General features: G+C 38.9%; 7 protein-coding genes across 15 annotated transcripts in view; 2 read left to right on the plus strand and 5 right to left on the minus strand.

Annotated features, from left to right (window-relative positions):
• Positions 1–1,355: 1,355 nt before the first annotated feature.
• Positions 1,356–12,018, minus strand: dalrd3 (DALR anticodon binding domain containing 3). Of its 3 annotated transcripts, XM_067526611.1 has the most exons (13): positions 11,419–12,018; positions 10,153–10,460; positions 9,393–9,703; positions 7,561–7,619; positions 7,362–7,463; positions 7,203–7,267; positions 6,808–6,866; positions 6,555–6,637; positions 6,273–6,399; positions 5,096–5,154; positions 4,815–4,931; positions 4,661–4,729; positions 1,356–3,750 (listed from the first exon to the last, which is right to left on the minus strand). In XM_067526611.1, exons 1-13 carry the CDS (start codon positions 11,650–11,652, stop codon positions 3,631–3,633), a joined length of 1,713 nt encoding a protein of 570 aa, XP_067382712.1. In that variant the 5' UTR covers positions 11,653–12,018; the 3' UTR covers positions 1,356–3,630. The 3 variants fall into 3 exon arrangements, 2 of the variants coding, with proteins under 2 accessions (XP_067382712.1, XP_067382713.1); XR_010916320.1 differs by lacking the exon at positions 1,356–3,750 and having other exon boundaries at positions 4,697–4,729; positions 4,815–4,982; XM_067526612.1 differs by lacking the exons at positions 1,356–3,750; positions 4,661–4,729; positions 4,815–4,931; positions 5,096–5,154 and adding an exon at positions 5,161–5,906.
• Positions 12,019–12,196: 178 nt separating this feature from the next.
• Positions 12,197–22,159, plus strand: LOC137139416 (uncharacterized). 3 transcript variants are annotated; one of them, XR_010916321.1, is made up of 6 exons: positions 12,197–13,172; positions 14,936–15,239; positions 17,372–17,505; positions 19,651–19,739; positions 19,836–19,900; positions 20,979–22,159. XR_010916321.1 is itself a non-coding variant. In XM_067526615.1 (3 exons), exons 1-2 carry the CDS (start codon positions 12,584–12,586, stop codon positions 15,223–15,225), a joined length of 879 nt encoding a protein of 292 aa, XP_067382716.1. In that variant the 5' UTR covers positions 12,197–12,583; the 3' UTR covers positions 15,226–15,239; positions 17,372–18,204. The 3 variants fall into 3 exon arrangements, 1 of the variants encoding a protein (XP_067382716.1); XR_010916322.1 differs by lacking the exons at positions 19,651–19,739; positions 19,836–19,900; positions 20,979–22,159 and adding an exon at positions 17,719–18,204; XM_067526615.1 differs by lacking the exons at positions 19,651–19,739; positions 19,836–19,900; positions 20,979–22,159 and having other exon boundaries at positions 17,372–18,204.
• Positions 22,160–22,282: 123 nt separating this feature from the next.
• impdh2 (IMP (inosine 5'-monophosphate) dehydrogenase 2) lies at positions 22,283–33,561 on the minus strand. 2 transcript variants are annotated; one of them, XM_067526613.1, is made up of 15 exons: positions 33,068–33,561; positions 31,257–31,305; positions 30,974–31,075; positions 30,822–30,896; positions 30,245–30,451; positions 29,631–29,718; positions 29,276–29,475; positions 28,812–28,902; positions 28,429–28,524; positions 27,623–27,694; positions 25,740–25,883; positions 25,453–25,597; positions 24,569–24,712; positions 22,864–22,947; positions 22,283–22,688 (listed from the first exon to the last, which is right to left on the minus strand). In XM_067526613.1, the coding sequence occupies exons 1-15, from the start codon at positions 33,163–33,165 to the stop codon at positions 22,667–22,669; spliced, it is 1,617 nt and encodes a 538-aa protein (XP_067382714.1). In that variant the 5' UTR covers positions 33,166–33,561; the 3' UTR covers positions 22,283–22,666. The 2 variants fall into 2 exon arrangements, with proteins under 2 accessions (XP_067382714.1, XP_067382715.1); XM_067526614.1 differs by lacking the exon at positions 27,623–27,694 and having other exon boundaries at positions 33,068–33,560.
• A 1,919-nt stretch (positions 33,562–35,480) lies between these two features.
• Positions 35,481–51,348, minus strand: arih2 (ariadne homolog 2 (Drosophila)). 3 transcript variants are annotated; one of them, XM_067527610.1, is made up of 15 exons: positions 51,195–51,348; positions 47,902–48,446; positions 46,576–46,643; positions 46,257–46,329; positions 45,605–45,746; positions 42,980–43,101; positions 42,371–42,480; positions 41,605–41,722; positions 41,327–41,377; positions 40,202–40,223; positions 39,717–39,868; positions 39,302–39,445; positions 38,013–38,081; positions 37,697–37,822; positions 35,481–37,118 (listed from the first exon to the last, which is right to left on the minus strand). In XM_067527610.1, the coding sequence occupies exons 2-15, from the start codon at positions 48,163–48,165 to the stop codon at positions 37,047–37,049; spliced, it is 1,533 nt and encodes a 510-aa protein (XP_067383711.1). In that variant the 5' UTR covers positions 48,166–48,446; positions 51,195–51,348; the 3' UTR covers positions 35,481–37,046. The 3 variants fall into 3 exon arrangements, with proteins under 3 accessions (XP_067383711.1, XP_067383712.1, XP_067383713.1); XM_067527611.1 differs by having other exon boundaries at positions 47,902–48,426; positions 51,195–51,336; XM_067527612.1 differs by lacking the exon at positions 35,481–37,118 and having other exon boundaries at positions 37,750–37,864.
• A 1,079-nt stretch (positions 51,349–52,427) lies between these two features.
• Positions 52,428–66,843, minus strand: xpc (xeroderma pigmentosum, complementation group C). Its single transcript, XM_067528203.1, has 14 exons — positions 64,174–66,843; positions 62,310–62,594; positions 61,840–61,936; positions 60,914–60,998; positions 60,656–60,813; positions 60,271–60,391; positions 60,084–60,173; positions 58,857–59,726; positions 57,242–57,402; positions 56,210–56,291; positions 55,365–55,496; positions 54,871–55,040; positions 54,350–54,443; positions 52,428–54,197 (listed from the first exon to the last, which is right to left on the minus strand). Exons 1-14 carry the CDS (start codon positions 64,286–64,288, stop codon positions 53,862–53,864), a joined length of 2,796 nt encoding a protein of 931 aa, XP_067384304.1. The 5' UTR covers positions 64,289–66,843; the 3' UTR covers positions 52,428–53,861.
• A 56,273-nt stretch (positions 66,844–123,116) lies between these two features.
• Positions 123,117–129,838, plus strand: si:dkey-72l14.3 (Glyco_hydro_56 domain-containing protein). The gene is made up of 6 exons (XM_067527816.1): positions 123,117–123,760; positions 124,141–124,389; positions 124,908–125,054; positions 125,351–125,437; positions 126,169–126,369; positions 127,714–129,838. Exons 1-6 carry the CDS (start codon positions 123,164–123,166, stop codon positions 128,101–128,103), a joined length of 1,671 nt encoding a protein of 556 aa, XP_067383917.1. The 5' UTR covers positions 123,117–123,163; the 3' UTR covers positions 128,104–129,838.
• A 307-nt stretch (positions 129,839–130,145) lies between these two features.
• Positions 130,146–137,598, minus strand: part of borcs6 (BLOC-1 related complex subunit 6) — an 8,708-nt gene continuing 1,255 nt past the window's right edge. For both annotated transcript variants that reach the window (XM_067527814.1, XM_067527815.1), the window contains exons 2-7: positions 137,048–137,598; positions 136,620–136,806; positions 136,234–136,416; positions 133,437–133,600; positions 133,189–133,272; positions 130,146–132,455 (exon numbers count right to left, since the gene is read on the minus strand). The exon at positions 137,048–137,598 is cut by the window's right edge. In XM_067527814.1, the coding sequence (XP_067383915.1) occupies positions 132,330–132,455; positions 133,189–133,272; positions 133,437–133,600; positions 136,234–136,416; positions 136,620–136,806; positions 137,048–137,598 (1,295 nt within the window). In that variant the 3' untranslated portion in view covers positions 130,146–132,329. The remainder of the gene's footprint in view (positions 132,456–133,188; positions 133,273–133,436; positions 133,601–136,233; positions 136,417–136,619; positions 136,807–137,047) is intronic.

Here is a 137,598-nt window from a genome sequence, read left to right on the forward strand (position 1 = left end):
ACACTGAGTTGCTATAATCTCTCCATGAAATTGTTGCTCTTCTATCTAGGTTACATGTTAATTGCTGCTAGTGATCTTAACCATGGTAAAATTCTCCACTAATAGCATTTATTATTATTAAGGCAACCAGTGCTTTGTCTTTGCTGCTCAGTTAATTAAAACAAAACCAGTTATCCCAGGTATTTATTACACACCAAATATATCCAACTTCTGCATCTGACTTTTTCACCGTAAAAACCATGCACATAAACACACTGCTGCTGATATATTTAAAACATTACATATTTGTTGTGATAGAAAATTTTTTGGAAGTGTTTCAAACCAGAGAAGAATTAAATTCAGGATGAAAAGATGATTATAAGTAATAAAAAAAAGTTAAGTGTATGTAGATATACTAAATATATTTATTGATTTAACAAGTTTGTTTGTGTGTGATTTGTCTCAAATATAATAGCACAGAATGTTAGATGGGGACGGTGAGAAAGAAGAAATGTCAGACCTTCAAATTTCACAATGTGTATTTACAATCTGTTTCATAAGCTGCCATTCAATTCTCTTCTTCACGATTGTATTTTGTTCCTTTCTTAGGGACTGAATAAAATCAAGCCAAATAAGAAAACAAGCAAGAAAGAAATAACTGATGCATAAGGAAACAAAGAAACGAAAGGGGAAATGTAGGAGTTTTTGAGCATGGCATCATAAATCATATGTTTCATAAATTCATATTCACGCACTTGCATCTGTATGTAATTACACACATTAATAAGAATTTCTAACAAAATATAATCAGCACATCCATGTGTTTACCAACCAAAATGGGGAATAAACAATACATTGAGGTTTGTATATACAGTATGTTTTGACAGCAGATTGTGTTTATGAGAAGAGATGCAGTATTTACAAAGCCAGCAAATAACCTAATTTATAATATATCAAAACTTTATGCTGGAGTAAGGAGTAGACCATTTCATAAAAGCAAATAACTACCCTGGATCTTTAGTAGAAATAGATTATTTTTATCTTATGATGACTAACAGAACACTTGAGTAAAAAACATAACCTAGCCCAAAAGCACTTTGCTTTACTAAATAAGCAAATGGGAGGGAAAAAAACAGCACATCAGGAATCTTTGCAAGGAAATGTCAGAAAACGGAGAAAAGACAAACAGATGGATGGACGAACGTCAAAAGGATTAACTGTAAAATGCAAGTACATGCGGTATGTGGGTTATTGTATCTGCATGGCCTAAGGGCAGTTTATAGCAGTGCAGCATGATGAAAGTTATTTATGAAATAATGTCAGTATGTACACTTGACTGAAGCTGCAGCAAGACACAAACACATAAGTCTACAGAATTAACATCATGATTATTTTAATTCTGCGGATGGGAGAGACACAGTGAAGGTAGCCAGATGTGTGCAGGGCAGAGTTTGGCAGTTTTTACAGTACATGTAGGTGGTATGAATATAGTTGAAGATTAGACACATATAGACATTTGGGGGGTTTGCTTGCGAAGGCAGAATTTTCACATGTCCGCTTGTAAAAGTCAGTAGGAAACTACCAAAACCAGTGGCACTTAAATTAGGCCTGGCAAACTCTTTGTACATTGGGGACGTAGACAAAATTGTTTGTTGGTACGCTTCCACGGAAATAGAAAGAACCAACAATTTTCTCTGATAACTTAAAACTAACAAAAATAAGGAGGAAAGGATTTATATAAATCAGACTTTGATTTTCAATTCAACTCAGTATTTAAAATAACACAAAAAAGACACCATTACCCAATAAAGTGACTATTTATCTGCAAAATAGGCAAAAAGACATGTTTGATCCTTACAGAGAACAACTAGTTTAAAATAACACAAAACACATCTTTCTGGGACACTTGGTATTATTTACAATACTCTGTTGAATCAAAGCAAAGTCAGATTTTTATTTTGTCAGTTTAAAGCTATTTCAGTATTAAAATGTAGGTTTCCTTCTTTTTTTTTTTTTGGAAGAAAATTTTATCCACATCTGTAATACAGTACAGAAGAAATAATAAAAACTGGAAGAGAACTGGTCTGTGGAGTGAAAAGATGGCAACATGAACAACCATTGATTTAAGTGAAAATACTCCAATTATACATACAGTAAAGATATATGGCAAAAAGCAAGTCCTTCATTCTGCGTCTCTCCTGCCTTAATACTGAAAGAGTTAACATGACAGGTACTTGAAATAAACTAGCATATCAGAAACATCGCCTTCTCTTTTTTATAGGTAATAAAATGTCAAGATCCTTAATATAGTGATGACTACAAGAAAAACATTTCATGCAGTGAGTGAGTTTAAGATATTTCATTGAATGCAACCATTGAATACAAGTTTTTGTTTCAAAATTAGATAATTACAGTTTTAAAAAAAACGCACTACCATAAACTAACACATAGCACAAAGTTTAAACAAGATATGGCACCTGACAAACACTAGGTTGGAAATACGTTTCTCATTTAGAAATACTAAATGTTTTTTCCTTCCCAAAATTTATAAATAACATTTTGTGCGTAAAATTCTACAGATATTATTTTTCCATGCTGTTTCATGCATTTTCTAACATGTTGGCACAATGCTCTAATGCAGCAAATATGTTATTTTTGTTACATTAGTTATTTCTGGTACACTTCTGATTTGTCAAGCAAGATGTTTAATGGCTTTGAATAATCATATGAACACTGTAACAGTAAGTAAGGGTTAATCACAATATTTATTCTTTACAGGTCTACAGGAATTTTAAACTTACAGATACAAGGTGATAACACTTGAAGCTGGATCCTCTATAACGAAAACAAAGCCTCATAAAATAAGATTTATTTCTTTTGGCAGTTACTATGTAAGACACTGTTTCAAAGAAGGGCGCTGCTAGTGACATTAAGTGGATGAGTGGGTACTGAGATATTATAAGGCCATTTAAAAAGCTGAGTAAGTCATAACATCATTTAAATGGGACTTCTAGCCTAATTTTGGCACAAAAATCATAGTAAAAAATCTGTGGTGTCTGGTCCGGTTTTGTGGCTTGTCGGGTAAAAGGGGTAAATATCGAACTGGGTGGTCATGTGGTTTGAGTAGAACTTTAAATTAAAAAGTAGGGCTTTAGCACAAAAACATATCCAGTCTTAACTAATCAAGACCCTGCAGGCTTGTTCTATTGCCTATTGTGGGGAAACCTATTTAAATGTAAAGGATTAGTTAGACATTTTGGGAAATGCGCTTACTTGGTTTCTTACAAATGGCTCGAAATGTCACGCCACCCAGATAAAGTCAGTTTTACTAACGTCACATTGATTGGAGGGTAAGGACATATTTAAAATATTTCAACAGTTACAATATACCAAGCTAAAGGAAAAGTTCACGTTAAGCTGCAAAAGCTACATAGTGTGCAGGTAAAACAGTATTTCCTAACTGACTGTAACAGCCAGACACTGTACAGAAACTTTGCCAAAAAAGAGGGAAAGGAAAGAATGTGGATACATTTAATTTACAAGCAAAGTGTAATTAAGTTACAACTGCACAACATAGGTGAGTTTGTTTGTGTGGAGTGGGTGGGTTGGCAGGGCCAGTGGAGATCACAGGACAAGTGAAATATGTCAAGGCTATAGTTGCCTGATGGGAGGAAGAGTGAGGGTGTCCAGAGCGCTGTGATAGAGCTCTCTCAATGCTCTCAACAGATACAGACGACAAAACATTTGGTTAAAGAGATGAGGCAACGGCTCCTGAAAAGAAGGAATGAGAGAGAAGAGAAAAGGAAAATATGTTAAGACCATATGTGGGAGTTAAAGAAAGGAAATAAGAGAAATCGATGATTCAGAGAGACACAGACAAAGACACATAGCAGATTAAATATTGCTGACCACAGTTGTCTTCTCAAATCCACCTTGTCCTCTCAAATCAGTAATGACATTCTGTCAGTGACAAGACACTAGACGGCAGAATGGGCTATTAATGCACTACATACAGGAAAGGGACACAAATACAGACAGGGGAAGGGCCCTTTACCCTTCCATTCTAGTCGTTTTGTATCATTTTAGTAGGTTTGTGCCTGTTTTTTTATTGCTTTCACCTCTTTTGGTTAGTTTCAGGATACTGTTAATCGTTTCTGTGACATTTTCGTAGTCATTTCTGTTTTCTAACTGAGCTCTTTCAAACAAGAAATAACAGTAAACTCTGAGGCTCTGGCCACTGGGCCCCCTAACCTCTTGGGCCCCTGTGCCTTTGATAGGCCCGTTCAGTAATCCATCTATGCATACAACATAATTTTAAAGACAATTAACCACAAAAAGAAAGACTCACTGCATCGACATCTGCTGTTCTTAAAATTCCACTGAATAAAATAAACATGTATTTATTGGTTTATTAGATAAACTTAGGAAAAACTAATGCAGTCTATCACAACAGTCCTGTAGTATTTAGTGGACAAATAAAAAGTAAAATGGTACATTTTAAAAGCACAGACTATAGTTTTAGCTGTGTTCTACCTAATACTTATTAAATGCTTGAGTGTACACATACTGTTCAAACACAAGAACACAGAACTTTGTCAGTACAATATCCATGATGTAAACCCGAAGTATTACTTCAGTCTCTTAAACGGAAATTAACATAAGTATTTATTTATACTCTTACCCCCAGCACATGGACTCTGTTGTAGTATGAACTGAAGTCTTTACTGAGTGACACAAGGAATTTACAGATCTGAGGAACAAAAGCACATTTCAGTTTAAATAAATTCAGAACAGCTCACTGTTGATCACCTACCTACTCATGTAAACACTCCTACCTGTTCAGTTTTAATATTAACTCTGGCTCCTCCACTGTCACTGTCTAATGCTTGTCCTGATTGGTCCAGCAGTTCAGAGAATGGAATTAGGTAATTGAATAGGAGAAGCCACTCGCCCTGTCAGTCACAACAGAGCAACAGCATTGTAGGATCATCACTTAAAAGTTGCTGTCAGGACAAGCATATTGTTGATGAAAGGAAACACAAGAAGCAAAGAAAATCTAGGCATAAATAGAGAGAGACAAATAAAATGACATAAAAACAATGACAAGAGTAGGTACCTCTTCCTTCAAAGCAGAGAAGTCTAGCTGGGAGCCTTCAGGGATTTCTGGGTACAGACCTGCAGATAAACTGCTACGGTTATGTACAACTATAGGAAATCTTTTTAGGATGAGTTTCAGACAGCTGAGTTTATATCTGAGCTGTTAAAAGAAGCACATTGCCTGAGGCTATTCGACTCCTGAACGGTAAAACTCTTGCACTTTAAGTTCTTGTTTAATGGGTTGCATATTTTTGATATGTTGAGGTTTATTTTAACTCCTGAATTGCAGATCTCTGCTTTAGCTTACACCGATCAGCCACAGTATTAACAGTGGTGATCTTAATAACGTCACGGATATTCACTCTGAGAAGTCTGCAGCTGCACGGCCCCATACACAGCAAAGTGTGATCCACTGTGTACAGAGCTGGTAGAAGTACAAGTGCTCAATTCACAATTAGAATAAATATTGTAAGTGCTGGTCTAAGAATTTCTTCGTTACAAGCACCACATCAAATCTTTTACTTAAGTAAAAGTACGAAGCAGATTATCAAAAGTTAACCAAGTAGTCCACTAAGGAAAATATACACTTTAGACAATACTGATCATGGTAAGTAAAGCAAAACATGCTTAATAATACTAAAAAAATAATAATTAATAATAAAAAAAAAAAAGAGGATCAAAGAAATCCCTGTTGGTACAGGTAGAGCTGATTTTAACCCATAATCATACATCAAAATTTATTAGTTCATAATATTTATAATAATGTCTGTGAGACAAGAGGATGTAGAGGACAGGGTTAGATGGACGCACATGATTCGCTGCGGTGACCCCTGAAAGGGAACAGCCGAAAGGAAAAGAAGATTTATAATTACATCATGGGGAACGAGTATATTGTTATGGTGTGTTTCAAATATGTAATTTCCTTAAATCTTTTTTGAAGACTGCCAGCCTAAAATGATCATTCTTAAATTTTACAGTCTACAGTAGAAAAGTGCCACAAAATACGATGGTCTTGTGTTTACAGTGATTGTTCAGTAAAGGGCCATCACATTTACATATCTAGATTGATTTTGTGAGAAAAATCAATATGCTGTACGCTGCATATGCTTTCCTTCAGTTCAATTAAAATATGAGTCTTCTTGGTTTTTGTTAAGCTACTGCAGTTTGAATTATTATTTCCATAGCACAATTCTCACCTTTCTCCACTCCTCTTTCATAGCTGTCAAACAGTGTGTGCAGTCTGGCACAGTTGTACATCACAAACACTCCTCCTCTCGGCCCTTTGGTAGACACACTGCCTTCCCTCTGGACGTCCAGTGTGACCTACACAAACAGTTGTCTATAACTCTTTTAACTACAGACTGAGCTGTCATCAATTTTATATGCGAACTACAGAGTTTTTTTATTAATTTGTGCAGGTGTTTGGGGAAGATAGACAACATATTCACATACTCAGACACACAGCTGTAATAACTCACAGGACTGGTGTGAACTGTTGACAGTAGCTCAAATCTGACAGTGGCAGAGGTCATGACCCTGATGATGTCATCCCAAGTCTGACCTACAGTAAAGTAAAAGCAGTATAAGAGGAGCCTTTTCACGCAAGTGAATTTACTTAATCTATTGTTATTGGTATTTTATTTCAGTTAGATCATTTCATAAGTATGGAGCATATTGTTAATGAGCATATACATAAATACATTCTATTCGATGCTGGATTCATGCACACACCTTCTACTTGATCTCCATATTTCATCTCTGATGCCTCCTTCATTTGACCTCTTCTCAGCCTGGAGAGGAGGAGGAAGCCTTAATTACACAGACAGCTGGGCTAAAAATATACTGCCATAATGCTTAAAAAAGCATAAACGCTCACTAGTGTTCTTTTAATTTAGTTTAATTAGAACAGCAATTTCATAGTGCACAGAAGAACTTTGAGTTTAGCTTTTATGATAATAAACATCTGTTTGGTGGAGAGCTGGACAGAGTTTGAAGGTGGAGGAGAGGGAGGAAGGAAAAGTTGAGGCAACAGAGGGAAGAGGAAACAGAAAGTCTGAAGAAAAGGCAAGAAATGGTGAGAAGAAATGAGAGTGACAACTGCAGTCAAAGAAAGGATTGAGTCATACTGGAGGTACTGTGCTGCAGTGAGGTGAGAACCAGGAGTCTTCACAGGCCCACACACAAGATGTCTCTGCAGACACGCACAACGGACCAAAAAAAAAAAAGAATTAAAAATAGGAACTACAATGCAGTACATGATTGTGTGTCTGTGAGTGTTTGGTTACCTGTACATGTGTTGCTCCACTGGCTCTCCACAGCATTGCCATTTGCTGCTGGCGGAACTCATCCTGACAGGAAGTCACATGTAATGCTGTTGCTGTGGCAACCTATGAACGCAGCAAAAGTGTACAAATGAGTAATTTAGATTTAATGAGAGGACAAAAAGGTTAATGTGTGTATAGTGCACATTTGTATGTATCTCACTGTGCAGTCGGCTGTTGCTAGATCCAGTTGTGCCAGGTGGGAAACACTGTCTCTGTGTACTGAAATAGATATACCAACAATCACTTACCAGAAAATGTATGTGTCTCTGCAATCATGCTAAACTTTTTTCTCACCTAAAGCTATTATAATGCCATCAAAACAGCTATCTTATTAAAGGAATGGTTGTGCATTGTAAGAAATACACTTTTTGGTTTAGTTTTAGTTGTACAGCAAAGTGTACTAATTACTGTCCATAGACAAACAGAAATGTGAAACTGTTCTTTTTAAAAACGGAATAGGTAACATTTCTGTATTTAAGTGTCGTATAAAGTGACAGGTTTCTGCCATTCAGGGTTCACTTTTACATGAATTTTCCTCCTGCTCCAGACAAACCCAGGACTGTGGAGGGGTGAGACAGCCACAGCACAAGCTACACATGCAAAATTGTTTGTTTCTGTTCTAGTAATTTAAAGATAAAAGGATCACTGTTTAAAAAATAATCTACTGATCAATAAGTGTTGGCATTTCAATACTGGCATCATTAATGGCTCATTTCATTCCAGTTTGTATAGTACACTTGATTTTATTTTTATTTTTTACACTTGCCTTAGTAGATTATTTCAGTTTACAAAAATATTTAAAACCAGTAGCCTTTTTATGTTTTCATTAAATTATGAGATAATAACTGTCTGCATGACTTTCAGACTAGTGCCTTTTTGGTACTTTTGAAACAAATGTAACTAGGTCTGACCTTCTAAGATTTCTGCTGCAACTTTTACAGAAAAGTGACTAAGGTTGTCATTCAGATATGAAGCAAACACATTCAGTAAATCCCATTGCTAATGTGATGCTGATGTATTTTTTTTCCTCAAACAATTTAAAATTCAACAATTCCTTGGTTTGGGTTGGCGCAAGGAGATCTCAATTCAATTATATACAGTGGTATGCGAATATTTTAAGCCTCTCTCAGAAATTACACATTTTGCCACTTCCTGATCTAAAGAATTAAATATAATCCACGCATAAATGTTATTTTAATTTAAAAGAGACAAAAAGATAAACAGTAAAATGTGGCGTGTGCAAAGGTTGGACTCTGGTCTACCAATAGAAACAACTTTATAAAGCTCAAAGGAGCCGAAGGAGCCAAACATTTGCACGTCCCAAATATCGTTTTCTATTTTATAGTTCATAAAGTCAAAAGTAACAGTAAATTTGACAAAGCTTGCTTTAATGTAATTTTGCTGCAGGATGTGTGTTTTCTTTATGTGTAATTTGTTATTGTCTGACTAAACTTTTGCATACAACTGTATTACAAATACCTCAATAGCTGGATATAATAAAAGGTACATTACAAATGTGTTTAACCTTTAAATAATAAAAAGGTCAGATGCGGAAAAAAAATGCTTTCGAACTACTAGCAATAAAGATTGAGAATAAACAATACAGCTTGATTTTATTTGTTTAACTGATGTAAATCCATTTATAGACCAAATCTCAGGTCACCTAGTTGAAGGTACATTCACATCACATTGCTTTTTCTATACTAAATTCATAGGACACTAATATTTTGGTATTTTAGGCAGGAGAACATCAGTTTTTGGATGGCACCCAATGACACTGACTGCATTTCGGTTAATAAGAGATCATATAAGTTTCATGCGGTCATTTTGTGACATGTTTGTCAAACTACTTTTGTACCTTCAAAAATGTAAAGTAATAATGCAGCACAGCATGAACACAAGCTTATAATTTAACCATACACTGCAAGAAATGTATTGGATATAAAAAAATAATAATTATTATAAATTCCATACACACATTGGTGACCTTACCTGTGCAGGTACCAAGGCTAGGGTCATATCCCAGCAGCCCCTCCTCCTGGAACACTCGTTTCAGGTTTACCCTTAGTGCTCCCTCGTTCTCCCCCTCCTCTGCCTTCCTCCCTCCCCCTCCGCTAGTTCTCCTCCCCCTCTCTGTTTCCATCTCTCTGTACGGGGAGTTCACCAGTGAATCCTGGATCTTCTCCTCCCGCTCCTCATTTGTCCAGTTGGCTGGGGCTGTCGGCCAATCAATTCCCAGAGCTCTTAGAAAGGTGATGATGTTGCTGCCTTCAGGAAGCGTGGGGCAAAAGGACACTGTAAATCTGAGATGGGTAAGGTGATAGACAGTGATTACAATCACATTTTTAATATCTGAGGGCAGATATTATTTTCCAAGACAATTCTGTCAATTACATTTAGAAATTGTTATTGTCAATATGGGAATAATACAAAAATACCAGTTAAAATTTTCCAGAGCCAACTCTAGTGACAAATATTTTACTTATAATGATATTATCAGGAAAACAGCAAATTCTTGTTTTGTATTAGCAGAAATCAGCTGGTGTTTAATTTATAAAAAAAAAAAAAAAAAGTGTTTTTAAATATTAACTGACAGTTTTAGCACCAGATTTGTTTAATACAGTAAATATAAAATAAAAATATGTTCATTTTGCAAAAGTAAAGGATGTGGGTTACGGGAATTGGATATGAACAATTAGTAAAAGTATGTATGTAGATCGTTAATATACTGCTGGTGTAAACCCAGACTCACCCTTGTCTTTTCAGCAGCGCCCCAATGTGGTCAGCTAACAGAACAGTCCTCAGCTGGCCCAGAGTTAGGGAATCTGGGGTGGGTATGTTGGGTTTGTGGTGCAGTGCAGGGCAGTTGAGAACCACACAGCCCTGTCTCTTACTTGTGGGTTTCAGGTACTCTGTGGCTCCATCTGTCAGAACGGCTCTGAACGCTGCTGCCCGATCTACTCTCATCCTCAGCCCTTCACCCATCACCTCCCCACTGGCTATAGGGAGAACCCCACTGCCATGGAGAGACAGGACTCTGGACATTACTGCTGGAGGGACCTAGGTGGGATGAAAATAGGCTCATTTTCATGCATGCATGTGAGTGTCATAAGAAGGGGGGGGGGGGGGGGGGGGGGGGGATTGTGCATTTCTAGTAAGCAAACATAATGCATATTCATGATGCAATGCACTACATGAAAACACATGAGCATCCTCCTACTTTAGGGCGTAAAAACACACAATGTGCCAGAGGTATTTTGGAAGATGACATAATTTACATGGCCATGATCATGGTCATACTTTATTAAAAACTGAAATATAATCAAGCTGTATGTATAAACATATAAATACGTTATGTAATAATATCAACAAGCTGCAGAATATAGTTCTTTTAGCTGTGCCTCACTTGTCTGACCCATTTTGTGTGTGTCACTCATGGGTTAATAATTACCGCCACAGGCTGTCGGTGTTTGGTCGATCATGATGGGAAAGTCAGTGGCCTGTGAGCAATACGGGAGTTTGGGCTCTTTCCCTATCATCGAAACGTTTTCGTGACTTTGGGTTTCATGTGTCTTTCTTTAAAGAGCTGTGGGATTCCGGAAGGTAAAAGGAATCAGCTGTGCCATTTAAAGCAGATAGTTCCGGTCCCCTCTTCCTATTGGCTAAGTCACATTCGAAACGTTTGAAAACATTGTTTATTTAAATATTACTGCGCCAAACAAAATTCGCCTTTCATCAAACGTGACACCTTCAACAACTGTCTAGGAACTACAGTGCATGGCGGAAGACTTAAATATAGAGTTTCTATAAGAAGTTGAGTGTGTGTATATAACCACGCAATTTCCTACCGAATCCAGCGTTGAATCTGGTTTTAAAATGTGTGTTCGGCTAGCAATAAAAGCTCTTTTCCTCGCATCTTACTTGGCAATAACTGAAGATAATAAGACAAACGCCAGCAAATGACCAATAAACCCACTGCAATGCTGACACCCACAAGGTAACAGCTAGTGAAACCAACCTGTCCGTCCGCATACAGCGTATTCAGCATGGTGGTCGGCGACAAGAAGTCCCGGTTTCGGAGGTTTTTGGCGCTGCTCTCCTTGAACCAAAGCTTCTCCGGTTCAGGGAAGATCCTGGTACCGTTTCCCTGCCTGGGGTCAGGGACATTTTCACGCTTCCCCCGCAATGCGGAGCTCAGCGCTCGGACGGTAGTAGTGATCCGGAGTGGCGAAGGCTCCTCGATGTTTTCCATCACCACCACAACACAAACAGGTAAGCTTACTACCGGGCTGTATCAGCACAAGCTAACCCTGCTCATCTTACCTGTTTAAACACTGTCACACAAAACGGTGTTGATTATCACTGCGGAGTTACACGTGACATTCCAGCCCCGTGGTTGATCGCTGGTCGATGTCGGATATCGGCTGTAAAGGAGGTCTGGGTTGGCTGTTTTCCTTAGCGGAACTAATTAATGTTTGTGTGTTTCTGTGGAGCGGAGTTTCAGTGTTGGACCAGCGTGAAGTTTGTATGTGCACCATCTAGCGTCTGGCAGCGTAAATGCTATATTAACTACGCTGTATGGCCACTAGCATGTGAACAAATGTACTTGTATGTGTCTTCCACTCGCATCCAGGGCTATCGCAGAATGGTGCTGTGCATGTGACCAGAAATAACAAGTCCCCTAAATATAAAAACTAATGGTAGCAAAATGGTGAAAAGGTGATTTTTATATGCTGAAAAAAATAAAAAAAATTAAAAAAAATTATTCCATGTGCAAAAAGTAATACGGATGGATCTTTTTTTCTTGGCACCTCTGTTTGATTCTATTCACAAATCTGAATATTATAACTTTCAAAAACAAATACTCAATGAATTATTGTAGAAGAGGATGTCGACATTTTGGGTTCTATCACCAAGGGTTTTTAAAGTACAGGGCATGAATGTAAATTTTGGAAATCTATAATATCTATAAATTTGCTTTAAGACAGGAGGTAAACTTCACATTTTAAAAATTTAAATTTGCTTAAAGCAACAATTTATTTATTGGTAACTTTACTGTGTACAATAAACTTTTGAGCACACTTCCGGCGCTGTAATGTGACGTAAAGGGCGCAAATATACAAGGGAGGTGTTTGTAGTAAGTTGAGACGCTTCAGCTGCAATCTTTTACATTAGAAACGAAGATGCACAACTGGCAGGAGAGTGAAATTAAAGAACTTTTGACCCTGCGAGAGTTGGAGGGGATCCGTAACCGGATCACGGGCACGGTGAGGGACTCTGTAGTCTACCAGAGGATTACCAAACAGCTGGCGGAGAGGGGGGTGTACAGGACACACATGCAGGTCATTACCAAACTGAAAGCACTGAGGAAACAGTACTTGAAATACCACCAGCAGAAGACTCGTTGTGGGATCGACCGCGTAGACTGGCCGTTTTACGAACAGTGCCACAGGGCTTTCGGTAATCCCTCCATGGGTAATCCGGTGAAACGGCAACGGAGTCCAACGCCGCCACCTGCATCCACAACCCCACCGCTACCTCTTCCTCCGCCGCCATCGCCCCCACCAAAGACGCCTCCGACGCCGCCGCCGCCACCACCACAGTCACCGCCGCCGCCGCCTCCTCCCATGAGCGAGGAGCATCATGAGGTCGTAGTCGGTCTCTGGGACGAAGTTGATGATAAAGAGATCAGCAAACATCTGGCGCCAGTGGAGGCAGAGGACGACGAGGACCAGTACAGCCCGCCTGAGCAATTCCGCACCATCAACTCCAGTAAGTGTCTGTATTGTTTGTTACTGTTGTGTTTGGAGCGATAACAAGATGAGTCCAGACGTGAATGTAAATACAGTGCATCAAGAAAGTATTCACAGCACTAAACTTTTTTCACATTTATGTTACAGCCTTATTATAAAATGGATCAAATTAATTATTTTCCTAAATTCTACAAAAATACAAAAGTTAAGTGCCGTGAATACTTTCTGGATGTGCTGTAGTTGACTTGGATAATCAGAAACACAAGGTCCAGATTATGACCTAACCTGCTTCTGCATGTGAAACTAGCTGTTTTTCATCTTGGCCTCCTCTACAACGTGTATCAGAAGATGAATCATGTCAACTACACTACTTTCTCAGTGGTTAGAAATGTTTCGCTACTTATCCAAGCAGCTTCTACAGTCCGAATAAAGTGGCTAGGGAACCGTGTTATGTCTACCAGAGTACGCTTTGTTCCACCCTGGCCTGAATAGGCTTGTTCAGGTGGGATCTAGGAACCCCTAAGATGGGGCTCCTTTCATCCATTCCCAGGAAGATTAAGACCACTTCATCCATCCATCAAGATGGCCATACCTAAGAACCCTGTCTTGGGGTTTATGGATACGTAGCGAAACATTTATAACCAAGAAAAAAGTCCAGTTGGCATAATTCAATCTTCTGGTACATGTACTGCAGGAGGCCAAGATGAAAAACAGCTAGTGTGAAATGCAGTAGCAGGCTAGATCCAATTTTCTGATAACCAAACCTGACAGACATTCTACTACATGTACAACCTCTAGTTTTCCCATACATATGCAGTGCAGCGCTCTGAGCCATTGCAGCCAGTTTTTCATTACGAATTGCCCATAAAGTCTTGGATAAATTGATAATAAAGTTTCAGCACCAGCAAAGTTATTTAAATTGGAGGCTAAAGTAAACTAAGTAGAAGTACACAATATCAGATAAGAGAAAACATTGCCAGTGAAATTTTATTCCGTAAAAATGTAATGTCTAAAAAGCTGGTCAAACTCTTTTCACTACTGTTTTTTGCAGGGTCCCAGATCTCACAAAGGACTAGTGTTAGAGTGTAACTAGATTTGATCAAATCTGTTTAAAATCTTCTTACACAATCTAAATTCTATCAAAGCTCTTATATTTAGAGCCTTTTGATTTCACTATGAAAGACCAATGTCTGTTTTTAACAAGCAGGAGCAGTGATGTTTCTACTGCCTTTGAGTCCTATAGGACCAGGACTGGAATTATATTTTGAGCAAATAATAAACTGTGCAAAGGTGGACTTGAATGTGAGCTAGTAGTCATTTGCTCCCACAGGTTTGGGTTTTTAAAACAACCCCCAAAATATTAGAACTACTTGTCTGAAGCAATTTGTCGTCTTAAAATAAATGACACAGTGTCTGTTTATGCTCAGTTTGGATCAAACCACATGTGCTAAAAGTCTCTCTCAGCCACTTATTTTCACCATTCTTTTGATATTTGGAGAAATTTCTGTTTAGATACATTAAAAAACAAATCACCACAACTTAACTCTTTTGATGCCTATTATGTTACATTATTTTGCATTTACCATGTCCATGTTCTTTTATGATGAATAATTGCTGCTGTTGGCTCTACTCCTGAATAGAAAGGAAATGTCACCTCCTAGCCAAAAGTCAGCTCTTAAAGTTGATAACACTGTTTTATTTCAAGCCCAATTTGTTGAAGCACAAAACAGACGGTAAAAATAATCTTTCTTTGACAAGTTCCTTGTGTTTTTTTTTTTTCAGCATACACTGTTCGATCGAAAAAAAAGAAAACGACTGTAATGGATCAAGTCTCCACTTTGGTGTCAGCGACTGTCTCCCAGCTCAAAGAGATGGACGCTGCCATGCAGGCACAGGAGGACGCCCGGCTGCAGAGGTTAATGGACCACGAGAAGGAAATGCAGAACAATCTAATGAGTCAGCTGGTAGCCATGCATGAAAGGATCAGTCGAGAAAACCATGAGAGACACCTTGAACTTGTAGACAGAATTTTTTCTAGGTTCCCCTCATCATCGGCATCTTCAGGCCAGTGACTGACTCTTTGTGTGTGAGTGACAGCAAACTACCAAGTTATTCAGCTATAGGTGAATCTCTCCTCCACCAGCTGATTAGTGCCTAACCCATTTTCTTTTTATTCTCACTGTATTTCACAACAATGCGAGGAAAATTACCTCAGATCCTGATGCCTTTAATCTTCAAACTATCAGACCTCATGCTCTATTCTGATTTACTGCTCATGTTACTTTGATTTCATCTGTTTAGTTAAGTTGTACACAGCACTGTAAACAGTGGGCAATGTTGAGATGAAAGGAGCAGAGGTAGGAGGGGGAGGGGAGGGGGAGACTCAGTTGGTAGAGTCGTTGTCCACAAACCTCAAGGACAGTGGTTCGAACCACTGTCGAACAAAGTGTCCCTGGGTGAGACACTGAACCCCCGAGTTGGTTATCCCTAGTGTCTGCTACTTACTTGTAAGTCGCTATGGATACAAGTAGTTTTAGGTAACAAACATTAATTTAAACACATCACCATAATCATCAATTGTAGCACCATTATTCTATTTTAAAAACAACTTATTGACTAAATATTTTATTGTATTGCTCTTAGAATTTCTTGTAATAGACGTTTCTTAATTTTTCTTCTCTCTCCCTTTTTAAACTCCTTCAGTGTCCTACTGGACAGCCATAAGTCACTTTGAATTAAATTGGCTTTATAGGCTGGGAATTTTAACCTTTAAACTAAATATATAATCATATGTAGAATATCAAAACAGCCCCAAATGTAAAGATGTTCGTATCACATACATTTTCTGATACCGCTAGAGAACAGGCATAACAATCTATTGAATAGGAATCACTGTTTCAGGTTTAGTCTTATTTCGTCTCCAGCTACTTCTCCCAGTTGCTGGTTTGCTGTACATTAAACGATCAGATTGCAGTACTGTACACTTGCTCAGCTGTCGCAGCGAAACAAACTAGAGTGTTGTACATTGTAGAATAAAACAGTATTTCATTTACTGCCCAACACCAGTGATGATTTTTTTGAAAATTGACATTTAGACAATGACGTAAAATGATACAGAAGAAACCACAGTTCAATTATAGACACTGTAACAGTGGTAGACAAAGCTGCTCATCAGTGGTCTTCTAGTTTTAGCACAGATCAGACATAATGTACAGTGGATGCTTTAAGACTTTACATATTGACTTTAAATTGAGTTTAAATTCTGGGATTTATTAGAAATGTTCAAGAAAATTACAATACAGCAAAAACAATGTAGCGATATACTTTTTAACTTGAAAATCTACAACGATTAGCATTCGAGTCGGTGTTCTAGGTGTCCTTCGTGGCTGACACGAAATTCCCGGTTGCGTTTACTGTGGTCAGCAATCCGGGAGAAAACGTGTCATTGAGGAAAAACACCTTCAGCATCCGATATTAAACTGAAATTCAGTCATAACACACCAAGAGAGTCTGTTCAGAGAAAAAAAAAATTTCTGGTGTTTGTTTCACTTTCTTTAGTGATTCAACAGAAACAAATCAGTAGTTAGCAAAGGCTTTTATGAATCAGAGGTGTAAACAACAGATAAGCTAAATAGATGGTTTTGTTCCAAGATGTGTATTTATATTGTAGATAGTTTTCTACAGTTCTGTATAGTTACCAGTGATTATACTGTTTGGAATTATTATTATTATTATTATTATTATTATTATTATTTCCTTGCAGAACAATAAAGTTTTAACTGAAACGATGACTTCAAATGACTTTAGAAAAACTCTGTATTATGCAGTTGCAAGGTAAAGATATGATGAGGACGCTCCGATCATGTACCCTCTTGTGATAAATTGTTCACCATCAGCCTGTCTGCTCAGGATGTCCTGTGCATTGTGGGATGGAAACGGACACCATAACCAGCTGGAGCTCAGAATCACAGCTGCATTATGGGTTCCGTTACAATCCCACCCACCAAAATAAACCTCAGGGCTCTGCTTTGGCCTAATCAGGACAGCACGGCTGAAAAGAGAAGAAAAAGGTGAATTTGAAAATTGACTTGGCTCTGCAGAGACTGAAAGAATAGAGCAATGTTAAGTAGTTTACCTGCATTTTTTAAAAAGTGGTTTAGAAATGACATGTAAATGAAATGCACGTGCTAGTTACATCCACTTGTGCTTTCTTTACAGATGATGTCTGGTGTTTTCTTCTACTGCTAAGAAACTTTAAGTTTGAAACCAGTCACTAAGCCAAAGGATGGTTTATATTCTGTCTTAGCGGGTCTGTTCACTGCAAGTAAAGATGTAACCTCTTTCTTATTCAGGTATTTAAATCTATTTTTACACTGGCAAAACACCTTTGAATGTCTTAATTGTTTCTTTAAATCACCTTAAATCATATATCAAATTCATTCAAAGGCCCTTCTCCTGCACAATTTCATTAACTTTATAAGTGTGCGTTGTTTCAAGCATGAGCACAAAGTTCTCAGCATTTGCAACACATGGGTTTCCTCTGGCTAAGTGTTTGTTTTCCATAGACTTTGTTTCACACCTCCAGCAATGATTCATACAAGGTAATGAAACCATGGCTCTGTAAGCTGTGGTTTTAATTATGTTTGAAGTAAATGTAAAATCGTTGTTTTGTTTTGTTTTAACGAAGCATAGAACAATCTTTTGCTTCTTTGCAGCTGATAACCGCTAAAAGCAAAGTGAACTGGAAAAAAATTAAGAGAAGTCAGATTTTACTCTGAAAATATTTTTGCTTCTTTTTCATTCTTTCAGCTTTGATAATTTATTTGCATCAATTTTTTTGAAAACAGTTTGGGTATTTTTTACTTTAAAACATCTTCAGAACTGGCAGAAAAACACCACAAAATCAATGAAATAAGACTAAGCAACTTGTGAAAACCAAACTCCGTTTGTTGTGGCACTAACAGAAAATCTGATCTTGAGCACATTAGTCTTCAGTGTTTCTTTTTTGAAAAAAGAAAAAATTGAAAAAAATTGTGTACATTTTTTTTTTTTATAAAAGCACATTAATAAAAGTTTTAAATCTTCCATTTTGCCCAAGATACAAATGCAAGAATAACCTTTTTTTTTTTCTCCTGGAGAAAATTAAATGGCTTATATATTTCAAACATGCCTGTGGCTCCACATATCAGCCTTTGAAATGCAGAGAACAAGACCAAATGGCACTAAATAGTGAAGCAGAAGATGTAGACGTATTGCCTACAGTAACACATTTAAAAATAGTGCTTTGTATCAATGTCCCATCTTGAAAAACCTGTTTTGTATTATCTGTTGAGAGGCAAAGAGAAAAAGAAAGCAAGCGAGATCGGGCATGAGAGGTCAGACTGACAAGGAAGAGCTGATAGTACGATAAAGGGAAGGAGAGCTGAAAATTAAGGAAGAGCATTACATTGCACTCATTGACTCTTCCTGATTATAAAGTTGTTTTTTTTTTTTAATTTTTAAAAACTTCTAATAAACCTGGAAAATAAAGCAGCAGTAGGAACAATAGGTGACTTATAAACCGAACCGCCACTATACTTTCAGTTAACAAAACTTCAACCGTTGGTGAGAAAACCTAGATGCATTTTAGTTCCCTAACAATGACAGGAATGATGGGTCAAAGATTCCTTATGAGCAATAAAGCGAGATTGGATTGAAACGGTTTAAGGTCAAAGATTTAAAGCTAGTCAAAAAAGGAGAAAAACAAAGATGCAATGAGGACAGGCACTGACACAGACAAAAGAATAGGAGAAGGCAAAGTGAAAGTACACAAGCAGCCGACAAAATGATACACAATTATTTACAGTGACAGTATAAGTGAAATAAAAGTTGTCCAGCTTACCGTCCTCTCTGAGCAGTGTCCCCTTCGGTGGTCGCGTCTGCCAACAGCTCTGGGAATCCAAACTTCCTCTTTAAATACTATGGAGATTCATTTCACTTTCACTTCTCCTGATCAAGAAAAACTCCTCCTTTTCTTCCTTTGTCCACTCCCTCTGTGCCTACTCTCCCGCCTGGAGACACAGCAGCTACTCGTGTTTGTTTTTTATATTTTTTATTGCAAATATATTTGAATTATACATGCTAATATGCTTTTGCTAAGTTGTTTGCAATTGAACAATTTCACCAACTGTTTTTTGTGAGAAATCTATCAGTTGTCAGAATTTAAATTAAAATGTGTGTTTATCTATCGATCTAGATATAGATATAGATCTATATATAGATATCTATATATCTATATAGATATAGATATATCTATATAGATATAGATATAGATTATATATAGTAAGGAAAATAAGTTCATGGTCACAAGCCATGTGTGCACTTCCCTTTAGCAATACTTTGTGTTTTAAAAAAAAGTCACAGTTGTCTGTGTGTTCTGTGGATTATCCAGATTTATGGACAGAGATGTTTGTGATAATGTTTTAAATAATGCAGTTTTTCACCTGTTGGTATTACAGATTAATATCTTTTTCATATTAAATTCATTGGTATGGAGTAGAAAACTTGGACAAATCAAATCTATGTGGCTAAATGCCACTTTGTGTAGGTGAGTTATTTTTATTTATTTTTTTTTAGTTCACAATATACATTTTAATTTAAAAAAAAAAAAAAAGGACTGCAACTGCTTCATTGCTTCTGTTAGTTCCCTATGATGCAAATGACCTGATCGATCCACGATGATCCACAGCGGGAGACTCGAGACTGAAGGTAACAACACTTTCAACTTACACTTTTAATTTTTATCATGTATTTTGATGTTTAAAATGCCTAACTGTGCCTAGTTGAGTTTATTTTGTCTCAAATGTCTGTATCACTAAAAAGTAACCAAAAAAATTACACTGCATACTGTACATCCTAATGGTAATTGTGTAGTTTTGGCTTATTTCTGTCTGTGTTTATTTGTTGTTTCTTCCTGTCTACTTACTTTATTTCTGCCAAGTTAATTAATATATTTCAACCCCATTACGTTACACATTCTCTTCTAGCTCACTTGAACTTTTTTATTTGTTGCTAATTTAAAAAGTACCCACGTCGCATACAAAAACTGACTTTGAGCAGATAGGATATTCGTTTTTTTCATGCTGGTATATGGTATAATAGCAATGGTAATTGGGTACATTCAAAAGGAAACAACGTGAATTTATTATTTGATGTTTTGTGTCTCTTTTAGTGATGTAATGCAGAATCTATGTGCTGCTGTTAACAAAAAAACCTTAAGATCTTTGGTGTTTAGTGGGGTGGAGATGTAAAACTGACTCATGTCCAAAGTTTCTTGTCACAGCAGATTCACTTTGACCCTCCACAAAGGCATCATTAAATATCACAGCACACAAATTGCAGGGGAAAAAAAAATCAACAAAAGCCTCAGATTCTGCTTTTGAGTTCATAAAGCCGTAAAGTTCTGGCTTAAATTGCTAGAATTTATCAGTGTGATAATGAAATTCTACTGTGCAGCTGAAATGTGCAGTATTGAATTAATAACTATTGGATGGTAGCTACTGATGAAGATATCCCCATTTTAAACTGAGCTCTGCCTTGAAAAGGTTCTACGGAAAACAAATTTACATGCTTATGTTTCTATTGTTTCAACACGAGTTCAATTATATATTTTGTTGGCTAGTTTGGGCGTTTTACATCAGTCATTCTATGAAACCACATCTTACACAACTTTTCTCATCAAATTAGACTTTACTGGGTTATTGCCCTTAGCAAATATAGTAGTTGCAGCAGTAATGGCGGCATCAGCAAATTTTTCTTGTAAATGGAGTCTTTGTGTGTTAATTAGGAACATCTGCATGTGACATGATGGATGATGTGAGGCAGGTGTGACCACAGGAGAAGACCTATCAGTCCGTCTGGGTTTCAGCCTGGAAAGTCCGGTGGATTTGGCAGAGTACCTGATCCTCTCTAGAGACCAGCAGCCGCAGCCAGAAAGAAGGTGAGGTAGGTGGAGAGAGAGTGGTGGTTGGTTCTCTGATGGGCAATACCTGAGTGTCACTCCCACACTTTGTCATTAAATATACTTTTAGTAATGTAGTAATTAACAGTGCTGATGCAGTATGTTATCGGACTGGACAGACTGGAATCAAACAGTGTTCCCACTTCTCTAAAATGAAAATGGAGATGAATTCTGAATAAGTCAGTGCAATCAAGACTGTGGGAGAAGCTTTAGTTTTCCAAGTTTGGTTCATGTTTATATTTAAGGACCTTGAATGTCATAATTTTGTACAAAGAAACTGATTTGTAAATTAGGACCTAGAACACATTTCAGTTTATTAGGGACACCTAGCTAAAATGCATTTAGGATGCAGTTTAATACTGCTCTACAAAAAAATGCGAAGGCACCAATGTAAAGTTTTCAGTTTTAGCAAACTAGTGACTTGCACTTACAAAGAACATATTGGATCTACAGTCAAACTTTATAATAGAGCTGACTGACATTCACCACAAACTTTTCATCAGTGTATACTTTCGCAAAAGCAAGAATCTTTAAGAACTATTCACATTTAAAGGTATTATTTGTACCATTAATAATTACCTTTCCCCTCCCCACTGATCCCCTACATTGACATGTTTAAACCCTTTTAAAAACTAGTTTGTCTTTTTTTCCTCTGATTGTTTGAAAGTTTGGATTACCTTATTTCAAAATGGCAAAAAGTTTAAAATTTTTCCCCCCCTTTTAACTTTACCTACCATTTTGGACTATTATGTTTATGGATGGTATGGCATCCTTACACATACCATTTCAATGTAGGGATTTAAATCAACTTTATCCACTGCAGCAAGACTGTTATTTATCTACTGTAATTTGCAGACATTTATAATAACTGACAAATATTTCTAAATCGTATAAATTTCTAAAATTACAGTTGTTATTATTGCATGCTCAGGTATTCTTTCCCAGATATCGTATGATTGAACTGAAACAAAATCTTGAGTCAACCGTTCAACCACAAGCTGCAGCATGTCTTGTTGCTTCTCCACCCAGGTAATATGAGTATCCAGTGAGATAAACCTCCGTCAAATTCTGTCTCGTCACATTACTTAGTAGACACAAATTAGAAAGTTGTAAAACTGACAGACAACCGCTTGTGGAAAAATTGCTTTATAATTGGAGTTTTTTTCATTGAAATGGACATCAGTATACTCAAACATTTTATTTTAACGCAAAATAAAAAGGCATTGAAGAACTCAATCATACATGCATTGATTGATAAATGCTCAGTTCACCTCCTTCACACACAAACATACCCACAGCTATATTAAACAAGTGAAGCCTAGATCATACTGGCAGGAAGACTGATGGATCCTTGGAAGAGCAAAGTATGTGAGAACGTATCTTTAAATGTTAACTTGTAAGAGTTGGTTGAGCATGTGTAGAATCTGAATACCACAAGGCCTTAAAAGTAGTGTGCATTTGCATAATGTGTCCGTTGGAAGGTTTCTCCAAGTGCAGGCAGGAAAGCTAGCTTCTTAAAACAGACGCTTCTCGTAACTGTGGAGGAAAGATGACAAGATTACAAGACTCTGTGATGCTCAGAGGTTTCCTGTTAAGACAGATGGAGCTTGGCCAGAATGGAGACACCAAGAGGAATTTCAACTGAATGTTTGTGTGGTTTTGACAAGACATAAAATATTTTATTTCAATTGTGGGGGGGGTGGGGGTGTACCTGTGAAGGCTGTGAACTCCCCCCTCCATTTGAGCTGACACAGTTCTCTTTTCAAATTTCAGATCTCCGGAGTACATCATGGCTCTACAGAGAGGAATGAAGCACTTTTATTAACAGCACCAGAAAAAGGAAATTCAATTCAAACACCAGGCAAGTAAGACTAAAAATCTGAGACTGTACTTTCAGGTGCTCCTATCAACATGCTGACACTGTTGATTTTTCACCGTGCTACACAACTTTTTTTTTTTTTTTTTTTTTTTTAAGATAATTTTTAGATAAGTTAGATAATATCTGCTGTCTGGTATGTTCTAGGTACCACGTTTTCAAAGTCCAAGCAAGCCCAGATGATGTGCAAACACTGCAGACTACTAATAAGTCAGAAGCATCACAGCCACTGTGTTCAGTCACATCTTTGTCTTAACTTTACTTTTTCTTGCTGCCCTTGTGTCTATATCACCAATTCTGCTCAATCACATATCACCTTACCCAACTTAAGGCAGATAAAATAAAATGTAAAAAAAGTCCAGCTTCTAGTTGGAGAATTAGATTCAGACAACATCTCAAAGACCAGCTGCTTTTAAGTTGTTCCTCAAGCCGTGTAGTCAGAAAATGCGGCAGTTAAGAAAAATGTTCAGGCAGCTTCTTTTAAGTCATTTTATATTAAATTACCACAGCAGTTAAGCTGTGCCATGGTTAAAAAAGACATGAAATGAATTTTAATATCACCAATAAGCTAACTAGTACATTCAAATAGTCTCACAATTTTGCCTCGATGTGAGCACTCCAAAACACAATCTGTATCAACTTAAATAAAAGGAAAATAAACATCTATAAGCTCTGTGATTTTGACATTTTAACGGATGGCTGAAAATATAACTGGTGAAACTTCACTATGAAGTAGGCTATTTTACTTAAATTAACCATCCAAAACGCACCTATTGGTGCATTAAGTAAGGGGCCATCTGCCATTTGCTGACGTATGTAACAATAAAAAAAAAAACATTTGCAAATAAGTCTGTTTTTAGAAAGATTATTTTTAATACTATATAACCTCTAGCTTTCAAAGGCTGTTTTTCCAAGAGGTAATGTTTTGTACATTGATAAAATCAACTTGGATCTAGATTATTTTATCTATTAATAGGTCTACATTTAGTCTTTTGGACAAGTGAGTTTAGCTACCGGGTTAGTAAAACAACTCAAATAGTTCCCTGAAGGGCAAGTAGTTCAAAAAGCTTAATGTCAAGCCCTGGTGGAAGGAAACCTTCTAGTAGTGTAGGTCTGTTGCTGTCAACCTGCTTTTTTGCTTCGCAACTGGAAAGAAGTTTTGTAGATTATTGGAGCACTAATAGTTGGAATATTTTACAGTTTGTGCTAAAAACCTCTGATATCAAGTGGTGGCCCCGGTCAGGCTGATCAGTGTACATTACAGATTATGAGGCTGTTTATGTAAAAACAAATGGTGCACATCAATCAGGCCACTGACTTACAACACGTGCCTTTAGAATTAAGAGTAATTGTTCAACATTTACTAAACGTTCCTGAATAGTTAAGTAAATGCCACAATACATTTGCCATCAGCTTTTCTTGAAAAACAATCCCCTTACAGTTACCATTTTGTGTACCCTCATTTCCACAGTGTTTTTTTTCTTGTTACCTCAGTGCTCAGTAGGCAGTGTTACTCAAGCAGAGATAATTGTATGTTTACCTGAGCTGTGTGAGGCTCTTGGCTCCAATGTCCTGACAGGAATGCTGAATGCCAGCCAGCAGGTAGGGAACAAACTTGTGGATGGAGCCTTTGTCCTGCACAGCTCCTGAGACGCCCTGAGCAACTTTAATCTTGTCACTCTCACTGTGAGGGGAGCAGAGGAAATAAGTGAATAGTGAGTTTAACACTTAAAAGGTGTCATGTTTTTTACTGACATTAAAAGCTGATTAACTTCTACAACATGTGTACAACTTTGATCCATGATGAGAAAATCTAGAGCAGTTTTTTTTGTGATCTCCCTTTTGTGTTTAAATATTTACTTTCAAACAATGTTATATTGTGTACAATATCTCCCACTTTATGGATTTTAGCAGGCTCATCATTCTTTCCCACCACAAACTAGTAATGTCTGTTGTGAAAACCACTCAAATGAGGAAGAAGTGTTGTCATATTAGGAAAACTGGTAAAGAATCGTCTTTAAATGCATACAAGGGTTTTTTTCATTTTGTCTTTATTTTAGCAATAATTTTGCATTGAATCTTCATTTAGCTTAGTTTAACAAATGGGGCCATTAATCACTAGTTTCCATTAAGTTTTATTCTAAAGATTCATTTCAGTTTTATAGTTTCAATTTCAGTCATGTAGTTAACACATGACCACATTTGGTGTAAAAAATAATCTGCTCATGAAGACATTTAACATTTGTGTTTCAGAATGGTAAAGCTAGTGCATACAAAGCATGTAATGTCATTTTAGAATACAAAAATGATTGTACACTAATGCCCTTTTTTCTTTTGAGGTCAAAATGAGACTGATTTAAACCTGTAAATAAGTGTTTTCACTCCTACGGTGCTGGCATTGGACTCTGAACTTAGTTTCTGTACCTGAAATATCTGGTCTGGGAGCCAAGGTTTTTGTCCATTGCATCGAGGGATCCCATGCCTCGATATTTCTTTAGCCTGATGCCATCAGAGAAAAAATATTCACCAGGAGCTTCACTAGTGGCAGCCAGCAGAGAGCCCATCATCACTAGACAGAATTTAAGCTATGATAATTACTACAAGGCCAAGATTGAGTAAAGTACATGTTTTATATTAAAGCCTGAAAAAAAAAAAAGTGTTTTTAATCATCCATTGTTTACATTTACTCTAAAACACCCATCTATTCATACCTGTGGAGGCTCCTAGGGCCAAGGCTTTGGCAATGTGCCCAACAGTCTGGATACCGCCATCAGCGATCACTGGCACACCAAAACGTCGGGCATACTCTGATACCTTATAGACAGCTGTAGCCTGGGGTCTGCCACATGCCAGTACTGATCGGGAACAAAAGAGGAAAAAGAAAAATAAATATTAAAAAAAATAAGATATTAAGTGATCTTCACTATGTGCTACAGGTTTTAGTTCTGTATTACCTAACAATAAAGTGCTGATTGTAGATTACCACACGAAGCTTTTTATATTTATATTTTAATGTGACAAATACAGATCCCAGCCTCAGTAATCCTCAACTGACAATTTGATAAATTAACCTAAATAAAAAAACAAAAAAAAAAACAATGAGAATTCAACTGGCATGCATGGTGGAAACCCCCAGGAAGTGATCTATGCGTTTACTTTTTTTTTTTTTTTTTTTTTTTTTAAACACAGCAAATGAACAGACGGGCCAAAAACATATCCACTTCATGTTTGTTAAAGAAATGTGAGAATGAGGAAGTTAAAGTTGTCACATCAGCAGACAAATACCACACTGCAGCAATGCAACAAACCCATCTCACACAATAAATGCTGCTTTTATTCACCTGTACACTGTTGGTCAAATGTCTTCAGTGACATCTTTTAGGATTTCAACCAGTAGTCTTCACATAATCAAGTAAGTTACAGCAATGTTTAAATTTACAAAGTGCCCAAAACAAACAAACAAAAAAAAAAACCCCACAACTTTTTGGCTACGAGCCTGCTTTTGCTTCCTGTGATTTCAGGCGTAGTCAGGTACTTACCTAACTAATAAACCTAATCATCCTAAAGAATTATTTCCACCACCCAAGAGCGGAAATGCTGTTATGTTGGAATCTCAGACTTTTCTTTTGTCAATGTAACATAATTTGAGCTTCTAAAAATCAAATAATGTAAACAAATTATTTTCTCTTCTTTTGGGAAAAAGTTGCTGTAATTATAACACGTGATTATAGACATGCAGCTCAAATTAGTCAAAATAAAAGCTAGAAATGCTTTTCACAGTTTGGTTCATATCTCATTTCAAGGAACAAACTAAGCAGAATCAGTAAAAACAGACAAACAGCCTCAGATCTACCTGAATACAAAAAAACATCTTTCTCCTGCTCTACAGCCATGATGTTGTGATTATGCCTTCTCACATAACCATGCTACAAATCAAGTGTGTCACACTCAAGTGCAACAGCAATAAGTGGAAGCACATTTAATTAATAAGTGAGTCACAGACACTACAATTAGACACAAATGGCTGGACATGGTTGTTGAGGATTAATTCTGATCTCAAATCGAAGCTGCCAGGTGAAAAAGCCGATAAAAAGGTCCCAACAAGCTGAACATTACCTGCTGAACAGAGACATCTTGTGGCTGCCATCTACAGATTTGCTTGTTATTAGGAAAGGATGTTGAAAATGCATGAGAGTTAAGCTCTAATATTGATGCAACTGTAGGGGGGCATCCTGTCACAGAAACAGCCTACATGGGCTAAACCAGCCACCATCTGACCAACTGTATCCATAGGTAGATAGTGTCTCAACCTGATTAAATCATCCAGACCAAAGTCCAATAGGTCAGGAAAGTGGGTGGAAGAAGAGCAACATTCACTCTGAATTACTAATTAGTAAGGACAGGGGAACAAGCAAAAGCCCAAAACCCCACAACCCCAAGATCTCAAAACAAACCATAAATCTGATACCACTACTTCTACAGATGCAAAGCTGTGAAACAAGCAAAGCAACAGGCTGGGAAGTGGGCAGTGGGGGACCACACTGACAGTGGAGCCAACGGGAGCCCAGGCCAAGCAGGGGCTGGGGAAACTTACTGGAGTATCCTGTAACAGTGGTTGGGGTTTTGGGGCTGTGGAGCTTTATTGCTGGTGGTACACTGGGGGGAGCTGGACAAGGATGCAGACGCACACCAAACAAACACCAGGGTGGGAGGTAGGATAGGTTTCAAAAGGTTAAAAAAGAAAAAGCAGAGAGAACAGGAGGAAGCAGGTAAGAAGATGACAAAAAAAAGAAGTAAAATAAATTGAACAAAAGCAGCCAATAATCTAAGAGGAATCTTTGGAAACATGGAGACAAAAGGAAGCACAAACAATATCTATGCTGATCTATGCCAAGCAAATCACAGTACAATTTATCCTAATGACAAGATTCAAAAACAAATGATATGTTTAAAATCAGGGTCAGACAACAGCTTCTCTTTCCAGACAGTTAAAATCATGTAAGTAATTTAGCCCAATGTCTGACACTGAACAGCAGCAGCAGACTTGGCGTGTTCTTTCACAAGCAGCATGATTTGCAAAGCTAATTAGGCAGATGTGGCTGCAGACTTTAGGGATCAGGAAGATCAAACAAGCATCAAAGACAATGCTAATAAAACATTCTGAAGTGTTTGTTACCATATATACCTCCTGAGGTGTCCTGCAAAGTCTGTTACCTTGCACTAAGACAATACACAGTATACAACACACTGAAGGGGTCTGATTCATGCAACAAGAGCAGTAATGCCAATAAAGCCTTTTTCCTGCACTTTCAAGAATCTTATACACGCAGCTTAGTGTTTTGTAGGTGGGAGCTAGTAGTGAGATTGCTGGTGTTTTGTGTTTGCTTCTCAATCACTCACCTTCTTGTGTGATGCAGATGGAGCCGCTGCCCATTCCAACTCTAAGTGCATCCACCCCTGCATCAATCAGGTTCTTAGCCTGCGCTGCAGTCACCACTGCAGAAGACAGAAACAGTTAGGGCTGGAGAAGGACTATGGTAAAATGGAAAGCAATGTGATCAGTAACCACTACAGCACGGTAACATTTCATTAGCCACTGAGGTATAAAAGAAGCTCAACGTTACAGAGATGATGTGAGCTTTTTCATGGACATGTACAGCATCCATTCTTCATCGAGTACAAACAGTATCTTTATTGCTTGATGCGATTAGCTGAAATTAATGGGAATTTATTTTCTGGTTGTTGGGGCATGTAGACATGCAAGTAAAGCTAAGTATAGTTACCATTGCCTCCAATGACCTGTAGGTTGGGGTACTTTTCTTTGATATATTTGATCATATTGATCTGGAAGATCGAGTTGCCCTGAGAGGAGTCCTGGAGGTGAAGAAGGAACATGTGACATCACTATCTACAAAACATCATTACTTTCATGTATTCAGTAAACAGCTGACAGCCAAGGTAATGAATCCAGATAAAATCAAAGGAATTTGCACACTATTAAATCTGCTCCTACTGTTGAGAAATCAACGCTATCACCCCACATGGATGTTGATTAAGAAGAACATCTCATTAGTACCCTCAGGGGGAGCAAGTTTAACAGTCTCTCCGACTCTGCTTCACTGACTCTATTGTTTAATCTGTTCTGCAACTCAGTTCAGAGCTCACTTAAGGCAGGTTCAGTAGTGATTGCCTAGTAATAAAGCTGACACCACTCAAGTCCACAACTAAACTGTGCTGGAGTCCTCACCAGTACAACAGCATCCACCCCGCTCTGCACCAGCAGGTCCAGTCGGTATTTGTCGTCATTGTGGGTGCCGATGGCAGCACCACACAGCAGCTGTTTACGGGAATCTTTAGAGGCCAGTGGAAAGTCTCTGTTCTTTTTCAGGTCTGTACGGGCGATAATGGCCACCAGAGATCCCTCTTCATTCACTATTGGCAGTTTTCCTACAAGGAACCAAAGAGGTTAAACATGTACAGACATTTAAACCTTGATCTAAATTAGTCAGCTTATGCTACAGTACTTGCAGAAAATATCCTCAGGGTGTATAATATCATGTAAATCACAGTATTTATGCTGATACGTTTAATGTCCTTTTCACCTTTCTTACTCCTCTGGAGGATTTCATTGGCTTCTTTCAGTGTCACTCCCGCAGGAGCAACCACGAGGTCTTCTCGCTTCGTCATTACCTGATAAAAAAAATTACATTTCAATTTAATTATTAATTATTAAATTAAAATTAAACTTAAGTTCTAAACCTGACTCTCTGAAGTATTACGGGAATCTGACAACTAGTATTTCTAGGGTGTTTAGTTCTTTGAGAAATGTTTTAACTGATACCTGTGAAAATAAATGTTTTTGTACAATAATTTAAGCTTTGTACTAATGTCTATCTAGACCTTGCATTTTCCTAATATAATCAAAACCTCACATAATCTCCAATATGTTTAACACGGTCCCTCTATACTGTGTAAAATTAAAACTAAATGCTAAACCGAACCCATGTATTCAGCTGTATTTGCAGGCAGTTTTCCAGCACAGTTTTACAATTTTACTGCTATACAAACAAGTTCAGCACTAAGCAGTGTACAATTACAATTACTGGTTCATGAAATCTCATGAATTTTGTCCTTATTCATCATGGCACTAGTAGTAAATTCTGGCTGTTAGTGAAAATAATGTGCCCCATCTTCATTATTTTCAACCTGCACTCACCTCACTGAGTGGAAGGTCGTGGTCCTCCTGCTTCAGGAAGTCGATGTCTCTGGAAGAGATTATACCCACAAGCTTTCCGCCCATTTTTCCATTGTCTGTGATGGGGATGCCACAGAAACCGTGGCGAGCCTTGGCCTGGAAGACGTCCCGTACGCGCTCTTTCGGGCTCATCACCACGGGGTCTGTAATGAAGCCCTGCTCATAACGCTAGATGAGTAAGGGAAGGAAAAAGGTGAGGATAATGAGGGATGGACCAAACAAGAGGCAAGGAGGAGCAGGACAAAGAGTAATTACTCTAAACTCTGCAGCAAGGGACAAAAGGGTGCAGAGAAAAACTATTCTACACAGATGGCAAGTAAAAGGACAAAGCAAGCACAGGTAAGAATAATAAGATCAAATTGAATATACACACTAAAAAGAATTGAGGCTGAACAAACAAGAGTCATCTTGACAAATAAATAAGAGAGATGGAAGTATAATACAGAAGACAAAATACCCTGAGACAAGGAAAAAGACAACAACAAAAGAAGGACATAAATGAACTAAAAGAATGAAAGAGCAGAAAACAAATCCATACCTTGACTTTGCGAACTTCATTGGCCTGGAACTCTGGTGTGCAGTTGTGATGGATAAAGCCAATGCCACCTGTTAGCTGACGATAAATTAGTGTGTCAGTGAGAAGCAGGGCACACAGCCTAAGAAAGCAAGTGAAGTGTGTGTCATACTTACTGCCATAGCAATGGCCATGTTGGCCTCTGTGACTGTGTCCATGGGGGAGGAGACAAAGGGAGTTTTCATGGTGATTTGTTTTGTGAGTGCTGATGTCAGGTCCTGGAATATTAATGAAACGCATCAAAGTAAGAAAAGCACCCGAATAAATATTTAGATGTGTCAGTGTCCTGGCATTGTGATGTCACTAGGGCCACAGTTACTAATATGTAGGGATATAATCTGTATGTCAGATTGTTTGGACTAAACATATGGACTGTTGACAGTAAGTATTTGTCCTCACCACTTGATCTGCAGTGAAGTCGATGTAGCCTGGCAGAATTAGAAAGTCGCTGAAAAACAGAAAGAAATTGAGAAAAAAATAGGTTTAGGGCAGAGTTTGCAGGCAATCTTGCATTTAACACGTTTGAGCTTTCCTCTGCCAATCAATAAGAGACCCCTTAGTGCAGAATCAAGAGTCCCTGGAAAACAAAATATCTGAGCAAGACATGAATGAATTTCTAGTAACCATAAAAAAAAAGTACTCATGTCACAGCACTAGTGTATATAGGAAATGTTTCTGTTGTTTATTTTTAATATACAAGGTAACAAGGGGCATGGGTGAAGCCCATGTGTAAGTGACACCGGAGAAAACCTGTTCCAGCATATGACATGAGTGACTGCCATTCAACCATTACTACTACTGCTGTATACTTTAACAAACTCTCAAGTAAATTAACTTTTCATATCCTCAATTATAAAGCACCACTGAAACAGCCAGTTAACAGAACCAATAAATCATTAAGTAACTGTAAAAGCTACAGTGCTTAAGGTGAACAGGTTGCCATGATACCTGTTTAGAGTGACTGCTGAAGATCACAAAAAGAAAAGTATATAAAGGGGTCAAAGTGCAATGTACAACCTGCTTGTTCAGCAGCTTTTTAAGCCAATTAAACTTAATTTTAAACCATGAAGCCAAAGAATATGACAATCCTCACATTTGAGAAGTTGCAGCCAGCAAATGTTGCATTTTACCATTTATTAATAAAATCTAGATTCAAAAATGCAAAATGTAGTCACTTTTATGTTGGAATTTAAGTACAGTGAGAAATGCGAGTCAGTCTAAGCAATATGCTAACAACAGGTCAGGTCAGTACACTGCATTACCATTTGTGCTCTTTGTTAAGACAACTACCAAGCAGATGCTCTAAATATAGCCGGTGTGCACACAGTCCAGCACAACGCCACAGGACAGTGCAAACCAGGACCTAAATTTGGGACCAGTGTATGTACAGAAGGCATGTGTTGCCCCCTTTCATTTCCCCAAGAGGCTATGATTGAGATTACACCATTGTTTTCACTTTCTATGACAGACACTTCAGTTATTGGTAATATCTTTTGACTGGCCTCGTGGAATTCAAAATACAAAAATGGTTTAGTTGATGGGAAAAGTAAAATGTGTCTGTTCTGCTGCCAAGACTGATGGAGTCAGTGATGTAAACATTTGGGCACAAGTTGTTCAATCTTTGTGCGTCACACATTAAACTACACAGTGGATGAAATGTTCTTACTTAACCATCCAAACATGTGGGAGCAAACAAAGCTTTTTCCTCTGCATCTTGTTATAGGTGTATTACTTTTTGCTATTAATTACATAGAATAAACATTTTAACACAGGACTTGTTTCAGTGTCTCGTTAAAAAGGGACACGAGCTTTGCTGGAGTTGACTTGTCTCAGGCTTTGAAAACTCTATAATCTCCAGGGAAAATGGTAGAGTATTAAAGAATATCCCGATAAAGGGATTTACAGTGTGGTACACGCAGGATCAAGTGTTTTTAAGAGGTTCCCCCGGGACATAAAGCAGCTTCACGGGGTGAAATTGATCCAGTCCCGGGAGCCACCTTGCTTTCGAGTTAGGTCTCAAATTATTCATTTAATACTGATCGTTGTTCAATTTGCTCAAATCAAGTTCTTGGTTAAAAGGGAAACATCAAAACGTTACCCCAGAAAGCTAACGTTACGTTTAAATAAATACATAGCTATAGCTAGCTTAACGCTCTTAACACAACCAGGAGATGGTTCCCAGAGCAGCGGGAACGATCGGGTGCATTTACTTGTATGTTAGTCCGTCTCCTCCGTTGAACAGTTGCTGTCCCGTCAGCCCGTCGTCGGGAACGTAGCCGGTCTGTCCGCTGATCAGGTAGTCCGCCATGACGTCCAAATAACGAACCTAACCAGCTCCCTCTGTTTTCTGAGCTAGCAAATAAATTAACTCAACACGTTATAAAGGCGACGTGCGTGAACAAGACACACACAGCCTCCAGGAGCGGAGACCGACAACTTTCTTCGTCTGCTCCGACCGTGAAACTCTCCTTTCTCCCTCAGTTCGCCGCCACCATGCTCCGCTGGCCACTGAGCAACCGAGGGGATTCCCGTCCCCTGAAGCACCCGAGCTTCTATTACCAGTTGCAAACCGAGCAGAAGCTGCGGAGCAGACGTTTATCAGTCTCTTTTTAGGCCTTTCTCCCCGTCAGAGATGGGTCTTCATGCTCTTTCGGCGGCTCTCCTGCAACACGTGCGTTCACCGCTTGACAACGTTTCCGACACTGACACTACATCCGGTCGGTGTTCGGCCCGCCCTCGCATTTACAATATTACTGCCAGGGATCTCTGATTAGCTTCAACACAGCTGCGGGTATATTATCCTCAAAATAATAGGAAACGTTTAACGGGAAACCCGTTGAATACGCCCAAATTAATACCGGAGTTAGTGCGAACTGATTGGAGCATTCAGAACTCTGTCACATGGTAACATTAGCGCTGTGTTAGCGTTAGAACGTTACACCAGTCACAACATGGCTTTCTCCAATAACTAACCGGCAGTAATCACACACACAAACACACACACACAAAAGAGAGATTGTTTAAAATATTTAGTGCTATTCCCAAAGGATTTCTTATAACTATCTCAATGATTAAAATTGGATTTTTACATGTTTTAAGATACTCCAAAGATGGCAGCATTTTTTTTTAAATTCAGAGAATTAGAGTCTTTGTGGATTCTGAGAAAAATGCGTTACTTCTGTTTATAGTTACTGTTTTTATCAAACAGAGAAACGTCCTTACCTTTAACCAGATATATTAAGGGCTGTCCATGGTTTGGCCTCATCAGGCCTTCATCAAAGCTTAGGGTTCAGGGTGTTGCCCAAGGGCACTTCAACCTGTGGCCAGGAGGAACTGGGAATCAAATCACTAGCCCTGCAATTCATTAACAACTTTTCTACCATCTCTGAGTCATATATAGTCATCTCTGAGTATATATAAAGCTAATTTGTTATAAAGTTGGATTTATCAAATTGCTTCAAATTTCCTCTATGTGTATTAAATACACACATACCCTATTTATACCCTCATGAGGCAGGTGGCCAAAACATTAGAATCCACTCCAGTACGAATCCACTACTCACTTTGACCTCAATAATAAACACACAGTAGAATTTTACCTTTCAGACAGTTTCAATCTGAAAGTAGAATTCATGGCAGAGCCGCTGTATTTGGATTGCATTAAATTGCACAGGTGGTCATAATGTTATGGCTGTGATACAAAAAGAAACATGTACTAGAGTATGTTGTTATTTTGGAAGGGGCTGCTGGAACTCACGAGAGCCAGACATGTAAAATATATCTGCACACGAGAGCCAGACATGTAAAATATATCTGCAATCAGTGCCTTACAAACTGCGCTTATATAACAGGAAGCATCTGGCTGTCTTTCTTTGGAATAAACACTTGAGGGTGCAATCCTCCCTAGTTTGTGCGCAACACCGTGAAGGTGAAACAGGGTCACACACACGTTACATGGAGCAGTGGAGCTATAAAACCAGCTTGGCAGACAATTACCTATAACTAAATTAGGTTGTAGCAGAGGCCTGGGCCACTTTTTCAAATAAGGTGTTGATTATGTCTGAGGTGGCCTGGTTCCTTACAGCAACTCCTCTGTATTCATTTCCACAGTTGTTTGTGGAGGACTCTTTCCAAATGTCCACAGAAATCCATTTAAGACAGAAGCAGGATAGAGACCACCTACGGCACAAACTTCCTTCTGGCATTCATTTGCAACACAGAATTGGGAAACTCTTAATACAGATCTAATAATAATGAGTGTGAGTATGATGACTAACATTTAACTAATCAATTTGTCTTCTAGTGTATAGGCTATAAAAGCAGTGCCTCAATGTGTCTTATCATTCTAATACGTGACCTTATTCACCTCATTGCAATGATTTAAAGCCATTAAATCCGTTTATTATGAAGAATTAATCTGTAACCCTTTATCAAAGCACAGGTTTCCCCACAAAGATTACGAAACCATCCACTTCTCTCCTAAAATATAGAAGCTACCACTTGAGGCACGTCTTCCATTACATCACTTCTTTCATTTGAATTGCAGTGCATTTCTGCCCAAAGTATCTGATATCTGTGTGTATGTGTATTCATGCATGTGTAATAAACACACAAGAAACAGGGTCCGGTTTTAAAAACTCTCAGTAACTCTATTTCTGTATTAATGTACAACCGTTGAAAATTACAGCTTTTTTTAAATTTTTTTTTTATTTTTTCAAAATTTTGTTTAAACGATCTATCTATCTCAACAGCCATTTACCAGAAGAAAAGTGAACAATGTGAGCAGGAACAAAAGATAATACCGAGAAAAGAAAAAGTGAGAGCATGAATCTAAAAAAAGAGGTGGTGCACGAGATGGAGGATGGAGACAAATTAACTGTTAATGTTTATTTTCTGCAGTGGAGTGTTTTGAGCATGAGTGTGACACAATGTGTGCATGCTATGTCAGTTCATAATGCTGTAGCGTGACTCACTGAGATTACACTTGCTTTTCTTCCAAACAATTTCATCATCTATGGAGGTTAGGCTCACATTTAGTTGCATCAAACACAAACCAGTGTGAGCGAAAAGAGACAAGAGCGGGAAAAGGAAGTTCAGTAGTTTTACTTAACACCTAAGGACTAGCAACTATTTGCTGGCAGTAGTGGCTGAATGTCTCCTGGTTTGGCACTGACAAAAACACACTGGGAAGGTGTGTTTATTGTGAATCACTGGCAACTAAATCTAAAAACGTAGTCCTCTAAACACACATTCGTCATATTCTTTAATACATGATCATGCATTATATGTAGGAAAATACTGTATCTTAAGGAGTAATTTGTGGAGTACATGGGAGCTGTGAGGTCACCATTTTTCACAGCAAACACACCATTTCATATTTTTGGCAGAACATTTAAAAAGGTCTATGAAAGATCTCCACTGAGCTTTGTTAACTGGCTTATCAAGTTGCACATGCCCCGATTGAATAACATTTGTTTGAAACAGAGCCAGGGCAGTGGCATGTTTCATCTAGAATTGTTTCCGTAAGCCTCTTGCAGCTCTGGAGAGGAAGCTGAAATTAAAATGTGGTGAAAGGTCTGCTTTGCAACTTCGCAAGTGCTAAGGTACCAGGTACTACCAACAAGTGCCTGCTGGTCATTATGTTCCATGTAAAACCACTAAATACAGATGCATAATCAGCACCGTCACCTTGAAGAAAAAAATAAAGATCCTTCTCCCACATCTTCATCTGCTTAACAAAAGATTCTCCATTATTAGAGGTTTCATCTCCTCGTCTTTTTTAAATCCTGCAATTATGGAATAATTCTAGGACTATACAAGTTTGGAGACTAACTGCTCTTTTTTCAACGAGTAGCATGACAAAACCTCAAAACCATGACCTTTATTATAAGATCTAAAAAAGCTACATGTGTAACCACAGTAAATGTAATGCTGTGAAGCCAAAACATGTAAAGAGGTTGAGTGATGGGAAGGGGAAAGGGCAGATACAATCGTGCCATTCTGTGTGCCTGCAGCATTACGGGAATGAGAGGAGGGGAAGACAAAAAAGAAAAAGCAAATGAGGGAGTGTAAAGAAGCCAAAGGAGGGGGCAGTATGACTGCATTGAGTGATGATCATGGAAAGAAGCAAAGATAGGAGAAAAGGAAGGAAAGAAGATGATGCTGGTGCTTTGCAGTTGCGATGGAGCTTCAGGTGTCGTGGAAATCCTTCAGCAGCGTGCGTCGCTTCTGCTCAGCAATGTGCATCTGATTCTCCAGATCCTGTGAAACAACAACATATAATATTTTGATATTAACATCTTTGTTGTTAAAATGGAAGCCTGATGATATTCTGCATTTTTGTCAACAAATCCCATCAAGACCAGAACTTTCAATTAGTTAATTCTACCAAGTAGCACGGTCAGTTTAACTGTTGTCCAAAAATGAATTAAAAACATACATCAATGAGCCACACTCAACTAATTATTGGCATATATTATAAAATATATATATTATTAAATAAAATTAAATTAGAAGTTTCTGGCTATTTTGAAAACTCTGGTTGTTTTTTTTTCCTGATTTTTAAAGTACAGTTTTAAAACAGAACAGAATCAGAATATAAAAAACATTGCCAATTGTGCTCACATAACATGAGATTACCTGCCAGTTTGAATTTCAAAGTGCAGTGTTTAAAGTGTGTGTTCAGTAAAGACATGCAAGATGATCATTTTGTTTTACCAGCTTAAGAATATTGTGTTTGTTGACCCTAGTGTATATCAGATCACATTTCATGACCAATTTATGCAGAAAACCAGGAAATTGCAAATACGTTTTCTTTTAACTGTATAATTTTCTCTTACCCCTCTGTCACTAGCGCTGAGCTCCCCCTCGCCTCCCACTACTCCTCTCTCGTAGCTGTCCGCCCGCTCCACCTTCCACGACAGGTTTTCTATCTCTGCTTCCAGCTGAGCTTGCTGGTACTCAAACTGAAGATAGGATCAACAACAGGGCAAATGAGTCGAACACTACTGTGAAAAACAAAGATGATTAAAGACAAGTTTAACCATATTTGGTAAAGAGTAAATTGGCTGTAGGAAGGCAGGTAAAGATGGGTAAAGACGAAACAAAAATCACCCTTGCTATAACTATAAGGTGAGAGAGAAGTTTGCTTTTTACCAGCTTCTTGCGTGGGCCAGACTCCATGTAATAGGCGTAGGGGTATGTATACTGCAGTGTGTAGCGACACTGGAAAGAAAAAGACAAGGCACACTCATCATGTACTGAGGACAGTTTGGAAAGTGCTCATTCCAAAGCAGAGGTTGTCAATATGTAAAATCACTGCAACAATTAAGATGACTTCCAATCTGCCTGTTCACTGCTATAAAAAGGTGCTAGAGAATACATAGGTAGTTTTAAACCTTAGAGGTGTCACATTTAAAGCCATAAGACAGGCCAATAACAGGCTACATGACTCTTCCAAATAGAAAAGACAAAGTTAAGAAGATGAGCAGTTAAATCATCAGATCTGTCAGAGTTCAGAGCTCTTTTAGATCTGATGAAGACAGTAGCAACCCTGGCGGCTTGAGTCTCGAAAATATAGGGGACTGCATGGTCGAATTTAAGTGTAATAATCACATGCTCGTAGACATCACTCTTTTTTCCTTGTTTATATTTTTTTACTTGTGCTGTCATTGACAGCCATAAAACACGTTAAATTAAACAAAGTTAATTAAAAGTAAAATTATGGACTCTTCAGTTTCATAATCGGAACTCATCCATAAACATTACGATGTGATATTTGTGTAAACTTATCCTTTCTGCCCATCTCCTCCTCATAGATTTTCACTTATGAATTCCTTTCAGCTTGTCCTGTGACTTCAGGGTCGCCACAGCAGATCATTTGTCCGCATGTTGATTTGATATGCCCTTTACACTGGATGCCCTTCGTGATGCAACCCTCCCCTTACTACTGTGCTTAGGACCGGTAGTGCATGGCGGGGAATGGGGTTGGGCTGTTGGGGGTTAAGTGTTTTGCCCAAGGACACGTGCACATGTGGTCAGAAAGAACGGGGCGTAAATCTCTGACCTATGGTCGGTAGGCGGCCATTTTACCAACTGAGCCACTGCCGCCCTCCATTGATTTTTACTTACTGCCTCTAGTTAATGTCTATTGCACATTTAATTCATCCAGGTGCTCAGCCCCCAAAATTTGAGCCATTCAGAACAAAAAAAAAAGACTGTTCCCACTACAAAAAAATATTTATTTTATATCACAAGAGCAGAACATTTTGAGCCCGAAGCTGAAGCTTCATCGCTCAGGTATATATGATAAATTCAATACTCATTATAGTGTATATAGGTTTGGCTTCAATGACATGAATTTGAACCACTTTGTAAAAATAGTTTTGAGTCACTTACCTATGCAACAAGTATACGCACATAGTTGCAGTTTGGTGGCTGTTTACCTTAGCTAGTAGTTTTGCAGCATTATGCAGGTACTGCCAGTCAATCCAGGTTCCCAGGTTGTTCATTACCCTCTCCTGGATCTTCTCCTGGATCCTCTGGTATGTCTGAGCCTCCAACTGCAGAGACTTGTTGTGATTCTCCCACTGGGTGGATAAAGATGAACCGTGACAAGGAAGCACAAAACAAATATTCCTCCTGCATATCTATATCCCTCCCAACATTCACACAGGAGTTAACAGTAAATTTAATATGTTAATCCCCCACTAGACTTGAGTTTGATAAAAGCTCATCTGATTTGCTTTTAGCATTTGATTGGAAAACAAAAGTGTATATGGAAAGATTTTCAAGTTACTGTTTCATTTTTTTAAGCAAAATATGATTGAAGACCCCTTATAGTGAAAGAAAAAACCTCACCCTCTCAAAGTAGAAGAGGTATTTCTTGAGAGCCTCTCTGGCCTGAGCCTGCTGGCTCTGGTTTACTATATCAGGATTTTCTTTGTAGCGGCTGCACTCATAGTATTCACTGCCATGAGTCTTCCAATCACCAAGACACATCCAGCAGAAATCTGTCAGGAGACAAAATGCAGCCTGATGGACTCTCCACTCCGCACAAACATAATTTATACAGTAATTATGGTAACTGACTGCAGTTTACACTTTGTATTATATATCAACCTAAGCAGAAGAAGCTGGTGTCTTTTGGGATATACTAGTTGACACAAAGGGAATACTGAAGTATCAGAAATTGTGATTTAAAAAAAAAAAATGTTGCATACTCTATAAAACCACATGTTCATTTAAGATTTAAGAAAATATTGGTAGTTATGTCATTTTTGTCTTGTAAGTATGAATGACTGTCGTCTGGCAGTTCAGGCAGGTGACACTTTGAGACTACTTACCGTGTTTGCACTTTGAGCATTGCTGAAAGAAACACATAGAAGGATCAAATTAGTGAAGCAGAGACCTTATTTACAAGTGTGTGAATCAAACCCATCCTCCTAATCAACCTGAGCAACTGAATGTTGTTGTATGAAACCTAATTAGTGGTGGATTTTACACAACTGGACTGTCACATTTAAAGCTTGCAACGTGTTGCAAACCACATGTAACATAAATGACTTCAGAAAGTATTCACACTACTTGACTTTCTTCACACTGTGTTTTTAAGACTTAAAAAACGGATGCAACCGTCATTTCTACCCATCACTATATGCAGTGAATAATTTACTATAATGACAAACATGTAGTTTTTTTTGTCTGATTTACAAAAACAAATTGTTTGCTTTATTAACCTTAACATATGTCCAAGACTTGTGTGCATCTGTGGAATTCATTACAAAAAGTTTAGAAAGAGAGACACCTGGATATAAGGTCAAACAATTCACACTGCCTGTCAAGAAAAACCCAAGCAAGAAAGATGAGCGTCCGACACTCCACTGATCAACAACATTAACAACATTCATAGGACTCCAAGAAAAGAAAGCCAAAGATTCACCTGTTTGATGAGACAAAAACTCAGCCTGAACACACTATGTCTGACAAAACACTGTGTGTTTATCGCCTGTCTAAAATCACCACTGTGGTAAATCATGGTGGGGGCAGCATCATGCTATGCAGAGGTGGTAAGTAACCAAGTACATTTACTCGAGTACCTGACCACCATTTTATGGCAGTTGTACTTTACAGGAGTACTTCAATTTTAGGCTACTTGTAATTTTACTTTATCACACTTCAGAGGAAAATTACATTCTTCTAGATTTATTGAATAATAAATTAAGGTGGTACTCAGCACCACAGCTGGCTTTTGATTAACAATAAATGGGACTTTTACCAATTTCACCATTTTATTAAATTTATAAGAGAAGAGTGTACCAAGAGCAAAGACACCTGAATATTTGAATGAAGCAACTATATCTACATAGGAATATAAACTATCAAAGTTGAGGACTTGAGCTGCCAGTATCTGGCTATAATTATAGCATTTCCTGTGTTCTAGGAAAGTGTGATTTTCAGCTCTGACTCACCATGTGATTGCAACCTCCATTCTTCTCAATGCAGATATTGCACTTTGGACACTAGAGGACAAACACACATTTACCATTTAACTTCCCATTTCAATTGTTATGATACAATTATGAACAAATCAGAGTGAGATTACAGCAATATTAAAAAACTAACAACGTATTTTTATGTGATTTTACACATTTTTTGTGGCTATGTAAGCCACATGTGCAAGCATATTCAAGTGCAGAGTTTACTACAGTACACTGCATGTGTGTGTTCATTGCCAGACCCATCATACATCTTTAGTGTGTGCACTGATGTAGTTTGCTGTCTCTGAGTCGTCTGCACATTTGGTGAGCCATTTCCGGATTGTTGCACAGTCAGTGGGTGCATGGTACATCTGACGGCATTTAAAACTGAGGAACAAGTAAAGAGACAACATATAGGTATTTTAGGTCACATTTTTCTCCTTCACAAGGATTTTGGACCCACTAAACTGGTGTTCTGAAACACCAGAAACTGGTGTTTCATCTGAAAAAGATCAGATGAAAAAAAAAAAAAAAAACTGTAAACAACTATTCGCCAACATGAATTCTTACAGCTGTATAAATCTACACAGTAAGACATCCTTAAATACTGGAATGGGATTTGCAATCGCATCAGGCAGACAAGCAACAACAACTGAAAAACAAAACAAATAAAACTCAAATGGGCACTTGAAGGGTGACACTAAATCAGCAATTAAAAAAAAAAAAAAAAAAGGTAATTTACTTGAAACAAAATATTTTACCTTCATCTGTGAATAAGTTTGTTATTTTCATTAAACAATAGAAATGAGTAAATTATTAAAATGATTGAAGTTAATTTTATTTTCACTTCTACTTTGTCCAAGAGTGTACTTTTCTCTTAGCTAAAGAAAACAAATTTAAAAATAGAACTTCATCCAGTATGATTTTAGTTATTATAAATGTGAATATAAAACCATTTCACATAATAATGCCCAATGTTTATACATGCACAAGAGTGTAGCTCCTTTATATCTTCATGCGGTGCATCTATCTTACCAGAAGACTTCACTGCAGCGACTACACTGCACCCTGCGCGCCCGTGGCTCCTGAACTTTGATGACGATCGGACAGTCTGCACCCGGACACAACTGCAATTGGAAGTGACTCTGCAGTTTAGAAAGAGAGGGAGATGAGGATTAGGTAACATTTAAAGGATGGAGAAATAAAATAGAAATAAAGGGATTTATTTGTCCAACTGCAGGGAAATTGTTTGAGAATGCAGTAGATGCTGAATTTTTAACTTTCCTTTTTTAAAATCACTAACTCCATTTAGCACCAGTGCAAGCAAAAAAAAGCTTAGATGGGGTAAATACAATTGTATTGTTCAGATCTCACCATTTGTATAAATATATTTATGTGGAAACCCAGATGGTGAGGCATGAAGCCCATGAAGAGCTTGAGCAAGAAGATCAACATTTCATACTTTGAAAGGAATTCAGAGAATGACTTACTGAAACAAAGACATAAGGGTTTATTGAGCTTTTCTCTGTCACACTCCGCTCAACATACCTGTGACGTCTCATTTGTTATACAGTACATGCAGATGTTGACATAGCATCTGAGTAAACAAATTACACACACACACACACACACACACGTACACACCTCAACATAGTCTCTGAAGAGGTAGCGTCTGTATTTGTCCTTCAGCTCCTCTCCTGGCAGCAATGGGAGGACAAAATCTTCTGGCATCTGCAGGGAACAGTCCTGAGCCATACACGAGATACCTGAACCCACACAAACACAAAATAATATTACAAAGAGTTGAGAACCATTGACAGTAACAAAAGCAACTTGTACACAAGCTCCTCTGCAAAGTTTGGTTTATCTGTTAGTGTATTTACCATTTCATGGAAAATATTAGCTAATTTTGATTTTGATAGCAGCAACACATTTTAAAAAAAGTTGGAAGAGGGGCAACTAAATGCTGGAAAGTAATTTCTGCAAATAAAACAAACAAAAAAACAACTAATTAGGTCAGTAACATGAGTGGGTATTAAAAGGAGCATTTCAGACAGGCAGAGCCTCTCAAATGTAAAGATGGGCAAAAGCTCACCAATCTGCTACAAATTGCACCTAAAAATTGTAAATCTATTTCAGAAAAATGTTCCTCAACATAATATTGGGATGACCCTTGAAGATCCTAATATATATCTTCAAAAAAACAGGCATGATTCTCTACTGGACACCACTGCATGGGCTCAGGAACACTTCCAGAAATCACTGTCTGTGAACACAGTTCACTGTGCAATCCACAAATGTAAGTTAAAGCTGTATCATGCAAAGAAGCAGCCATATGTGAACACGATCCAGAAGTGCCCCCATGTTCTATGGTCCAAAGCTCATTTAAAAAGGTCTGAGGCAAAATGGAAAACTGTTCTGTGATCAGATGAATCAAAATTAGAAATTATTTTTGAAAACCATGGACACTGTGTCCTGTGACCTAAAGAGGAAAGGAGCCATCCAGCTTTTTATCAGCTGATAGTTTAAAAGCCTTCATCCCTAATGGTATGGGGTGCATTAGCGCCTATGGCAGCTTACACAATGGAAAAGGCACCATCAATGCTGAAAAGTACATCAAGGTTTTAGAGGAAGATATGCTCTCATCCAGAAAACATCGCTTTCAGGAAAGACCTTGCATATTTTAGCAACAGAATGTTAAACCAAACACTGCATCCATCACAACATTATGGCAAGAAGAGTCCAGGTGCTGAACTGGCCTGCCTGCAGTCCAGACCTTTCACCAATAAACACTTGGTGCATCATAAAACTAAAAATCCTGCAACAAAGGCCCAGGACTGTTGAGCAGGTAGAATCCTGCATCAGACAAAAATGGGACAACAGTCCTCTCCTAAACTCCAGCAACTGGTCTCTTCACTTCCCAGATGTTTACAGACAGTTGTTAAAAGAAGAGGGGATGCTACACAATGCTAAACATCACCCTGTTCCAACTTTTTTTGAGATGTATTGGTTCCATCAAATTCAAAATGAGCTAATATTTTCCATTAAATGGTAAAATGTCTGTTTTAACATCTGGTATGTTGTCTATGTTCTATTGTGAATAGAATATGGGTTGATAAGATATAAATGTAAATGTAAATGGTCTACACTTATATAGCGCTTTTCTACCTATTGGCACTCAAAGCGCTTTACACTGCTTCTTATTTACCCATTCACACTCACAATCACACACACATTCATACACCGATGGGGGAGCTGCTATGCAGCTGGCCAACACTCACCGGGAGCAACTAAGTTGGGGTTCAGTGTCTTGCTCAAGGACACTTCGACATGTGACCGGAGGAGCCAGGGATTGAACCAACAACTGTGAGATTGGTGGACAACCGCTCTACCTTCCTGCGCCACAGTCGATATGTAAATCATTAAATTCTGTTTTTATTTAGGTTATGTACATTGTCCCAACTATTTTTGAATTGGGGTTTTACACAACTGCACTAATTTAAAATGTGTTTATAAGAAAGTTCACAAGAACTACCCAACTGAAGTTATGCATGTTTAAAGCAGACAGGACTGGGGTTATCTGTCATCATTAATGTGTCCTTCATCCAGTCTGATAAAGAAATATCTGTCAGACTTAGAAGGTTATGTGGACCAACTTTATCAGATTAAGGACTGTTAGAAAGCAGCACAGGGACACACAATGCCCTAAAGCACACACATAATTATAACAACACTTCTGCTTCCGCACACTCACTCTACAGGACAGAGAGTCTGCTCAACTGCATGAACATTAGCACATAAACAAATGGTATACTGTCCAAAAACTTACAATTGATCTGTCAACAGTCAACACACCCACACACCCATCTGCAATCCCGCTGACAAAAGCACTCTTTTCCACACACACACACACACAAAAAAAGGCTGCTGTACTTTCTGCCTGGTAAATTTGACATTGAATAAAAGTTATCAAAAGCTCATAAAACACCTCCCTTATCTTTTAATTTACAAGCCACTCCTTGAATTCCAATCTATAAACCCTGCTGGTCTTCACAAAAGGAAAGGATTAAAAAAAAAAAAAAAAAAAAAACCAGAGGCACAAACTCTGATGAAACCTTGCGTGAACAAATACGTACACCACTAAAATATAAAACACAAAGATCGACATACAGTTAATTGAACAGACACTTGCAAGCTCTGAGCAAACAAAGTGTGACTCGCCCACAGTTTTGATGACTACACAGACGCACACAAACACATGGTTCTCACCCACTCCTGTGCCATCTTTGACCAGTACAGTGCAGTGCTGTTCCCAGCATGCTTTGCAGAAGGAGTGCTGACAAGGCAGTGCCAGCAGTGAGTCTCTCCGTACAACCTGTAGACACACACCACACTGAAGGGACTGAAGGGCCTAAAACACAAAGACATAAATCAGGTAAAACACCAACAAACACATGCACTACATTAGAAAGCTCCAATTTCACAAATTCCGGGAAATGTTTGTCACAGGCCCTAGAGATGTAGCCAATTAAAATGAATAACTGGAATTTTTTCTTCTGAATACAATGAGAAATCCCTTAATTTAAAATGAGATTAGTACATGTGCTGCTATCAATCAGTCACTAATGCAAGAAAATTGTGAATCATTCAGAGCACTTAGGGGATGGAGGCAAGATTTAATTTTTCAGCCATATCCCTCAGCCCTGGCTTGTTGTGTGTACAACGGAACCAAACAATCAAATAGGTGGGTCAACAACATATTTATTTAGAAACATTCATAATCATTAAACACGGCTATTTGCTTTTTTAAACACAACAAAATGTAGGTACAGTCTGATACATTTTATTCAAAGTAGTGTAGTGGAAGGATGAATATCACAACACGTAGGTAAGTAACTCATAGGTAGATAGGGTTACTCACAGTAACTATTCTGCAGGTGCTACTGGGCTGGACCAGAGAATCCGACAACAGCAGAGAGGAGTTGGACTTGTATCTGGGGGAGAATATGGACAGAAGCAGAGGCAGCATGAAGATATGCGACAAACATTCAAAATTTTAGCACAGAGTGAGATTTAGAAAATGAGAAGACGGAGAGGAATAAGAGACAGGAAAGCAACAAGGTTAACAGAGTGTGATGAAGGATGTACAGAAGTATAAGAAATCAGAAAAATGAAATCAGAGGTAAAGTGGAGAAAAGGTGATTAAATAAAAGACTGAGGGCAAGACACGGAACACATACCTGTCGAGTATTTGTAAAACCTGCCAGTGAAAATGCACCAGGATCAATTTTGCTACTGCTGGTAAAACCTGAGAGTGGAAAAAAAGATCAGAGGGAGAGAGTGCACTTATAAGTTACTTCTTTGATATCACCAAGCTGGGGCTACACCTGGTGGAGTGGGATTTGAACCCGTAGCCTTCTCCATCCCAACCCAATGCTCTAAAACTGATCCACCAGGCCCCCTAACATACATACATACATACATACAAATGTGGAAATTGCAGCAGGAGATTATGTTGCACAACCTAATAATGCATGTTTTCTCAGTTATATTCACAATAAATAAATTATGAACAAAATAAAAACAAAAAACTTGTGACAAATACTGCACTTGTATCAATGTATATAAAGATCAACTAGAAACACACAACTAGTCTGAGAGCTGCCCAGCTCTGCTAACAGCAGACTTATAGATGTGGTGAGCAGTTCCCAGGTGAAATTATATTCAGCTGTGAGCACAAACTATGCAGTTTCTGCAAAACAACATGCACACTCACAAAGTCAGCTGAAATACAGTAAATAGATCTTTTAAAAAAGTCTAAGAATGTTTGACAATTTGAAATATATATACTAGGTATTGGTACTCCACTTAACTATTTAAGGATGACAATTAAAATACAACCACAACCTCAACTAATGCTTCCATTAGTTTGACGGATCAGGTGCCAATCAATACTAAAGTGAAATTAGTTTTTAAAACACACTGGCATCAATAAAGTTCTCTTCCTACTGTGTACACAAACTAAGCTATTCCACAATAAGAACTTCTCTCACACGTTTTGGCAGGCTTCAACAGACATTTCACAAACTGAGTGCAGAAATGATCGTTTTATTAGCTTTACTGAGCTATAGTCAAATCTCAATTTATACTCATGTAATTCATCTTAACAGTAGGAATGCTGATCATGGAGAGTAGGAGGCAGCAGGACATGGCTTAAGCAGTTTAGTCCAAGCAAAGTACAAAGACTCCACCTCCACCACTTTATGACCATTTTGTAAAAATTACATCTGTATAATGTTTACTGCTATACACACCCAAAGGCCTGTGTATTAAAGGGCTTTACAAATATATTGCATATCTTAGGGCAAAGTCTGTCTAAAAGGTTTAGATACAAGATGTGTTATTAGTAATTTATTATTTATTTATTTGTTTTAGATATGTGCATTTGAGAATATGATAGTATTCTTTTTTGATTTAGATTCCTAAAATAGTAAACATTTTTAAAAAAATAAATAAATATATATATCTATATATATTTTTTAAAAGAAAAGTCCAGCAACACCCACCTTCAGTGCAGCAGCCACAGTGTTAACCTGTTCCATCAACATGATTTGACTCTCTTTGTAGGTCATACAAGTGAACTGGTACTCCTCTGGGTCAAAGGAGTCTGCGCTTTGTTGCTCTACATCACTTGATACTCCCTCATAGTAGGATGCAATGTCGCCTGGGTCCTCCTCCTCTCCTCCATAGTCCTCATCTTCCTCTTCAGAGTTCACCCCAAAGTCTTCCTCGTTGCTGTCCGAGGCCTGGCTGTTCATGTCCACAGACATCCAGTCGATTGAATCAATCACCCAGACAGGTAGACAGGTTGCCTACCTGTTGGATCCTAGTGGACAGATCGGCTCAAATACCTTGTGTGAAACTCCAGCTCCCAGTTTACCCCGCTCCCTTTCCACCTGGTTACGTCCCTGCTCAAAGACACCCTTGTCTTCCTGTCTGAGGGAACGTTATAACCGCGCTCAACAGCAGCGGAAAAAGCAGAAAAAGTCACACTCCCCGTCACTCATTTGGAAAGCTGGTTACCGGGCAATCTGATGGAAAAAGAAAAGGACTGGAGAGAAAGCAAAGATGGAAAAAATAGAGTAAAGAAACGAAACAAATAAGCAAGAGAGTTGAAAGGTACCAACAGGTGAAAAAGAAGGAAAGAAAAAACAAAAAAATATATTAGTGATCAAAGCTGAAACCTGTTCTTGTTGATTATAGTTGATTTTTTATTTACTTAATTCTTAATTCTCTTGTTTTCCTACAAATACACTTTCACTATATGATTATTGTATGCTGTGTGTCTGCTCTTTCTGTTCTTGAAACTGTAAATAAGGCAAAAGAAACCAGAGTCAAATTGTATACATAAGCATATGTGAATTCAAATCAGCTTCAAAACAGCAATAGCATATCTAGATGCATACATCAATTAAATAAAATGTCTGATACTATAGAATTTAGAGTAACTAATAAAAGAAAAGTTAAATGCATCATTTGTGTTAGGTTAGTTTATATTTATACAGACAGAAATAAAATAAATCCTGGCTCCACCAATCAAGATACGAAGACATGCATGTGCTGTATTGCTGAGACTTATTAATCTCCTTAATAGCACCAGGAACCAAACCGTTTTCATAACATTTTGTTCTGCACTTTAGGTCTCAAAAACCCTGGGAAAAAAATCAAATATCAACAGTGTCCAAATAACTGACAAGGTGAAAATGATTCTAGTGATGTTGACAGTACAACAAATCACCACTGTTCTCTGCTGGTGATCTCCAGAGAACTGAAAATAAAAGTCTATGAACTTCTCAACATGTGTGTTCTGGTGGGGGGGAAAATATCCAAAGCAGCAATATTATTTATTACAGTACTACAAAGTAACAGTTTTTTCAAGATGCCTAATTCAAGCCAATATGCTGGAACATATTGTTGACAGTAAAAGTAGCTCCTAGATTTAGTTTATTTAAGAGAAAGTGGGGCCTTTCTTTCTTACGAAAAAATTTTTTTTTTTCTTAAGGGGCCATTTCCAACTCTATAATTTTTAATTCACAGGGGTTGGGAGTAGGGCTGTGCCATAATCATTTCAAATAATGTATACTGTCAATGATTCTTCTCATTGAGTCATTACAAAAAACTGTCTTTAAAACTGATTATATGCCTTGATGACCATACCATGCCTTTGATGTGAAAATGTCACCCTAGGCTACTAATAGAACAAACATATTGAAAGGCCAAGCTCACAATTTTGAAAACGTTTGAGTAGGAGTTAATTCTAGAAAAAAAGCTTCCTCTCTCATTTGGAAATTGTTCTGCAACAAATGACGTAAATTAAACGTCCATGAACCAACAAATCCACCACATTTGTTCCGCCACCATAAATGGAAACACCAAATGGAAGACACTGGTCCAACAACAACGAAAACAAACTGATTGATTTGATTTTAAAAAAGTTTGTTGGCATGTTTAAGTAAAGAATAATCATTTGAACTATATAGTGATAATTATCCATGTCAGCTGATATTTTTTAAAACATTATGGTGATGAGACCTTTTTTTTGTACCCCCGGCCCTAGCAGGAAGTTAAGTTATTGTTGGGATTAGGTAAGATTGGAGTCAGGTAGGCATCAAAATACATCTCTTTTAGCATTAGGATGAAGGTTAGGTTCAGTTTAAGGTTGGGGAAAAAAAATCTAACCCCACACGTTGGAATTGAACTATTCCCCATCTGATTGCATCTCTATGTAGCCCTTCTTCAGTGTCATGTGCCTGCCTGCAGCTCTGAATTAAACTTTACAAATAAAGTATCTAAAATGAGCTGTTACTCACATATCCTGTATATTCTGATCCTACAGTATTGCTGTTAAACACATAAAGGACATGGACTAACAATTATTGCCTGAGTTTAGAGGAATAGCCAAAAGATGCTTTAGCTTGGAGGATGTTGGAGACAAGAAATAGACAAAAAACTAAATTAGAACTCAATTAAATCTAAAATAACTGCAAGCACAACAAAGTTAGAGATAGAGTTGCGTTTTTAGTTTGAATAGACGCCGACGATGCAAACGTTAACATTACAGAGGCTTTAGGAAGACTTAACGGAACAGCTACGGTCAACACCGGATCAAAGTCGTTTCTTTGGCAAACTGCTTCAAATTTGACTGCCAATGTATCCACCTGGATACAAACAAGGCTGGCCGGGGAAGCCTGCCAGCCGGTCCCGGTGCCAGCGCAGCGACAGACGAATGCTTGCATTCCGCCCGATCCTGGCTAAAAATAGGCAGAAAACTGGGTGACACACATCTTGCTAGGCTAATGTATCACAGCGACTCAGCACAGGTTTGATAACATGCCTTGGGGGAAGGGAACTAAGGTACGATATATTAAGCAATGCAAGAACCCGCTTGAATGTCGCTCGGCATCGGCAAATCGGTCCGACTCGGCGGAGAATCACATTACAGCAGTAGAGTCAAGACCACCGAATGGCTGGCTAATGTTCCGTTAGCCGGATTAGCTCCCTGGCTAACCTGCTGGCAGTTGGCTACAACGGGATGCTAGACCGACGGGTGTGACGAGGTTAAACTGTGAGGCGTTTTCATAAAGAACTTGCCAAAGTTTTCAAGACAAAAGTTCATTTTGTCCTGTAACAAGAAACATTAGCCACCCCATCTTCGCTCCCTCCCGCTGTGCCCCCGCCTCTCACCCACTCTAGTCCGGGGATTACGATGTAAACAAGGCCCTCTGGAGCTCGGGAGTAAACAGATGCATTTAAACACCCACTGCGCTTATTTCTACTGGTAAAAGTCGACAGTCTTTACCTCTCAGAGCAGCGTCGGCTCGGTCAGCGTTGACAGCCAGAAGTGGTTTTGGTGTAGGAAAATCCTTAGAGCGGTTTGAGCGACTGAACTCCCCTGGTTGCTCGGCGGAAGATAGACGGTTACAGTGGTGCTTATCGGTGACGTCACGTCCGCGTCTTCCTCGCTCTTTTCTTCCAGTGCCTGCTTAGCCGTGCAGAAATACTACAGTGGGATTTCAAGAAAGAGCAACATACTTATCCCATCACACATTTGTATTTTAAGGAGATTTGACTTGATCTTTGTTTTAGTTTGCTACTAAGATTTATCTTTACATTGTTGCTTTCAATGATTGCTCCTTGATACTGTTCGCACATATTGAATGTCAGATATAAGCAAAGCCAATACTTAAGTTAAAAAGTATTCCACCAAGTCAAATTCCAGAGGTTAGAAAGTAAATTAAGTGCACTTGTACTTTTACATGTGCTTCACAGTTACTGGTTACTTTTAGTAGATCTGGATAAAAAAAAATAAAATATATATATATATATATTAATAATTAACTCACAAACTTAATACTAGTTTTGATCACTGGAATATTTGCAATGTTATAATTATTGTATACTGAATTATCCTATAATGGAATAATACTCGCTTGCCCAATGATTTCCAAACACTTAATTAAAACTAAACATCATAACAAATGAAAACCACATTTATGTTTGATCTGCCTCAGCAATACACAATCCTTTCTGGTATAAGTGGTTAGGATAACTGATGGATGGAAAAGATTTTGACACAATGTCTCTACAAGAGGAGGTCCAAGGTGATATTCTGGAGGTGCAAATTTCCAGTATATTTGTAATCAATCAAATTATGTACACTCAATAGATGTGGGTTTTGGGGGGGCATTTTGCTTGTAGGCAATATGTTTAATCTAAAATGCTATAATATAAATCTACAGGTAAATATTCCTTAGTTGCTACCATCTTTACCTAGTTAGGTTGCATAGGTTGGACCTTAAGTGCATGTGTTGTGTGTCTACAGTTAGAAAACAATGGACCCCCAGTTGCTTACAGTCTGATGGTATAAGACTGGTGGCTCTATAAACAATTGATCACGCCCTCCTAAACCACTCAGCAGCACCCGAGAGAAGCAGTGGGTCAAGCCCCTAGAAATTGCTGAGGAAGAAGATGCATCAGCATCTAATGTAGCTGAGGTTTGGTTTTAATGCACACAAAATGTCAGTAAAAAGCAGCCCAGTCAGCAATTAGAGATGCAAAACTACATGTGAAAAATGTTCTATATTGCACCCAGTGATTTATTTGGGTAAATTTCCATATCTGAACATTTTTACAAAATATTTAGGTATGGAAAGGCTGGAAGAGATTAAATTTGTAGTGTTTTTAAGCGTATGCCAGCAAGATACCTTTTTATACCCACAACCATATTTCACAACCACACACACATTTAACAGCCAGCAGTAAAGTAATAGATGAAAATACTCTTTGGGAAAGATGTCATTCATTCCATTGCAGGTTACATCCCCACCTGATTAAACAATCAGAGAAATGTAAAAACAAAACCAGAAAGATTGCCAGTGAAGGCATATCTACTTATATTGCGTAACAATTTTGAAAAAACAGACCCCCCCCCAAAAAAAACAGTAGTTATGTAGTTTTTTTACTCATATTTAAACATTTCTTAGAAAAATACTATTCATACAAACACTGGTTACTTTAAATACAGCCATCTGTTGTGTGTGAACACATTCAGACACAAATTGTGAAAAAGTTAAAATACTTGTGGGATAGAGGTTGAACAGGACAACTAATACAGCAGAATACAACAGAAACAAGTGACCCCCCCCAGGAGCAACCAGCAGCACTGATTGATGGAAACACAGAACCACCTTCTAAATGCAGTTTTAGTGACGAAAACATGGTTTGTTAGATGGAAACAAACCAAATCAAAGTTACATCAACACAAAAGTGCATAGTGATCAAACTCGAAAACATCGCCATTTGTGTTTGTTTCTGAAAGAACAAACTGCCACAAAATTGACAAATAGAGATGGAAAATTATTTTAAAAAGACACAATGCAATGATTTCCTACTTGTAATCACTTTATGTCCCTTTCGGTCTCCTATATAAGAGGCCCATTTTCTACATAAATCGCTTATGCCTGGCGTTTTGCAAAATTTTAACAGCACTACATAATGTTAATGTTTTCTTAACTTAATGTTTTCAGGGAATTGAGTTACATCAAGCTGCATTTCATCCTGCTGGTGTGATGCTTGTCATGTCATTAGCAGCTTATTTGCAATCCACTGAATAGTAGCCGCAATGTAATCTTAAAGACACAGTTTATGGTAACGCCTCTGTTCTCACATTTATGTTGTTTGTTTTCTCAAAGAATACATTAAATATAATGTGGGTCCATAGGAATATGCAGAATATTATGTATTAAAACCACTGGAGGAAAATGACCAGTCTGCATTACAGCCAGAGGTTCCAGGGTTGATCAGATTTGATCTAACAGTTTAAAATCTGTTGCACCTGAGAAACATTTTATCCTGCTTTAAAGCTGTGTGAACAGGAAAATAACGAGCCGTCAATCAAGTGCTTATTTCAGTGTGTAATCAGCCTTGATTTATCAAAACTGGAAAAGACTATAGTGTTTCTTTATCATTAGACCTTCTCAAAGGGGAACAAATGTTTCTCTTGTCCTCTCTTCTCTTTTTTTGTCGTCATTTTCTTCTTCCTCCGCCCACAGACGCTCCCTCCGTCCTCCTCTGTTTGTCTGTTTTGGGGCCAGGACATAGCTAGAGTCTCAGATGCCGTCTTAGTTCCAGAACATCCATCTTCAACTACCTCCTCATCAGACGAGAGCCCACCAATGTCATCTCCCTGAGCAACACTCCCCAATCCATGTTTTGTCTTGCTGTAGCGCTGTTTAAGCCTCTCTCTGATCAGGAGCCCCTTCACCAGCAGAGTCCAGTTGGAGATTGCCCTCTTTTCTTTTTTCTAGAAAATGGAAGAACAGAAAAGCTGATGTGGTGCTTTGGTGCTGGAAAAGTTAATGTTAAGTTAATAACCTGCAATAAAAAAAATCTTCTCTGATTGAGAAATGTCAGATGAGAACAAAATGAATCCTTTAAAAGAAAACACACACTGACCTCTTTCTCCTTCTGCTTCTGGAGTTCTTGTTCTTCCACCCAGGCAGCTCTAAGAACCTCCTCATGCTCCTCGCACACAATGTAACCATCAGTCCTGAAAAAACAAACAAACAAAGAGATTGATATTATTCTCCTACAATTAGCATATTTTTATAAAAAATACATTTCTTCTTTATTAGAGGATTTCTTGTGTGTAGATGTTACCAAGCACAGATCACTTTAATCATTTAAATCCTACAATGCAAATATATAAATAGTTTTAAACTTATATGATGACAAATAAATCCAGAACAATACATTTAAACTTACAAAACAATTGTATCACAAAAAAACAAAAAAAGGGTCTTAGTCAACTATAATCTTTAAAATTAGAGAGCAGAGGGATTTTAGATCAGATACTGATATAAGAATTTGATAATAAGTAAATATAAGAAAGTCCAGGCTAATCTTTTAACCATATTCTTTTTTGACTTTGTTAAATTGATTCAGTCCTAACACAAGATTTCTAAGTGTTGTCCTACACAGCATGCGAGTATCCTCCATGGAAGTCGAAGCCTGTGACCGCAGGGGCGACATCAATGTCTAACTTCCTGCCCACACGGTGAAGGTTGGGCAGCCTGAGGTGAACACAGCCCACTGGTAACATACATGGCTTAAAGAGGTAGACATTGCCGTAGTCGTTTCGGGGAACCTGAAGGGAACAAACACAGACAGAAAATTGAAATTCCTGTACAATGCTTAGAAAGTGAGTCAGTTTAATGCATGTTCAGCTATTTATTCAATTAGTGACAAAAAACCTGGTTGCATTTTTTTTAATTTGTGATTTTGCATTTCATATTGTGTAGACTGAAAACCTTTGGGTTTGGACTGAATGTGGAAAATCAGCAATGTTTAAATTTCTATCAGACTTAATTGAATGTTTTTCAAGTTTAAGTAATTTTTTAAAATCCGTATTATAACAATATTTGCTGCAACTGTGACAGTTTTCTCCACACTGTACCACAAAGAGAGTTACCTTCCCATCCACAGCTAGGGGCGGCTGGTACTCTTCAGTCTGCCATTTTCCAAACAGAGCCAGATCATTTTCATCCTTTAGCTCAGACATCATCCTGGCCTTACGGGAACGATTCGAGAACCCCTTCACCATCTGAAAGAAAGACAGACACTATTATGCGTATTCTGTCCTAATAAATTAATAAACCTCAACAAACAAGTTAGTCTGGACATTAACTGGAAACCATGTATGGGCCAGTGTTTACAGCTTTCCATTAAAATGAAAATATTTACAGGAGTTTTCTTTTTTTTCTTACACATTTGTGTTTGCACAGGATCAGATGTCTGCTTTAATATTAAAAAATACTCATACTCAGCAAAGTATTATTTATATTTTAAAAATCAAGTTGAATAGTCAAATTTTTGACAATTTAAACAATATTACCTGTATCCTGCTATAATACATTTCAATAAAATCAGTCCAAATTCCTGTGGATCTGATCCTTATGTGAGAGAAAATATATTTGCGATTGACCATTTAAAGGTTTAATATCATAAGTTTAATATCATAAGTTGCATTCTTGAATAACATAACAAAAGGTCTGCAGGTCTCCTCTTGAAAATGAACAAAATGCTACATACTAACTCTTGTTTGGCAACAAATGCCATGGGTGAGTTTCACTTCTCATTAAACATCCCCACATCCTCTTCATTCATGAATCAGGCAAATAAAGACAGTTAAACAAATCTTAGAGGCTAGAATGGCATTAAGTAGAAGAGATATAAAGGAGAAAAACCAAACAGAAACAAACTAAAAGAACAGAATGGAAAGGGAACAACAACAACAAAAATCGAATTCTTTCTCACTTTGTATGGCTCCTCTCCAAGCCTGACTGTTCTGGCTTCTTTGAGCCAAGTGTCTCTGGAGTGGAGGATGTGGACACAATCCCTAGAGAGGAAAAGTTTCAAACATGATAACAACAGTGAGAAAATGTTCACTTCTCATACTGACATTCCAATGTACAGTATGAGTTTATGATTTTCTAATTGATTTCTAGCACACATACAGGGAGTATTCATTTCAAAAGCAGAGCACTGTTTGAATAGCAAAAGTAATCAAACAGCACCACCAGGTGGACAATGATGCTCGCAACCATTAATAAATCAGACCTACAGATCAACACCAGCTGCGTCCTATTTTAGCTGATTTTCCAAAGCACTCAGCCAATAAATTTTTCTACTTTAGAGAGTCAGGATTCCAATTTGAACCTGATTCTCTTTCCACAACAAGACAGTCTAACCCCCCCCAAAGACCAAAGAGATGCAGTCATGTATTTCTACCTAACTCATAAATTAACACATGGCCAAGTTTATGACTAGAACATTACCTTTAAGAGACTAACAAAGTGTAAACACCAGCAGTAAACTCGGACAACTTCCCTGATAAAGTAACATTAAGATGGACAAAACTCACTAAAAAGTTAATACTGTTTGGATCCATATACCATAGAACTACAACATGTTTAATTTTATTTTTGATTTATTGTTCTAGTTTAAGTGACAGATTAACCAGAGTCTGATGACCACATGTGCAAATACCTAGTAAGTAAAGCTTATGAAAGTCAGTCTGAGGACAAATGGATTCTAAAGGTTACAGAGAATGCACTGGCTGCAGCTGCATGTAAAGCTGCATTTCTCACAAATTTGAAGGACTCGAAGGAATAATGGGACAGACACTATTGTCTCATTTGTTTTTGTTTGTAGAAATGTGCACTAAAGAGGATCCAGCCCCTAAGGCGACACAAATTTTCAAGACTTTATAAGAGATAACAGGTTTTCCACTTTTTAGTTCAAAGTTCAGCTTTGGCTTATTGAATCAGTGGCAGACTGACTACACACCTAGAGTATACCGGCTCTCCTCTGCAGTATCCAAGCACGGTGGCTGTTGGAGGGTAGATGGCTTCATACTTCAGCAGGTGTCTCTTTAAGGCGTACAGGGGATGGCTCTTATAATCCACTACAGAGATGGGCAGGGGTTTGTTCAGAAGCTTGTTCTGGAGCTGGGTTGGCAAAGCAAAGAGAAAAAACAAAGAGAAATTCTAAAGAGTGCAGAACCTAGCAAAAAATAACACCTTACTAATATTTATTTAATTATTTCTAACTTTTGTAAAGTTCTCTATGTTTTATTATACTATGGGCCACATTAGATGTAATTGTATTCCAAATATAATAACAATACATAGAATTAATTTAAAAATTAAAAAAGCTTGGTGGCATTTTTAAGTCCTAAAGTTCTAATATATTATATGTTTTTATATGTGTCAAGGAAGTGTTGACTTGAGTATAGATGTTGCATGTTTGATGTTGTCATTACATAACTGTGAGATGTTATACTGTTGCAAACGTTTAAAAAAAAATCATGATTTTTTTTTTTTTAGTTGCAACGTTGTAAACACAGTCTCTCAAAGTTATAAAACATACGCACAATCATTTCAAAAAAGAATAATGCTTTTCATATCACAAATGAACCAAACCATCACACTATCTGTAGAGAACAGATAGGCTCTTCAGGCAACAGGATAATGATCATAAGCAGACCTCAAAGTCCACCATGGAATATCTCAAGAGACAGAAAAAAAATTGGCTTGTGACCCTTCATAACTATGCAATACCCTTTTTAGGACTATATTTTTGCTGTAAAGTCATGGCTTGGGCTTGCATGGCTTCTTCTGGGTCGGGCTCATTAATCTTCATTAATGATGTAACACATGATGGCAGCAGCAAAATTACCTCAGAAGTCTACAGGAACATTTTGTCTGCCAATTTAAGTAAAGGTGCAACCAAACTGATATGAAGATCCTTCATTATGCAGCAACATAATGACCCAAAACAACAAAAGAGTTCATCAGGGCAAAGAAGTGGAAAGTTCTAGACTGGCCAAGTCATTCTCCGGACTTAAACACTATAGAACATGCATTTTACACGCTAAAGAGGAGACTGAAGGGTGTAAGCATCCAAAACAAACGACGACTGGAAAAGAATTATTCACTTATATGTAATATATTTTAAATCTATCTGTTCCAATACTTTTGCTCACATGAAAACTGCTTGGGTTCAAACAAAAGGTGCCATCTTCTAAGCTGTGTATCAGTACCTGGGAATAAAAGCTGAAATGTTGATCTCTTGTCTCATATTAATCTTTTGATGTCAAACCCAAATGTTTTCAGCCAACAGCAAAAAAATAAAAAATAAAACAAAAAAAAAGGAATTGGCCGTCACTGTTTCAATACTTTTGGAGAGGGCTGTATCTTTCAACCTCTTGGGTGTATGGAATAGCTGCAAAGCAACAGAAAAAAACACAACAGTAGCTATTTCTAAAAATCTCCCCAAATTATGAACAATTTTGACTGTGTTAAATTGATTCAATTGACTATAAATTAGAAATTAGAAATATAAATATAAATTAAATTCTAAATTAAGTGATAACATGTTTGTATCTGACTGCCTGTCTCACCTCCTTGTCCTCTTTTATGTCCCTCTCATCCTCGGGTCCCATGAACGACTCAAGTGTTTCCTGCCACCAGTCTTCATCCACCCGTCTCTTCCTGGACAATGTCATCCAGGTGGGGTCGTACTTCCTTCCCAGGTCCTTCACGAACCCATCCCCATCCACTGACACCACATATGTCACTGGCACTGTGGCATTCTTGGAGCAGAGGTGAGGTTCCCCAACACCATGCTCCACATCCACACATACCCAGGAAGAGGTTTTTTCCAGATACACCTCCAACCACTCGTCCGCTCCAGGTCCCGCTTTCTTCTTCCCATTCCTTTGCTCTGTTTTATCATTTGTCATTTCTTCCCCTTCTTCATCTCCCTCCTCCCACTCTTTGTCATCCTCGTCTTTTCCATGTTTTTTCTCTCCACCACTCCTCTTCTTTGAAGCTGTGAGGTTCTTGTTGTTGGACACTTTGGCTTTGCTCTTTCCTTTCCCTGTTTTCACCTTTGAAGATTTAGCCTTGGCCTCTGAATCCTCGCTGTCTTCCTCACTGCCTGCCTGAAATTCCTCATCATCACTAAGCCCCTCTTCCTTTTCACTATTGCTCTCCTCCTTGTAGCTTATCTTAGAGGCGACACTTCGTCGTTTTGAGTTCTTCGGTCTCTGCCCCACTGATGTTACAGCCTTCTCCTCTTCCTCCTCATCTTCTTCCTTTATTTTTTTTTTCCGTGGCTTTTTTCCACCTCCAGCCCCTTTTCCCATGCCTCCTGCAGCTGGTCTCTTAGTTCCAGGAGAAACTTTTGGCAAAGGAGAAGGGGTCTTGGAGGATTCCTGGCCTTTGTGACTTTTTCCTTGGGCACCAGTAGATGTTCTAGCCTCTTTACTCTAGAAAGATGAGTAGACACTGGCAACTGAGTAACTTAATATTTTTTATATTAGTCAGATAAAGAAGATCAGTGACTTGATATCGGTAAAAAGGAGTAAAAGCCTTGTGCTGACTACAATATCGTACAAGTCTCAGTATACACCGATATCAAAACTGAAAGGCATTTACAGGCCAGCTGAATTCTTTTAATAGATGTCTGGAATGACTCTTCGTTGAGCTGCCCTTCATGCTAATTAAAAAACTGTGTAAAAGGAGATGAAAGACTTGAAACTGGAGTCATTAAATATATATATATATATAAATCTTCTGTAAATAGTTGGTATTATCTAAAGGGGTGAAAAGCAGATTGTCAGTACCTTGGCTGATGGGGGTTTGAAAGGAATCGGCTGCAAAGAAAGAACTAATCGGCAGAAGAGCTGTAGAGATCTCAGGACCAATAGGAAAAGCTGCAGAAAAAACAAAATGAACACGGACGTTATCATTTATGCAATTTGTTCTTTCTGTGTATGAAGTCACACGCTGTTTTTTTGCCAAACTGCTAACATGAGTCATCTCCTGATGGTTTTTGGCTGAGAGGCTGCCCAGCCGTCTCTCCAACAGAGCCCGGGGCTCTGGGTGCTCTTCACAAGGAAGACTGGGGTTTAGGGTAAAAGTTGCTCTAAACCTGAAAAGAAGGAGAAAAGGGGTGAAAATGAAACTTGAAAGTACAGAGGTGATCATTTCAAGTCAATAATGAGTAGCAAGATGACTCTGAACTCTCTATTTTAGTATGCAGTCCTGAATTTGGCAAGAACGTCCTTCTCGTTGCCCACAGCGGCTCCAGTGATCATGTTCAGACACCGTTTTACACTTTCTGACATAAAATAGGCTTTAAGCACCACTGCACACATAACATGCCACATATAACATTTGACAAGCAAGCACACACCATCTGAGCAGTCCAGAGAGGTAGTTTTGGTTGATGTGTTCCCTGTCAACCATGGTGAAGTGGGCGGGCAGCAGTGACAGAGTGATGGCCAGCAGGTCCGGTTCACTGCACACACGGTTGCGGAACATGCCGCTTGCAATAAGGCACAGGAGGTGGACCTGAAGAGCCAATAAGAGTCCAAATTCTTACTGACATGACATCAAACCCAAAATTGAGAGCCAGCATGAAAGAAAAGGTAAAATACAGGTGTGTGTTTACCTTGTGTGTGTCTATCAACACGTCCTTCTTGTATCGGTTCATCATCCGTCTCAAATACGTCTCAAACTCTGCCTGCTTCTTTTTCCTGTCGAATAGGATTAAGAATTACTGTTAAGAAAAACGGATGGTCATTCATCCATAGTATATTCTCATGCATAAATCTAAAAAAAAAAAAAACTTTGTAAAACAAAGTGTGTTTGTGACACTGCAGCGTAGCCATTGCAGACATCTGAAAATGACGTATTCAAGACAAAAAAAAAAACAGTGTGCAGGCTAAGCAATGAAACCTTAAGGTGCCAATAGAAATGGAAAAACCAGTCAAAGAAAATAAAACTTCCCCAGGGCTTATTTCAGAGAACATAGAGGCCCTGCTAATAAATGACCTTTTTTTACACTATCGACAAAATGTTTTTTCTTCCATGCTGAAAATGCTATTTAAATGGTAGCTTCAACAATATTAAATTTGGTTCTTATGGTTCTAGTCTGGGGAGTACAACTATATTAATATTTTCTCACTGCTTATACAGTTGTCCCTTAATCAATTAAATGTCTTTCTGCAGCCATTTTTCTGTTATGATTCTGTCGTGATGAGAAATTCAGGAGATGACGTAAAAAAAAAAGTTTCCTGACAATAACATGTATAGTTTGTGCTTGTATAATGCTGTATCTATGTGCATAGAATGTAATATGTATTTTGCTAAATATCAACAATAGATATCTAGAAAAGAATAGAGAACTTTTCTTTAAGTCAACTTACAAAACAAACCCATCTTTGAATGCCACCTGAATTACACATGCATCTGTGGTTCTACTGTTTGCAGTTATTTCATATATTTCAATTACATTTATTATGCTAATTTTGTCAGTATAATTTACTAACACATTTTAAATAATCTTTGACATGTATATATACACATGACACTTACTTCTTCCTGACCTCTGGAGTCTCAATCTCTATTTCTACAGGCTGAGAGGGCAGCTCAGGTTCTGATGGTTCAACTGGGCCCAGAGGCTCAGCCAGCTCTGATCAACACAACAATAATTAGTCAAGATGTGTTTTAAGTAATATTATCTGAATCAAATAGGAATTACAGACATTTTTAAACAAAAAAACCCTGGTTTCAGGAGCATTTATTGTCGTTGAGCACATATACATATTGCACATACATGTTACACTGGAATTCTCAACATTCAATCCCTCCCCCTGGGATAAGGAGCTAGCGCTGAGTGTCTCGCTCAGGGACTCACCCTACCCTAGTCGGTAGGGTGGGATTTGATCCCACAGACTTCTGCACCCCATACTCCCATTGAGCCACCATTCCAGGTGTGTGTTTTTCCCTTGCGGGTTCATTCACAATAAGCACCCGAAATGTCTAGAAGTTTTGAGTTCACTTACCTTCCACTTCCTCCCAGTCATCCTCATCTTCTTCACTGTCCTCCTCCTCTTCTTTTTCTGGTTTCTTGGCACTTTCTATAACCGCAGGTCCTGCTGAGGTCACCAAGTCAAAGTCATCTTCACTGTCAGTCTCCTCTTCTTTTACTGGTGACTGGAAGTATATACTGGTTTTGGCAGCAGTGTTTTTTGTAGATAAGGTGCCCCCTGCTGCTTGTTTTGTGGAAGAACGTGACTTGGGCTTTACCTTCCTCTCAAGTTTCTCCTCTTTCTCTGGGCTGCTATTACCTTGATTGAAAGGCAGATTAAGAAATTATTTTAAACTGCTCTCTCTCTCTGGCTAATGATTGAGATGCAGTTAAAAATTATATGATTTGGTTCTTACTTTTCATCATTTTCTTGCCCCGTGTAGTGAAACTTATTGTACTTTAAAGCTGCTACACTGTATTTACAATCCGTGAATTTCATAGATGGTAAATATCTAAGTACATTTGCTCCAGTACTGTAAACCCATGGAGTACTTGTACTTTACTGGAGTATTTTCATTTTTAGGCTATGTTTACTTTTACTTCACTACAATTCAAAAGAAATGTTCTACTCTTACTCCACAATATTTATTTTACAACTTTAATTATGTTTTGCAGGTGAAGATTCATAATACAAAATCCAATTAACTAATGAATCATTATGGATTAAGCACCTGTCAGTACCTAAAATACTGTAAATATTTATATAACAGCAACAGCTGGCAATGATATCAGTTATGTGTAAGTACAGTCTGAGAAGAGAGACATAAACTTTTATTTGGAATTAAGAAAAAAAAACACAAAAACCAGAGAGGCAGACAGACCACAAGGACTAAATATCATGAAGACATTACTGACTGTGAATGATGTGTGACTCAAGGCATTAAAAAAAAATTGTCAGTATGAACAGTTTTTTCACAAAAACATGCATGTTTTGCTAAAGGGGGGCACAGATGTGTATCTGGGCCAGATGATCCACTCCAGTAACCATGCACTTCATTTATTCATGCACCTGCACATGGGTTCAACAAGTGTGCATTTACGGTAACACTATGTATAACAGCAAATGAAAAAAATATTGGGTAACACTGTTGATTTTTCAGATCTATCACTTTGTAACAATTTCCTGAGTGGTCCCAATTATAGAAAAAATACAGGTAAAATGTATTTTCATCAATCAATTGATTTCGCAGTTACGATTTGAGATTTTAACAACTTGTACTAAATAATTACGTTCTATTTCATACTGAAAATGCAATAAAGTTACAGTTTATGGCTCTTTCTAGAAATTGTCTTAGGGTTTTACATAGAAATAAATTAAACTTACAGAACTGCATAATAAAACATTACAAATTAATTAATTACATACAATTAATTTCTGTTTTTTAAAGCTTTTATAGTCTTTAATAAAACTTCAAACTTTTTGAGCTAATTTAATAATAAATTACCACACACTAAAGCCATGTTAAACATTTGGGCCAATATTATGGCAATATATAGTTCGGCTTTATTATGAAAACAAATGTGTTGTCGCTAAAAATATCCAACAATACGTTAAAATGAACCATTTGCACACATCCACAATCAATCAATCAAAACGATTGTGCTGATTCTGGTGCAATGAGAGAAAAGTGTGTCTGTCTTCAAATTCCTATGCTCAGCACAGGCAAATCTGACTTTACTGAAGCTTTACTGCACAGACTGTTTGGTATTACTTTGGGGTATCCCATTCATTTTAATGCAACCTCGCCACATCCTACTACACAAGTTGAAAGGGGGATGAGAGGTTACACAGATGTGTTAATAAATAACAGAGCAGATTAGACTAAGCTTTCTCATACCTGCGTGGGTCTTCTTCACTCTTGCTTTATTTGCCCCGCTGCTCCCTGCTTTCTTCACCTGCTTCGGTTTCTTTGTACCGGTCTCCGTCTCTCTGCAATTTCTCCGCTTTGCCATGTTGTCTGTCCCTCTCTTCTCAAACTTTAATCAGCTTCGTTTTTCTTGAAATGTGTAACACGTACAAGCAGCCGAGCGGAACTCAAGTCAGTTTACCACATGGGCGCAAAGAAACCGCTGTTATCCAACATTTCATTCTGAAGATTTCATAACACCAGAAACGGCACTCCGGTTGTTTTGGAGGCAGGAGAATGACGTAACATCCGCTTCTTCTTCTTCTTCGTCTCCTCTTCTTTTTTCTTCCTCCTCTTCTTCTTCTAATCTAATTAAACGTAAATTTAGCTGAATTTCCATAAATTATTTCTTATTTATTTTTGCAATTTTTATTTTTTCCATAATTTTGTTGATTATATTGATGTGATGTTATTTTCTTTTGCTATGTGTATCCTAAATACAAAACCTTTTCTATATGTTGCCGTTGTTTTTTCTATCTTTTAATGTATGTTGAAATGTAATAAAACTTTATTTATTTGTTGCCACTAAACCCATGAGTGTATTATATGATTTCCTCCATTATACACCAGTCCTTGATGTAGCCACTTGTCCACAACTCCTTTTCGAACGACATCAACATTTATATATTTCTCTGCTGAAGGATTATACAATTTTATTTTTATATGTAGTTATAAAACTATACATACACTATATTGTGGCGGGTTGTTTAAACAACATTTTGGACGCCGAGGGGCGGTGTTGTGCTATAGATGAGGCTTAAGTCACATGCGACTTTGCGAGACGGTTGCTTCTGTTCCAGCTTTTTATCCTCCTGGTAATAAAATATCTTAGCTTTCACCGCTTTGGCAGTGGCACATTAATAACCACATCCGTGAAGTCTCATAATATAAATACAAAGGCCTGTTATACATAAATATTTTTGAAATCTTGTGTACATATACAATTTCATCTTTACAAGCTTCCCAACTTGTAGATCCTATACAGAGTATAGAATATAGAAAGTAAAGTTTGCACATATGTGAAATTTAATTCACCTATCATTTATTGCTTAGCAAAAATGATGCACGGATGTAGCTGAATGACAATAGAACAATGAAGGACAGAGCAAATTTGTAGTATTTACTGAGAGTGGATAGTTTGAATAACATGGTCTTTGCTTAATGAAAACTTTGACAGTCAACCTCATGCAACATATACAGCCTTATTTATTTATTTATTTATTTTTTACCTTACCTTGATTTAGTACTAATAATACACTTTTATTTTAACACGGCTGACAACCATTGCTAAAGCAGGTTGCACCATACCGGAACTGTAACATTTCAAGCCAATCCAAAGCATCCGCTTAGAAAAACAACATAACTAACAAAAACAAAAGATTTGCTGGGCAGTGTGTTCGGCTTTATGCAAGACTAAAGTACATTTTCACACTTCTTTCTATTGTAAAGAATGAAAGCCATAATGAATGAATGGACAGAGCATTTTCTGTTCTAAATGGCGAGTGGTAGTGCGTAAGATGTAGTGCAAACTTAATTTTTTATAAACTGAATCAGGTATTTGTTTCATGTTAGCCTCAGGTAATGTAATGGAAAAAAAAATATATATATTAAAAGAATTCCCCACTCGGGGGTGGCCTTTTTCCTTCCTTCAAGCTCAGATCCTCTACCATAGGCCTGACAGCTTGACAGTCCTGCACAGTATCTAGGACTGCAAAGGACAAAGATCTCAGATGTTGTACCCAGAATTTGCTGTAGCCACTTTCCCAGTTTGGGGGTCATAGCCCCCAAACTTCGATCTAAAGCCATTTGTTTATGTGATTTTACTCTAGTATAAAGGTGTTATGAATTTGTTTTTGTTTTTTTGTTTTTTTGTATTTGTTTTTGTTTTCAAACCATAGTATCACTAAATCTCAATCATTTAACAGAAAGACCAATTTTATTCATATCCCATCTGGGCAGGTTTTCACACTGAAAGGGGAATGTTTGACTCTAAACCAGCATCAGGTGTGAATACATTAATTCCTCCCTCTGTGTGTCAGCCATGTCTTTGGAGTTCAACGGAGTACATTCTGAAACGCTCTCTTTGTCCCACTGGGGCACTGAATAAAAATGAAAAGGGTAAAAGACCATGACTGAATAAATTCTTTATCGTGTGATTTTGTGACAGGGCTGTGCAATTCCCCTGAAACAAGTTGTACTTATTCACTCCTGATCAATTCCGTTCATTTTGGTTTAATTTTATTTTCATTCTGCCCTGCCATGATCTGTATCAATCATTTTGGGATTCTGTGGCAGTGACACTTCAGCTGTCAGTTGATACAGTCAGACAGTTTCAGACTGACTCGTTGCAGTGTGGGCCCGTTATAACCAGGTTGCCATTTCTGCGCTGTGTGTGTATATGTGTAAATCATGCACCATTCATACCTATACTTACTGCATGCAAACACATAAATAAATGCATGCATACGTGTTCAGTGCACAAAATTTCTTTGTTACTATGTGACAGCTGGTGCATGGCCTCCCAAATGTGTGCATGCATTTATTGCCCTCTGTGAGTATGTTAGCTGCTGAGAGTATATATATATATATATATATATATATATATATATATATATATATATAGATAGATAGATAGATAGATATATATATCTATATATATATATCTCAATGTGTATGTGTGATCACAGGGCTTGGGTCCATGGTCCAGTGAATGTGTCCAGCGCGGTGCATGGCTTCCATCCCTATATGAACCATCAGTACAGTCAGATAGGAATAAAAAGCCATACAGCGCACTGGGCATTGGGAGAATTGGATTTTAAGGAGCAAGAACATGCACACACATACTGTATATTTTTAAATATACACCTCCATGTGCACACACGGATCCACAGAGTTAGAAGATGGACAATGAAATAAAAACCTCTTAAGTGTACAGAATTGGAAAACAGCATAACAGCAGGCAAATAGATGCAGACACCCAGAGACCTGCTAACACTGGCTTCTGCATACTGGGCATCATTCTGGGCCCAGGATTAACAAGCGGACAGATAATGTGTAAGTCAAAGGGGGAGCATGTGAAATCTCCTCAAGGATGGGTGATGCCACCCATTGTTGAACTGTGCCAACATGTTTGACATCCACCCAGGAAGCACAGAAACGGCCTGTATTGTTCCCCCAGGGTAGTCTCCAAGGCAGCTGGGTCTCCAACGATGCAGCTCCTGGCTCATGATGATGAGACAGAAAATCCCTAGTTTATGATGTAAAAGATTTTTTGTAAGAATCTGAAGAATCATGACCCATTGACCTTCACACACTGCCATGTTTAGAGGGTGCAGTCACAGAAAATCATTTTTTAAATTGGATTACCACATATGTGTCCTTTAAAATTACATATAATTACACACTAAAATATTATTAGCAGTACATTGCTCTCTCCCTAATTCCCATTCTGAATTAGAACTATAAAAAGCTCTGTATACTTGTTTCTGTAATAGATGCGTTAATCCTGATTAAGAAAGAAAGACCCAAGACCTATCAAAAATTACATATATTCAATATATGCTAATATATAGCTTCCTCATTGGAAAAAAGTATCTGCAGGTAAAATCCAAATTTATTATTTTTAAAATAGATTTTGGACCAATATCATATTACTCTCTTGATACATAAGATTTAATCACACCTTTGAATGTCTAAAAACAGCTGTGTAATAAGCTGTGAAAATATCACACCAGTGCCACACAAACACAAATCAGGCATTTGTGCTTAAACAATTTCTTCCCTTAAAAAACTCATTATACATAAGTTTTCCCACCATTAAGTCTGCTGGCACCTGTCGTCTAACTGCATGTGAACATACCCAGAATCACAAGTTTTATGTACATTATTTAAAACAACTGAATGGTTTCACATGTTTCACAGAACAACTGACTTGCTGGCAATGAACTATCTGAAGAAATGCACCCATGAGGGACATTTCGGTAGAGAAGGTAAAGTTTTGTGCTTAATCTTTTGAAATATGACACAAAATCCCCTCTCTTCTGTTTGAAATACGTATCTTGTTCTGCCCTGCATTCTTAGGCTTAAGCTCCAGCAATGACTTGGAAAAGAATTGAGAATTTGGCCAGTGTTTGTATTAAAATAAGAACCCCCTCATCCACCCCCTCTTTAAATCCCACCAAGTCTAATGTAGGTACGTTATTATTGTTTTCTACAAAAATAAAGCCTGAGAAACCAATTCTGTCGCGCCTTAAGAGGCTTCGCAACTTCAAGGAGCGGATATGAAACAAATCCAATTACCGAGCTGTCAATCAAGCCGCTAATTAGTACGACTCTGGCAGACTAAGTGGCATCAAAGCCGGAAACTCAAAATAGAGGAGACGACAGAGACATAAAAAAAAATCATACAAAATGGTTCTAATTCGTCGCTGAAAATACAACTACCGCAAATACACCTCATCAGACGTTTCCTCACACGACCTCTAGACTGGCTGCTGCTATTTCTGGATCGCCACAGACGAGCAACAGCAGCTCGTGAAAAAAAAAGGTGAAGAAGAAGCGAGCATCCATCCCATGCATCCCTGCCGGGACTCTGCTGGTCCTCATTCGCCTCTCTACCCCGGCTCCCTGCCTCCTTGTTTCCTGAGCCCCGCCGGGTACTCGAGCAAACAGGGTCCGGTTTCAAACAGGTGGGCTTCTGCTTGGGGCCTGAGTAAATGTCCAAAATATTGGTTTGGTCTGTCTCCTTGTCCGAAGAGACGGGGTCGAAGCTGCTGCTGCTGCTGCTGCTGCTGCCACCAGTGGATATGTGGTGTTTGACCGCCCCTTTACGCATCTGTGCGTATTTCCATTAAGCGGCACAGGCAAACAGACAGTGAGAGAGAGAGAGGGGAAGAGAGTGAGAACAGGCAGGGAGGTGTATGGGGGGAAGAGATGGGGGGTTGAGGTAACAAAAGCTCCAGAGTGAGGAGGAGCCTACAAAAAAGAGGGATGAGAGAAAAGGGGGAAAATTGAAGAGGGGGCATCATCATACCTGAACAGGAGACCTCCCTCTGCTTTTGTGTGTGTGTGTGTGTGTGTGTGTATGTGTGTGAGTGAGTGTGTGTGGACACAGACAGAGGGTGTAAGGGAGGGGAGGCTTATGTCGCCTCAGTGACGCGCAGTGTTAATAAAAGCTGGGGAGAGGGGCTGAATAGAGCTCTTTTCTGTCTCATTCAAATACCGCCAGAAAGCACTTTCATTCTGCTGATAAAGTACTGAGAGAGAGAGAGAGTGGTGGCATGGAGTGGGGGAATGAGTGAATGTGTGTGTGTCCATCTGCAGCTCCATGTGTTTACCCTCTCTCTCTCCATGTCTATCCCTCTGTCTCGTTCACTGGCATTTACACTGCGAACAGCCAGTCAAACAGACGGCTGGCTCTACAGCCTGACCGGCGGCTGATAAATAGAAGCACTAAAGTCAGAAAAGACCAATTAGTAGAGATTACGAAAAGAAAAGACCAAGCAAGATATAAGCATGTAGTATGAGGTACAAGACCAGGTAAAACAGAGGTGAAGACAGGCGAATTAGGAGACTGAGCAACATAAAAAGGGATACAGACGAAGAATTACAGTCCTGGGCATCCTCTAGGGATGTAAAGGGCCTAAAATGTGTAAGACAGAGAGAAAGACAAGTGAATGAGGTTTGACAAAAGGAGGATGAAATGGCAAGAACAAGAGAGAAGGAGAAAAACTTAACAGGGATAAAGTGGAACCTTCCCTTCCTCCACCTCCTCCTCCTTCTTTTCTCAGGGGCTCGGCTGGAGTTGCATTCCAACGTGTCGCCCTCAATCCCTGTTACTCCCAGCAACACAGTCCCTTGATCTGGACCCACGTCATGCCAGGCAGAAGAAGAGGAGGAGGAGGAGGAGGGTGAAGGTGGGAGCCATGGAAGACAGGATGAATGAGAACATTGGTAAGAAGAAGGAGAAGGGGGGCAGAAATAAGTGGAGGGTGAGGAGAAGTGAAGAAGGGAGAAAGTGAAGGAGGAAATAGGGGAAGAAGGAGTCCAAGTAGGAGAAGAGGAGGGAGGAAACACAAGGAGAGAAGTGAAAGGAGGCAAAGAAGGTGACAGGACACAAAGAACAGACTGAGGTAAAAGCAGGTGATAGGGAAATTGGAGGAGGAGATGCAGAACTAAGACAGAAAATTAAGTGTCTTAAGAGTGTAGACATAAAAAGCCCAACAACCTTCCTCCCACAGTCCGCATTCCTGATTATAATAAAATAAAAAGTAAAATCACAGTTAAGGATCATTTGCTTTTTGCGAGGCCATTAAAGTCAGATGGGTTTGTTCTCAACTGCCTGGTTTAATAAAGTTCCATAAACTAGAGTTAAATAGAGTGAAAGAAAGAGATGGATAGGGTAATAAAAAAGACTGAGAGGTGATGGAGCACACAAGACTGATATTTAAAAAGTATGTTTAAAAATGCTTGTAATACCAGTAGGAAAGGGAAACAAAACACCCAGTTGTTTATACAACTGAGGCAGAGAAATGTATGATCGTCATAGAGTTTGGGTTGAATAGCAGAAAATAAAATATATGAATTTGAATTGAGGTGTTATTTATGAACTATTCAAAGCATGGTTTAGACAAGTCCCTCAATGCATAATTCATCCATTTAATTAAATCATTTACAACATATATGTGTCATTTTTCATTTATTTGGAGCCAAGCTTATGGCCTATAGATGAATTCCAATTAATTTCAGTGTTCTTGTAGCTATTTTGTGGTGAGTAATTCCCAAAGGAAAGAGTTACCTAGCACACCTCATACTAGAATACTAGGTACACCTTGCTAACACTAATCCAGCTCAATACAGCAATTCTGCATTGCGTCTTCCCTGAAGGCTCTATTGTTCAGTTTTTGTTGAGGTGTTAATTAAACCATATGGTTCATTCTGCTGGCTGTTGTTTTGGGTGCTGTTAAAATGAACAGAAATAAACGGAGAAGCTGTTTCTACTATTTTGTCCAATCCATTTTTATCCATCTCTGGCAAGGCTGCATTACAGAAAAAAAATTCTGTATAATGAAATACCGCTTCAATTTTTCCTCTGCTCGCCTGCTGTCTTGAAATAACACTAATGAGACAGTTGAGAGTGAAACAAAAAAGGAAAGGTGCAGGCTGCAAAACCAAAACAATTAGCTGAAAGATGCTAAAAATCTCCATAAAGCTCGGGGGAACTGTGGAGTCTGGAAAGAATTCTTTGTAGACTCATATCTCTTCCATATAAAAGTACAATATTGATTTTAAAAAAAGTCTAAACCATAAAATCCCTGAATAGTAGATGGCTTACCGTGTGCCACAGAGAACCAGCAGTTTTCATTACTAGCAAAAACTCCAGCAGAGGGGAAGAGCTAGGTGGAGAAATAATTTGGAAGCAAGCCTGCACACTATGCACTCTTGATGGGATAAGGTAGACCACCCATGTCCTAAAACTGGCTCTAAAGAACCTCACTGTGCTGAGATCTTGCTACAGTGGAGGCCAGTAAAGTTGCAAAAAAAAAATAAAAAATAGTACAGTGGCAGCTTCTCAGACCAAACCAATCAAAACTGAAAGCATCACAACTGAACTATGTGAAAAAATGGACTCAGTCTGTTCAATAGACAGTTTTCATCATTGGAAATAGCTACAGCGCATGTTTCATCTGTAAAAAGCCTTAAGGATAAAATCAACTCTTATCACGTTGTTCAGCTGGAATAAGAAGTAACAGCTGTTAGTTCTCAAGCAAGTCTGAACAGAAAGCAGGAGGTTGTGACAGACTGTCCATACAAGACGAGAAAATGCAAACCAAAATACACACAGTCGCCTTATTGACTAATTTTGCGTTCCGTAGAAGGTTACAACAAATAGGATTGTTGGAAATTGTATTTATTGATCTCCATGTGAGAGTGGGATGAAATAGAAGGGGTTATATGAGACCTAAGGTTAAACTCATCTGGGTTTTGAAATCAATACTAATATTTTTAATTGACTTTAAAGTTTATCAATGACAAAAATGACAAGAATTTGGGTTTTGTCACAATTAAATGTACAAATTATGTCAGAGCTGAAAAGTCTTTAAAACAGCAATTAACGGGATTCTGAAACTCCCTAGACAATTGGAATGTTCAATTACTTGTGCTGCTAATAGCTGTTTTAGGCACAGTGGCTGACATATGTTTGCAGGCCTGGTTGTCAGATTGCCGCAACTGTGAAAGAGACTAAGAAAAACAGATGAACATAGTTGGAAGGAGGTAAGAAACCAGAAGATTGATGGGAAAGTGAGGAAGTACTAAATCTTCTGATGAAGACATGGAGAGTTTTAAAAAAGGCATAAGCAGATGTGTGAAGACAGGAGGAGATGAAAATTTCCTTATGTTAACGACGGACACTCAGCTCCAAATGTCAGACGAGTTCATTACCAAGATCCTATTATATGCCTCAAACACGCCCACAGGTCTGCCCGCCTTTAGGACCCACTGAGTACAAAATGCATTCCCGAATCCCTAAACGTCACCCTTAGCACTGCAGTACAAATGTTGTGTTAAACCTCTAAATACCCAGAATATTGCCAAATGAAATATTCAAAGACTTTCTTCGCCGTTTCTCAGTTGCTGTTACAATCAGAAATCTGTATCAATTCAACAACAAAATTGAACATCACTGTGAGGCTGCAGACAGATTGCATTTCTTTCACACATTAAATGCCTCTTTAGAACAGTAATGGACATGCTGAAGTGCCCTTAGCCTGGGTTCATTGCAACAAATAGCTTGGCTGCCCTTCACAGATCAAGTGCAAATAGGAGAAACGTGGTAGAGTGAAGATTTCAGTCCCTGGTACATCTGCCACTGTTCTTTGTTATGTCAAATAAACATTTCAAAGTGACACCAGTGATTGTTTTGCTACTCGTATCACTTTTATTTTATATTTTATCTTAGCCATTTTATATCTTGAGGTAATGATGTAAGGTAGGTCTCAAGTGCACAGCAACGACAGAAGCTAGTCAGGAATGAACACAAGAAGTTAGTGTGAATAGCAACAAAGAACATGAATGACCAGAGAAAGCAAGGAGAGCAAAAACAAAAATCATCTGCAGAAAAAGTCAACAGGGTACATTTGGAGATTGCAGCACAGAAACACAGCAATAACCACTGAAATTCAAAGATTAGTGATGCAGTCTAATGCTACTGGATCTGGGCTTATAGCTACATGCTGATGTCCCTATGCTAACATGCTGATCGTGGTGTTTAGCATGTGTTTGCATGCTGATGTTTGCTTAGAGCATAAAGTAGGCAACAAAGCATAGCTGAAGCATATTAGGAACTGAAAGTAATGCAAATGAAACATTCACCACCTGATTTCTCTTGAACAAAAGTTGATCACCAGGAATCACATGTGACTGTCCTCCTGGGGACAACAATAGAATCTGTCACTTCAACAAATGCCCCAAAACACATTTACTTTTACCTGACAAAACCTTGTAGTGGCCAGTGTTTCCTGTTTCCAGCTAACAGTTCAAAACATTTCTTTTAAAGTTGTTGCTGTTCCAACATGTCCTCCAACTTTTAACACCCAGGAGGACAGACTCTCAGCTGTGGCTCAGATGGTAGTTGGCTGTTGTCCACAAACTGCAAGGTCACTGATCTGATTCCCGGTTCCTGTTGGCCACATGCTGAAGTGTCCTTGGAAAAGAAGACGCTGAACCCCATGTCATCCCCGATGTGTTTTACTTAAAGTCACTTTGTATAACATGTCAACAAAGTTTTTTTAAATTTTAACGAAGTCTTTTCAATCTAAATTATTATATACATTACATAAATAAATATAAATTTAAAAAATAGTTTTCAACATTGGTTTACAACAATTTGCAAATAGACAAATGCTGTTGTCCAAAACTAGCCCAAAAGTCTTACATCCCACACTGTAGCGCATATGTTTAAGAATGCTGCTTTCTCTGGAAACTTGAAAGACTCAAAAGTTCTAACAATGGGGACACGAGATCGGAAAACACCTATATGTGATGCTGTTGATTGCATAGGCAAAGACGTTTGTAGTTCAATTCAGTGGACTAGTCTGGAAATTGCTGTTGTTGAGATATTTTAGTGTGGGTGTTAGTAGAGGAAAAGTCAGGAGGATCACCACAATAATTAGGTTTCATCTCTGTACCAAATATCACAGCCATCCATCTAATAGTTGCTGAGATTTTCCAGTCTGAACCGGAGCAGTGGATGACTGACAGGCACTGCTATCCACAGAGTTATGCCACTAAGAAGACAAATGAAAAAAAAAATTTCTTGTGGAAAACTACTTTAAGCCAATAAATCAGAGATGTCAAATATGTACAATATAAAGCATGGCTAGTTATTTTTCTCATTTTGTCCCATTTTGTGTTTATAAACGTATATGGCTCCGAACAAGACTTATTGGTTTGCACACATGAGTTGGCAACTGTAGTAAAAAGGCCATTATGTGCAGGCTGCGCTGTACTGTGAATACGGATGTGAAAATGATGCATCAGGCAGCAGTGATGCATAATCAAGATTTTACAGCTGTAATCAAACATGTATCAGTCAATCTCCAAATGATCAGAATTTTAATTTCTTAGCACGTGCAATGAAAAAGAGTTGGAAATGGATGTGCTGCGTGAGTCTTATTAGAAAGATTTGGTTTGAATGCAATGTTATGTTTCAAAATACATAAAAGTAAAACTATCGAGGAACGTTAACAGGCTTTTTTTCCCTGATTGCAGTGATCATACATGTGGAGTCATACTCCTGTTTATGAGCCTACCAATGAAATATTTAAGTGTTGAGGCTTCATGTTTTCATCTACCATTACAAAGGGTCATTAGTGGACCACCATAAATATAATGCAAAGGAAAAACACACAGAAGGAAAAAAACAATATGTCCTATGATCTTTCTGTGTTTGATCCTTTAAAAGAGTTTTTTATGCTTCCTGGCTGCCTGTGCCTGACTGTGGCACGCTGCGTGATTTTACACAAAAGATTAGTGGGGAAAGAGAAGGTGAGTGAAGAGAGGATGAGAAGTGAGACAAGACTGAAAAAAACAGCGGAGAAAAACAGCAGAAAATGAATGGTGCGAGTCAGAATTGAACACAACAGAGAAGAATAGGCTGCAATAGAAAAACATGAAATATGAATAGGCCCTTGATGATATTCCCACTCTATCTGCCTGTCAGTGAGACTTCATTGATATTCAGGGGAGGGCTCTCCTTCTAGCAGCACATATCAAAAGGCAGTGTTATGATCAATAAATATGCCATGGGAATCAAAGCTTTTTTTTTCTTTGATAGCATTGGTCATTTGCCCAGAAACTGTTTGGAAGTGGGAGCCAGCTTTGAAGCCAATGTGGTATGAGTCACTGGTTACATTTAGAAACGAGCAGAAAATCTGATTCTTTAACCTTTTGTGGGTCAGCTGAGCCGCTGATCCTCTTGTCACTGTCTCAGTAGTGGAGAATGAGATGCCAGGCATCTCCTCTCGGCTTAGACAGCCTTGAAAAGAACAGCTGTAAAAAAGAAAGTTGAGACTGACTGTAAAAAATGTCCATAAACAGCTCAGACCCTTCGACTTTTTGATTGATAATACTGCAGTAATAACGAATTGTGTGACATTTTTGAGTTAACCTGTGGGTTTAGGACTGATTGAATGCTTGGAGCTGCATGAAACTGGTGTATATAAAATCTCTGAGGGAGCAGTGAAAAATATTTTCTAGGTGCTGTATCATTCTCAGGTTAAAAAAAAACCTCTAACAGCAAATACAGCCCACTTAGTATTTTTAAACTTAAATAATGCATCATATTCAGCAAATTCATCACACAGACACCTGAAACCCCGACTAAAAAGGAAGTTTATCTCTGTTTGGCATTAAAAACACAAAATACACGAAACATCCTTGTCTCATTTGTGTAAAGTCAAATAAGAACATTTGAGAATATAAGGAAAATATTTATTAAAAAGATAATGCAAGCTGACCAATGGACACAAGGTGATTTTTTTGAATGGTTTCTAAAGATTTTATAGTTCAACACCTGTGCTATGAGACATTGTTGGCAGTGATGAAGTTTAGCCATGATTGACAGTTAATTGGATAAAAGAGGAAAAATTACAGGGATGCTCGTCTATCCTGTCTCTCCATTTCACACCACTTATCCTGGTCTTAACCAGGCAAAGCAAAGCAGCTCTTCCTGATTAGAAGCCCAGTTGACAATATACCAACTGGTTCTTTTAAGTTGTTCTACTCTAAGCCCAACATCCCAGAGCAGACAACAAATTAATCATTCATATCATCTGCTCTGTGATTCTAGTTTAGAATTAGACACAGCTCCTCTGTGTCTACGCTCTACACTCCATTTTATTTTTGTTTTTGTTTTTTTGAGAACACTTTGCAACTGAGTCATATTAAGGAGCCTCTGATGTCCATTTCTGAAGAGGTGAACGGTCCAAGCGGCCGTCCGGCTGCTCATAACACTTCTATTAGCACTGGAGCCAAATGCTGCTGCAATTACTATCACTGTCATGGCAGACACAAGTGGCACGATCCTGGTAATTAGAGTCAGCTCTGACACACTATCACGGAAATGCACACACAGAGTTGGTTGTAACTTGGCTAAGTGGATGCTCCATCGCTGTGCCACTCTCAGCCACCTGCTGCCGTCTCCGTACTTTTGCTTCAGGCAGAAACATAACACTGCTGGAGACGTTAGACATTAAATATTAATTGAGCTTTAATCGTCTCATTGTTTAATTGTCTGAGACCAACCTAATGATTATGCCAAACTCAAGTGCACTAAACACCTGGTTGCAATAAACTAGAAGCCAGACTTTCTTAAGATAAGGGTGGGGACTGCAAACAGGTCACGGGCTCTCCTCAGCTGGGTCCATGTATGATGAGAGCAGGTAACTTTTAATGAGCCCAGGACAAGCCTGAACTTGAATCCCGGGTTTAAAACTTTGTAAACACATATTCAGAACTAATGGAAGTGTGGGTATGTCACCATTGTTAACAGAAATGCTCTCCCTTGGTACAAAGCACGCTGAGATAAATTAAGACAAATGGATCATTAAAATTAGAACCAAGATTGACGTACAGGAATGAAAACAGCCACCGTAATTGTCTTCCATAGTAATGGCAACTATGTGTGTGTGGAGCAAAACTCCAATTACCACAGCTCGGACATTCTTGTTTGGCTGGGCAGTGACAGTTGGCTAAAATCTCCAGGATTTCTTGGGTACGTGTTTGTGCGCGCACACATACACACACATACAGTCACACGCGTGTTCCCTGTTTCAGTTTGCTGCCAAATGATTCAGGAGGCTGCGACAGTCATTGACGGTCAGATCGGATGGAAGGCCATGTGCATGGAGGGATGGAGTGTGGGTTGATGAGAGGATGGATGCATTTGGGAAGGCGGTGAGGCTTTTGAGGGTGATTGGGTGGACGACTGCCCACCCTTTGTATTCCAAATCTGGGGGAATCTGCTGGCCATTGTGGTTCCCTGCATGTTCACCAGCCAGAGAGCTGAGAGAGGGGATTTCAGCTCCACAGAGCCGATGACTAGCAGCGTTTTTCTTTTTTCTTTTTTTTAAATCATCCTCTCTGGGTTTCTCCTGCTCTTTTATCCTCTGTTTTTTCTCGCTGTCTCTCTGCTTTGTTCTGGATACAGTGCACAGTCAGCCGCAGCCAGCTATAGTTTAGTAATCTGTGAGTGACCGACGTTTCATGATCCACTTCTGTGGTTTGTTTTGGGTTTTAGGGGTAACACCTGTGCTTATTGAGGAGCACGTGTGCGTTTATGCAGACAGTTTCTATTTTACAGTTTGTCTTGGTGAGGCAGAAATAGCTTGCATTCATTTAGAACGGGCTATTTTTGTTGTCAAATCCATGCTTATCCTGTTATTACCTGCACAGCACTGTTTCTCCCCAAATTGTGAGCATGGAAAAGCCTCTGAAACCCTCAGACAAGTCTCAGCTGAAACCAGTAGTAATGAGATTCTTTCAGGTGGGTTGGCAGTGTCTCAAGGCGAAGTGACTCACCAGTTTCAGTGGTAGAGAAAACTGCTGTACAAATATATTTAATATGACACTTGCATAATCAGATTTAAATCTGCTCTCACATTAATTGAAAGGAAGGATTCCACAGCTGACACTTGTTTTAAAAAGAAAATGTGGTTTTATGCAGAACTAAAGACATTAATATCCGAGGAAATTGCTTGACGCAAAGATGACATTTTTTCAGTTTAGGGTAAGTTGTGTCTTATGGTTTATGAGTCCACAATGTGGGGAATTGCATGGAAAAGTGAAGAACAAGATTGTTTGGTGAAACTTCATGTGGAACATCAGTAGGTGACTGAATATAAGCAGGAATGGAGCAGTAGTTTGTAGGCAAATGATTGCTACAAGGTGCAATGGTTATTTGTGGAAGCTGGTGTTTCAGTGACTGATCAGACAGTGTGGAGAACATTTCATGAAGTCTCCAAATTAAATTGTTCACAAAATGACACTAAACTATAAGAAATCATTTTGCTGTAGGATCTGAAATTAAAAAAGATGAATCCCATGAGCAAATGCTTTTGTTAGATGGAACCTAAATAAATTTCAGCTGCAGCATGCTTGGCTTTTTAGGTTGAACTATTAACGCCTGTTAGTAAAACTAATCACTGAATAAACAGATGACTCCCAGTCTCAAAAAGCTTTGCAGTAGAGACCGTGATTGACAAGCATCTGAGTGGATCTACAGATTTTTATCATTTTCAGACATGTTGCCTTCAGCCTTAACAAACGCTGTCTCAAGTGATGTGACTTGAGGCAAGTTATCAGGCTTCTCCTCTTCACCCACAAAGGATATATGAAGCCTTTTTTAACATATGCAGGATTACTAAGAGTTTCCTGAGAGCAGTGAACAGATGAAGTGTTAATGAGGTTGAAGAGTTGAAATTTAAAAAGAATAAGAATGAAATTAACAAATGTTATGTTGTACATCAAAATGAAAATGTTGCTGATTGAAGTTTGAGCACCTTAATCTGCTTCATGTGTTTATTCTTCTAGCTTTTCAAGCTTTTAGAATCTAGTTAGCTTGGTAGGTGATTATTCTTTACTATGAGATGTTTTAATAATTAAGATTAGAACAGCCATGCAGCCATGATCAGTAGTCCATGCCTAAGGTTGTTGCATTTTATGGTAGGACTTTTTTTTTCAGATTTGATAGTTTTTCATGATCAGCAGTCTCAGCAGCCTACAGGCCGACTTATGAAATCGAGCAACTCGTGCTTCATTCCTGGGGAGAAAAACATGTTTCAGCAATTCACTGCTGGCTTGTGTTCATATTGTTTTAAAATGTCATAATTCATTTTAATGGTGGAAAACTTTTGAAAACTTTAGTTGAAAATGACACGTGTTACTGCCATTTGCTTGAATGGAAAGTTGAAAATATGGATTTTGATGGGAATTAGAAAAGTCTGCAAACTTACCACAACCACTATAAGAAAGCAAACATAAATGCCTAGGTCAGCCTATGTCACCTTAGATGTCCTAATAGTGGTGCAAATGCAAACAGAGAAAAAGACCCTAAAAGCGAGCAGTTCTGGGGAACATTCTCCAGGGGGTAGTAACTTGTGTTACTAAGTAACACAAGTTGGAAGCAAATGCTTAAAAACTAAAGGAGATGTACACACTAGAAAGACTACCACAGAGTTTGAGGTCAAACTGTTTCCCAACATGGGACTTAAAGCATTTATAGCTTATCTAAAACTATATATCCCAGCATGGTGGACATGGGAAATCATCAGCAAAAAACATCTCTGGGGGCGACAAGTTAGAAAAAAATTGGACTTCTGGTAGTTCTGTATTAATGCAGATGTGTGTGTGTGTGTGTGTGTTTGTGGGGGGGTGGCTCCAGTCTCGTGCTGGGCTGTCGCTTGTCTCTGCTCTGTGGGCTGTCGCAGGGCCTGCAGGAGGGGAACAGTATGTCTAGGGTGGTGGGATGCCCACTCTCCTTTAAAAAGAAATAGACATAACATGAATCAGTGGTTCATGTTGAAGGGAGGGGGGGTGATTACTCCAGTAATTGCAGAGACGTCAGTTCAGCAATGTGTAGTTTTTCATTGGGGTTGTCACCTGTTGACAAAATAAAATATAACCCTGAGAAGAACTGGTGCTGCCTCATGAGTATAATTTGAGAGCAGTAATTAAGCCACAGCAATATTTTGGCAGTGAAAACAAACTGTATCAATTCAAATCTGTCTTTGATAAAAACCTAAGAGAGAAAGATGAAAGGAGAGAAAGAAATGGGGAGAGGAGGGGAGGAAAGGAGCAACACTGGAGAAAGAAATGTTGCTTGTGACTTTACATTTAATTACGTAAATGCTAATGTGAATGTAATGTAGTTGTATTTCAACTTCACTTGTAGACGCTTTGTTTAAAAGATGATGTGTTAGTAAAGGAAGAAAAAAGTAGCACTGCAAATCAAGCAAACAGCTTTTATCTACCGAAGGAGAGAAGAGATGAGCTGTGTGGTGTGAGCAATAAAGGGATAAGAGACCTGCAACAGGAGAGCAGTAGCGTGCATGTATGTGTATACATTTATACTATATATACATGTGTGAGAGAGCGATCCTGTGTGTGCTGTGTGGAGTGAGGGCTGCATGGCTGAGCAATTCCTGTCCAGTTGGCTGGTTGTGTGAGTGCGTACGGTAGGGGGTCCCAGGGAGAGCTTTGATCATTACAGAGTGTGACAGAACAGTTCTGACAGAGAGGTACCCCCCCACAACACACACGCACACACAGGCACACACACACACACACACACACACACACACACACACACAGACTCACACACATACACACAAACAGTAATGGCCAGTAATATTACTCCTACGAGCAGAGGCAGAGACGAGGCAGAGTGTGAACACAAAGTCAGTTTATAAGCCTTCAGTTGCTGGAAATGACTCCATGGGTAGAATTTTTACTTCAGCTGACTTTAAGAAGTGATTGTCTACAACCAACAAGTGTTGCGGTCATTTTAGCTACGATAAATTCCCATCTCGTGTCTTAAATTATTTGGTCTGAACAGTCCAAATGCCAAATGTTTTTAGTTCATGAAATGAAAGAATTGTGTCAAAGTCGCTGACATGAAGACAAACAAATACTGCCTGAATGCTCTGAGTTATACTGCAAAGAAGAAGCCAGTTGTATTAAAGGTTAATGGTATTGTTATTTTGCAAATTCAAATTTTTCTTCAGCATGATTAGCTTTTAGCTACTGTACCTGTAATAAGATCATTTGTCTTTTAAAACCAAGAACCCCCCTGGATGTTGTATCTGTGCCCCAGCCAACTTGCCTCAGAATGAAGAAGCTATGAGGATGACTAGTGAAATGTTTCCCAGTCCAGTATCTTGCAGGTAATGAAATTCCGTGAGTGTTTAAACCCAACCATAAAAACACTAAAGTTATTATAGAGACAAACTGGGTATTGTACTACAAGACTGGAAATTTTGGTGGAAGAAAGGTGTTTTCTGGGCGTTTATGTCTGATATGTTCAGTATCAGCTAATTTCGACTCACCTTTTACATTAAACCTCAACATGTCCTCATTATGTTAATACAACAGAAAATCAATTGTGGTTGCCGTTATGATCCCCTCGAAAATTGACAGTATTTGCATTTAAAGTTTAGTTGTATAGAAACATAATTTGTAAGTTGTAATGTACTGTGTGTAGTACAGCGACATACAAATACACACAAGGACACAGACAAACAGCTGACTTATTAGGGCTGGTTACGCTTTGCTGCTAAAATGCTACATCAATATGAATATTAGAAACAATCCTGCACACCATGAAACAGCAAAAAAAAAAAATGTCTATGAAAGTTTAGTACATAGTGTTTTAAACTTTAAGTAATCTTAGCCTCACAGATTTAGTGCTCATTCACCAATATACAGTGCAACTGTTTAATTTTTCATAGTTCAATAGGACCAAAAGTGACCTGAAAGGCGATCAAATCATCAGACCACGAGAAAATACCAGCCCATACACATTCTTGGTCCAATAATAGAACATTAATTTACCAATTTATTTTGTCTCTAGTTGCCAGCCTGCCAGTCCTTCAGGTGTTTTCATTGAGGTTCAGGTTTCTCAGACACTCCGTGAACTGGTAATTAGTTTCTCCTGGCTTTCTGTCTCACAGCGTCTCTCGCGCTCTCTCTGTGTGTGTGTGTGTGTGAGTCACATCCAGACAGAAATCAATTTCAGGCGGAGATCTATCAGCTTTTGTAGCCAGTGATCCAATCATCAAATAATGCATCTGATATCACGCTGTCGAGGTGGTCTGTTCAGGGAATGATTCACTCTCTCTCTTTCTCCCTTTCTCTCTTTCTCTCCATCTAATTCTTTTCTCCAACACCCACACACCTGCAGTTCTTCACACATTCTGTTACACACACACACACTGAGGTGATGGATAGTATTTGGAAACACGACTTCACCTCAATATCATCAGAGGAAAACCCCTCCTTAAGATCTTTTACACTGTTAGATATCATCAGTCTGAGATGTTCACAGCTCACTGGGAGATATTTTCTAATTCACTTAGTGATTTCCTACATGTCTACACTGTATCACTCAATGCAATAAAAGTTCTTTCAAAAGATTTAACAGGTGGATAAAGCAACTACCAAAGATTTGTTTTTGTTTTTGTTTTTTTTTCTTTTTGGACCTCCTCCAATCTGTTGCTGATGCTCATTTCTTTCTGGTTCACTGTCACTGTACAAAGTGTAAACTCCTCCTTTTGTCATGGGTCATGGGTTTTTTTACCCTGTTGTCAGCGGCTGAGTCCTGAATCTACAATGACTTCTGTCAAAATGATGCTAAAATGACACTAAAGCAAAAACTATTTATCAGTATCAGTAAAAGCAGTGACACGGAGAAAGAAAGCCGACAAGCAGTCAAATGAAACACAACTCCAACCGGAACAAAGTTTTGTGGAGGAGACTCCTAAAATAATTATGAGAGTTACTCTTTGCAAACATGAACTTTATGACCCTACTCGCTGGTCTAACATACTTTCTGTAGATATGCACAGTTTAGCTTTGCAATAAGCAACTAAAACCAGTATTCCAAATAAATTCACTTTTAGTTTTTTCTTACTGTAAAGTGTTTTAAATCTAAGCTGCTGGCCAGTTTGTGACATGTTTGATTGTCTGACTGCTCATTTACCTTGTTGGAGGTTGCTGCATAAATCAGATCTTATCATCTAATACTGTAAACAAACTGGCCAAAACCACACAAATAGGCCATCACATGACACTACTTTGCTCCTCTGTGCTCTTTTCAGTCCTTCAGGTATTTGTCAATAGAAATGATCTGTTATTGGAGCATTTGGAAAAAGCTGGAGGAGTAGTAGTAAGTGGCTGGGTTGGGGTGCCCTGCAATTATTCAACCACCAACAAGAAGGTGTGACACAGAGTTTGTAAAGTCAACAGGCATGTACCAGGTCCACACCAGCTACAGTAATGTAACTATGGAGGTTTGTGACAGGTTTTTGTGCTAAATTCTACAGGAAGCATGAAGCAGAGGGGAGTATCCGTGTTCTGCTGCCAGGCTCTTCAATAAGTCTGGGTCGCAGGAGGCTTTGACAGCAAACCTCTCATCATCAAAAAAAAAAAAATAGAGTTAGAGCTTATTTCTACTAAACATATTTAGAAAAAAGTCAAATACTGTGTTGTATGATGGCGATTTTTTTCTTTACCATTTTCCCACCTTTTTTATACAACGGCTCCCATATTTGAATGTAAAAAACTTTCACACTTTACTCTAAATATATGTCTTCTGATATATGTGCAGATTAAAATATCTAAACACTATAATGAAAAAGATAAACAAAATGTTTGGACATAAAAAGGTCTACAGATAGGTAAAGCACATGCCTAGCAACCACACACACTCACACGCAAACAAACACAAAGTATTACCACTCTACACTCAATAGTGTGTCCTCGGAGTACTTCAGAGGCTAGCTCACTTCCCTCTGAGAGCGTTAACAGATTTTCCTCCTGCTCTACTTCAATGTGTGTGTGTGTGTGTGTGTGTGTGTGTGTGTGTGTGTGTGTGTGTGTGTGCATGTGTGTGTGAGGTAGACTAGAAGCTGTGTATGTTTCTCACTTAAGAATGGAGCACCACACACCTGCAGCTTGGCATCATGTATATGTTTTTGTGAAAACATCATTTGTGTGTTTAGCTGAGCAGCAACTGTGTGTGTGTGTGTGTGTGTATGTGTGTATGTGCGTTTGCATGCGCAGCTGTATATGCTCATAGTAAGAGTTTGTTTGCTGTATATAGCCTCCCATGTGTATCTATGTATATTTGCATGTGTGTCTTTTGGGGTTACACATTGATGTCACAATGTATTAAGACCGACAGCCTCTCCCGCTGTTACGTCGTCATGGTTACCACATGAAGACACAATGCTGTAAATATCTCAGTTTAGTTTATCATACACACACAAACACGATTGTGGACACATGGTATGCACGCTCACATACAATCACACCCCATTTTCTCCTTCTCACTCACACATTTTACCAAGTGACACATAAACACACAGTCACCTCCACACATACATTCAGGAAGAGAAGCAAACACAAACACACACTCATCACTCACTTCACCACCCACATCAACATACTGTGCAGGTATATACACAAACAATTATCTTTCTATCTCGCTAAATTATCATTTGCTCATTTGCACGCATCGTTCCCCCTCTCGCTTCGTTTGCTGCCTCTATCTCTCTCTCTCCTTCAGGAGAAAGGTCAACTCTCACCAGGAAACCCACCAGCCTGTCAGAGAGGAAGGGGGAGGAATGATTGAAGACCGTCTTTGCTCAGCTGGTCATTTGTGTGTGAAAATTATGCACAACTTTGTCTTTTTCATGAAAACACTCAAACAACATGAGAGGAAATCTCTGTTTTGATCAAAAAGCATAAAAACCTAGGATACTCTCTAAGGCTGCCTGTACTGTCTTTTAATATATTTTGCTTCACAAGTAAGTTGTTCACATTTTCAGATTTGCCTGTTTCTGTTAATCTGTTAACTAAGTGAAGAGTTAAATACATTTTCTGCTGTATAATCAGGATAAGAGACATATACATCATCAAATAATGAACACAAATATAAAGCTTCACATATTGTACCTTTGCACTGAGCCTTTAAACTCACTCATTCTCATTCCCAGGGCCTCAAAAGTGACCCTTTGTCGTGTCCTTTGGTGTTACATTGACGCTCTAAGTACCCATATATATCCTTATGAGATGCGTGGGGCTGTCAGTCAAGTACGACACAAACCCAGAGGCATCAATATTTGATGCCTAGAGCAACGTGATAGTAAATAAAGCCAAACTCAGAGGTGGTTGGAGAGGACTTTCCTAAAGAACACCAGGGTTCAACTTCAGTGTGAAACATTGTGCACATGAATAATGACCTTTCCTCTACGTTACATTCCTGTGTGTAATGTAGATATTTTCACAGTAGTATTTTATTTTCTGTTTTAACCTAACGCTAACACTGTTGTGTGTAAAATCATCCAGGCAGGCATGATCTTTCCTGGGACATCCAATAATAAAGGGTACCTGTAGTGCATATAAAAGGACACAGTAAACATTGTTATCTGACACAGTGGGATGACTATGCATTGGCAATTATTTCCTGCCAATCAGAATGCTGAATGCAACGTTTACTGAAATGTAGCTTTCTATCACCCATCATACATTCTTGTTGACATCTTGTCCTTTTATCAGTTTCCCCTTTATACCATCTTTGACTCTGTGTTGTGTGGAAGATCATTTTCCACAACATGGACCAAAAAGAAATCCCTGACCTCATCTAGATGGAGGTTAATGAAAGCATTTGTGCCGTGTGATCATTTTTACCGACATTTAACACGCATGAAACAGAACTGTGATGAGGGGAAAGAAAAAGTCTCTCATATTATTCCTTGTCATATTATTCATCTACTCTTTTTCACAACCCTGTCTCCTATAAATTATGTGTCTATACAAATGAACCCACAATCTTTAAGTGGCTTTGTTGCCTAAATGTAACCAAACACAGAAGTTGAATTCAGGCCAGTCGTGTGATGACTGTGTGCTTTTTAACCTCATCACCTGCCCCATCCGCCTCCGTTCAACTCACATTAATAAATGTAGTGCTTTACTTGCTCAAAAATACACTGCACTGGAACATAATCCATGCAGTGATTGCCTGTAAAACATATTAAGCAACTCCATCTTAAGCTGGGGACACACCTGAAGACTAGCAAAGACTGGACAGTTTCCACCAACTATCACAAATTTCTAACCTCTGACAGTTTGGAAACAGCACACACCTGACACTGAGTAAACTGTGGGCAACACACTCAAGGACTATGTCTGCACTTTCTGAATATAGACACACACACCCAAATCCAGAGAGAACCAAAACAAGCTGAAAAGGAATTATGAATATTAAGTTTTAACTAGGGCTTTGACTCTCACACGACTGAAAATGATCACAATCTAACAGTAAAGTACACAATTTACTGTCAACTACTGTTTCATAACCAAGTCAGTGTGTTTCTGCAAATTATCTTAAGGAGTTGGGGGATGTACTACAGAGTATACTGTAGTTTTTCATTCATAGTTGTTGTTTAAGCCAGGACAGTCATGTTCTTCGAGGGAGGGTTATGTAGGTATAAGCATGTGCCATTTTTATATTTCGTCTCTCACAGTGCAATTAATTCATGAATCCAGAAAATTCATGAATCCAGAGGATCTTGTTGTCCAACATAACTTTGTCTTATACTGTAGCTGCTGCTGTGATGTAGAGAAATTCGTAAAAATAAAAAATGTTTTCATAGCTGTCAAATTATAATTGGTGACTCCGCAAACCTACTTAAGTGAAAGTAAAATCTGCAAGACTACAGTTACTGCTTCAAGAAATCGCAAACTCATCTGCAACAGTAATTATAGTACGTAAGCCTGCTGTTTCCTAAAGTGACATATTTTTATAATAATAATAGCTGTTGACAGTGTGAAAATGTGAAATGTGCTGATTGTAATGTTAAACCACCTATTCAATTATCACCTGAACCTGCAGCTCCCTGCTGGTTTATCAAGCTTTATAATGAGGTTTAGTTCATTGTTAATCACAATTTTAATGTTTTTGGCTGCAACATACAGCAGTTTTTTTTATGCAAAGTCTCTAAAAGTTCTGTGTAAAAATCCTGCTCAGCTCCAAACAGCAGAAGGTGCAGAATAGCTGGTAAACACCGTGGAGCGTTTAGCAACCAATGAGCCAAATATGTCCTCAGGAGTTGGTGAAGTTCAAAACAAAAGCTAAAAGACTGTGAATATTAGACACAGCTCCAAAGAAGTGATGAATGCTGGATACATTTCCTATTAAATGGTGACTATATCAGTGATAACTTGTTTCCAAATGGCCAAAAATCTGCTATTGCAGTTTGAAATACTTATAAAGAGAAAGAGGAAATATTTCTGAAATATGCTGACATACATTTGGTTGTTCAGATGTGCAGTAAAAATGTTCCTCTTATGAAAAAGCATCTTATGAAGCAAAATTTAACATTGTTTAAAATGTAATGTCCTGTTCAACAGAGAGGGATGAGGCTTGTGTATTACAGTTTTCACTTTGACCATGCTGCCTTATTTTCACCTTATGTTAATTGGATAGCACTGCATCTGGTGGTCTACATGTAATTATTACTGTAAAGCTCATTCAGGTGTCACGTGGAACATGTTTGTGATAACAGTAAAATGTCAAGGAGGCTGTTCACAGACACACTCAGCATCGAAGACCATCCCTGACACGTTTGTTTTACTTCACTATCACCATGTGAACATGTCCCCTGATGAAAGCTCTGAAAGCTCGTATGCGAGCCTTGGTACTTTCCATGGCCCTTTAATAGAATGTATCTAAAAAAGAGACCAATTAAGGTAAAAAGGGTGTTACCTCTCACTCCACTTGAAGTTTTGTTTTGCCTCTTTGCTGTCAACAAATGTGTGTAAAGAAAATAATTTAATAAAACTGGTGATACCCTTTAAAGCTGTAGGAATCCTTGACTGTCCTCTATGGAGACTACACAGGATTTTTTCTTTTTTTGCATCTGGCTCCCTTCTTACATTTCACCTTGTCCTTGTCTGTAACATCTTCTGCTTTTAATGAGATGTCTTCAGGAGAAATTCAGACACATAATGCAATTTTGTGTCAGTGCATACATACTAAATGCATGCCTACAGACTGTGCTTTGTATACACTCTATTTATTCATATGTTTGCATCAGCGTAAACAAGGGGAAAAATTGCAGTAAAGCTACACAGACCGTTGCACACACTTACCCACCCAAACACACACTACAGTGAGAAGACGAAGAGAGAAAAGAATAAGACCTTGAGTCAGGGAAGAATAAGAAGAATAAAAAGATGAATTTGAAGGTGGATTTGATTCCCTCAGACAACCCCAAGGAGACTGACACAGGTGGAATATGAATGAGGAAAGAGAGAGAGAGAGTGTGTGTGTGTGTGTTTGTGTGTGAGTGTGTGTGTGTGTGTGTGTGTGTGTGTATGCATGTCTGTGTGAGAGGGGTGGTGGGATGGTGGAGCGAGTGGTGGAGGAGAGGTCCAAAGAGTGAAAGAAGGAGACGTTGAAAGAGAGAGAAATGACAACGAGAGAGCGTGTGAGGAGAGGAACAGAGTGGAAACAAAAAAAGTGAAGAGAAGAGAGGGGAAGGAGGTTCAAAGAGCCTGAAAGAAAAACTGACAGAAGGCGGGAGCGATGGACTGGTAAGCTAATGGCAGAAGACAAAAAGAGAGACAAAAGGAAATGATAGATGATAAGTAAAGAAATAGAGCTGGCATTACAGATAAGGCAGAAACAGAGGGAGAGAATTACAAGGTTTAAAACAAAAATGATGGGAAGGTCAAAAGAAAAGAAATGAAAGGACGGGCGCCTGAAAATCTTTATTTCATTCCAAAACTCAAAAGGTTATGACAATAGTGACAGTTTGTACAGGCAAAAGTGAGATGTAAGGAAATCCTGACAACATGACTTGATAAACAGTAATGGTGTTTTTATTTTTTGCTAAATGTCTGTCATCTCCAATGCAGAACATGAAGAGTGGGATGTATAGAAAAGAAGAAGCATTAAAGATAGAAAAGAGAGACTGGTAATGTCACAGAGTAAAATGGGAAATAAAAGGAGAAATTGAAGAAATGTTGTATTACAGTGAAATGGGGAATGACAAAAATGAGGAGAAAGATTGGGAGAGGAGAAAAAACACGCAAGGTGACACGAGAACAGGAACAAAAGAGAAACACAGAACAGCCAGATGAGCACAAGAATGTGAGGGACTGAAAAAAAGGAAGACAATCAGGAACAGAGCGAGACTGACAGATCAACGCGACGGGAAAGAGGAGGGAGTTGGTCTGGGGATCAAACCGGTCTCAGAGATCATTTGACAGCAGATGAAAAAAGCAGGTGATGAGGAGTGAAATGGTGCAGATGAACAGACAGGGAAGATGAATGCAGATGAGGAGTGGAGGTGATGAGATAAAAGAAAGACAGAAGGAAGGAAAAAAACAGAGATGGAAAACTTAAGTACCTGTGGTGTCACCTTTGTTAGCGCATGACGCCACCGCTCTGCAATAATTTGAATGAAGATAGCGTGGGCTGCTGCGAATCCCAAAAAATTCACTTTTAGTGCAGCAGAAGGAGACAAAGTGAGACAGAAACGGGAGGACGAAAGCTAATACTGCTCACGGCACACGGTGTGTTTGATTTTTTAACCTTAAATTTTGTACATGTGACAAACGTTTAATCACAGGTTTTAGAGGCCATCCTCTCTTAGATTTTCAGATGTGCTCTGTGCTGTATTTTATCATCAGTGAGTCATTAGCACGCTTATTTTCAAACATTACTTACACTGTGAATACACTGATAACAGAAAATTATAAGCAGCTCAGTGCTGCATTTTAAATTCTTTGATACAGTGTCTGATATGGAATGAAATATGATTGTTTTATGAAACAAAAGACAATTATGGTTCAGGCAGACAAAGCTTTTAATCTCCTGCTATGACAGAAGGTGGAAATTGTTATAAGGAGATTAGGAATTCATTTCATCCTGTGAAATAGAATTAAAAGTAAAAGCATCTGTGCAGACAAGAAGAGGGACAGGAGCAAGAGAGTTGGTTTGGTTCGCGGAGCTGATTGAGAGAAAATTGTAGACTTGGGGAAGAAACTTGTTTCTTTCTCATGGAGTTAGGGTTTACCACATCAAATGTTAGGAGACAGAAAATCTATATTTTGGGTGATGGACTGAGGCCGGAGCAGAGCTGAGGTGGCACAAGCAGCAACCACCAAGGCAGTGGCACCCATCAATCAATACACCCAAACAATGTGTTTTACAATAAGACACACATCAAAAGTGGTTAAATTAATGTGAAGTGAAGGAACGTCTTCAAAACTTTAGTCATGGAGTTTCTTGTGAGAACTTAAATTCTGAACTAATTTTTTCAACTACTAGTGCTACATAAACACCTTGAGTCCATTCACTAAGTACACTAGTGGGGACACTATGTCCCCACTAGTGTACTTTTGTACTTTTTGCTGTGTACATGCAGCACTTTTCATTGGCAAGGAGTAAGAAGTAGATATATTAATGATCACATTTGCACTGGATATGCCGCTTCACAGTCTTTTTAAAATGTGTTTAGCATTGATTTTGTGCTTGCACAAATGCCTAAATTCTCCCTTTGAATGTTTTTTAGGCCAGGACTACAGTTCTGCTGCCACGTTGTAGCCTCATGTGAAGTCTGTGGTGCAGTAACAAGGACACAATCCTTCATTGGCTATGAACCAACTAAACAGTTGTTTTGTCTTTATTGTGCTTTCAATCAAATAATAATGATTTCACATAATAAAACTTCACTAATTTTCACTCATTTTGTCTCTGTTTTGACAACTCTTTACATCAAGGTTGTGGAAGAACTATGTGTGGTGCCAAGGTTACAGAATGAGAAAAGAACATTTAAAAATAGCACGTTCTCTATACCTTCCCTCCCTTTCATGTTAACATGAAGGAATGTTATGATGCCAGTGAATAATGAGTTTGACGTTATCAGCCCATAGTTGTGGTTCAGCGTGCAGCTTGTTATTATCAGCAAGCCATATTGTAAATTGGTGACATCATGCAGCTATAATAAATATGATAGAAGCAGGAGTGGCTATAGGTGATGTAAAATAAAACAAAGAAGTCCTTGTAAGGAGGAGGTTCTGGTGGATGGTTGGTTGTCAAAGCACTGGACTTTGAAACAAGACACACAGTGTCATTGTGTTGTTACTTAACTTGTTACTTTAATAAATGTTGTTTGCATATTTGAATCCAAACAACAACCTTTACCTTGTTCTAACCATCTTGTGTTTGTGCCTATACCTGACCATAAGTGTGTGTTTTTTGTGCCACAAACAGATGACATTGTGGCACCTACTGGCCCATAGGTATGATGCTAGTAACAACAGTGAACATAGACAGGTAGGTTGATCAAAATTGGAGCGGATTAGTTGCATGACATGTGTGTCTCACAAAACGCAGCTGATGAAACGACAGAAAAAAGAGACACAAAGCAGATTTAAAGCAACAATCTTGAGGTGAAAAGTTTAACGAGACAAAGTAAGTGGGGTGGAATCCAATGTGTCGGGTTGTCTTAGGTTACCTTGACCGAAACCGTTTTGACACGTTCAGTTGTGAAGCATGCATCAGTTTCAGCAGATATCAACAGAGCATGTGTCAGAAAAAGCCAAACAGTCCACTGTCAAAATAGATTTTCAACACATCTGCGTTTTAATTTGGCACAATATTCTTCATTGTGTCTCCACTCACTGCTACAGTATGTTCATACCAGCAACATTAATCAGTGAAACTGAAATGTAAACTACAGGTTTAATAAAGAGCTGTTTGTTCTAACTTTTGTCTTTAGATGACAAAGAGGCTATTGAGAAAAACTTCACATTTCACAGTTTTTCTGGCTTTTCTTCAATCTGGATTTTTATTTTTTATTTTTTATGCTGTGTTTTATAGGTAGTGCAAGTTTTCAAACCCTGAGGCCTGCAAAATCCATTCAGTATCCTTAATAAGATTTCAAAGATCCATGGTCATCAATCTTAAAATGAGCCAGCCTGTAAATTTCAGAAAAATTGACTTTTTGAAAGCACAGCAAACAGCAGGTGAAGAGAGAAGGTGTTCACCTCTGCAGACACACAAAGAGGAACCTCATCATTCTTCTTGCAAATTCAATTTAGGGGACAGCAGAGGAAATACTTATTTTACTCCCCATTTATTTAACATTTGCTAAGGATGAACTCTGCTGATAACTATGTGATTATGAGCTACCCTTGACAGTCGGGCCTGTCTTTCTCTAACAGATTTGCAGGGTATCCTGTCTGAAACCAGTAAGTGAAGGTCAGACATTACCACCCACAAAAACTCAGATCAGTCACATTAATGCGTAGAGGCCAGGAAGCAGTGACTCAAGAAGTAGTGACAGCTGTGTGGGTGGACAGCTGTGGTGTGTACGTGCACAGGCAAAATAGTAACATAAGAGAACCGCAAAATGACCTTTAGCAGCGTACCTGATATTTGCCACTGCCATGGGGGCGATATTTATGGTGCCATCAGTTTTCAGTGCATCTCAAAAACCTGTTTATAGATTTTTGTTGGATTCTTTGGCGATGCACGCACCACCAACAGAGTGGTTAGTTCAGATTCAGGAATTTCCTGAGGCAATTTGTAATATTTCTGAATATTTTCATTATCAGACTCCGAAAACACTAGCCAGATAACTGTAAAAATATTAATCTAATACATTTAGAAGATTGGGTGGCTTTGGTGGAAGCATAAATAAAATGTAAAAATCAAGATATATATATTAATGTGCTGTGTGAAATTCTCCAGATCTCTTGGACAACAGTCCCTCATGCTTAGTATGATTTACCCAGTTTTACCCTCATTAAGCCATTTAGTGGCCCTTCATGTTTACACATTAGCAAATGTTTTCAGTGTAACACTGACGTCATCTGTGTCGCACATACGAAAGCTTCCAATCATTGTTATTATGTTACTGATCAGACAGAATCGTCTGATGTTATCTCCAAATGTAACTTCTATTATGTTCATAGCCGGCATTCCTACAGTAAACTAGAAGCTTTTTATTGTAGGCTTGCTGCAACTAGGGGCAGCTGTAAAATCGAACAACCCAGTAGATCAATCTGATCTGATGTCTTCGACACACAATGTGTGAACTAAATCTGAATTTAAAATTGTGACATTGATCAAATCAATTTGTTACAATTAAACTGCTGCAATTAGTGGACTTGCTTGTGGTGGCGAAGTAAACCCAGTCGAATGTTCAACTAAAATGACGACATCATTGACCGGACGATAGATCTGTAACCCCAACCTCAGCCGCCAGAGTAAAAACTACAACAGACCAGAGGTCTGCAGACAAATATTACACGGGATCTGATGCCACAATTACTGTACATATATTTAATAAACATTATTTTAAAATATAATAGCAACTGACTGATTACATCAGCAGTCCTGCAATAGTGACTTAGCCTTAGGCTCTTTTCACATGAACAAGGAGATTCCACTTGGTGTTGTGACAACTGATTAATACTAATTCAACAAATGATTTATCACATAAGTTAAAACCTTAATCAAAAATGGTTGCTTCAGTAGACAGTAGTGGCGTGTTATTTCCCCCTCGATGGCAGCTATGAACACTGGTGGAAAAACTAGTTGAGTGAGAGAACGTGACGAGGAAAACAGCCGTGTTCACAAGCTGGTGATCACCTGTGTCACATCTTTTTCCCTTGACTGATTTCCTTTGGCTTTCTTTGGAATAAAGAATCACAAAACCCACTGCACTGATAAACAGGAAGGTGTTGTTTGTGCTCTATAAATGTCACGTCACACTGTTTAGCTGGTGCTTCCATCCAGGGCTGCCAATGAGCTGCATTTAAATTGGAACAACCTACTGCTTCATTCACTCATTATATTCCCCAGTCTGGTTTGATCAAACACTTGTTGAAAAGCTTACAACAGTTGATGGCCAAAGGAAATAGAGAAGAATAAAGTCTGTGGAAGCCATAAATAAATGCCTTTGATTAAACTCAGGCTGTTGGGAAGTCTGGTTAGTGTGTAATGATTCAAACACCTTAAGAATAGAGGTGGTGTTAAAGCTAAAATATTAAACTTGAGCTACTGTAGCAGTATCACAAGACTTCAAATGAACTCTTTCTGCTCAACACAGCCCTCCCTCTCCCTGCTCTATTATGCTCTTCTACCCTCTGCTACATTCTGCCATATTTGGCAAAGCGCCACATTTAATGGTCAGTATTGAATTGGAATAAGCAAATAAAAATGCTGTAAAACCATAAAAGGCCTTGGTGAAGATACGAAACAATTAGTATAGCATGCCGCACATGATGTACACACGAAGCTAAACATGTAAAAACAGGTCACATTTATATGGTGGCCTGGTAGCTCACTGGTTATGGAGCAGCAGGATTGGATGCAGAAGTTGTGGGATTCCGGTCTACCCACCAGGTGTGTCCCTGAGCGAGGCACTCACCGTCCCGTGGCTGCCCACTGCTGGGGGATGTGTTAAATGCAGAGAAATTATTTCATTGTAACATGTATGTGCAATATGTATATGTGCTCAATGACAATAAAGGTTGTTCTTCTGTCACTGAGGTTTGGACTACAATTACGTCCATTTCCGTTCAGACTCATATTGTAATTTGTTCATCAATGAGTCCAAGTGGACACTTGTGCCAGAAAGGATGGGACAGATGTAAGATCACAGTGGAACTGACCCTTGACCTCAGACCATAAAAATTTAATCAATTCATCCTCGAGTCCTGGTGGGTGAGATTCCCTCACAGTGATGACCTGGAAAAATAATGCCTCTGGTCAAAGCTGTCGCTGGTGTAAAGCCATAAAAAAGACTCAGGAATTTCCTGTTGCTTTTGGCAAACATAAATGAAAGGAATTAAATAATAAAAGTGTTGGGGACAGTTTCTCTGTGAGTATTTATAGTACAGCAGTAGGACACTGTATGTGGAACTGAGTCCAAATAGAGCTACCTGCTTATCTTTGGTTTGGCTGAAAAAGTCATTTAAATTTGATGAGGGTGGGAAGAGATGAAGAGGAACAAAGATGGCCCTACCAGGAGAAATTAAATTGCTAAAAATGGATGAACAGCTTCCCAGAGGCTCAAACTGCCAGAGGACACTTGTACTCTAAAAGGTAAAGCATGACTCCTCTACTATGGTAGCAGTACTGACCTACTATGGAGACACTTTTTAGAATCAGCATAGAAAGTAACAGAAAGCTAAGGGAATACTCACAAGATGCTGGCTGCGTCTTCCAACAGTTAGCCCGAAACTTCGTCAGCTTCGCATTCTCTATGAAGCAACATGTCGGCCAGTGCAACTGTGGGCCTCAGTGATGTGTTTTTAATAGTTTCTGGACAACGGTGGTACTGTAAGGAGCATAAACTGTAAACTGGCATAAAGTATTTTCATTGGATTTGTTAAAAGTAACAACACGTACATTAAAATATCTACATTTATGTGCATACAAATACAAATACTGTGCATTGAAAAGGAACATCAGAAAACAGAAAGAAAACCAGAAGTGAAGGAAAGAGAGAGAGGATCTGAGTGATGGAGAGAACACCTGGCTTGGGGTTTAAGGATCGACTGGTATCAGTAGTGAACAGAGAGAGACTCTGAGGGGAGAGAATCTGTGTGTGTGTGTGTGTGTCTGTCTGTGTGTGTCTGTGTGTGTGTTGGGGTGAATGGAGAAAAGGAGGAGAAGGAGTTGAGAGTGAGTAAAGGGAGTAACGGTCGTCTCCATGGTGAAGCTGTGGTCGTCATGGTTACCCACAGAGCCTGGGTCAGCTGCTCCAGGAATGTGCATGCTGTTTGCACACACACACACACACACACACACACACACACACACACACACACACACACACACACGCACACACACACACTGGTCATTATTTTCTCCCCCACTGTTGTGTGTGTGTGAGATGACCGATGAGACCTGTTGTCAGAGTCACAGAGGGGTGTGAATGTCTACACTTCAAAAGGGAAGTAAAAAGGTGTGTGTTTCAGTGTGTGTCAGAAAAAAAGAAGCCTCTGAGTGTTTGTTTTTCATCGTATTTACTTTTTTGGAGGGTACATGTTTGCATTCGCCGTGTGTTGCTGTTTGTGTATGTGTGTGTGGCTGGGTCAAATAGGTTCACAGTAAGGAGGGATGACAAGACAACTGTGACTCAACTGAAGGTGCCACATGCAGGTCCCTGGCTGTTTCTGAGTGTGTGTGTGTGTGTGTGTGTTTGTGTGTGTTTAACACAGCAAGGAGTGTGGGTTAACCAACGTGCACTGCTGTGCTGCCAATTCTGTATCACAAAACATTCAGATCTTCTTGCGAATGGCGGTTTAGCACACGCAGACACACACATGCACATCCCCGCCTCAAGACATGCTCACCCGAGCACAAAATCAGAAGTTCAAGCAAGAAATCCACTCACTATTTTGCTGGCGTCTTTCCACTACATTTAGGCTTGAACTGCATGGTTACCATGACACGCCACAAACATGCCACACCAAGCTGCTTTAATCTCTTTGGATGCATGCGACTGTTTTTGCGTTATTGATGTGCCTCCCATTTGCCACCGGCTCTACCTAATCTGACCCCAACTGCTCTAAAAGCCCTGGATCCACTGGACTGAACAGTCATCTAAAACACAGCCAGGTTTAACGACCAGAAAGACTTCAGTCTATTAAAAGCTGTAATATGTGCAATTTTCACACTTGAGTAACAGCAGGATACGTGTATGATAAATGTGCTCACGCCTAATTGCCTTTCTAGCCTAGCAGGAGCCATTTCAGCAGCATGCCAGGAGAAAGTATCCTACAGTAGGCTAATTATAGGCATGTTAACTTGATAATGTCACTTTTAGCTTGTTAATAATGCAGGCTGTCATGGTGGCATTATTGCAGGTAAAACAATGCCGAAACTTTTACAATAGCATGTTAGGATACTAACAGCTTTCATACAGCTGAGATAGCTAAAAACACTGCAGCCACCGTACTCTGGCTTTATGTGCCACTCAACTGATCTCAAATATGGCAGCTCCAAACACGTCAAAGTCTGGTTAGCCTCAAGCAGCTTCTATTAGTAAACTTGGTAAACTTGGTAATTAATTATTGTCATGGTTAAATATTTCACACGAGCCAACGCTGCCTGCTGCCTCTGGTGTCGAGGACAAACACATTACCACTCTGCAATCTACTATCCACTCACACTGAACACTGGCTCTGGATGTGAAGTGTGCACTGCAGAACTGCCCAATTATTTATCATTCACGAGCTGAACCACCCAAAGGTATGAATGGAAATTTGGATGACTGGAAGACTGCTGAGATATCTGATGTTACTGAAGCTTACAGCAAGCACTGTTGCTATGCCAGAGTCCTGATGCTGGGGCACTGTTGTTAAACTGTCCCACCTCAGGGTGCAAAACTGCGTTTTATAGCTCCGAGCGACACAACAACAGCTGAAGAGAAGCAGTGATGAGCAGCTGGATGCAGTGAGTCTGACAATCAAAGTGCTCGTGATTGAAGTTTGTTACACAGACATCCACCCAGTTAAATAGGTACAATGATAAATAATTGTTAGGTTCCGTCTACTCCCTGAAAAATCTGTTCATCTACACTAACAGGTTTCATGACTTGGGGGCATACACAGACCTATTGAAAAGACTTGGTGAAAGGTCATAAATTCACGGACAACCACAGGCGAGCTAACATACTCCTATGTTAGGTCTGAGGTGTTTTGAAGGTCGCTGACAATACACAGAATGCCTGGTTGAATCAGCCAGAGTACTAGGAGACCTCAATTCGCTGCCCTTTGCAGCTCTGACTGAACATTCAGGATAGTTTTCCACTCTGGAAAATGTTGCATTGTTCACTCACTTTTACACATCAGGCCCTAAGAGTTACTTACGCATTTATGGTAAGTAATCGAGGGCTCAGAGAAGAGGAAAACCGTTAAGTTAAGCATTGTTCTGTTGTCTGTAAAGGATTTAGTTTTTTCTTTTTATATTTTAATAACAATAATGAAAAAGTAGTTCAGCTCCTTTGCTATCCCTTTATTTGTGGGAAAGTGCAGGGAAAGGTTGAAAAACCTTGAAAAGGTTTCTGGTCCCCAGGCCTATAGATCCACAACTGCAGCTGAACTGAGATACTGTAAGACTTAATGAGATCACAAGTTGTCTGAAGACAATGAATGTGGTTTACATTGGTCTTTAAAAATTGTTGCCCTGACAATCCATGTATCAAAGCAACCGTCGCCTAGAAATATGCTCAGATGCTAAACTAAACTAAACTTAAAATGAATATACGCTTTTGTGGTAAACATAATGATTAATATATAAAGTGCAGAATTTGTTATAAGATTAAATAGATATGATGAAAGAACATTTTATAATGTCTTTCAGTATGATCTATCTACTCATATTTCTATCAAGTAAAGGCTATACATGTGTGTCCCATGCAGGCTTGTGATTTGAGTACAGACTTGTTGCTATACCATAAAGTAACTACACAAGACACTTATTTATTAGTGTTTATATTTTAACCGAATCACACAGACACCTGAGTTCTCGTGACCTTGACCTCGGTCGAGCTCTGACACGCGACTCGGTGGCCCTACAAATGACCTTTGACCTTTGTGATCTCATTGTACCTTGTGTGTGTTGTGAAAGGCGTTTGAAAGGATTTGAATGGACCCCAACTTCACCTTTATTGTCTATTCAGTCTTAATCTGGGCTTCTGATGGTATGTCGGGCCCCATCTGTGAATACGCTGCCACGCTGCATGATAGACACTGAAAAGAATGAAATACGTCAACATAGACATTAACAGTCTCAACAGTTATGAGGCTCCTTCAGTAAAAGTTTGGACAAGGAACTCAAATCTAATGTCTCATGTGGCGCCGAGCTGGCCCCAGCTTTTTTGTGCTTGTGGGGTCACAACGCCTGTCTTCAGTGACAGATATTGTAAAGTATCAAACAAGCTAAGACAGATGTCCACAGTCTTTAAAATAAAAGAAAAGTGCTGAATTTTAATCAAATGTCAGTTGTGGCACCACAATGACGCCACATGGCCTTCGTCTGTCCTCTAAGAAAGATAGAATAACAAAAATGTACATCAATGTCACCATCAGACAATTATTCACAGTCAATCACACATTTGACGTTTATGTCATTCGAGCAGATTCTGGCTTTGTTTAAAATCACTGGGCCACTTTTTCTGCAGCATACACAAAACCAAAAAGAGTAAATACATGTACATTACTGCAGATATTTAAATAATGCCATAGAAAATAGTCCCACAGTATATTTAATGGGATTGCTCTTTTTGAACTATATGACTGCAGCACTCCCAGAGTTGAATCCATTGTGATGCAGTCACGCTCGGTTCACTTTTCCCTTAGTCTGTAAAGAATTGGTACAGAATCAGATAAATCATAGTTTCTCCCAAAGAACCAATGAGATTGTTTTACTTCAGCATGTCTCACCCTTCAAGAAAATTACCTGAATCTCCGACCGCAGCTTCTGTATTTTGATCTTTCTTTCAGTGTGGCGGCGTGCTGTGTTTGAGGTAAACAACATTCCAGTCCATTTTCAGCCTTGGGAGGAGGGCATGAACCATTAGCTTCCAGAAGCCAGCCCACTGCTCCACTGTCTGTTGGCCTGAGAGGAGAGAGCTGGCAGGGAGGCAGGATAGCTGGCTTCCTGGTTCATTGGCTGGATGGCTGGCTGTTACACTCTGGTGGACAGCGATGCCAAAAAAGTGGGCATGGAAAAGCCTCTCGAGGCCAGAGAATAACAAATGATACAAAAAAGGACCTTGTAATCTAAATGCAATGGTGAGGTTTTTTATTGTTTGTCTGAAATACACTGCTTTACATAATAACAGCAAAAAGTGAGGTTTGTCTTCAGGAGGTAATGATGTTTTGTGCATCTGAGATTCATAAATCACTCATAGATGCAAAGATATTCTGAAAGCTGCGCTCTGCTTTGAAAACTGCATTATCATTTGTATCAACACTTCAATGAAATAAAAGATTGCATTACACTGCAAGGACGTTTTGTTTGTTTTGTTGCTGTCACACACAACTTGTCCTCGGCTGCATTAATAGACTCAGATAAATTGGGTTTTATTAACCGACTGGTGGAGGAAGTATAAGATTTCAAGGTAATGAGTTAGGGAGAGGCAGGGATGAGCAGGATTTGAACAGAAAAAGGAAATATCCTTTTTTTTTTAACCCTACAGGCATCACAGATGTGCAAAGGTTACTATATGTAAACAGAAGCAGAAAAATTATCACAACAATGATTTTAATCTAATTGTGTGTGTTTATAAGCAGAGAGCATCCACTCACAAACGCATAAAACTGTCAAAAATACATGCACTTTGCAGTTGTCCTTGCATTTATGGGCACGTTTTATGACTTGTTGTGTTGTCTTTTTTCTCACTCTTGATCACTATGTTACATCCTATTTAAATACTTCCAATATTTCCAATACAGCACAGTTGTTGCAGTTGTGACTTCACCCTGATGTTTCAACTGACACACAGAAAGAAATCTAATTTAGAGGAAGCACAGAAACCAATTCGCTCCTGTACCACTCATAAAAAAAAACACACACTGCTGAGGTCTGGTGCTGCCGCCTGGACCCAGCGAGTTTTGGCTGCCGACAGAAACACACACATACACACACACACACACACACACACAGTTTTTTTCTCCAAAACATCTTCATGGTCAGATGTGTGCTGCTCGAGCCAGCCAGCTGGCACAGACACACAAGTTACTGAGCAACATCCACAGAGCAGGAGTCTACAGCTAACATGGCGTAATACTACAAAGGCCAAATTTGTGGGCGCTTACCCTGATTTGCAGGATTACCGCCAGTCCAGTTCTGGCACCAAAGTGGACAGTTTGTAATAATGAGTTTGTGGCACAGACTGGACCCTGAAGAGCAACAAAGCAGGTGAATGTTGTAAAGTCCAAGGCGACATTTGTTACTGCTATGCCACAATGCAAATGACTCTTCTTCATGTCTGCAACCTTTTTGTTTACTCGCCAGCAAGTGGATTCAAAAAATTTGACACATTTCTTTCCAAACTGTCCATAAATGTAGTCCCCTTTCTTTTCTGTCCTTTTTGTAAATAGAGGCAGGACATGTTGGCCGCGCACAGATAAGCCATCATATTGCACATACTATAAACAGCACCCATTTGTTATAACCCAACAAAGTATATTTGATGTATCTACAGGTTTGTGTAGCCCTGATGTCGAGTCTTAAGGTAGCAGTTACTCTTGTGTTGTAGTTACTGCAACACTGTTTTTCACAGACATGAAAAACATGAACTCAGTGTGTATAAAAGGTCTAGTTTCAATGTTTTTTTTCTATAATACCTGTAGTTCTCGTAGTCCCTGTGAAGATGACTGTAGTAGTGAGATGAGTGTAAATGAGTGGTGCCTTCATGCTCCACTGGGAGAAGAGTGTTACTGAGTCTTGAACTTGATGTTTTAGACTGGACTCGACAAAATAGGGAAAATAGATTTGCTACTTGACTAGTGATGATTTCTCTTGGACCTAAGCTGCTGGTCTTGAAAGACAGACTGAAAGAATAAATTGTTACAGCAGTACAACCCCCTATTCCCTCCAGTGCTTGAATTGATTTTCAGTACAGCTTTGGAGTTCATCCTAAATGGATGTATCATACATATATTCATGATATAAATGTGATGTAAATGTGTTTATTTTCTTTCATTAATCAGAATATTTGTTCCATTGCAGGTTAGAGAAGGTTGTCCTGAATATGGTTTTGCCCAAGGCCATAGATGTGCATATGGACTGTAGGAACACATCTATAACAGCATTTTGGGAGGACAGAAATGTCCCTTCCAATATTTGAGGAAAGTCGTTCGCATTATCTTTCGAGTGAAGTTATATTAGATCATTGCGACGTCTCTTCCCTGAGGCTATCCATCGACAAGACAACCACTTTAGGCTTGCTAGCATTTGACTGACTAAAAGGGAGAGAGGGAGGGCTCACATTACGAGACCAAGCCTATGGCCTCTTTTGGCCACATCACAAAATATGTCCAAGTGTCACGACCCTCCCTGAAAGAGAGAAGAGTAATGAGTCATGCTCCAAGTTGTGTGTTATCCTTCTTATCAACATAATGTTTGAGATTCATTGCTGGACAGGAAGCAATCAGCAGTTTCTTAAAACTTAAAACAGTTGCCACAACCATAAATAATGGTCTGAAAGACAAACAACATCCAATTAGCCATGTGGTCCTCTGCCAGATTCATCATGGCTGCTTTGAGCAGTTTGCCCTGTTACCCTGATGCAATGCGTTCTATTAGAAATATAGTCTTGATCTATTCTGGACTGATACAGCAGGAAAAACATGATCAACATAGACGAGCGGCAGGGAACCCAGTATGTGGGCTTCTTAAAATGAATTTCTGTGGAAGCTTGCAGTGTGACAGATGCAGCACTGATCTGCAGAACCTCAATCAAGTCTCCCTTGTGCCATCCTTTTTAGTGCTTTAAACCAAATAAGACTGTTGCACTGTTCAAAGATAAGTGGTTTTTGTGTGACAACAGAGACAGGCGCTGTGGCCAAAACTGCAAATAGCAGCACAGGAAAGGAAAATGGCCAAAACAGGCACTTTGGAGCTGAGCGCTTCTTGGGGTTCGTGCTACTTTCTGTGAGTGGAGCTCAAGATTGTTTATTTCACTGTAGAGGAAAACACTTTGTGCTAAATGTTTCTTCCTGCTAAAAATGGTGCCTTCCATAAAGGAATCTTTAAGCTTATCTTTGTATTTCCTATTGTAAATTAGTTAGAACGACAGACACATAGTTAAACGCTCCTCTAGTCCCCCTCTTACGTTTGTTATCCGCTGAGCATACATCAATATAAGAACACTTCAACAAATTACATTAAAGTGCCACTACCAAGCAGCATCTGTCAGAGAGTTGTGCTGCGTCTGGTTTCAGTCTGCTGCTGCTGAGCCTCTCCATGAAACCCACAGATGGGGCATCGCTCGCCTCCATCTTCAAGTGCTTGTTTCTTAAAAGCCAAACCACCTCTCAAAAGTTCTCATACATCGGCTGCTGTCGAAAGTAGTGTTTCTCCTTTCAGCTCGGCTCTTCCTCTCTCTCTCTTTGTGAAACAGCTTTTTCATGTTTGGTGTGAATAAATCTGACACATACAGACACTTCATCTCAACCCAAGGTGTCTCAGATCGGTGGAGGTAACACAGGAAAAGCTCTGCAGCAGCCAATTAACAATTGTTCAGAACAGCTAAGAATTTTCAACGTATCCAGGAGGATTCTTCTTTCATTAGATGCCTCATTGGTTTTATGCTTAAGTGCAATCACACCCACAGACGGTTCTTTGGTTACAACCACAGTGCATCACTTCACTCTGTTGCATTTGTGTACTTAGGCCCAGTTACACAATTACTAGCTAGCCGGGTGTATTCAGGGTGAAAATATTATTCCAGAGGAGTGTTTTCTCCCAGTGGCACAGGTTTTAAAAGAGGCTGTTTACTCCTATTCAGTGGGAGTGTTGGGAGTGAAAAACCAATACATCCTCTGTGAAAACCCATCAGAGCAGTGATGTATGGAAACACTACAGTGTTCCCAACAGCAACGTAGGCAGGAAGCCTATTTTACACCATTAGGGCACATATTCAATCCCTCACATGACACTATTCAAAAACCCAACTCTGCCTCTCACCCACAGAGAACACAAGGTACATATCAAAACAACATCGATCGTATTTGAAGCACTGAATATTTAGGGCTTGTAAACAGTCCTAATTTTCAACATCCACTTCCTAATAATCACTTGTGTTCTGGTGCTGTTTCTTAGAAACAGATTAGATTTCATTCTAATAAACAAGCAGCACTGCATCATTTGCTCCAGCCAGAAGTTGCTGAACCTTTGTAGTTGGCTATACACCCAGTAGTCATTTTGAGCATTGTTTTTGCAAGTTTGATGGCTGCATTGCAACAAAACACGCAGACAATTACATCCCTCGTGATAATTTTGTTTTTTATTCATAATTTTACGTCTAGTGTCAAAAGCTAATTTTCAGGCATCCTTTGAAATAGCCCAACATCCACCAAATGGAGTAACTGTGAAAGGTATTCATCTTTCCTAGATGATAAATCCATTTGAATCATTTAATCTCCTAACATGGATGTGGTGTGTAACATTTACGACACAACATCTCACCCTCAGGATGAACTGTATTTATTTTTGTAATCCCCTTACTTTTCATTATGAGGTTAAAACCTTTTATGTTTTTCACTTCTTTAATGGGATTCCTTCTCTACTTATTGTCCTAGGGTCTCTCACATTTTATTAAATCGTTTTTAGGAGGGAGGGGGTCTCCTTACATCAGTGACATTTCCATCAGTACCATTTAGTGCTAATAAGTAAATGTTAACAAAACAAACATGGCAACTGTGCTCAAGATTAGAGCTGCTAAATCACAGCACGTTAACATTGTCACCTTTGTGTCAACCCTCACATGCTGCAGACTACTGGTCTTGTTGAATAATTTTGGTCTAATGAAGGATTCTACCTGCCTGTACAAAACATCTATTTTGTCACTCTTGACATGAAAGCTGCAGTGTATCTGTAACAATGTGACTTTCTGACTCTATCAAACCCAAACTCCTCAGGTTCAAACTGTGTTGTCTTTGCCTGATTTAATGAATTAAATTGGTGTAAACAGTCGAAAGCTGAAACAAATCGCATCACGTTTACTCCAAACAGGCTCGGCCTATCCAGTGTTAATCCTTTTGCATTTTCCTCTCTTGTCTGTCACTTTCTCAATTTAATTTCTCAGCTTGAATCGCTGCACTGGCACGACTGTTAACTCGACCAAACACTGCCAAAGTGCTTTACGAAATGTAAAATTTCTGCCAGACGTTCTTTCTCTCTGCCTTTCCCTCCTGTTTACCCCCTGCCAGCCCCCCCTTCCCCCTCACCCCCTGCCATCCCGTCTTGAACACAGTGTTGCGTTGCGGCTGTGCGCTCCTAAAGAGCTGAAACTGTCGGCCGGGGAAGCGGTGAAATGGAAAAATTTAATCGCATTAAGAGAAAAACCTTCTCTTTTCATTTGTAAATTCCTGGGACATGCTTTTTTTTCCACCATCTTTTTTTTTTTTTACCTTTTACACCTCTCTCTCTCTCTCTCTCTCTCTCTCTCTCTCTCCCTCTCTCTCGCTCTCTCTCTGTCTGTCCTTACCCCGACACGGCTGCTGAGCTCAAAAAACATCCGCCTAGACCTCAAGTACACACACACACTCACACACACAGACACACACAGTACAAGTTAGAACACACACACACACTCAAATGCTCAAGTCCTCACTTCACTTCAGCTACGGATTTGACAAACCAGGATGGAGGCCTATTGGATGGGCACACAGACTCACACAGACACACACACAAACACACATTGTAATTCCTTTCCTTTTCTCCTTAAATGAGACAGAGATCAAAGACCATTTCACTGACTCCTCCTTGATCCCCTCCCTCCATCTTGCTTTCCCTCTTCAAATATGGTCAACGTTTTTCCCACCTCCTCTTCCTTCTTCCTTCCTACTTTTTCTTTCACACCTGTTTTCTCCTTCCTCCCTCTTTCTTCAACCTTTCCTCCTATATCTACCTTTTACTCATGTCTTTTCTTTTTTTTCCTTCTTTATTTCTTTAAGAAGAATCGTGTTCCGGTGTCACGTTGTGTCCACATCCGCCTCCATTGTCACTCAGCTCCACAGCAGTCCTTCCTCCGTGACAAGGACACACACACACACACACACACACATACACACACAAAATCTTCATTCCAACACTACCCACCATCCCCACCTCTCTGTGGTAACCCACACACACTTGCACAACCACACACGAATACACACACTGCTTCCATGGGGATGAACCACCTGAAGAGTGCTGAGGATTAACGGACCAGTTCAAACAGTGTCAAGAGCTCTTTCTCCCCAACTCCTCAGGAGAAGCCCTTCACCACACACGCCCACACACACATATACACAATACACAGATTACATCTCAGGAGTTTCCCTCCAAAAGGAGCCATGTAGAAAGCGGGTTTTAGTGTGACAGAATTATCTTCCACAGAAAATTAAACTTATCAGGGATTAAGAGTTTAAGCTATTTGTTTTAGAACTATAACCTTTAAGGCTGCGATTGGTAGTGTTTTTCTTTTTCTTGCCATTATGATTTTCAACTAAAAGGAAAAGCTTTCTTTACCTTGAAATAAAAAGTCAAGGATTGGAGGGGAACAAACGACTGTATTTGAAAACTCTAGATTTAAGCAGAAGCTCCCTTAAAGGAGATTATAATAAAACATGTTGCCATGCAGCTGTGATTTCTTCTTTCCCATTTTAGTTTAGATATCAGTACAAAAGCTGCCATTTCTCCTATCTGGTTTCTCTCTTTTCCCTCTCTATTTTTCTTTTTTTCGTATATCAGCTCTAAACTCTGCGGCTGGTGTCCCCGCTGAACTCGATGGTGTGTATTGTGTGTAAAAAAGACCAGTTAGCTTCACATTCCTGCTGGATACTGTCACACGCAAAAGCACAATAGAGGTGCTTTCACACTGCAAATCTTTTAGTTCAGAGCCACAACGTCAGCCAAACTGTAATACCCCTCACTCACGTGTGTGTGTGTGTGTGTGTGTGTGTGTGTGTGTTCCTGCTCTTTCATTTGTTCTTTTTCTTTCTCTTTCTCTAGCCATCAGAGGGAGCTCACTCTCTGCAACCAGATCTCCCCAAATCCACCTAAAACTTATTTAAAGATGATGACAGAAATCACCTTCACAGCCATCTGTGCTTTTACTGTCAGTTCTACATTATGCATGCATGCATGAAATGTATGCACTGGCAAACATTGCTCCAGAGTAAGTCTGTTAAAGTGATGTATTTTGGTATTCATACTGGAGAATACATGTTCTGTAATGGCTCTATATAAACATGACAGGTCAGGGCTGCAATTTTGATGAGATGTTTGGTATCTGATGCACGAAAGGGTGCAGCAGGAAAACGGCAGTGAGCTGGAGAATAATCAAAAACGAACAGCGCTCTCTACTCATTCACAGCTTATCTCAGCAATGTTTTCTAAAATTTTGCAGTTTAATGGCATCTTCATGGTTTAATAAATACCTGCTCTCCATGTGAGGGATGATGTGCACTGCTGCAACACTGCATCAGTAATACATTTTCACATGAATGTCATAATGTATTGATAATATAGAACTGTGCTCTCTTTCTATGATATATGTTCTCCTTTTAATAAGATGTTAACAACTTATTTGTTCAAATGCATTGTTTAGTATTGATTCATGTAGTAAGCATAAGGATAGACTGATGGTATTATACAGTAAGGGTTTTTCTGGTTATTATGCCTCCATGCTGCTGTAGTGACAGCTTTGGCCAGAGGAATCACACTTTTAGGATGTCCATCTTTATGCCTGTCCCATTCTTGTGATTGCAATATTTCAGGAATACCTTGAGGGAACTTTTTTCAATTTGGCACAAATGTCCAGCAGCACTTGAGATGAACCGATTAGCTTTTGGGTGTCAAACATCAAGGTCACAGTGATCTCATGCTCTTCTATTCTTGTGAAACAAATATCACAGGAACACCTTGGGGGAATTTCTTATAATTTCATGACAATATCCACTTTGACTCAAGGATGAACTACTTAGGCTTTAGTGGTCAAGGGTCAAAGGTTAAGTTAACCTTGAAAAGCTCAGAAAGGCTTGGATAGAATTTTATGAAATCTGGTACAAAGGTCACTTGGACTCATTCATGAACTTATTAGACTATGAGCCTGGACAGACATGCATGTAAAATGCAATATCACTGCTTCACAGAGGCCTACATCTGTGAAAGGATAAATCTAGTTTTAGACTGATCTGACATGTAGAAACTATCCACAAAAAACAAATTTAAAAAGTATTTTTGCATCAAACATAATAATAAAAGAAAAAATATTTTAGTTGGAACAAGATTCACAAGTAAGACTGCCATCAAACAACTTCCAAGAAAAAGTGGGTAATTGAGATAGTAATCTTCTAAGACTCTCACATAACACGCAAAGCACAGGACTGTGAAACTCTAAAACTTCTTAAACTTTTCTCATGGATCTGCAGACAATTCATAATTTGTATTATTGGGTAGAGTTTTTAAGACTATGAATTACTCACAGTTTTAAATTATTGTTTGTTGATGTGTAGAGAACAAACACAGCTACAAACATCTACGAAACTACCAGTCTCTGTCTTATTATACAGATTGTAGGTAGGAAGGTACTGAACCGACATCTAATAATGGTGGAACCAAGAACTGGGGTCTAACAGCTGGATTCAAGACCTGCAATCAAATCCTACAATCACTACACTCAAAGTGCCAGCAAATCATCAAACACACTCACAGACTGTGCACATGTTAAGAGTCACACTGGAAAGCTCACCAGTGTGGAAGTGAGTAACTGAAATACATGTGTGTCTCAGAAAGACAGTACTCACACTTTGAGCAAATATAACCATCAAATCATTAACAATGTCAGTATATTTTACTCCACAATAAATGGTCACTTGCAGCCTCCTAATGTACAGTTTTTAGACTTCACAAAGCATCCTACCATGTCGTATGACTACACCACTAATGACATCAATGATTTATCAGTGACATGCTTCCATCCATCCATCCATCCTCTGTAAATGCTCTGTTACGGTTTCAGATAATGAGATTGCGGGGTGCTGGAGCCTATCCCAGCTGTCGTTGGGCCAGTGGTGGGGTACACCCTGGACACCATTCTATCTCAGGGCTTTATCAGTGACATGCAGAGAATAAAACAGATGTCTGATGGGGAACTTTGCCTGAGTCTGGCTTCCAGTGGTGTCCACATGCCACACACTGTAAAAGACACTGTGAGCAGGCTGCAGCTCAGTTGCACCAAGTAAAGCAGCAGCACAGCCTGTGTTTAACAGTATAATTGCTATTTTAAAAATTAGTCACACGAGGCAGCAGTGGCTCAGTTGGTAGAGTGGCCGCCTACCGACCAGAAGGTCGGAGGTTTGGGCCACGCTCTTCTCGACCACATGTCAGAGTTCCTGGGCAAATTCCTGGGCAAGACACCGAACCCCAAACAGCTTCCGGCGTAAAAACAGTGCCAAATCAACATGCAGACAAATGATCTGCTGTCACAACCCTGACCTCAGTTGATAAGCCGAAAGGACAAAAAAAAATCCATAACACATCAAAATGTGAATTGATGTAACTTTTTTTGCACCAAAACCTTTGAGCATATTCTTCCTCTTAGCTCCTTATCTGCCCCTCTCCCTTCTTATTGTTTCCTGTTCCCTTATCTGCCCCAGGTGTGTCCTATTTCTATCTAGCTTTTAAGATCACCATCATTATTATCATCCCCTTGCTCATCTGTTTCCAGGGAAACATGGCCTTAGAGCAAATGGTTAGACTGATGGTATTGAATACATATAATCTGCCTGCTGGTGTTTGTCAGTGCATGTTTAACTTGAAGGTATAGTTGATGACCTTTGTATTAACCGTGTACTCAGAGCTCACATCTGCTTCAACTTTAAAGATGCCACCATAACACACGTACAAAGAACATGCTGTATGCTGTATATATAACCTATAAAAACAGATATAACTATAAATAAACCAGATGTGAAAAGGTAAGGAGAGAGTAAAATGCAATTTATCTAAAGTGCAGCATGACATCGAAAACAACATGGATGTATGCCAAAGAGACAAACCACATACAGCATGAGGAAAACACTGGAAAACACAAGCACAAAGATAAAACACAAATCATATAAAGCTATGCAGTTTTCTTGTAGTGGACGCTTTTATCCTGAACTCCCTGTGGCGTGATGCATGCGTATTTAGTGCACGTGGGCTCCTTGGGAATAAAATGAGAGGTTGTAAAATGTAACATCTATAAGTATTAGTTACTGTGAGGAAGGCACCGAACACCACAGACAGATTTAAGGATTCAACAGTCGACACTCACGGCAAACAAACACTTATACTGTACATAAAGGACTGCATGTGCAGTATTTTGCGTTGTAAATCATAAAATAGAGGAAGTATAATTAAGTGTAATGAGTCCCAGCCTTCAGAGACATTGCAACATTTTAATCAGTGTGCTACAGTGTTAGAAGGTGTAGACCATTTTCAGTAAGTACATATCTTTTATTTGGCATAAATATAGATTACCTAATGTTAAAGGCTGACAACTGTTGTTGAAACAACCTAATAAAGACAAAGAAAAAACTAGGGCGGTTTAGGGATGGTGACATGGATGCAGCATATATTATGAAGGTAATGGTGGTTAATTTAATAAACATTAAATGTTACGGTACATGCAACACAAAAACAAACTGTGACAGTTACTGTACAAAGTAAAAATCTAAAGAAAACACCAGCAGTGAGATGAGGAAGAGAAAAAAGGGGGAATTTATAGAAAAGGCATGAGAGCACAGGTGTGATTTTTTGACCGGGTTATTAGCTATTGTGTGCAGTGACAGCTCTAATGGAAAATATGACAGGTAACTTAGAAGAGTAAGAGATGGAATGTGAAAGGTATGGAGCCTAAATAAAGAACTCAGGACCAAATATAAGAGGCAAAATGAAAAAAGACAAAAACAAGGAAGAAAAATGTGATGTAGAAAGGAACAGAATGTAGGCAGAAATGAGTGTGCTAAATGGAGAATATCAATATGTGATTTGTTGCACAAAAACCAGACATGGTGGAGATGCATTTGTCTGTACTAACAGTCTCCAATTCAAATGTCGCCCATATGCAGTAAAATATGTACGATTGGTCCTGTTGTCCATTTATACTGCAGAACGCAGCATCACATGACAGAAAAAGGAAACTACAACTTTCACGAAGCACCATTTTCTCAGAAGTGAAATACTTTTAATAACATATTTTTTAGCAGTATAAAATATAATAATGGAAAAGTTTCATTTTAGATTGGGCTGCTTTACAGCAGTGCACAATTTAAGCTCAACTTTTCATAAGGCAAAAAAATTAAAATTACTCACCTGGAAAGTTCCAAGTTTCAAGACTGTTTCCTATTCTGTGCCAAATATATAATTTTGAACTTGGTGAAATATGCATAAATTTATCCTACCAAATGTTATATTGATGTGACCAATTGCCTCTGCCCACAGTATAAAACCTCTCTCGTAGTAGCTGGCATTTTGATGTCATGAGTGAAACGTGTGTTTGGATCAGCTGGCAATGTTGTTTACATTTCAAAGAGCGGGGTTGAGATCTAACACAGACAAATCCTTATAATGGGACACAAAAAAACGCCGTGCAAGATGTCACATTTTGGAAATGCGAGCGATGTCAGTGATGATGAAAAATGGCAAGGACATCAATTCATGAATGTCTAAAATCTGTCTAAGTCATCGGGAGTAGTGACTCAGTGAGGGAGGGGTTTTACTGTAAACAACAAGGCTGCGCACACTGTTGTGTAACAACAAAAAAGTTAAATGATTAAAATCGTATCTCAGAATTAATGTGTTTCTCTCTATGAGTTGGTGTGTCAGAAGAATTTGAACTTAATTATAAAGCAAACACGTTAGATAAACCACATTCAGGTCCAAATGTGTAACGTCACTGGCCGCCATTGAGCCCTGCAACAAAAGCGTTTGATTTCCAATTACAGCTAAATGCACAAACAAGGTTGTAAACTTGAGTTGTATCTAACGCAGCCGTGCTCCAAATGACAAGGAATTACCTGAACAAGGAAGAAAGCAGATAGTGAGACTGTATAACAATGGGGCAGGGTACAAAAGCATCTGTACAGTTTGGTACTGAACTGAAACGCAGTTGCAGATCATCCAGATCCTGCTTATCCCAAAAGTACAATTCAGCTGCAACTGAAAAGCCGACTTCAAGCAAGTGCAGTTGCCACCAAATAGCACTTTGGGGAATTGCAGCAGTCATTAGGAGGTATAGGAAGAGACACTACTATCAATAACAGAAGGTGCAGTGGCCTCCCTTGAAAAATGAAGCCATGCACAGTTCTCTATTGACACAACTTCACACTATAACACAGATGGTTAACTTCTTCTAATCTGGCACAACGATTACTTGTGGAAACACTGAATGAAGTTAACTTTTATGGGAAAGACCATTGTTCACAAAAAAGCACACAACAGCAAGAATGATCTTGTCAAAGGACTTGAAAAGAAGCCTGAACAATACTGCTAACACAGTATTTATTTAGGGAACTTTGTGCCATTACTACTACAAAGTTTGAATATACAAATTCTTGTAAAGTCATAGTCAGTCAAATGTAAAGTCGACACTGAGTGTAAAAATACTCAAGAAGAGAGAAGTATTCCTAATGAACAAAAATATGAATTTACCCGGTCACCTGACATGAATCAAGAACTTTGAGTATTATAAGCTTCCTTCCTTATAATATTATATAATAGTATCTGAGGAAGAGTAGTATAAAGTTAAAATACAGAGACCTAAACTCTCAAGCAAATATCACCAATAATGAACCATCTGTGAACGCTGGCCTCAAATCAAAACGCCCAATTTGTGCAAAACTGGTATCATCCATACCCAGGAGGAACGAATCTGTCATCAAAACGTGGAGATAAAATATTTTCAAAATTAAAAAAGCAAACAAAGTATGCACATTTCTTTATTGTCTAATAAGGCTAGCATCTCTGTTTTTAAAATTAAGAGGTTTCTTTGCCTGAAATTGAATGGACAGGATTTTAAATGTAATTAAGATTGTAGTGTGATATTGTTGTAGACTCCATCTCTCCACAGCTCTGTATTGTGCTGCATTCATTAAGCCACATCGTACTTCAAGCAATAAACAAAGCAATAAATCAGTTACCATGAGATGAAGAACTTTTTTAGTCCAAAGTAAAGCAAAACAATCATATGTTGGCCAGACAAAACAACAGAAGAAATACACATCAAGACAAACAATCAAAGGACTTGATTAAAAAGCCAAATATTAATTGAACACATTGTTTCTCAGGAGTGAGGAAATTACTTATCTAAGAAGATGTGGAGATTTTTTATGACGTTTTGTTTTTTGCTGTTTTAAGATCTTGTGTTTACTTAGAAACTCAGTGGAACAAATTATGGTTTTCATTAAGGGACCTAAATACTTATTGGTATTTTGAAAAGCTGCCAATGTTTCTACAGTTCTGTTGCTGTAAACATGTATTTTTAAATTTTTTGTGTTATTTGACTAATCTAATTCTATTATTTGCTTATTTTTTCTTTTTTGTTTGTGTTAGGAACCAATCTGATTGTAATTTCTGTTTATTTATTCATTGCTTCACTTCGTGGAAGATAGTTGGGATTCAAATAAAAAATAAAGGGAAAAGTTCCCCTTTGTATTTACTATATAGTATATGTTTGTATTAAGTTATGTTGAAAAATCAATAAATAATTGTATTTCTCTTAGGCAATACTGACTAATTCTGATGTCTGATATTGCAAATCAATATGATTGAGAGGTCAATGTTCACCTGTAGCACGTTGGATGAAAATCCAACCATCTCCGTGAATACATCTTATTGGTGAGGGTTTCTAACATTCACACAAACTTTCCACTGAGAGGCATTTAGCTGCTATAGTTTGGATCTATGTTTCCCCTTAGAGAAAAAGGTCACTGCAAATCAATACAATTAGCTCTGACTGATCATCATTATCCTGTGTCCGTCTTGATGAAAGTGGTCTCTTCCAGGAAGACGATGCCCCCATCCATAGGCAAGAGTGTACTACTGACCTCAGTGGAAGGTGGTAGATATCAAAACTCCTTTATTGTCCTTTTTTAATACCTTTTATAAAAATTATTCATGCAGCGGCAAAGAAACACAGCTGTAAACAATACAACATCCAACATAAAGTAGTACATCGAAAGATTTAGAACTTGCGTTACTAAATTATTATCCTTACCATTATTATGTCCTGTGTAAATTTACAGTAGTGATAGCAGAAGGTAGAAACATTTTCTTTTTATCTTTCTTTTTTATATCTGTTGGTGGCTCAGACTTCACTTTGTAACCTTGACATTTGTACACCATAGCACATGATAAGAGCCTACTGAACCTACTCATCTGATACAACTTTTATATGCCATGAAAATAATCTCAGATTACTGGGATGTAGAAAGTCTCCTACTGAACCATAATTACAGGGTGATAAGCACTAATATTGGTGTGAATGGCATGATTCCTTTTCAATCAGGTGCAGCAGCAAAAGTTGACGGCTTCCAGCCAAATTTAATCTCTGGTCTTTGTCTGCGGCCAGGCGCCTCTCTCAGAGGGCACGAGGGGTCACGGGATGGTTTGATTTACATGAGGAGTTGATGCCCTAACGTCTGATCTAGTACTATTAACAGATTAAGGTCTCACCATTGTTCTTGAGTTCTTTACCAAACACTGTCCCTGACAAATAAAACAACCACACGATGGCACCAGTGCAGCTTCTGACTTATAGCCAGTGTAAGCTCACTAAACAGATTTGCATTTGAAACCACAGTGCTTTGTAAATGCATGTAGTCCTGTACACAATACGGGGAAACATTTAAGTAGGAGACATGGATGGTGTCTGCTTTTGTCACATAAAAATAAAGAACTAATAATAAATAAAAGACATATCATTTTTAAATGTGATTTTATAAATCAACAAATAGCAGTAAAGCAGGGAAGAAAATATTACAGGAGAACAGGAAACATAAGAGTCGTCCAACACAAAGACATTGGTAAAGAAGAATAGATGAGAAGGAAAAAAATGAAGAGAAAGAGGAAACAATGGTTTAGTGCTACGTCACAGCCACCCAGACAATGGTGGGGGTTTTTTGTGTCTGCTGAATCCCTGAAAGGAAAGGTCAACGTAAAACAACAGGGAGTCAAGTGTGGAAGAAACGCGATTAGGGAGAGAGGGATTTGGAAGGATGAAAGGAGAAGAGGGGGGGAGCAGGAAGGAGGTGAGGAGGGAAGTAGAAGAAATTAAAAATTTACAGATAATTGGAAGCAAGCAGAGGTGAGAGCAGGTAGGGAAAGTGGCTGAAGATGAGGAGGTGGAGGAAAGTGAGTGGGAGGAGGACAGGTGTGATGCTCCACAGCTCGGGTGTTTGTTTAGCCAAGAGTGGCAGCGGTAGAGCAGAGGATTATGGGATTATAGTCAGTGTCACTGGTCATGTGAGTTGGCGTGTTCGACCCCGCTTACCCTCTCTCAGTAAGGAAGCTTAGGCTGGCTGTGAAGGTGAGATCACACACATAAACCTGCTCTTCTAGCCTTCATGTCCCCCTCTTTCTCTCTTTGGCTTTTATTTTTAGCTTTGTCTGACTTTTCATTCTAATTCTTCCTTTATTCTTTCTCTTTTTTCAATGCTCTTGTGTATCTGTCTCCTCATCTCCTTCCTTCTCTAACGGTCTCTTACAGATGTCAGGCTGCTCTTCACTGCATGTTATACATGCACACCTTATCCATGCCCTCACAAATCCAGCTGGATTCCTTGATTTTTCTATCTGGAAGACTTACAAATAAAACTGAAGTCAGAGGAATAGATCACATTAATGTCAGGAGCAGAGAGCCAGACGGTGTCCAGACTGTGAGGAGTAAATACAGCAGCAACCTCGGCCTTGGTGAGTTTGACTGGACTTGAGTTAGTAGAGCAGTAGTCAATAAAGCGGGTTTTGATACTTTGTGTTTAGATGTGGTTTAATACTGTCAGTATGTAAATAGTGTTTTAAAAGCATTAAAGTAAGTTATTAATACTATCATACTTTACATCATCACAAACAAGCCCGGAAGTGTAGAAGAATAAAAGATTGAGTTAAAACATAAAATCATAATGGGCAGCAAGGAGGAGGAGTAGATAATGCTGTCGGCTGCAGCCCCTTGTGCTTCTGTAGATTTCCTCCATTTCCTCCGGTTTCCTCCCACAGTCCAAACACGTGCATGTTAGGTTAACTGGTGACTCTAAATTGCCCTTAGGTGTGAATGTCATCGTAAATGTCTCTCTGTTTCCCCTGTGATAGACTGGTGGCCTGTCCAGGGTGTACCCCGCCTCTTACCCTACGACAGATGTGATGGGGTCAAGGCCCCCGAGACCCTGAACAGGATAAGAAGTTAAGATAATGGATGGATGGATAAAATAATATTGAAGTTGATCTGTTCAGGGACTAACTTTATAAATTTCTTATTAATTGAAAGTCAATATTAAGTGATTTATTTTGAAAGGCTGAAAATGCAGTGCCTCATCTTGGGCTCTTTGTGGTTAGCCAGCGTAATGAAGCCTCTCAGTGGGATATTACAGATGTAATATGAAAGCGTGTGGATGCAGTATTGCACTTTGTGGGCTACGAACCCAAAACAGGTCCAGAGAAAGTCTCTGGGAGTCGCTGGAAAGTGTTGGGAAAGCTTGGAACAGACAGAGAGATGAGATTTGGGTTTTGTGAAAGTTCTTCTGTGTAATGTTCAATTCACATTTCTGGACACCCATCATCACAACAGTTATGTGACAGTATAGAAAGTAGAAAACATAATGCGGCATTTCTAAGCATATTACGCTTTTAACCAAAAACCACCAATCGCCCGAGCTCTGCCACGTATATGCTCTCGCCAGTGCTTCAGGTGTTCGTCATTATGACATCCAAATAAATGACAACGCTCCAAAACGTATTAACCAAGTAGAAACCACTAAAACTCTCTAGTGTTAGAAAACCTGGATGAGTGTCCTTCAAAAACTTTTAGAAGTGAATATCTCTGCACTGCACCAGTAATGTGTGGTGACACTGGGTCGCAGGAGGCTTTGACAGCACCGCTCCACCTATGTGTGACCAACAAACAACACAAAGCACAGTTATCTTGTAGTTAATCTTCAGATCAGGAAAGAATGAAGGTCTGAGCGCATTTTAGTGACTTGATAATGAGCTTTGCAGGAAGATGGTGAAGGATTTAGTGAATACTTTGTGCTGAATCACCAGCAGATTAACATAGCGTAATGTTAACACCCCCACCCCTTCAGTAGGAAGATAATATATTTTTATACAGTATCTAAGTTTTTCAGTTTTTTACAGGTCCTGTACAGTATATAGTTAGAACCACTGGGCACAACTATACAGTTAATATGCAGAAATATTCTGCTGTAAGAGAAACTGAAACTCTTCTCATGGTATTTTGTATTCAGTGTCTTCGTCCTGACTTCGTTTTTTTGCTTGCTCTGTGCTTCATTCACTTTGTCACTTTGGATAAAAGCGTCTGCCAAATGACTAAATGCAAATGTACTGCTCAAGACGATTAGTGCATCCACTGCTGAAGAAAAAGAACAGGCAAGAAAAACACAGCAGCAACAACTTGGTCAGACTATAAAAACACAGCTGGTTGATGAGGTTCAGTGTTTACTGGTCAAATGTACCAAACTTTGAAACTGTGTGCTGAACAGTGGTTTGCTGCACAGTTTCTTTTCTGGGCATCAGACTGTGAAGCATGTGTCTTCCTAATCTCAGCTGATTTCACATCCTGATTGGATCCTGCCGGTGTTTCCTCTCAGCTGATTGAGCAGCAGCACAGCTAGGGAACATGTAAAGTCAGAATAACAGTTTCATTTATGTGCAGTGCAAAGATGCTGATCTGCTCCATGTTTTAAGAGGAAAATGTATCTTAGCAAGGACGATGGCTGTAGCTCACTTGGTAAGGCAGTCGTCGATCCCCGGTCCTGGCTACATGTCAAAGTGTCCTCGGGCAAGACAATGAACTCCAACTTGCTCCCAGTGGGTCAGGTGAACACCGCCATCGGTGTGTGTATGTGTGTGTGTGTGTGTGTGTGACAATGGGTGAATGAGAAGCAACATTGTAAAGATAAAAACGTATATAAGTTGTCATTTACCAAAAGAACGCAGCACAGTCTTTGTACAGTAGAGGATTTTATCCTGTGGTCTGCAGTGGCCAGGTGTAAAGAACAGACAGCAGCAGCATGTGCGGCCTTAGGGTCAAAGCTTCCAATGTCATTACGTTTTTAACAGTCACCACTGATGAGCCAGGTTTTTGTTGTTTGTAACTGATCTGAATTTTTAGCAAAGTTTGATGACAATGGGGTCAAATCAAACTCCCAGCAGGTTAAAATAAGAGTTTTCCTTACTTTCTTTAATTGGCACAGCGTGGTGGCGTTCGTGCGAGAGGAGCAAACAAATGAACTGTGAGGTGAAAATTAGCTGAAGAAAAAATGTAAATTAAAAAGATAAAAAATGCTGGATTCATACGTTCATTAATTCCTTTCTTTACTGAAGGAAGCATTTTAATAATGACATGAATTGTTGATATTGTACATTAATTAATAATGTGTTTGTAATGTCTGCTATTAACAATCAGCTAAATGTGGATCTGAAATGTCGTTGTTTTTTTTTTCTTTTGCTCTGAGCTGTGTAGGCGTTGGGCTCAGGATCAGTCTGTACCCAGACAGTCGAGTAAACACAGGTTGGAGGTTTAGTCTGAACAGATTAAGCAGTTTTCATGTTTACCATTCAGTACTAGTGAGGGATTACATACTGTATGACAGGAAATACAGCTACTGCAATAAAAAAGAATAAAAAATGGACAGAATTGTGACACTGACACTGGAAAAGGGGATGATGTTGTAATAATGTGAAATAATGTAAAATGCCAACTTAATAATAGTGGAAAACTCTAAAGAAAGACACAAATCTTACAGGATTTAATGCAACCTATAGCATATTCTGCAGATTTACAATATTTTGAACAAGAAAATACATTTTTTGCGTCAGTCTTTACTTTATTTTAGGCACAGCGTTTTACAGGTGGTTTAGAAACACATGGACACATCTGTGTGTTAGCGATGCGGAAGCTTATTCAAGAATTTTCATACACTTCCTCTGAATGAAACATCCGTTTAATACTTTAAAAGCACTGAGGTGGATATCTGATGGGTTACATTTTCCATTTATGATATACAATAAGAAAAAAAGTAGGGAATCTGCTGGGACTCATTTTCAGTTTAACCCTTTTTCCGCATTGTAAATTTAAAACTGTTGTTTAGGTGATGTGGATGATGGTCTTTTGATACATAAACATTATTTTTTAAATCCTTAAATACCAAAATTAGGTATTTAATTAATTTGAAGTAAGTGATGTTATATGTGAGTTTTTTTGTCCTTTCGGGTTGCCCCGTGAGTTCAGGGTCGCCACAGTGGATCATTGTCTGCATGTTGATTTGGCTCCGTTTTTACGCCGGATGCCTGACGTAACCATCCCAAATTTCTATGGGGCTTGGACCAGCACTGCACGGCTGGGGAGGGGAAGGGGCTGTTAGGGGTAGCTACGACCACCCCTTGTATATGTCACTTATAACTGGACTAAATTGACTTTTGTTTTAGATAATATAGCTATTTTGCTAGCTAGGTTTATGATATAATGGTATCATACCATTATTTATAAAAAATATTTACACAACTTTATCATATACATATTATAACGACCATTGCTGCCTTATCGTTTAAACATACTTTCTTGTGGAGAGAAGTCAGTTCATGTCTCAGATATCCAAATATGTCTCAGCACATCTGTACACACACACACACACACACACACACACACGGACACTCAGTGTGCATATAGAGACGGTACTTGTGACTCTCCTGTCAGTTGCATGTTGCATGGTTACACTGTGTAAGTTAGAGCCTGACTCTGCCCAACATCCAACTGGACAGAGGCCTATATAGCCATGCTAATCTAAAACACCTATGAGGAGCTGCGGGGCTTTAAAGCAGGAAAGTCGTGCAGATGTTTTTTTCACTTTTCGCTGCTGAAATGTTTGCATTTATTTGCAAGAATGTTTTATGTTACAGGAAGCCCTTGGCATTTTGAATTGTATTTTCTCTGCCAGACCATAGTCCCACACTGTAGAACAATACAATTTCATTTTAATGGCTTGTTAGAGAACAGGCAGCTATCTGTGTTGCTGAGAAGAGCTGCCACTGCTAACAAGCAATTGCCAGACCTTGTTCACCAAAATTTGACAAGTTCCTGGTGAAGAAAAATAAGCTGGAAAACATAGAAATGCCACAGCTCTTTGTTAAAATGACAGGAAAAGAAAACGGTGTGATATACAGTAGTGGAGCTAAATGTGTAATTTATCTAAAAAACACAAACTAAAAAGGAGACGAAACAAACATAAAAAGGCAGAACCTGAAAAAATGCATGGACCAAGCACAGATGCTTCCAAATAGGACAACAATGATAAATAAACAGCTGATGCTCACATACATGTATATAACATATAGTGTATCCCACAATATAGCGGTTGAGTTCATAAGCTCTCAACACAAATGAACACTTACAAGAGACTCAGAGCTAACCCTTTAACAGCACTCACCATCATCATCACCATCATCATTACAACTACACACAAGGGAATATGTATGAGAAGAATAGTGTTCCTCCCCCAGGTGAAGTCCAGCCACTTTGAAAGTCTAAGCCGGAGGATTTCACACTGTGAGTTGTGCAGAGGAATTGAAGAGGAGGCACAGAGAGAATAAAATTAGGCAAAGACACTGTGAGGGGTCAGAGGTTGCAGGTAGTTGCTGGATGGATGCAAATAAGGTATTTAAGCTACTTTTTCCCCGAGTCAGTCAGATTACAACACACATACACAATAATCTTTAGATTCAGTCTGATTTATACTTTCTGAAAATACCATGAGGCCCATGAAGCTGCTTTTGAAATAGGTGAAAAAAGAATTATCAACTTTTCTTCAGCTGTCTGTACATCCAAACAGGTGCAGCTAATAGTAATCATTTATTAGAATTGATAATACACTAATATACATACAGGATACACTATGTTTGTTCACATTGTCAATAGAGGGAAGGATGAGCAACATCTGGTAAAATCCAAAGCTCAAAAGATAGTTTAAAAGAAAGGTAATGAATGAATATTGTTAATATCCTATAACATTTTCTCCCCATAATAAATACCATCATCGAGGTATAAATGTGACCAAGGGTTAGGGTTCTGTTTACTCACTTAAGTACGAACCACTAGGTTAACTATTTATTGTGAGTAGATTTTGTGAATAATAAGCATAAGCACAATAAGATCCAGCTATAAGAACCTACTTGTACACTGGGTGAGTTTTTTTACATGTACTCAAATTTACATAGTTTATGTTTATCTGTTGTATGTTCATACACATCATGTATGTGTACTCTTATGATGACTTACTGTTTTTTCTGTCTTTTTTTTCCTTGTCTTGATTTTTGCTTTGAGTTTAAGATCGAAATAAACCTACTCTACATTTCAACAACTCTAAAATATGGAAAAGTTCATTGAACCAGCTTTGTCCATCATGTATAACTGAGGTTAACCGTGGCAAATATACAATATGTCACATATTTTACTTTACCAACCCTACAACTAGGGAGACAAAAGACAGGAAGGAGTTTAGGTAAGGATTTTTACCCTTCAATATAAAACACTAAATTGACAAAACAGAGTGCAAATCAATAGGACACAGTTTAAAGATAAAAGCAAATACCAGAGGACACTAATCAATTCTTGTAGCTATACTTTAGGAACAGGAACACAACCGGCTTCAACAGCTACGTTTTTGGTATAAAGAAACGTTGAAAAAAACATGGCAAACTGAAATCTTAATGATCCCTGTACTGAAACAGTATACAGGTAGAAACATGGAGGAACCGTAATGTCAAAGAAACATCGCATTTTTTAAAGAATTTGGTGGAAATTCATATATTGTTTACTTAGTCAGCAAACACAAAGCCAAACTATAATCCATATTAAAGTACCAGGGGAACCTCAGGTGCAAGGTTTCACTGCCATTCTTCTAATCGATTATATCTTTTAAAGATGTTTTGACACATTTTCATTCTTCAAGTCAGTTCTCTGTCCCCATCAGTTGTTTTGTATGACAAGGACTACTCCTCTAAACAGTAAAATTCCCATCTAACAAGGTGTGTAATGTGAAAATGTATAGTTTTTGGTAATTGTGGGATATATTAGAATTATTACTGTGTATGATTGGATGATTGGCGTGTGCAGCTCAGTTGGTAAGGCAGTCGTCCACAGACCACAGGGTCAGTGGATCAATCCACAGTCCTGGCTATATATCAAAGTGTCTCTGGGCAAGACACTCAACCTCCAACAGCCCCCCCCCCCAAGCTGTGCAGTGCTGGTCCAGCCTACCCACATAAGTGCTGTTAGACATTTCATGTGCTGAGGGTTAAGTTAACCACAAACAACTTTTTACTGCCACCTCTGAAATGTTTGTATTCACGATACAGTAACATGTACTTTGAGATACAATGTCTAATCAGAATACTGCACAAACCTTACTCAGAACAGTTTGGTAATAGTGCAAATTGAGAAAATATTTACTGTATACAGTATGTGATTTGAATGAACTGATGCCACAGTGATAAGTACTGCTGCACTGATCTGCTCTTTGTTTGACGACCACTTTGCTCAGAGACTTATTTCTGTTATGTGTATTACAGGAACATGATTGGCTGTAAAGGCCTGAAGCGGTGAGAGCGTGAGAGGTGGCTGCTCCAATGGCGTGGACCAAGCCATGGTTCCCTCCAGACCCAAAGCTGAAAACAAAACGTGCATCTTATAATCACAGGACTTTTTCACCCACCATTCCCCAAGTCCAGTCCCCTGTTCTGCTGCCCCTACTCCTCTTGCTTACTGCCTTGGCTGCTTTCTGTATAGCTGGTCCACCCCAACCAGCCAGCCCCCCTCTCCTATCTGGACAGCCTTTTATCATCTTCTGGGGCATCCCTGACTCGTCCTGCTCCGCTCGTCCAGATCCCAGATCTTTCGCAATGGAACCTGAGGGCAGGGTGGCCGTCTTTTATGAGGAGACATTGGGAAACTACCCATATTTTGTAGACAAGGACACACCGGTCAACGGAGGGCTGCCACAGCACACGCGCCTGAACGATCACCTCCTGAAGACACAGCGGGACTTGGAGGCAGCTTTACCTGCACCAAGGTACCTTGGGTTGGGGGTGCTGCTCTGGGCAGAGTGGGCCCCCCAGTGGTCCAGGAACCAAGAGAAGCAGACAATGTATCTGGAGGCGTCAAGAAACCTGCTGAAGGCCTTCTTTCCTACATGGACCTCAGAAGAAGTGGAGAAGTGGTCACAGGTAAAGAAGCTTTTATAAGTGTTTCTTGTTTAGTCAGGGTAAAATCTTTGATGGGGAATGCAAATAGCTACTGGGACTTGGTCACTAATAACATGACTATGGTACCACTTTTTTTTGGTCATTACACGGAAGTCTCATAATTATGCAAATTCATTATTATTCATAATTATTCAAATAACATCAAGGCAGTCCAGAGCACTGATGCAAAGAATCCTGTCCAGGAAATCCTGTTCATGTAAATTTAATCTTGGTATCTAGCATTCCTGCTCACTGATCTTGTACAAAACAAAAATATTAAAAATAAATGCAAACTGCAAAATACTACTCTACTATCACAAAACTGAAAATGTTTGAAAGGTGACCTGTTGATATTGTCACAGGTGGACTTTGAGGCTGCCGCTCAGTCAGTAATGACGGAGACTCTACGGGAGATCCAAAGGTTACGGCCTAAAGCATTATGGGGTGTCTCCCCATACCCCAGCTGTTACAACGGCAACCCCACACAGACAACGTCAGCCAATTACACCGGCCAGTGCCCTGCTGCAGAAATGGCCCTTAACGATGAACTTTTGTGGCTCTGGAAACGATGCTCTGCCCTCTACCCGCTGCTCAGTGTGGAGAAGCTGCAGGTGGGTAACACTACTGTGTAGTTCTTTGTTTATCTTTTCACAGTTTGGAAAGGAAAAAGTAATGTTTTTAAATGCTGATGTCTTCAAAAGCACTCAAACTTGGCACAGAGAACAAGTCAAAAAAAGTTGTGAGAACTGTACTGTCTAACTCAAGCTTGTCCCCTGAGCTGTTAACAACATCTACACAACTGCAGCAAGGCAACTCCCAGCGTAACACCAAAAATTGAGAGAAATGAAAAATGTCAAGCCTGGTTTATCAGCAAGATTTTGCAAAAAGTTACAAAACTTCTCCTTGTCACATCCAGTGCATGCCAACATCTCTGTGAAAGAATAGATGTATTGGAGAGTAAACCCAATAAAGCTCAGAATTTCAGCTTGCCGATGTGAAACCTTGTGGTATAAACCCCATTATCTATAAAACAGGAAAAGGTGTAAAAGTACCTTTAACAAATAAAAAAAAAGTTTTGTTTTTTTAAGCACTTCACTGAATAACTGTGCTGATATGTATCTTTTTTTAGGGTGGGACCTCTGGAGCAAAGCTTTATTTATCCAGTCGAATAAGAGAAGCACTACGGGTGTCATCCCTCAGTAGGACAGAGTTTGATCTCCCAGTGTTCCCACTGGTTAAGAGCGTCTACACTTCAACAAACACTTTCCTGTCACAGGTGAAATATGTAATATCCACCAATGTCTAGACACAGAAACCAATCCAATGAGAATAAAAGGACAAGGGACAAACATAGACTCCAGTTCGCGTAATAGAACTGATTATTTCAGTTTTATGTGGAAATGAGAATGAAAAGTCTTACTATCAGTTTCTTGAAAATGTGTAGGATGTGAACTAAAAAGAAATGTGTATCGTGTGTAGCGCTGTGTCCCACCATGACAAGCACAATGTGGAAAAACAGCTTGCTGTGCAACGACTGTTTCACAGTCATTTTTGTGTTTGTTCTCTCTGCAGGCAGACCTGGTCAGCACAGTAGGAGAAAGTGCTGCCATGGGAACAGCTGGAGTTGTCATCTGGGAGAGAAATGAGACTAAAACAGAGGTAGGCACATTTGCATAAAGTGCACAACTTAAGATATGTGTGCACATGTTTTAAAGCATTGAGATTGACATCAGAGAAATGGAGTTTATTGAGACACATATGTTCTTTATCTGATTGTTTAAATCTCCACAGATTGCTTTGTGTTTGCTAGTCAGATAAATAATATAAATATATAAATATATAAAAATAATATAATATAATATATATAAATATAAACTTACTGCAAATATGTACTGGCATCATATACAGTTGATTCAAAACATTTGCATCCCCTTAAGATGAAATGGCAAAAAAAATTAAGCAAATGCTTTTTAGGAACATTCAGCTATAAATTGCCCTTTATTATCAAAAGTAACAAAAATGGTCAAAGCGTATAAAAAGGTTCTAGAAAGATTATAAATTTTAGCACTGATAAAGTTTAATTAAAAGATTAATTAAAATTAACTTTAATCAATTTCTGTTGAAGACATATGAACTACCCAATTGTAAATTAAATGTTATTGTGGATGTTTTACTATTTTTCCCCATTCAAAATAATAAATAAATAAATGTTTGAGGCAATTTATTAAAAACGGTGTAGTGTCACAGCTACATAGTTTCTCCATCATAGACCATTTAATATAAAGAACTTCAAACTCTCAAATATCAACAGCAGTATCAGCCTCAATAATGTGAAAAATTGTATCTAACAACAAATGTGACTATTAATGATACATCAAACTCTATCCCAGAGAGAGTGTCAGGACCTGGCAGAGTTTGTCCGCAAAGTTCTGGGACCCTACTCCATCAACGTTACCACAGCAACACGACTCTGCTCGACCTCACTGTGCCAGGGAAAGGGCAGATGTGTTCGTCAAAATCCAGAAAGCTCTGCCTATCTCCACCTCCCACCCCTATCCCCATCCCAAGTGTTGGAGAAGGTGATGGAAAAGGTAGGACAACGTAAATTTAGGGAGATTCCATGTGTAATTATACTCTATCTGTAAAGCCCCTGTTTATGCATTGTATTGTTGTTATAATTACTAGGGGGCCTAGTAGCTCAATAGGTAGAGCATCAGGTTGGGATACAGCAGGCCTCGTGATCGAATCCAACCCCACCAGCTGTGGCTCTGCCCAGCCACCAAGGGCCACCTTGGTGCCAGTCCGAAGCCCGGATAAAAATGGGACGAAGGGCACCCGCCATAAAAAACTCATACCAAATCAACGTTTGGAACACGTTTCGCTGTGGCGAACACTGAAGGGACGAGCCAAAAGCCGTTGCACTAAATCTAGCACTGGGAATATAAAAGCAGTTCTGTTAGAGACTTACAACAAATGAAAGATGTTTTTACTTGAAACTATTTTATAGAGGTGGTGTTTCAGTTACGTGTGCATGATCAGTCTGTGAGTTTGTGGTACTTTAACATTTAGTGCACTCTAATTAATATCAATTAATCAAAAATAAAGTTGTCAGAATTCTGTGTTGGGAATGTGGTATTGGGCTGGGATGCAAAAAGCTGCGGGTTCTAATCATACCCCACCAGGTGTGGCCCCGCCCAGCCACCAAAAGCTTGGTGCGGGTCCCGAGCCCGGATGAAATGGGAGGGTTGTGACAGGAAGGGTTTCCGGCAACCGAAAGCCGAAAGATATTTTGGATATTTTGATTTTGTCAGGATACGGTGTTGCTTGAGAAACAAACCGTGCAGTGACTTCAGTTAATTGCTTGCAGAAAGGTGTATAAACACATCAGAGACTGGTGAGATATACAGCAAAAGGCTATAAAAAAAGATTAATGAAGAAAGCTATTAAGAATAGCTTGGGTTGACTCTTTGACGTCGCTTCTTTTCCACTAATGAACAGCTGATTCACAAAAGCCTGTGACTACAGCACATAATGAAAGGCACATGTAAAGAGAGAACTTCTCAACGTATCTTCCCTCTGTGTGGAAAGCTGGAAACAGAACAATTCATTCTGAGTCAGGACTAATAAAAACCACAAGGCGTAACTTTATGAAAAAGGGAAACAAAACAGCAGGGAGTCCAGCTGCCTGAGATTCTTTGGTGTAGGAGAGCAGAGAGAAAACCAACAGCTGAGACACAACAGAGGGGAATCTGGTGGAGCTTGATCATCAACCAGAGAACACAGGAGCACTGTGCATTTCTGGAATCTTTGGTAAAATCTACTCCTCGCAAAAAGTACAGGTTAATATAAAGTATAAATATTGCTTTGACTGCCTAAGAGAAAAGTGTTTTTTTACTTAATCTTCAGTTTTTAGACACCTTTTTCTTCCTTCTCAGGGAGGGGCAGCAAAAGCCACAGATCAGCCAGACACGGGTGCTAAACCAGCAGAACCAGACCCAGTAGAGATATGGAAGAATGATTTCCAGTGTCAGTGGTACAAGACTGAAGATGGGGACATCTCAGACCAGCCGTCCCCCCAAGACGGAGCATCTGTTGGTGTAACAGTAGCAGAAAATTCTGCAAATGTAGTAGGGACTGCTCCTTTCACACTAGCTTCTACAACACAAGGTGCCTCTGTGACTGGGTTAAGAGAGAGTGATTCCCCAGATAATGGAAGTCCAACACCTTCACTGGAAGTTCCCACAGATAATACACATCTGCTGGGTTCTCCAAGCCTGACTGTGCTGCTGTTGCTTGTGGCTGGGAAACTTTGTATGGAAACTTAAACCAGGCTTCATCTGGAAGGTCTCGGCTTTAATGGCCCTTCTGAAGTGCCTTTGAGCAAGATACTGCTTTGTAGCTGAACACAAGCTGAAAACAGTATCACAAAACACATGAAGCTGGAAGTCCAAACGATCGCTGGACAAACACAAATCCCCTTTTTCAGTCTCAATGACGATGCAATATATGGCTTTTAGACCGTGAGAGATTATGACGGACCTGGCTGTGCTGATAACAGCTCAACAATCTTCTAACCACACACTGTGTTACTTTACTTTGTCTTCAGTCTTTTGTCATGTGGAGTTTATTTAAAGGCCTGATGTATTCAGGAGTTTTTTGCATTTAATAAATGTATGGGGTCATTTCACCACCAACAACAACAAAAACATTTCAGAGGGACTATTTCTTCAGTAGTAAAAAGTTCCAGTGAAAACTTACATTATACAAGTACTGGAGATGCTGTTTCTGCAATAAGATGTACAAGAGAACTTATGTTCTCCTCTAATTTTGATGAAGTTACGCTTTGTGAGGCGCCTGTGAGAGCTGTTGCCCGTACAATAATTTGACGTGCTCACTGAGTTTCAGTTTCAGTCACATTTCTAAATGTAATTCATATGAAGTGAAGACAGTCCATCTGTCAAATGGCAAACGGCCTATCTGCAAAACTGTAGCATACCTTTCTGAGGCCTCTGGCATCCTCTACCTGCAGCTTGGTGAAACTGCACCATTCAACATGGACCTTTTGGCAAAATAGCACGGAACACAGAGATAAAATAATAAAATTAAACTATGTTGATTGCTGGTGGCCACATGGTTAGAGGAGGAAGTTTGTGACCAGGAGGTTCCCCTGTCACTCATCTGGACTGACAGGATTGATTAGGAAAGTTACAAAGCAGAGCTTGACTATTCACATTTAAGGGTGACTTCACCAATTTTCAAAATTTTTTATTTTAGTCTGTAAATGTACATTAATGCTTTTAAACCTCGCTCTGACTCCCCTTTTCTGCTTCCAGCTGAAAAACTAAAAGCAGAAAGAGGAGTCCTTCATCATTAGGAGTTCAGATGATGTCATCTGTAGGAGCTCTGGAAAAGCAGCATGACCATGACTACAAACTCCATTGCATGAGCAACAAAATTATATAGTCTGAACTCAAGGTTCCTCCAAGTGATGACATCTGGAGGCATTTTCAGTTAGAAGCAGAGGATTACTTTGATATAGGGAAATCGGAGTGAAGTTTAACAGCAATACTTAAACTAGTAAAGTAAAAAAAGTTCAATATGAGTGAAGGCCTCCTTTGGTGGTGCTCTTAATCCCTGTGTGAGTGTGATCAGTGCATTCCTGCAAAAGGCAGGTAGCAAGGTCTTGGTACTACAGTGCACGCTGTAACACTATCATGCCTTATTGAGACATGTACATAAAACAGAGCCACTGTTAATGTTATCAGTACCATCTGTCCCGTTCAAACTATGAGTCAAAATGTTTGTTTAAAAATGCACTTTTATATATTGTATTTAAATGCTCCATGTGCTCATTCGGAATTCTTACACACTATGTTAGTCCACATTAAGCAACCTCTATGTACTGTATGTACACTTTTTTTAAAGTCAGTGTTGTTAAAATCTAATTTTGCTCCATACACAACCTTCTGTGCTTCTTGAGGCAGTATACTGTAAAAAAAAATCTAGCAAGACAAAAAAAAACAAAACAAACAAAAAAAAACAGTTCTGAAACATTATTTTGCAGCTCATGTAAATTTATTTTTCATTAAAATATACAATCATGATGAGGGGTATCTAAATCATTTTTAGTTACAGAAAGAGATTATATATACACAGGTGCTTCTGATTATACAAGAGAACATTGATGATTCATACATTTATTCATATTATGAACATGGAAAAAACCTTTCTTCTAACTCCCATCTCGAAGATCAGCTTTCTTGCCTTGAAAATATAGCAAGACTCCAGAATTTCCTTTATCTGAAGATTTTCTATGCAAATGATTCCTTATACTGTATCTTTCCAGTCTTGGACACATTAAAGAAAATGGATGTTAAGAAACTTTAATATAAGGTTTTAAGGGATGCTCTCTCCTCTTTACATTTTACTTGACAGTTTTTACAAAGATTTGGCGACAGGGTTGATTAAAAGTGACAGGGAAACAAAAAGCAAACAGTCATTTTAGCTTTTTATGAGGTCAGTATCAAGGTCTTCTGCCGCTGAGGTGAAGGCACAGCAACAGGTGCAGAGCCGTATGCTGAGGCAGTTTAATGCACACTGCTGCACACTTTTGCTTCCAAAGCTGACACTATGAAAAGCCGTGCACACATAACGCAGACTTGAGCTTGAATGTTTTGGCCAAGACTAAATTTGTACTTACATTGCCAAGGGTATTGCTCTAATAATGTTTTGTTCACACATCCCATATGACGTAGGTGGTTGTGGTTGGGATAAGACGGAAAATAAAAGTGATGAACAAGTGTCCAATGTAAGAAAGCCATTAACATTATTCAATTCAAATCACATATTGTCTGCCCTCAGAAACAGGTAAACATACGAAAGTCTAGTACACGCATTACTACAGGTCTACCACCAGTGCAAGGACAGAAGTACCACAGTCTCTTCAATTAATAAAGTATAATGCTCAACCGGAACACATGGCTTTAGGTTGGCAAAGTAACACCCAGGTTACATCCTTTAATGCCTTCATTCCTGAAGTTAAAAATAAATATTTATTTTGCAATTAAGAAAAACTGAAGTCCATGTTAGTTCACATTCCAAAGCAGCCTTCCGACTCCATCCAGCGATATTCTCTAAATTCACCTGTGTTCAATCTTATCCATGTTATTGAAAACAAAAGACTGGGCAACGCGGAACAGGAAATCTCTCGTGATATCAATATAATTTACAGGATGTTGTTCCTCCAAGATATAAATAAAAATCTAGAATAAATTTGTTCCAAATGAAGGTATTCACAATTTCACAAAAGTAAAACCTATAGTTAAAGACAAAACCGCTAATTTCATGCAGGGTTGAAGATTAGTAGCTAATTTAAGTCCCTGGCTGAAAACGGGCTTAAAACCATTTTTCAATTACACTTTTATGGATTCAAAATTGAGCTCTTATATACACATATAATTTGTTTTTAATGGCTGAATAAACACAATTAATTTAATGACACAGAATTTTGTCAGCAAGTTACATGCCACGAACATTTTCACTGGTTTCATGAAAACATTCTGCTTGGCTAAATACAACTGCCTTTCATGAAGTGTTTTCACTTTTGATGACATCCTAAAGTCAAACTTCTTAAATATTTAATGCCACTGGGAAGGTTACATAAGATATTTTTCATGCTATGTCCTTGACAATGACACAGATGAGTAAGTGAGATTGTAGCCCAAATGATACATGGTTCAAGCCATAAACTTAAAGAAGCAGATTTAAAGGTGGCCATTTCTGTAAAGTGATAGTCTGATAGAGTCTGAGTGGAAAAATCCAAATACCTTCACATGCAGCGTTTGAACCTAAACTCCAAATGCTCCAGTTGGGCTTTTAGTAGCCACCAGTGGAGAAATCTTACCGGTCACTTCGCAAAGACACAGAGAAGCACTGTTTTTGAAAAAGTATGCAAGTTGAGAAATCTGAAGAAATAAATATAAAAAGGCAGACATAATGCTCCAATCCCTTCATTTAGTTTGCAGAGAAAAAAATTCCATCAATCGTTCTTGCATAAGATTAAAAAAGACTTTTTGTTTTTGTGCAAAAGTCAGTGTCGTCTGAACAGTTTATACTGACTCATCTATAGTCAGAGAGAGAAACATCACCCCTATGTGGGAAGGAGAGGTCAGTGCAATCTGAAGCAAGTGGGCTGGACGGGAACAACTGTCAAGTGGGACAAAAGGTTGTCTGCCCCCAAACTTTCAGGGATTTGTATGCTCAGGGCACTTGGCCAAGTGTCTCCATAAGAGGCTAATTTGTGGAATGGGGCTTCTTTAAAAAAAAAAAAAGAGGAAGATAAATTTCAAGCCCAAGAGTGAATCAAGCTTAATTCATCACACAACACTATGAACAAGCGGAGGGACTTCAGAGTGCTCCTATTCTTTGCAGCAGAGTGTGTGTGCTACCTGCAGACATGGGGAGTTGCTTGCAACAGCCTTCAGGGTGTTCAAGATGTGCTTGATGTTGGATCTTTGCAGCCGGGGTGTGTTTTCGTGCCAGGCAGGTGGGGTTACTTGCAAATTGCCTCTAGAGCATCCAGGGTGCGTTTGATGTCACGGATGTGTGCAGCCAGGGTGTGTATGGGCTGCATGGAACGGTCCAACTCCTCGCAACGAGCCATTAATGTGTACATACCCTGTGGGAGCAAAAATCCAATTTTTAGCAAATTAACTGGAAATCACAATATGACAGGGCTGCAACTGATAGTCAAAAACCTAATGCTGCACTAGCTAAGTCCGTAGTGGAGAAAAGTACTGAGAACATAAGAACCGCAATTTCAGAGTTCAATTGTTCTGCTTTCTGCTTTCGGAAAACTTTGTTTAAAAGTTTGTGTGCAGCTTAAAGAACTATGAAATGATTTTGATATGGACAAAACAATGAAGTCAAATATACATCCAAGAAAATGTAAAAGGTAACACTACAATTCAAAACTGAACATAGCTAAAGCTAAATTATTAGTTATCAGTCTGTACACTGTTGAGGTGAAAAATTCTAATTCATCTCCCTGCTGAACTTCTCAAATTCTTTATGTTTAGTAAATTACAGCCAACATTTTCCAAAATTGCTAACAACCCCAGAGGATGAGCTTTACTTGTTGTTTTCTTTACAGAAACACATGCACGCACACACACTCAGTCATGCCTCACAAGACTTTCATTGACATAATGAAATCCCTAGATCCGTACCCAAACCCTAAACTAAACCTAATTCTAATCTTAACTCTAAAACCTAGTCTTAACCCTCAAAACACCTTTTGACCCTATTAGGATCGAAAAAACGTCCTAACTTGATTAGGAAATTTGTTTTTTTTTCCCTAACTAGGTAACAAATACAAACAAACAAACACACACACATACACACAGTGTCACCTTTATACTCATGTCCACAGACTCTCCTAGGCTGTCAACTGAGTCTCTGTAGGTCTGGATGTAGCCCACACTCAGTGCTGTCATCTGGATGAACAAACAGATTGATAAGACATATATGAGAGAGAGAGAGAGAGAGAGAGAGAGAGAGAGAGAGAGAGAGAGAGAGAGAGAGAGAAAGTGCAATGGTGACACTAAAGACAGTTGTGCACTAAATTGTATCATTAAAAGACAGACACTTAAAGACTCACATTTTGGATGGTTCCATTGAGGCTCCTCATCATCATCTCCACACTATGTGCCACGTCTTGGGTGTGTCTCTCAAGGTCCAATAGCACTCCAGGATCAATAGGTGGGATGTCTGCAGGTCTACGTGTTGACCCTCTGCTTCGGTAAATAGGACCCGAACAATCAGCTGGAAGGACATGACATGGATAACATTCAATAAAACTAAAGAGTTATTTTATATTGACTATTCTTTTAAGAGCAGAAACAGATAAAAGCAGCACATGATCGGAAGCTGAAACCAGGTAATATTTGCAGCTTTGATGATAAACTGTCTGTACTGTTGATGATTGACAAAGTATTTCAGGATAACACTAACGTTCACTCAGACAAACAGAGAAATGCAGCAAGTGATGCAAACACAAGCGGTCACATGCTAAAAGTGAAGAAATTGTCCTGACAAAATAAAACACAGTAAAGAATTCATATTTGAAGAAACAGCTGCTCCTATAAAACAAACAGGCTGGCAGCACGAATTAGGTTAAGTTATAGCACCAGCAAAAGTATGCTTTGAGTGCATAAATCCTGGGATACACAAAACATGGGTGGCCCCTGGATCAAACGCACAAATTCCCTTCCTTGTAAAAGATTCCTGTCAGGGTGCAGCAAGACTTCAGTTATAAATTCCTGCAGTCTAAACACAGTCTATGAGTCATTCATCTTAATTGAATCAGCAGGTAGAGGGAATGAGCTGCCACAGAGGGCATATTGACTAAAACCCTGTGTTTAAACTGAGTGGCCAGTTTAGCTGACGGCCTAATCTAGAGGGACTTTTCTCTAAGTGAGGGGAAGCGGTTCAGTGTTTTTCCCTTGGAAAATTTGACAAGACAGATAGCTGCTAGTGGAAAGGCTGGAGTTGGTCAACCTGCTGAACTTACAGGTTGAAATACAGTAGTCGTGTGCTTGTGATCTATGGTAACAAGATCAGCTTCAATTTCTGGGAATGAACTTTGCTGCCCTGGTAAAACACAATAAGAAGCTAATTTAATCTGTCTGGATAAAAGTGGAAGATGGAGAACGGGGCAAATTGTGACTCTCCATCACAGATCAACAACACATTTTAAATATTAGAAACCTGGTTGGAAATTCTTAAGCAAAGGTAGGATTTTTATGTTTGAAGGAAGGACTCTGTAAATGCGAGTCCCCATTTACACATGTCCTAGTAGTAGCGCACTATACAGGACAACCAGCCTGATTTTAAATTATTCAGATTACCGTCATTATTATTTTAACTTATTAGTGCATAAACACACTAAGAGCCATGACAGGTCAAGGAAACCTAAACAATAATGACAGGACAGCTAAAAAAGAACAAAGACAAATGCGTTGGTTGCCTTGTTGTGAATGTTGTTTTAGAGTCTTCACAGAAGTGCACATGTTGTGAACATGTACGTTACCAAACTGTTCAGTCTGGAAAGTATATAAAAGGAGTAGGAGAGCTATGGTAAGTGAGGGGGAGAATAAATAAAATAAATAATAGTGATGCTACATAGGTATTTTTGGAGATACATTTACTCTTTCTACCACTACCACAACCACAAATGACGTGGAGGGTGGATTCACCATGGTGTACGGCAGTGTAGAGCGACTAAGCAATCATCAGGAAGCTCTACAGCAGATCAGCAGGTCTGCTGTCTTACTGTTATTCTTAGCTCCCATAATCAGTAGTATCAGCATTTTCACTGCTCCAGACTTCCTGTTTACTGTGATTTGTGTTTGCTTAAAAACAATGTGACAATGAACCTAATGCAGACAGACATGAGTTGAGTACACTGCATGAAACTGGATACCCTGTCAAAAATATGTCTAATAAGGTTCAATGCCTATTGCATCAGTTGCTGATGCACATTTCGATACGTTTTGTGAGAGATGCCTGAGCAGACGCCTAAGAAGGTGTTTTTCTGCCATGTATGCTTTATGTACTCTGAACTGAAAGCCATCAAATAGTGTACACACTTATGAAACAGCAACAGAAACGGATGAAGTCAAAACGGATGAAGTCAAAACAACATACATGTGAGGCACAGTTATTTTATAACAAAGTTAATCATGCTCAGACGAGGGAAGCTTAACATTGACGCTGCACTGTGGACACTGCAGAGGGGTAGATGATTCATGTTAACCTCAGTCAGGTCATCGTAAGACAAGAGACGCCGCAATTCATTTTCTTAAGCTAGTAAATGGATTGTCTGTCACTTCTTATGGTTTAGACAGACCAAAGCTATACATAAATGATGAGTGGTTGCAAGCTGGCCCTGTTAGTCTGCAACAACCTCCATAAAATACAGTGAAGTTGCTGAAATGTCATTTCTGCAGTAGAAACAGACAGACAGCCAACTTGTTATATTGTCCTGATCCTAAAAACCTTTTTAAAGAAGCATCTTTCATAACTGCACTGTTTTTGCAGTATCTACATCTGCAGTATGCATGCTTATGTATACTTTGTGCTGATTTTCTTTTGCACATGTCAAACACAACATTAACAGATAGCTCTGCCTTCTAAGGGTATTTTACTAAGAACAGTTTACTCTATGTGTAATTTATACTAACTCATATAAATTGGTTAGTATAATACTGCAAACCTTCTTTGCAGTATTACTATGCAAACACCAGCTCGTACCTCTTGAGAATCTAAATCGTCCTTATTTAAAAAGTGAAGTATATTCCTTTCCACTTTAAGTCAAACTTAACTGAACTTGACTTGAATAATAATAAAAGTCACTTCGTTTGTTAAGGTAAAATCTTGTCATGTTCGCTACTCACAGTCACTGCAGTCCAGACTGGGCTTGGAGCTCATCTTGATCTTCTGCTCCAGGTTTTTGGTGATGAAGTTAGTTAGGTCTCCTTCGTGGCTGACCGTTCCCTCTAGCTCAAGAGCTGAGGAGATTGTGGCCCGACGGCCCTCTGACTGTCCACCTCTGCCCCCTCCCCGGCCACCTGACCCACCTGTTGAGAATGTGCCAAAATCAGCTACATGAGGTTATAAAAACCACAGCCATTAGTAACTAATTAATTAAAATGTGTGATCCTTCCTTGATTTAGTTGCAATTTCCACTACTCTTCCTTCACTTTACAGTTTACTTTCGTTCCACAAGTTGTCAACTCAGACGAGTAAGAAGAGGTTAGAATCTGTTTGACACATCTACTACCTCCACACGCTTGGCTGATTTCATCCAGGCTCTTGCTGTCCTGCATCCCCCTAACATTGCGCACCCAGACCTGGGCCATTACGTGGGGAGGGCAAGGGGCATCATCTGAGAGAATCACAGTAGGTGGGGGAGAGGAGTAGGACGAGGTGCTAGGGCCAGGAGCTGAAGAGGAGTAGTGCTGTGAAGACTGAAAAGTAGTTATGGAGTTGATGAGGAAGTGAAGAAAAGAAGTTATTTTCTGAATAGTACTGACAAATCATTATGAAACCAAGAGGCATACATTGCTCTTGTGGTTTATAAATCCACACTTTATTCTTACCAATCTCATTAGACTGTGAACTGTATTATCATCATTTCCTCCAGTCTACTAGATGCACAAAATCTAATATAGCAGAAATGTCAGAAGAATTATCCTTCAGTCGACTCACCTCTACTTCTATTCTCCCTCCTTTATACTGACTCTTCCACTTGTTTACATTCTTCTCATCGCCTTCCTCATCCTGTTTCTCCTTCTCTCCATCTTCCACCTCTTCTTGGCTGTCAGTCCCTCCATCTACGATGTCTGACTCTGTCTGCTCTTTGTCTGTGGTGCCAGGGTCTTTTCGCTGAGATGAGTCTTTGGTGTGAGCTAAGCCCCCAAGCACTGCTCCACCCAAAGACTCTCCATTGTTAGAGGCCTCAAGAATGTCTCTAATGATAGCTCCTGACTCTGAGTCTTCTGTACATCTGTTAACAGCCAGGGAGGGGTCTGCCTTCTGAGACATGTGTAATGATAAAACCGACGTTCTCTCATCAATGTCCATCTCTGTATCTAAGTGACCTTCATCATTGTAAACTTCTACATGGTTCTCTGTGTGCCCAAGGGACTCCACTAGTGATGACTCTCCAGGATAAGGTAATCTGCTTCCCCCACATGTCACTGTAACGTGAGGACCATTCTCTGAAGTGAGTGTTATTACTCCATTAGCTGTTTCTGGCA

This window comes from Channa argus, chromosome 13 (assembly GCF_033026475.1).
Source record: "Channa argus isolate prfri chromosome 13, Channa argus male v1.0, whole genome shotgun sequence".
In the NCBI taxonomy this organism is placed as follows: domain Eukaryota; kingdom Metazoa; phylum Chordata; class Actinopteri; order Anabantiformes; family Channidae; genus Channa; species Channa argus.

Excerpts from the sequence above, each read along its gene's own strand:
- dalrd3 (XM_067526611.1), bottom strand. The coding sequence starts at position 11,652 with ATGGAAAACATCGAGGAGCCTTCGCCACTCCGGATCACTACTACCGTC. Across the intron at positions 7,464-7,560 it reads TAGCAACAGCCGACTGCACA|GTTGCCACAGCAACAGCATT; the intron begins GTGAGATACATA and ends CTGCGTTCATAG. Across the intron at positions 6,867-7,202 it reads ACTGCAGCACAGTACCTCCA|GCTGAGAAGAGGTCAAATGA; the intron begins GTATGACTCAAT and ends CCTCCTCTCCAG.
- arih2 (XM_067527610.1), bottom strand. The coding sequence starts at position 48,165 with ATGTCTGTGGACATGAACAGCCAGGCCTCGGACAGCAACGAGGAAGAC. Across the intron at positions 45,747-46,256 it reads GCACCTGCAGAATAGTTACT|GCCCTTCAGTCCCTTCAGTG; the intron begins GTGAGTAACCCT and ends TTTGTGTTTTAG. Across the intron at positions 43,102-45,604 it reads CAAAGATGGCACAGGAGTGG|GTATCTCGTGTATGGCTCAG; the intron begins GTGAGAACCATG and ends GTGTGGGTTCAG.
- LOC137139416 (XM_067526615.1), top strand. The coding sequence starts at position 12,584 with ATGCACAACTGGCAGGAGAGTGAAATTAAAGAACTTTTGACCCTGCGA. Across the intron at positions 13,173-14,935 it reads ATTCCGCACCATCAACTCCA|CATACACTGTTCGATCGAAA; the intron begins GTAAGTGTCTGT and ends TTTTTTTTTCAG.
- si:dkey-72l14.3 (XM_067527816.1), top strand. The coding sequence starts at position 123,164 with ATGGCGTGGACCAAGCCATGGTTCCCTCCAGACCCAAAGCTGAAAACA. Across the intron at positions 125,438-126,168 it reads GAAATGAGACTAAAACAGAG|AGAGAGTGTCAGGACCTGGC; the intron begins GTAGGCACATTT and ends ACTCTATCCCAG. Across the intron at positions 126,370-127,713 it reads TGGAGAAGGTGATGGAAAAG|GGAGGGGCAGCAAAAGCCAC; the intron begins GTAGGACAACGT and ends CTTCCTTCTCAG.
- impdh2 (XM_067526613.1), bottom strand. The coding sequence starts at position 33,165 with ATGGCGGACTACCTGATCAGCGGACAGACCGGCTACGTTCCCGACGAC. Across the intron at positions 30,452-30,821 it reads ATGAAGTTCGCAAAGTCAAG|CGTTATGAGCAGGGCTTCAT; the intron begins GTATGGATTTGT and ends TTACTCATCTAG. Across the intron at positions 28,525-28,811 it reads ACAGGTCATTGGAGGCAATG|TGGTGACTGCAGCGCAGGCT; the intron begins GTAACTATACTT and ends TGTCTTCTGCAG.
- xpc (XM_067528203.1), bottom strand. The coding sequence starts at position 64,288 with ATGGCAAAGCGGAGAAATTGCAGAGAGACGGAGACCGGTACAAAGAAA. Across the intron at positions 60,174-60,270 it reads ACCATCAGGAGATGACTCAT|CTTTTCCTATTGGTCCTGAG; the intron begins GTTAGCAGTTTG and ends TTTTTTCTGCAG. Across the intron at positions 55,041-55,364 it reads CCCTAGCTGTGGATGGGAAG|GTTCCCCGAAACGACTACGG; the intron begins GTAACTCTCTTT and ends TGTTCCCTTCAG.